The 144,179-nt window shown below is 35.8% G+C and overlaps 1 protein-coding gene across 1 annotated transcript; it reads right to left on the bottom strand.

Moving 5' to 3' along the window:
- Window positions 1-66,332: 66,332 nt before the first annotated feature.
- Wnt6 (Wnt oncogene analog 6) lies at window positions 66,333-124,630 on the bottom strand. The gene is made up of 4 exons (XM_090396088.1): window positions 123,550-124,630; window positions 95,438-95,658; window positions 81,339-81,619; window positions 66,333-68,028 (listed from the first exon to the last, which is right to left on the bottom strand). The coding sequence occupies exons 1-4, from the start codon at window positions 123,615-123,617 to the stop codon at window positions 67,567-67,569; spliced, it is 1,032 nt and encodes a 343-aa protein (XP_090252214.1). The 5' UTR covers window positions 123,618-124,630; the 3' UTR covers window positions 66,333-67,566.
- Between the last annotated feature and the right edge of the window lie 19,549 nt (window positions 124,631-144,179).

Genomic DNA, 144,179 nt, shown 5'->3' with positions numbered 1-144,179 from the left:
TTTTAATATGGCAGAATGAGGGGAAAGAACAAGCACTAGGAGGAGCCATTCCTGGAAGTTGCAAAAGGAATTAGTGAGTAAAAAGGTAAGAAATAATTTTTTTGCATTGAAAGTGGTGGGTGCATGGAATGCATTGCCTGAGAGGGTGGCGAACCACAGACAGTGAATGAATTTGAGGATTGGTATAATAGACTTTGTGTTGACCTCCCACAAATGAGTCTTGTGGCTCCATGTAGGTCAGGAAAATAATAATAATAATAATAATATCTATATATATACAAGGTGTCCCAAAAAAAATTTATACACACTTTGGTTTTTGATAACTGTTATGCTTATTTTCTTAAACTTAATTTAATAATTTTATAATTAAGAGTAGTTACAATAAAGGTTAGTTATACAAGCATTACATGTTTCTTGCTTAAGTTGTATTACCTCAGTTGTTCAAATGTCCTTCATTCTCATGAAGGTATTGTTGACATCAGTGACAAACTGATCTGGAAACATCAATTAACATATCTTTTGTAATTGTGTGACAATTCTCTTTGATTTCTTTTGATAATAACTATAAATGTTGTGGGTTTCATACCATAACTAAACCAAGCAAAAGTTTCATCAAGATAAGTTGTGACACCATGATGAAAATAGGGAGGTTCCCCATCATGTTGGAAATAAATAAAAAAAACATTTCATTCTCAAATAGCTGAAGAATGTGTGACACAATTGATCTCTAAAATATGCTGAGGTACATGGCATCATCAGTAACTATTTAATCAAAAAAAGAATGATCCAATTAAACCCTTGGATGATAATCATAAGAAAAAATATTTCTATGCGAGTTTTTCCGTTATTTATTATGTATACTTTCCACAGTCATGTGGATTCTCTGTTGACCAATATGTACAACTGTAATGGTTTGTCCATACCATTCAACTTGACTGTTGCTTCATCACTTCTCCAAATGATTTTATTGAACAAACATTGAGTCATCTGTTAATTTTGACAGAAACCACTACTTTTTCAACCCTATGATCTTCTGATCATAGGGTTGAAATTCATTCATTGAAAATCGTCTTCATTCATGGCATACACTAGTCTCGGGATGTATCTTTTGAATTTTGCATACTTTAACCACGCTACCGGCCAAGACGTCTATAGACATTCACGTTATCATGGATACGAAGTGCTTATTAAAATTATAATACCATTGTTACAACAATGAAATGTATGATGGATACGAAGCGTATGCGGATGCGTATTTGATCCATAACGGCCGGTAAGGTGGTTAAAATGCAATCGACACGAATGTTTTTGTGATTCCTATTTCTCAAACAGCATGTAGGACAAATTTTTCTTGATCATAATAATGCTTAACAGTATAACCAACACCAAGAGGGAAAAAAATACACATTTCTTAAACTCACTAATATTTCTCTGGTTTTCTATCCAGCATCATCAGAGCACAATGATAATTGTGATAGGCACACAGCACTAAACTATGTACTTGTAGAAACAATTTAAATTGTAACTGACACCTGATGTCCTTACATGGAGCCCTCTATGGGTCAGATAACTACAGAGTTAATTTAGACAAGTCCAGCTATTAAGTCTTAAAATGATGATCTCCCAGATCTTTGGTAAATTAATGCATCCATATTTGTTGAGGTTAGGAGAGTGCTTCATAACTGATGCTGATTCTAAGAAGCCTCTCAGACCTGTGATGACTTCTATGTAATATAGATGTTTTACTCCATCAGATCCTATGTGAAGGAGTATCTAAAGCATGGTCTACCAATCTTGACTTGCCATGTAGATGATCTTTGATGTAATTTTTATGTTCGTCAAGACAAATGTTAACTGATCTACTAGTCTATCCAAAGTAAGCTAAAGTGTAGGCACAAGGAACTTTATACATTCCCGGATGTTCAAGGGGATGTAATCAATCTTGAGAATGTATGTAGTATGAAAGTAGTATGAAGATCATATTTGCAGAGAATTGGCTATTTTTTCTGCTGTACCCTTAACATATGGGATAGGAATGATTTTTCTGTGATCCTGCATGTAGAAGGGATGGGGGGGGTGTCTGTGATATTTCATTTTTTCTATATGGGCTGTAACCATTAGCTAAAAAGGTATTGCAAAGGTCCCCCAAGCCTACATTCAAGGGCTGTGTCATTCAAACAAACAGCCCTGGCTCAGTGAGTAAGAGTTTTGAAGTTGCCATATTATTGGGAAGGGTGGTGGTGTGATTGTTTATGTAAATACCTACCAGTACGAGTGGGTTTTCCGTAGATGGAGAAGGATAATGAGCCATTCGGAAGTTGTGTCACTAGTTCATCTAAAAAGTGGAGACTATTATTACTTTATTTTTGTATAGTGAAGTTTATTTTAGGGTGTTGGATGTTAAGATGCTCCAAAAATGTATCTAATGTATCTGACCAGGAGGCCAGACAGCAAACACATCATCAACATAGTGCTTCCAAACTGTTGGTTTTGGTGTGGCTGCTTTGAGTGCTTGGTTTTCAAAATGCTTCCTTTGCTTGGGGGGGGGGGGGATCCATGTAGTCCCATTTAGCTGTTTGTATATTTTTCCTTTCCATAAGAAATAACCTGCATGTTACTGAGTAATTCACCATACATGTTGGGGGGCTTAATAAGATCAAGGGTTTCTGTTCAAGCGACATTAGTTACCATTAGTACCATGATGTCAGAGTTAAATTTTGCATAAAGTGCAGTGAATTTTTAAAATACATGAGGGAGAGTTGCCTGTGAGGGAGGAAAGTGATTCGGATAAGTGTTTAGCCAGTTTTTAGGTGTAGCTGTCTATGCTATTTACTATTGGATGAGAGGGGGGGGGGGGGGATATTGCGTTTTTTAATTTTAGGAACCCCATAATCCAGGGTGGTTTGATGTGATAGGGTTTAATTAAGTTTTTTGGTAATTTCTTTAGGCCAGGATGTAACAGTTTTAAATAATTTGTACACTTTTCCTTTTCAGATTTTGTAGGATCCTAATCTATGATGATCTGATAAATGCTGTACTCTAAAAAGATGAATAATTTTTTGTTATACTCTGCTTGGTTCATAATGACAGGAGCATTTTCCTTATTGGCTTTAGTTACAATAATTTGTTTATTCTTATATAGCTTTCTAGCACTGATAGGGAGGGCAAAGCCTTTTGTGCTTATCTAGCTTTTGGGGACTGAGTGGGCAGTTTATTTTCTACTACTAGCCAATCAGAGATAGCCGGTCAACACAAGGGCCATTGCCAGATTCGATCGTACCCTGAGGCAAACAATTAAATATCGCTCCTGATGGATTATTAGACAAAAATATAAGAAAATCTCCAATTGCTATTTGTTTTTATTACAAGAGAAACATTAATGCAAAACGATTATATAATAATATTAATTAAATGTTTGCTCTACGGGGATATCGCACAATAAAACTGTTTTTAAGCTCTTCTAAATTTAAATTATAAGCTATGTCTGCCTCTTTTGATATAGTTGCTAGGCCAATCGATCTTTCTTGGGTCACTGCAGTTTGCAAATAATTTTTAATCAGTTTAAGCTTGAAAAAACGTCTTTCCACACTCGCTAAGCTAACAGGAATTGTTAGAATAGCGATGGCGCCTACCGCAATATGACCGAATGAGCGCCCTTATTAAACTGCACCGTGGGGTAAGGCAGGCTACCTGTATGCTACACCCTGTCAACAATACTAAAGAGTATCACTAATTTTAAGTGGCAACTGAAGAGACTGATAAATAAGTTCTGCCATCTCCCATCTCCCAACCATAACAGGATATGTTATTGTCTGAATTAATGTGAGTTCTATGGTCAATTTTCTTGAGTTTATGGACGAAAAATTCGCGTTTCTGGGAGAAATCACCCACTTGCCCATGCAAGAGATCGACTAACTTGGGAATCGAAGAAAGGCTTAGAAAAAGTTCCTACAGTCAGTGACCAGACTTGAACTTAAACACACTATTTTATTGTATGAAATAGTGCGGGCAGTACCTTCGATTTTCTTGAGTTTACAGGATACAAAACTGCTTTCCCATACCAGAGATTGACTAACACTGGAACCAGCCAAAGAAAGACTTAGAAAAATTTCCTCTGGTCGGTAAAAGACACTGGGGTATTTTTTTTTTTTTTCGGGTGGCCTAGCACAGAGGATGCAAAGTCACTTCCACTGAGACCATTTTATTAAACCAATAGGGCTATATGTCCTATTGGTTTAACAAAATCACATAATCTCGACAGGGTGTAGCATAGAGGCAGCCTGCCTCACGGTGCTGCTTAATTAGGGTGCTTGTTCAGCCATATGGCGATAGGCGCCGTCACTGCGCTAACAATTCCTGTTAGCATAGCAAGTGCGGAAAGAAGTTTTTCCAAGCTTAAACTGATTAAAAATTATTTGCGAACAGCAATGACCCAAGAAAGATTGGTTGGTCTAGCAACTATATCGATAGAGCGGACATAGCTTATAATTTAAAATAGGCAATTTATTGTGCGATATACCCATAGAGCAAACATTTAATTAATTAATATTATTATGCAATCGTTTTGCATTAATGTTTCTCTTGTAATAAAAACAAAATAGCAATTGGAGATTTTCTTATATTTTTGTCTTATCCATTAGGGGCGATATTTAATTGTTTGCTTCAGGGCGTGATCTAATCTGGCGGCGGCACTGTAAATAATATTTACAATATGTACTGCTGATTTTATCCTGACGGGCATTACTATTTGTTTCAATTATTTAATTTTGTGAAATTGCTTCTTGTAATTCTACAGTCCTACAAACTATTCTGGTTTATATGTAAGTGCATTTCTGCTTTCGTTTGACCAATTTTTTTTCTATAATTATTTTATAGTTAAGACATTTCTTATTACATTTGTGACATATTTTGCTTTTTCCGTACATATTTCTGATTACATAAGAATAGTTACATAACAATAATTATAATGTTAGTTACATTTAGTTTTGTACACTTATTCCGTTTGTTTTACTTTTTTTTTAATTTTTATTAATAATATAAATTAATAAATAATATAAATTAAGTAATAAAATAAGTAGAGAGAGAGAGAGTCACCTTGTTGTAAGGAATGATTGGTTTAAAAAGGTGCGGGAAGTGTTTTATTTATTATTAGCCTACGTAGCGCAATTGGAAGAACGATGGTACATTGCGCCCTTCGATTGGAATAGGCCTAAGTTCGATTCTCGTCGCGACGGGAGGAATCTTTATCTGGTCGATTTCAATCGAAGGTGAGTTAGCCGATTTCATACGGAGGTAGCAGGGTTTTTTCTCCCGGAAACTCGGGTTTTTCTTCCCGCATACATACAAATCGGCCCTTCAGAACACACGCAATTTACAGACAAAAATTACTAGTTGTGGTGGTGTTGGAGGTGGGCGGTAGATGGCGTTGATGGAGATGATTCATAGTAGAGGTTAGGTGTAGAGACAGTTGTAGGTGTCCTCCCGCGATGAGTCTTCGGACTCCTTGGAGGTATCAGGAATAATAATAATATTATTATTATTATAATAATAAGGTTTTTATTTTAATAAGGCTTTTATTATTATAAGGTGCCTCCATGGAGTCAAAAGATTTATCGCGGGAGACCCAACATTGACATACTAACCATTATTCACACAATACATGTCATACTTCTCCTTAAACCCATTCACAATCATCTCTGGCAACGCATGTCACCCATTCACAACCCTCCAAACAAAATATCTAGTCCTAACACCCTTGTTAACCACGCTGGTACACAATCTCCAGGGATGGCTCCTCGTTCTCTCCCTTCCTGCACTGGTCTTAAAAAAGTTATCAGTATCAATCTGATAACTTTAATAATTTATATGCCTCTATCATATCCCCTCCCCTACGTCTATCAACTAGTTTTTGAAGCCCACAGACCTTCCATCAATTCTCGTAGGAAACATCCCACAGGCTTGCAACAATTTTCGTATTATTACACGGCTTTCAGCACTCTCATTAAAAAAAAAAAAAAAAATTCAACCAGCTCTTAAAGTTTACTCCAAAACCTATTTCCTTTACTACTTCGAAGGTGTTCTCATGGCTCTTAGTGTCATATGCTCTTTCGATTTCTAGGCTTAGTAATATATTATCTGAACTTAGTCTATTATTAATAGACTTAGTACAGATACCATAACACATCTGAGATGTGTTATGGTATCTGTTATATTTCTTCCTTTTGCTGCACAATCTGTATTTAGCAACGTCATACCTCTGCATTTTTTATATCCTATAGTTTTTCTGGATCGGAAACTTTTGGTATTAAGGTAATATATCCAGTGAAGAAATTTTCTGGTTTTGTCTGCGTTTCTAATATTTCATTAATTCTCCTCACAAATAAGTTTCAAACCTTTGAAAATACAATCTGCTCCGGGAGATTTTCCAGTTTAGAAATTCTTTATTGTATTCTTGCATTCTGCGATTGTAATGAGGGAGTATTTTTTTTTTTTTTTTCTGCCTTCCTCCGGGTTAGCTTGGGTAAAAATTACATCAATTTATTACGTTCGATGGTATCGCTCTCTTTTTCTGTGAATTGCGCTGTAAAATATTCGTGAGACATCTTCAGTAAATCTGCGTCTTCTTGCAATATTTTCTCGTGATAATGCAGTGCTTTCATCCTTTCATTATTTCATGCACCTTCTATTGCCATGTATTGTAATTCTTATATTATATTTTTTAACATATATATTTCTGTTTTATTCGTGTCTTTTTGCTCTGTCTGAGTAGTATAAGTTAGATATTTTTTTTTTAGATCTTCTTCCGCTGCTGTTTTAATTTACTTCCTATTCCGATTGATATTTAATTGAAATGTTTCCAATGCACTTATTTCATTTTCAAGTTTTTTTTCTTCTGTTATTATTTTTTCCACTTCTATACTAAATTCACTTTCCTCAGTTAGTTTTGATTGAATTTTCATAATGGAAAGTTCCCATTAATATTTTTTTTTTTCTTTTTTGAGAAAACTGAGGTTTTGCCTCTACCATGTGGTGATCCCCGAAGACGACTGGAGTATGTTTGCTTTTAACAGTTATACCTCGATTTGTTGGACTGTACATGCTATCTATTCTAGACGTGCCTGGAGCGAAGTTGGTAAATTCCTTTTTCATCGGATATGAAAATCTAAATCCATCCTTAAATCCGCAGTTTTTAAAGATGTTAGTGTCTTCCTTTTATGACACCTCAGTTATTTTTTCTCGGTCTTTTATTTTATATTCTATGAAATTCATGTCTCCTGCTACTATGACATTTTTTTTTTCAATACATAAGATTTTATTTGTTCCCTAAAAGTTCTTTTTTTTTTTTTCTTTAGGTTTTGTTGGTCCATATACTTTAATAAAATTACATACATTGTTTTCCAATACGCTATCAACTTCTAACACTTTGCCTTATGGGTACCTCATGAGAAAGTAACTGAATATTCAGATTGCATTTTATTGTTATTAATCCACCACTTTTACTTTTATTTGTTTGTAAATTCGTTGATTAAAATATGAGGAGTTATTCTTTTTTTCTTTTTTTTTTCAAATTGTTGTATGAGTTCTATAGAGTAAATTTGTATTTCTTTTAGCATTATAATATCTGGTAAAATTTTAAATATTTGATTTACTAGTAAGTTTTGAGTATCATTATGATCTAAAGTTACAATTTAGGCTCATAATTTTCCTGTTGTGTGTTATTTATATTATTCTCTGTACGGATCTTTTTTCACTGCCTTTTTTTTATTTCTAACTCTTGATGTTTGGAGTGACTTTTATTTTCATCTTCTCTGTTTTGGATTACAAAAGGCATTTGCGATGTATACGTTGTTCCACTTTGCGATTTACAGTTAGCATTAGCTGTAAGTATGTTCTTTGTTTCTTCCTTTTTTCCCCAATTCGATTTATTTCAATTTCTTGTCCAGATTCCGTTTCCAGTGTATTTATACTTTTTATTTTCTTTTTTAATGCTTTCCTCTGTTTTTCTAATTTTTTTTTCAATCTCTTGTCCAGATTTTGTTTTCAAACATTTTGCATTTATAATTAAAAGTTATACCAGCCTTTATTATTATTATTATTATTATTATTATTACAAAAACCTCCATGGAGTCAAAGACTCATCGTGGGAGGTCCACTGTTATACACACAGTTTATCATACTGTGCCTTAAATATATTCACTGTCTCTGCACACACCACACTCTCGGGCAAAGCATTCCAATCACTCACCACTCTCCATGCAAAAAACCTGCTCCTCACTCCCTTGCTCACACCCTCCTTATACAGCTTCCAGGAATGACCTCTTGTTCTCCTGCTATCCTCACCCATTCTGTGCAAAACCTCCCCGACGTTAATCTGGTAATAACCACTCAACAGCTTATATGTCTCAATCATATCCCCCCTCCTCCTTCTATCCACCAATTTCTGCAAATTGCATTTTGTCAATCTGTCTTCATACTCTACATTCCAGAGACCAGAAACCACCTTAGTCAATCGCCTCTGAACTTTTTCCAACGCAATTTCATCTTTTTGAAAACCAGGTGACCAGATCTGTGCACAGTAATCCATATGTGGCCTGATCAAAGCCTTATACAAAGGAACGATAACATCCTTACTTCTACAAGTCAATGTCCTCCGCACCATTCCCATTATCCGCTGTGTTGTCTTCACTATTTTAGCAACATGTCCCCGAAATTTTAGGTCCTTGTCTACAATCACTCCCAGATCTCTCATTTCCTCTACCTCTTCCAAGATATTCGCACCGATTGTGTACTTTACATCCCATCTCTGCTTCCCAAATTTCAAAACCTTACACTTTGAGACATTGAATTGACATCCCCACTTATTTACCCATTCAGACAGTGTATTCAAGTCCTCTTGCAAAGCTACAGCATCCACACTACTCCTGATAGCTCTGCCCAACTTTGCATCATCTGCAAACAACTGCACATCACCATTCAGACCTCTCCAGATATCATTTACATACAAATTAAACAGCAATGGACCCAAAACAGACCCTTGAGGTACACCACTAGTAACTTTCCTCTTCTTCGATATCGCTCCTCCATAGACAACTCGCTGATACCTATCAGACAACCAATCTCCAATCCAGTGAACCAATCTACTGTTCAGCCCCATCCGTTCCAATTTAATTACCAGCTTGTCATGTGGCAATTTATCAAACGCCTTTGCAAAATCTAAATATACCACTGTATATGCAATACCCATATCCAACGCATTTGTCACTTTATTATAAAAAGTAAGCAGGTTGCTAAAGCATGATTTTCCTTTAGTAAATCCATGCTGGCCACCAAAGAGTATTTTTCTGTTGTCAACCCAATTCTGAACTTTATTCCTAACTAACTTCTCTAATACCTTGAACACAACTCCAGACACACAGACTGGTCTATAATTCAAAGCCTTACTCTTATCACCTCCCTTATGAATTGGAACAATTTTACCTTCTTTCCACTCTTTTGGAACTTGACCCAGTGAGAGACTCATGTTGAAAAGATATACAAAAGCTGTTAACTCTCTGGCACATTCCCTCAAGACACGTTGTGAAATAGCATCAAGTCCCACAGCCTTATTTACATCAAGTCTATTCAATTCCTCATATACCTCCTGTTCACTTACTTACAGTTCCTCCTCCTCTTCTCCCACAACTTTCAAGTTCTGCATGATGTCACATTCGCAAGAGTGAAATACCTTTAGAAATTGCTCATTAAATATCTCAACTATATCCTCCGCAGCGGTTATCATTCCTCCGTTTTCACCAATCAATCCCATTCTACCATAATCATTCTTTCTTCTACTGGCGACATATCGAAAAAAACTCCTTAGGATTTTTTTTGGCTGCTTTAGCTAACTGCTGCTCATACTGCATTTTTGCTACCCTTATCAAGCTAGTCACCTTCCTCGCCTGCTCTTTGTACTTCTCATGCAATTGGTTGTTATATATACTCATTTTGTGTTTCTTCCATAATACCTTCTTCTTCCATATTGCATACCTTATCTCTTGATTCATCCATTTTACACCCACTCTGTTTACCCTCTTGACCCTCGGAATACACTCTGATATTGCCTCCACCAAATAGTTCTTGAGTATGGCCCAAGCAGCATTGATATCCTTTCCATCCAGTTCTTCTTTCCAATTTATTATCGCAAGCTGTTTCCTGAGCTTTTCGTAATTACCAGTCTTATAATTCCACATATATCCCTTTCTAACAGACATCCTCGAATGACTGGTCACCCTGCACGTGATCACCTCGTGGTCACTCTCACCAACTGGTGGAAGATTTGACACCTCATTTATAATAACATCATCTGATGAGATGATCAAATCCAATACTCTTGATCCTCGTGTACCCTCCGTTACATACTGCCTAAGGTAATTATCTTTCAAAAACTCCAAAAATTCATTTTCTTTACCCCCAGATGCAGTCTCTTGCTTCCAATCTATATCACCATAATTAAAGTCGCCCATAATGATAACTCGTTTCTTGCTAGCTAGGCCAATTTGCCTATACATTTCCTTCTCGTTACCTTCCATATTACCAGGTCTATAGCAACACCCAACTAAATATTTCCTCCTGTTAACTTCTACCTCACACCATACGGCCTCAAAACCGTGACCACAATTTGCACCTTGCAATTCCACCTTAGATGGGCACAACTCATCTGCTACCATTAACAGTACTCCTCCTTTTCTTCCCTGTCTATCTTCACGAAAAATATCATATCCGTTCATCTCTATTCCTGTCAGGATGTCATCGTCATCTAACCATGTCTCACTTATACCAATTTTGGGGCGAACAGACTGGAGCAAAGCAACAATTTCGTTCCCCTTATTTCGAATACTTCTAGCATTAGTGAATAAACATAATAAATGATTACTGCTTCTACAAGTCCTAAGAACATCACTCCTGCGATGTAACTCTTCAATACCTTCTCCTGTCACTTCCTCTATATTACCAACAATTCTACAACTTTCTTCACACCTAAACTCTTTCCACCCATCCAAGGCCATCTCAATTTGTGTTTGTCCGCTTACACATTCACTTCTAAATTCAACACCCGCATATTTCATAAAGTTTCTCCCCGTCCACCCTGACTCCCCCCGTTTCCCTGTTCGTATTGTGCCTCCACTCTCTCATTTACTTCATTCATAATACTCACTTCCCCATTTGCAACTGAACAAATACCTCTCCCTACCTTACTTTTTTGCTCTTTCATATCACTTCCCACCACCTCAGATATATTCATTACAGTCATTACTTCTCCTGCCAGTAACAATCTCTCCAGCAGACTCACACCAAAACCATTTAAATGCAGCCCATCTTCTTTATACAATTCCATCCGTCCCTCAAATTCCTCCCACACATTCACAAAATGCACTCCATTCTCCTCACATAACTGCGCTAACATATCATTCATAATCTTTGCCTGCCTCCTCAATTCATCACTATCATACCTTGGCAACACACTGACTACCTTTCCTACCACACTGTTATCTTTTACTCTCCTTAATAATCTCCTTACATCCAATCTGGCATTTTCCTTGTTCCCATCCAAATCATTTGTTCCTACTACAACCACCAACTCTTGTGCTCTCTTACTCCTCATGTCCAATGCTTCAATCACTCTCTCCATTCTACCACCAGGAAAACAAACTTTGTGCATCTTCTCATTCACCACACCTCTAATAATGGAATCTCCATAGAGAACCACTCTTGAATCATTTGATATATCTTTCGCATGCCCATCTTTCCTTCTGTTCTTATTCGTTCTTCCATGTATGCCTCTAATTCTTTTCATCTCATTTCTCATGCAGTTCATATCTTGCTTCATCATCAACTCTGCTTTCATGTCCACATCCAATATATATTCCTGTCTGTCATTTTCATGTAGTTTCATATTATGTCTTTGGATATTTTTGGTCGCGCAGCATCTACAACAATCCTCACAATGATGTTCTGGCGAGGATATCCAACGATAATTAACTGACCCATTTTCCTTCTCTTGAGCAACATTCTGATCCTGTAATGGAAGCTGCTGATCATGTATTTTAGGAATGTTTGGCATAACAGCAGTAGGCCTGGATGTATCCCAAGACATCATCATCATGGATCTACTGTCTTGATGTGAAGAACTGGCACAAGGTGAAATTGCAGCTCCAGGTAATAAGAGCGAGACACCAGGTTCGATATCTTTTATCATACTTTGACTTGAAGAGAAGTAGATAATTGAGGTGATACAGAACAAGGAACTAATATTTGATTATCTGTACTTAGCCCTGATTCTATGTTATTTGAGCGAGTTTCAGTTAACTCAACAGTATTAAGAATAGGCATCGTATTCATTACTGGGATTGACAATGAATCTTGGAGCAAACTGTCAAAAGATGCCAACGCCTGTGATTCCTCAATTTCTATTATTGTATCTTTACTTTGTTGTGATCCTTTTACCAACACTGAACTCTGGATAGATGGAAATGAGTTCTGAGTTGGACTAGGATATATATTTGAATTAGAAACAGAAATCTCATTTAATGGATAATCAGTTCCTGACAGTTCTAACCTTCCTTCACTTGTGAACGACTTTATTGACCTGTTGGTATCTTCTGGTGTGTCTAATTCATTTACTTTTGATGACACATTGGCCTTCATGCCATTACTGTTAGAACCACGAAGATATCTACTTCGAGGTCTTCCTCTTTTCTTCTTAATTACTGGTGGAAATTCTGTGCTGCGTTTTTTCTGTTGCACCTCAGCAAGTAACAAGGCCTGGTTACTTGAGTCATGTTCACTCTTCTCCTGAATATCAATACTGGAAGTATCCCTCTGTGCAACTTCTGTACAGATCTCAACATTCAAACTTTTAGCAGCACAAAGCAGCGTGGCAAGTTGGTCCTGCGAAATGATCACTTCACCCTTGTACATAAAATCTATTATCATTTTTAAATCCGTGTATTTTATATCTTTGAGAATAACAACTGGATGTTTACAAGAGTTTTCAAGAAATATGTCATGAAAGAAAGAACTGCAGGCAGACAACACTATTTTGTGTGCTTTAAGTCTCTTACCTTCACATACTAAAGTCACATCGACAAAAGTTTCAGTAAACAGTAACTCATTAAAAGTAGTTAGTACATTGACATGGTGATTATTCCTTCTTAAACAGATCTGCTGAGCCTCCATCTTCATAATCTAGTAACAATTTTTTTTTTTTTTTAAGATAACCAATAACAAGTTGTAAAAATGAAACTAGCACCTAAATTGTTATATCTTTACCAGTAATACAATGGTTCATACACGTGTAAATTAGGCCTAACTCGACGCGTACACGAAACTCCAATCAGTAAAAAATGACACTGGATTACTGACTTTACTCACCACATTAATGACCTCATTTATTCTAGGATGTGTGATTACACATATAATATCAATATAATTGAACTTCTGCACAAACTAATAATGTAAACACGAGAACTGAAAATTATCCGACATTAACTAACACGCCGCCACCTAGCAGCTTTCGAATTGAGTCTCATCATTAGCAGTTAGCTGCTGATATAGCGCAACACAAAAATCCTGTAAGATTATTTCCAATTCCCAGAAAATGATTTGCTGCATTTTCTTGATTTTGGTTCTTTATTCACTGAAACATCGAAGCCTATCTTTTCCTTTAGTCTAAATACACACACACACATAAATTTCCTTTCTTTCAAACAGTGCGTGTGCGTTGGTGTTTTTATCATTATAGCCCACTTTTTTTTTTCGCTAATAATTATTTATTTCAAATTTTAATTTATATTATAAGTAAAAATAGACAGCTTTCAGTTTGTTATTTAACTAAAAATTCACAATATTTTCTTCTAATTTCTTGTAAACGGAACAAGGAAAAGGGACGATCACCACTAAATGAAGAAGTGTACAATCTCTTCTTGCCTGTCTTGCTGCTTCTTGTAAACTTCCTCGCAATAATTATAGTTCAGATATTTATTACACAGCGTAATATTTTAGTTAGCATTTACTTTTGTTCTGTCCAAAAAATATTATATGTGATTTGTATCATTGAAACTATTTCAGGCGTCTCGGTATCTATTACACACACAAAAATGAATTTTTCCCAACAATAAATTATACCCTGCAGTATATTAAAGTGAATCTTGATGTATAATGTAAAGGTGATAGTTGTTTTCAGAAATTTTAATATCTTTAAGAAAAATGATAAATAAACAATGCGAAATAATGCGATCGATATTTACGCTAGTTAATGTTATTGCCGGGAGATGGCGTGACATGTCTAGCGATCTACAGGAAACAAAAATGAATTTATCTTGTTTCTTAAAAGAAAAAACGGTGATGTGTTTATTTGCTTCGTTTACTTGGATCAGATGCTTGTAGCGGAAAAAAAAGACAGCAGAGAATCAAACTTCAGTTTCAGCATGGGAGAGATTACGATTTTACATTTTTGTTTTATTTGAAATACGATTCACTTTCAAGTTTTTACCAATAACAACACATCAGAAAAGCAGGTAAGGTGCCTGTGAAGCGTGTGGAAATGCCACTTGCTTCCATAAAGGCAAACTGATGAAAGAACCGTTACAGGTTTTACTCTAGTTGTTAAGTACAGTGTTCCTCTCTCTCTCTCTCTCTCTCTCTCTCTCTCTCTCTTTCTCTTTCCACTTCGGTTCTTTAGGCATTTCTTCAGCTATTTTCCCAGTTAGTCTATCTTCAGCACAAGCAAGTTGAGTTTTCTTTTCGGAAACTCAGATTCTTAACTCTGCAGCGAAAACTCGAGCGTATCACTCACACTATTAGACATAATATATTCTTTAGTGTTTGGAGCGATCATGTGGCGATACTTGGATGCCATAATTTCTCCCCTCCAACCTTGATTCAGTGATGGTATAAAAAGTCAGAAAAAATTAGGAGACTAAAGGAGCTCACCTACTCCCATTGGGAATAATAGGCATCGAAAATTTGTAATATTACTTTAGGCTGATTTCTTGAAGTACTCTGCAGTAATCCTCTCGCCTAGATCCACTATCCACTTGGAAAGGGATAATTAAATAGACTTCTAATGACAGAGGAAAACCTGATAAGGAATATTTCATACTTGCTTCATGTTTGCTTTAATTTGTATCTTCAATATTACGAGATTAAGCTTCTTTATCCATGACGAATCGCCATCGTTGTTAATATTTACAAGTTAATTAAGAATAGCTCTATTTCTTGATACAGAGTGGTTGTTTTTATAAAGTGTATTGGTGAGAGATACTCATTAGGCGTGTATGAGTGTTATTTTTTAAATATTTTCAACATCTTTAAGAAAGTTATGACTTAAATTCCCATATCTACAAGAGGACTTACGAGAGTGAAACATCACGTGCATGTAAATTTTTCTAATCCTATCCTACGTTAATAGGATACTAATTTTTATTGTAATGTAATAATATCCAACCATTCTGCAATCTTTTTTAGATTAGCCCTTAAATACATTACGTAATCCTAACAATTGATTATTCTATCCAGCATATACTCATAATATTTGTCGGTCTAGTTTGCCAAATGGTCAGAACATCTGCTCTCAAACCAATAGGGTTGCGGGTTCGAATCCGCCCTGGTTAAGAAAGCCTGTGATTGTCTCTAGGTAAAGATGAAGTTCATCTTTACCCCGCTTCTTGAGGCCTGGAGTGATTCGAAACAAGCTCCATGTTTGGTATCTAGAGCAGAGTATCCGAACTATGCAAAACAATCAATAAAAATTCTATAAAAATACAAAAAAATATATAAAATTAATAAAAATAGAAAAATTAGATAAAACATTCATAGCAGCGTTTCAATATAATATCCTTACCTAACCAACGAACGTTATGGCAGTCCGTGTGGAATATCGATCTCAATTAAGAAATCATCGGTGATATTTTCAAATTGTCGATGATTTAAGCAACGCGCACGTAAAAAAATTAACTGTTTTTACCACGACATCAATGACATGGTCTATTTTGAGAGTTTTACAGCATACCACTTCGAGTTGTATAATGTGGGAAGAAAAACCGGAGTTACAGGGAGAGAAAAAAAAAACCTTCTCATCTATGTATGAGATCGAAAAATTCGCATTCCATTAAAAATTCTCTCGTTAGGAATCTTTGGGCGCATGTCTCATCATTCTTTCAACTGCATTACAGAAGCGCTAAGCCTCACTAGGTTGATATAACCAAATAGATGGTGGAATATTTCTTTGGATGTGAAGCTTTCGTATCTTTCCCTCATAGTAGAAACACAGGAGAAAAGAAATTACTAGAATGTTCTTCCTTGTGAAGATGACTTACTTCTCACTTTGTTTATGTGTGTGTGTGTGTGATAGAACTTTGTTAAAACTATTGTGCCCTACAAATGTTTATTATTTTTTAATATTTTTCACTGACAATGTTTCTGTACAAAAAAGTCCGGATTTATGGTTTAATTGCTATATTATTTATTGTGAATATAAATCTATCCAGTTAATTAAACTATTTCTAATGAATAACCTTAAAAGACTTACATTGTCATATTTAATTTTGTTAAAATTGTGTATAAACCTTAATTCGTATTCCTATCTAATGGAATCATTATTTGATAGACTGAAACATTTTCGTATTTAAAGTACATAATTAAAATTCCAGTTTGATAATAGGTGCTAATATAATTATGGTATTCAACGCCCCTATTGGGAAAGTTATATTTAATCGTAAACAACAAATACTATTAGTTGTTTAGTAGTGTTGTCGTCTGCCTGGCAGCAAAAGTAATGGATGAACTTGGTGGATTCTTTTTACAGCAAAGCAGTATAATAAATTATGAAATTATTGTTCAGTATTATATTAAAAACAGTTATTTATCTACTCCCGCATTTACTGATGAAATTATCTACCAAATATTGGTTTAGTGACATTTGTTTTTAGAATTCTATCCAAATAATAATGGAGTGGGATACTATGAAGCCACCAGCTTAGCGAAGGTAAAATCAATTAACAAGTTATTTTTATTTTAATATTATTTTGGTATTAAATGTAATCTGTACCATGTTTTGAAGCATTTCAATTGATTCTGGTGGGTGGGGGGGGGAGTGAAGAAAGAAAGAAATAGTACTAATTAATATAACCTTTGTCCGTGCGGTTAGCCTAATGGCTATGTACTTCGGGAAAGAGTGTCCTAGGTTCGATTCCCATCAACGACGATGTGAGGAGCTCAAGGATCTTCCTCAGTCATAGCCAAGTTATCCGGTCTTGGGCGTAGGCAGCAGAGTTTTTTCCTCCGGGAAACCGTCTTGCTCATAATCATCTCTCTAGTATGGTAGCATATGGCTGCCTCCCCCCCCCTATGGCAGAAGGGAATAGATAGATATAGAATATAACCATTTAAATTTTATTGGTTGCCTGAAGTTAGCCAGCTAATATTTTGTAAATTCTTAGGATTTTACGTCATCTATCCAGTAAACAAATTATACTACGACATATTTTGCATGACATAGGCAACAGATTCCCACAAATAAATTAAAAGTATGCTAAACTGATTTAATGTTTGTTTTATTAACAGGCAGATATCATTCCAAATATCCTTTCTGAATTGGTTACGCCTGACTGCGTAACTAATGCTTCATTTTTGTTAGAAAAACAAATTCGATCTTGATTTTTTTTAACATGTGATAGTTTTAGTATTGCATCGAATTAAAGTAAAGGTTTTTAAACCATTGATTTTAAATTTGAAAACTTGGAGTAGAAGGAAGAGGTGTTTCTTTAAATATGTATACTTTTTTTATTAAAAGAAAAATATGAATAATATCCCAACTGTTAACTTCGAACATTGCTAATATTTCCTGAAACAATAATATTATTATTATTGTTATTATTTGAAATCATATTTACATGATAATTATAATCGATTCTTTTCATTGATATTGTCATATTTGCACTGAAGAATATAGGATGAGTTATAAAAAGCCAGCATTATATGCTATTTGAGTTATTATATTCATTAGCGTGATTTTTATCTTAGATGATCATATACTGTTTTCTGTCTAACCATTCCAGCTAGACGTCTTTACAACTAAATATAAGATCCTTAGCATCGAAAAAAAAAAAAATCAAAATGAAATGCGATTAAAAGTTGAATGATAGCTACAGTTCTTTCATATTGTATGGATTATAACTGCCTTTTCCAGATAGTTCTTGAAAATTCCAAAGCAATGGTAATGTGTCATTCATTTCACAAAAAATGAATGGCTCAAATCTGCTGTTTCAATGGTTTGAACTAAACTTCAGGCCTTAACCTGTGTAACTGAGGGGGGGGGGAATGTTTTCCAGAAAGGTACTTCTCAAAAAGAACTGGTACTATATTGTAATATCGTCTATATAATACTGTGCAAGCATTATCAGGAGATTAGCTTCATTATTATTATTTTATTCACATAATTGATACACAGTCAAAACAAGATATCATATAAATAAAAATTTGACTGGTGATTCAGAACAATTCAAATTCTACCCAAGAATCTAAGAATAGTCCGTCAGGTAGCGTCGTAAAATATGGACTGTTCCAAGTAATGCTGTTTTTTGTAGGTCATATGGGGTCACTTCATTGATTTTTAATTGCTGTAAATAGTTGGACAGCTTCTTTAAAGTTGCACCAAGTGCACCGATAACTATTGGGATGACTTTGGTGTGTTTAAGCCACAGTCGGCCAACTTCGATTGCCAGATCTCGATATTTAGTCATTTTTTCCAGTTCTTTGTTGTTAATGTTGTTATCACTGGGTACTGCAATATCGATAATCCAAACCTGTCGACGTTCGATAATTGTGATGCTAGGTCTATTGTGTTCCAAATGCCGATCAGTTTGTATTCTAATCCCAGAGAATTTTTGATGTTTCGTTTTCCAATACAGTCTCTATTTTATGCTGCCACCAGTTATCAGAAGTAGGAAAGCCATATTTTTTGCAACATGCCAATGAACTATTTTGGCCACTTGATCATGGCGGTATTTATAGTCAGTTTGAGCTATTTTGCTGCAGGCACTGATTAGATGTTCTACAGTCTCATCTTTCTGCTCGCATAATCTGCATTTGCTGTTATTATTGATGCTGAAAATTTTTGCTTTGATTGCATTAGTTTGCAATGCCTGTTTTTGAGCTGCTATAATAAATCCTTCTGTTTCTTTTTTAATGTATCCGTGCTGAAGCCATTGCCATGTCTTGTTCACGTCAATTTTGTCCTCAGTATCTCGAAGAAATTGGCCATGCAAGGGTTTATTTTTTCAGCGCACATATCGGATATTTTGTTGTTCCTTTTTGTAATCGGATTTGTTTCTTGTTGCTTTTAGAAGGCCCTCTTGTGTAATTGCTTGAAGCATTGGCTCAGAGCTATTGTCGATGTAATTTCTTAAATCAATTTCTTCTTCTTCCACAGCCTGTCTCACTTGCAGCAGACCCCGTCCATCTATTCTCCTCGGTAGGTACAACCGGTCAACATCACTTCGTGGATGTAATGCATGATGCATAGTCATTAATTTTCTAGTTTTGCGGTCTAGTTTGTCTAGGTCTTCTTTTTTCCAATTTATTATGCCAGCTGTGTATCGGATTACTGGTATAGCCCAAGAATTTATTGCTCTAATTGTGTTTAATCCATTTAGTTTTGTTTTCGGAATATTTCTAACTCTTTTAATGTATTCTGATGCTGCCTGTTGTTTAACTTTCGAGTGGAGAATATCATTGGTTTCTAATATTCCTAGGTATTTATAGTGTTCTTCAGTTGAAATTGCTTTTAGATATTTCTCTTGATCAAAATTAAAATTGCTAGTGTCATTAATGTTTCCTCGTTTAATAGATAAAATTGCGCATTTATCTAAACCATATTCCATTTTGATGTCCTGACTGAAAATACGAACTGTGTTCAATAAAGAATCTATTTGCTGGCCCGATTTCCCATATAGCTTCAAGTCATCCATATACAACAGATGGGAAATTTTAATATTACATTTAGGAATTTCATATCCAAGTTTTGTTTTCTTCAGAATCATAGACAAAGGTATCAAAGAAATGTTGAAGAGCAATGGTGACAAGGAATCACCTTGGAAAATTCCACGTTTAATGCTGATATCTCCAAATCGTTCATTATTCATTATTAATGTTGTTTTCCATGATTTCATAGCAGTAGCCAGAAACGAACATATGTTTTTACTAATTCCAAATGTTTTTAGTGATTTTAGGATCCAGGAGTATGGGAGGGAATCGAATGCTTTCTTGTAGTATATCCATGTCATGTTTAAATTAGTTTTTCGTCTTTTTGAGTTTCTGAAAATCATTTTATTAATAAGGATCTGGTCTTTTGTTCCTCTAGATTTTTGAAAATTGCCTTTTTGTTCAATCGGATAAATCTGATTATCTGATAAGTAGTGGTATATGGAGCTATGATTGCAGTGAACAGCTTAAGCATAGTTGGTAGGCATGTTATTGGACGATAGCTACTTGGGTCTACACCCTTATCTTTCATGAAGAGAAAAAGTGCGCCCAGATATCATCCAGTCTTCCACTGAGCCTGACTGCAACAAATAAATAAATTGTTCTGCCATTCGATCATGTAGACTGGTTAGATGTTTTAACCAAAATCCATGTAGTTCGTCTTTGCCAGGTGCTTCCAGTTTTTTAGTTTTCTAGCTTGAGCACTGACCATTTCTTTAGTGATAATAACATTTTGCATTTGTTTTTGTTTCATTTCTGATTCTATTTCCTTAATCCATGAAGCATCTTTATTGTGTTTAATAGGATTATCCCAGATTGACTTCCAAAATTTGAGTTTCTTCTTTTCCGGGTGAATGATGGTTTGCATTTGTATTTTTCTGGAGAGACTGAAAGAACTAACGTTGGTTCTGTCGAAATTGCATATTTTGTACATATCGGTTTATTCTTGCTTCATATCTTTTAATTTTCTGTGCAGTCGCTGTAATTCTTTGTTTTAGCTCTTCGGTAACTTCAGCAATTGTTTTGTTGGCCATATTATATGTGTTAATCAGTTTATTTTTGATGTTATTATTTTTCAACCGTCCTTCTTTAAAACTCGTTAAGTTGCTTAGATCAGCTCAAAGCCTGTTGACCTTTCGTTCTAACCGGATTTTCCATGGTGCAGATTGTTTCATCCTCTGCTTTTGCTCTTTCGGTTTGCAACCAAGCTTCACTGAAATGATATAGGCTGTGCTGTATAGGAGCTGATTTGTTTCCTTTATACTGTTGGTTGTGATTTCAATTACAGCATTTGCGTCTAAGAGGAGCTGTCGTAGCTTAAATTGTTGTAAAGCTTTTAATGGTGGTAGTCTTATACGGTCATTTATGGAGTTCATATGTTCCAATATCCCTGACTTCATTTTACACTGCCCTTCTGTCAAAACATTCTGAGGTATGTCGTTAGCTGATGTTTACTGAGTTGAATTCCAAAGTTTGATGTAGCTACCTCCTGATGATTTTCTATTAGTGGAGTTGTTGGTTTATTACATAACTCTTGCAGCTCAAGTTCAGTACATATTTTGTTACGGAAAATGAAATTCTTTTTTCGTCCATAAGTCTTTGTTCCGTTATTGTAGATTTTGGGAATTTTTGTTTCAAAATTAAATGCATACGCTTTCTGAAACCTCGTTTTTCTGGTGTTGATCTGTATAAACATTTCATAATTTCTCTGTTTTCTTCTACAGTCCATTTTTTACGTTTGGTTTCTTCCAGTCGCTTTTCAACTTCCTGCCCTGATTGCCCATCAAGGAGAGCTGGGTACTGTAGCCCGCTTGTCACCTGATGCCCAGGATCCCCAACATCTGACGCAGTCCTTGATGACCCGGGCGTCGACTGATCCGGTAGGGATCCCTTCTTCCTTTTTACCATTAAGTTGGGGGATGGAACACTGTTAGTCTGGCTCCTCAGTTGAGACCTGTCTGACAAGGGTGGCCCTGCTGGCAGCTATGCAACCGCCAGAATAGCTCTCAACATCACTGAAGCACTCAAGCCCCACCGACACGACAAAGCCGTGTTCCTTCGGGGGATTATTATTATTATTATTATTATTATTATTATTATTATTATTATTATTATTATTATTATTATGAGTACTCTTCTATACTATTGGAAGTTATTAGCACAGAAAATCTATATTGTATACTTTCATAGGGATCAACGATATTGAAGAATCCTTGGAAATCAAATATCGTTTTTAAATCTAAAACGAATCTTATAAAATAAACACAATTCAATATACAATAAATTTAGTTTAATTCTTTATCCAAGTGTAAGCAAAGTTTGCGCCTGAAGTATCTTCAGGACTGAGGAAACTCGTGGTAAAGGTGAACCAAACTCTCATCACTCCTTGTCTTAGTATCTTCCATAATGCAAAGCACATCTCCTTGCAGACATGTATAATACTATGCATTAAGGGAAGGGCCACTACCCAGACCGGTTTCGACCTTTATTGAGGCCTCGTCAGCGGGCGCCAGACCCAGGGGTGGTGATACCAAGGTGGAAGCAATGGAGAAGTCATCTTTACCTATACGAGTTGCCAAAAGTTATCTCACCTTATTATTAAATTACTCTGTATTTAGAGAAAGATGTTGGAAGTTTGTTTTCACTTGGTTAGACTATAATAAATTTAGTTTAATCCTTTATCCTTTATTAAATTTATTATAGTCTAACTAAGTGGGGAAAAAACTTCTAACAATTCAATTCAATTAATTTCCCTATATTTCTGATTAATTAAATTTTTTTCAAACTGAAACTGACACAGCTAGCAATATTAAGAAATTTATTAACAAGGATTATTTTAATTACGAACGGCATGTTTGTTAATAAATCAAGTATTAATATATTTGGAGGTTCTCGTGGAGTCCCAAGACTCATCACAGAAGGAAAAACTTTCTACAGAACACTGCTTATTATTACTTCGTTTGAATATATTTAGCATTAGTACTATCACCGCCCACTCTAGCAATACATTCTACCCAGTCACCATCCTATACGCAAAAAAAAAATTTTTTTTCACTTCTTTACTCACAGTACCTTTCAAAATTTCCAGTTAACACCTCTCGATCACCTCCTCCGGCTACTACTCTAAGCAGTAATTCCTCTATACCTGTCTGATAGCTCCTCTGACCAACTTATATCTCTGGATCACATCACCCCTTTTCTTTCTTCCAAGCTCCATTGCCTCAGTCTATCCTTCTACCCAACTGCCAGTGCCTAGCTGTCTTAGTTACTCACCTCTGGAGTTTTTGCAATGTTTCCTTATCACCCATATATCCAGGTGATAATTTAGTTGTGAACTGACTACTGTGACACTCTCTTCTCTTCTTATCCGTACATTGCCCTTTCTATTGTGTCAGCAAATTTCTGAATAACCATTACAACTTTTGCATTGTGGTCTCTGAACTTCAACTCATTATCCACCAATAGTTCCATATCTCTTTCCTCCACCTCCTTGAAGTGAAACTGCACTAATACAATACACTTCAACCCTATCTCCTCTGGCAACAACATTGAACTGGCATCAAATTCCCTTTCTCTTGTGAGATATTGCTTCTCCTTACAGAACTAATTAAAATTTTTATAACTCTCAACGAACAATTATCGTTATTCAATTTCTTATCTTCTGACCTATTAATAAGATACAGTATTATGTATTTTTATTTATAGATTTTATTAATGTGCATATTAAAATTTTCATTGAAATTTGCATAAAATTTAATGTTATTTGTTGTAATGTAAACGATATAAATTATCTTGTGGTGTTTGAAATGGAAAAAAAAAATTTTAAGTGAAACTGAAAATAAAATATTTGAATTGGGCTAAGACCGAGAGTCACCGGCGAAAATGCAGCCTCTGATTGTTACGATAAAAAGAATACGTTGTAAGTTTGAATTAAAAAAAAATCTGACAAATTTACTACTAAACATATCTGAATGTTAAAATTTTCCAAATATCACTGATGAGCCGTTCTTTTTCATTCGCCTTCTTGGTCTCTTTATGTACCATCCTTGTTCTCACGTCGTTGATGTAACCCATTGAAACACACACACACACACACACACACACACACACACACACACACGATAAGTGTATGTACATGAACAAAGAAAAGAAGAAAAAAAATATTCTGAAATATTTTGACATTAAATATTTTGGATGCTAAGAAACCAAATAAAGAAATTTTAATTAGATTTGTTTGCGCTGTATGTAGATTAAATACTTTGTGGCTGATAGAAACAGGCAAAAAATAGTAGATAGAGAGTGAGAAATCGTGTGTGAAATTTCTTTTATCGCTTCAATAGTAGACATATTATTACTACTGTCATGGAAAGTACAGACATGAGAGCCAGCGTCTATTTAATTAGCTTACATTCCAGGACTCGTGTCGACTATGTCAACGTCAGAAAGCGTGAACGAAACAAAAACCCTGTCAGGCAAACACAATTAGTTCAATAAATTATTGCGGAGATAAGGCTTATTTCATGTGAACAGATAAGGTCCTATTTCATGGCGCGTGATTTCAGCGGAATAAAAACTACGAGAGTGGGGATAGGAAAAAGGGGCCGGGAAAGCTTCTGCGATCCAGTGAGGTGCAGCCATTTCTCTTAATTTGTTGCAAATACCTGAGGACATTCCTAAGAGGAAGATGACCACACGTCACTGTTGTGTATGGCAGTCGCCAACGCTGATGTAGCTAGAAGGGATAAATAGCAACGGTTAGGGATCTTCCCTAGCCCACTATGAAATGCATATGATGACCTACAAATCTCAGAGCACATAGTTCCTCTCCCCCCTACTAGTGAGGGGAAAGAGGTAACAAGGGGATCTATTTTTTTTTTAAATTGTTTGCATCGAAAAAAAAAAAAGACAGTTGTTTTAGAGTACGTGATAGAAACTACCTCCAAGATTTAAACCAAATCACCAGATCTCTAGCACGTCTTAATTACATAAGTTAAGTTGTTCATTTCAGCTGTGTTTAATGTTAAAAGATGAAAACAAGATAAGTTTGGCTATATTTAAAATTAAAAAATATCAAACCATGCTTAATATCAAGCATTGTACATATTAGGTAACTTGTATTATAAATGTAAGCTAAATCATATAATCCAAAATGTAAATAATCATAAACTGTGCTGTTTTGTAATCTATATCTGGAAGATTATCTATTGTTTTTCCATCCGATAACTGATGCGAAAGATTATAGTTGTCAAAAAAAGATGAAAATGGTAATAAATTAACAACTTCCAAATATTAGATATCGACAGAGGTTTTCCAAGGAATAACATGGAAAACCACTAATTGCGCGACGATTTCCTCTTATAATCTAATGATGACATATCCATACTAAAACGACCAAATCGTCGAAAATATGAAATGAATCCTCAGGCATAATAGTCATAGGTAGTAATTAAAAGCGTAAAATCCCATTGAATCAAACATTTCATTATTAAAAAAAGGATAGCTTGATTCACTGCTTTAGATTAACCCATACATTAAACGCTCTTCTCGTTTTACATACCTTACTATGCAACACAATTGTGTTGCACAGTAAGGTATATAAAAATATTAGATGCGATAATATAAACTGTGAAATATTTCTGCCCATATCATATAATTTATTTATTTAAAAAAGAAAAAAATACACAATAATGAAATGGAAAAAAAATTGGGAAGTTTACTTGAGTGCACAGAACTTCCAGTAGCGCAGTCATTCCAAGTTTCATTAACTCCATGTAATGGTTTCAGTCTGTATATCACCTATGGTTAGTTAGATATATAAAACCCATCTACCTAGTTTAAAATGTGAACTATTCACAGTGCCAATTAGGTTTATGAGTGATGTAATCCAGATGTACAAAACGACACAAACAAACGCTGGTAATGCACCTTCTGACTTGCTAAATCAGTTAGATATATATATATATAGGGCAGTTCAGATCATGACCGATAAAGTGGTTTTCATGTTTTAATAGGTGAACAACTGGAGCTTCTTCTGTTTTAGCTGAATTATATCAAGAAAAACCCGAAAGTTTCTTCGATGCCAAAGGAAAGATAACGAGCCAGAAATAAACGATAGTCTTAGTAAGCGAAGTATATCAGTGTAGTGAACTAACCAGAACGAAATTACGTAGTGAGTTGTAGTTCGTCTTGGAATAGATATTTGTTTCCTTGCGAAAAATAATAATTCGAACAGTTTCATAATAACATTGGCCATAATACATTGGCTGTTGTCAATTTACATGTTCATTATTCTGTGCTCAGGAGGGCTCTCTCTCTCTCTCTCTCTCTCTCTCTCTCTCTCTCTCTCTCTCTCTCTCTCTCTCTCTCTCTCTCTCTCTCCTATTAGTCTCCTCACGAAAAGGGAGACAGAACAGATAAAAGAACACTTTAGTTATTGCACAGCACTAGACTAATGGTGACAGCTATCTTTTATCAAACAACTCCAAAAATGTGTCCTTGGTAGTTCGTAGACCAAGAATCGGATGCTCTACTGGTCGGTATGTACAGCTCCCCCAACTCTGGTCTTTTTCTAGGAATGCTCCCATGACCGTCACCACTGTAGGTCTAATTAATTTCCTCTCCAAGTTTTGGTTACTGCTACCTAATACAATAATCAACTTTAACGTCCTAATCATTCAGTGTAGACGTTTCAATTATTAGCTCGAAGAACAGCAGTTTTCTCACGTGCTCCCCTTGCCTCCCCAGGTGCAAGAGGCGGAAAACAAGTTTCCAGAGTAATTACGAAGTCACTGTTGGAGGGTGCACGAATCGCCTGCGGTCTTTCGACACAAAAAATCCTCCCCAAACATAAATCTAGAGTGACGGCTACCTCCCCCCGATGTGCGTAAATTACATGGTTCGGTAGCTGAGCACTTACCTGCGTATGCCGTAACTTGACCGTAATATAGCCACGGAAGAGGTAGGGAGACTAGTTGCCTGGGATGGCCTTTAGATCAGGAACTCTAATCGATCTTCTTTGGCGCGACTGTGCTAATGTTTACTGAGTTTTCTAAAGCTGCTTGAAGAGTCGAGGCCAAACCGTGTGTGTGTGTGTGTGTGTGTGTGTGTGTGTGTGTGTGTGTGTGTGTGTGTGTGTGTGTGTGTGTGTGTGTGTGTGTGTGTGTGTGTGTGTGTGTGTGTGTGTGTGTGTGTGTGTGTGTGTGTGTGTGTGTGTGTGTGTGTGTGTGTGTGTGTGTGTGTGTGCCCGCGTGCTTGCATACATATTATAAACAGCTAAGCTGCCATTTATGGATCTTAGTTTCTGTGGTCTGTCTTATAAATGACTTGTTTTACTTCACAGTATGAAGCCATCATCTCAGATTACCTCTTGTATCGAGAATTTAAAGAAAAGCCAGTATCTTTCGATCATTGCGATGCATAGTAGTTGGCCAGCCTTTTGATCAGTCAAATAACAATGTATGACCTTCAACGCCATCCAATTATCACTTGTTGCCAATTATAATGGCTCGCAATCCATAATTCTTAATAGTTGGACGTAATATGTTCCACTATTATGTATTTATGAGGTTAAAGGTTGTAGACAATAACTGTTACCAGCATAGCTTTACTCAGGTATAAATAACTGCTGTTATTTATATCTGAGTAAAATTACCTATTTTGACTTTGTTAGTCTTACAGATATATGAAATTCGTTATTCTATAGAATAGATATTCTGTAGAACAGCTGATATTTTAAGAAAAAGCACGAAGTTATTTTACACATTAACTAGGTATTCTATAGGATATCTATTGAGAATTTTGTTAAAGCATTTAATGAATACTTTTTTATTATACTTGTGATTTGTGATTATATCGTTCCACTACTTAGAGTAAATGAAACATATTTGTAACCGAAATTTATTTTCGGGCATGAGCTAACAATAGTGGATGAATCAAACTTCTCGGAAAGTCAGTTAACAGTGTCTTGTCATATTTGCATTGTCATCACTGATATGGTGGTTGACCCCCGTTGATAATTTGCTAGTGTCTAGATATAGGTTAGTAACAGAATAATGCAACAAAAGGTGAGTAATAATAGAAAATTTGCAAGATATATGGTCAGGTTTGAAAACTAAATGGAAAAAGTTCCTAAAGATACATTGCGGAGTATAAAACATGGAGAAGATTTAAATAAAGATTTGGAAAGCATTCAGATCGATATTTTTTCCGATAAAAAAACACCCGAAAGAAAACAAAATTTCTACAGAAAGTATGAATATAAATGAAAGTGTAGAAATAGAGACTGGTGAAAGTTCTAGAAAACGAGGGTGATATGTTTTAAAGCGTAAGAAAACTATTTTAAAAGAACGAGAATAAATCAAAGAGGGGTTTAGGTTTACAAGAAGAAAAAAAAAACTTTGTACGCTACACATCTTGACTCTTTCATTGGGCACACAATGCATATTAAAGTTCCCGTGGAAAAGGTCATGCTCGCTCTGTATTAGCTGTTATACTTGAAAAAAAAAGCCGAGGATGGTTTTTATAAATTAGCCACTAGGAATGGAATAATAAAATAATTATACTCAAGGTCACAATTTAATGTTTGTGAGGGGAAAAGTTTATTTTCGCTGAAGACGTACTGCGAGAAAAAGCATTTTTTCAAACGGTATCTACAAGCACAATCAGCTGGTACAGGTCACGGTTTTGTAAAATCTATGTAAGCAAGATGTTCGACTATAAAATGTTTATATAGGAAAAGAAATGTTTTGTGCAGTTCGAAATGTCATTATAGTTTATCACTTACAAATAACAAATATCTCTATTTATATTAACATATTATTTTTATATTTCACATTCTTCATTATTCATCGGACTTCAAGATAAGTTCATGACAATGAAAATCTTATTTTTTAATTTTAGAATTTAACGGAAAAATATAGTTGCTTGCTATATTTTTCCAGCCAATATTTATTTTTTATATACTTTAACTAAAATTACTTACTTATTCTATAGCATGGTTAGGTATTTCATAATTAACCTAGATAAAGTATGAAATAAAATTCCTATGTCATACTCTATCGAAATTAACCAGCTGTTCTATAGAATATCTACAGTAATTATTTCATTCCTTCCAAAGTCCGACTCAGACGTCCTTGTGGTGGGAGGGGGAGAACAGAAAAGTATGGGAATGCTTGCAAGGGTGAGGTGAGGTGTGGTGTGGATTTTTGGGTCCTGAACCGCTCCAGTAGCCATGAAGCCCTTGTGGGAACCCTGAAAATCTGGCTAACTTGGGCAATGATGGCAAAATCCTGATAGAGGAAAGCAGCTCTTATCAGTACTGGATTGAGGCTGAAGAGAAATGATGTTAGAAAGGCTTATTTCCAGCAACTTAGTCTTGATCAGAATGATTGTAAAGGCTGTACTACATAATACTGCGATATTGAAGAACTTTGCGTCTCACCACCTTATCATTCTACTACACATTATGGATCACACGGGATTACTTTATCTGTTCAGGAAGTGAAGAATTCACAAAAGATGTTGGACTAATGATGAAAAAAGAAATTGCCAAAAGTATTTATAAATATTGGATATTGGCCTGTAAGCAACAGAATCATACTAATCAATGGATCATGAGCATCACAATGGATGCTCATGCTGGCATCCATTGTGATGAAGAAGTTAATGAGGAGATAAGGAGTTAATGAGTTAAGAATTTTATGAGGAGGAACAAAAAGTTATAAAACAAATAAAGAAAGATGATATCGTGATCATTATGGGAGACAAATGCGAAAGTTTTATCCACAGGAAGAGGAGTGTTGCCAATAATTAGTAAATTCGGATTGATGATATGAATAATAGAGGGGTAAGATTAATTGCGTTTCGTTAGCAAATTGATCTGATAATAACAAATATCTTCTTTCAACAATAAAAAAACGACACCTGGAAAAGTTCAGTTGGTAAAATCAGAAACTAGATTGATTATATAATGATTAGAAAAAGATTTTGAAATAGTATTGTGTGCAAACATAAACGTACCCAGGAGCAGATAGACTCAGACCACATTCCAGTTATTTTAAAATTCAAACTAAAGTTAAAAGTACTAAACTTAAAAATAAACAACCTTGTCTGAATTTCAGTTACCTAAAGAATGATTAAATTAAAAATAATGATGCAACAAAAATTAAAGAAAAAAAATTCGAACCTGAAGATCGAAAAAGAATGGAAAAGTTTCAAGGATACTATTAAGCATGCCACTTATGACTATATCCCCAAGAAAATTCAAAATATAAGAAAAAAGTCATGTTGAATGAAAGTATATTAAATCAATTTAACAAAGAAGACAATCTAAAAGTAAAATATAATATAAATCTTTAAGCAGTATAATAAAGAAAGCATTAGAAATCAGCCTGAAAGAAACAAGAAATGGAAAATCACCCGGAGATGATAAACTAGGTTCAGAACTATATAAATATGCAGGAACAAGATTCAAAGAAAGACTCTTATTATTTTTAAATAAAATTTATTCAACTGGTATCCCCCCAATAGAATGGAAAAAAGCAAGTGTGATTCCTATCTTTAAGAAAGGTAATAGAGATGACCCTAAAAACTATAGAGGTATCAGTATACTAAATTCCTGTTACAAAATATATAGCAGAATCTTAAATAGCAAAGTAATGAAATATTCCTTTATTTTAGAAGTACAGAATGGATTTAGAAAAGGACGATCATGTATAGACCCGGCCTTTTGCCTAAAATTAATAATAGAGAAAAGAAGAGAATACAATTTAGAAACACATATTGCATTTATTGACTTTGAAAAAGCATTTGACAAAGTTAAAAGAAACAAATTATTTAACATATTAAAAGAAAGACAAATACCAAATAATATCCTAAAAGCTATCACAAGTATATATGAAAATAATCAAATGCAAATAAGATTAAATCACGAACTATCATATACGAGAGAGATAAACCAAGGGGTCCGACAAGGATGTACCCCTCTCAGCAACTCTTTTTAATATCTATTTAAATGAAATAGTAATAAAATGGAATAAAAATTTACATCAAGAACTTAATCAAAAATTATGGCCATTAAAAGCTATAGTTTTTGATTTTTCTGTTGATATTATCATACCATAATCTCTGGATATCTCATTTAGATCTAAAATAGCTTTCTGTAGTTCATCTTCAGAATTTGTAATTATTATTTTGCCGACGACTAAATAATAATTACAAATTCTGAAGATGAACTACAGAAAGCTATTTTAGATCTAAATGAGATATCCAAAGATTATGGTGTGATAATATCAACAGAAAAATCAAAAACCATGGCCTTTAAAGGACAAGATCCAGCAAGAACTAAAATAGTAATAGATAACAAGATCTTAGAACAGGTGAATTCATTTAACTACCTAGGATGTACGATCACATATGAAAATGAAAAAGATATAAACGTAAATGCAAAATATTTAAAAATAACAGGTGTAATTAACTCTATATTTAAACCAAACCTAGTTCAAAAACTAACCAGACTAAAAGTATACAATACATTAGCCCTACCAGTCTTAATGTATGGAAGCGAAATCTGGACAATAAAACAAAAAGACAAACAAAAATTAACAACAGCAGAAATGAAGTTTGTGAGAAAAACTGCAAGTATACCCTATTTAATCGCAAAAGAAATGAAGAAATTATGAAAGAATTAAACCAAGAACCAGTAATAGAAAAAATTAAAAAATATAAACATAAATGGATGGAACACGTTCAAAGAATGAAAACAGAAAGATTACTAAAACAAGATTACCTTAAAGTGCAAGCCATTAGGAAAAAGAAAACCAGGAGGTCCTCTTAAACGATTCAACGATGACTTCTAAGGCTGAAACAGGCTATGCTGGGCCTAAATCCTTGATACGCATGATGATGATGATGATGAATAAAGAAAGCATGTAGGGAGACCAATGAAACATGGCTTAATAAGAAGTACAAAGAAATAGAATATCTAGAAATAAAACAGCAAGCTCGAGAAGTACACCAGAAAATAAAAGAAATGATGAACAACAACAACAAAAAAAAAAAAAAATGAATGATCTGCGGCACTTTTCAGTCAAGAGCAATGATGGCAAAACGTTATTTGAACAAAAGAAGTTAATACGAGATGGATTGAATACATTTCAGATCTTTTTAGAGATAAGGAGAGAGAGAGAGAGAGAGAGAGAGAGAGAGAGAGATGTCACTTACGCTATAATGCAAAATACTTAGTCACGTTCGTTACCATATGTTCTAGACAACTAATTGAGAATGCTGCTGGTCAATAATCGTCAGTAGTGTTGATCGCAATGGGAAAAACAAAGGATCGTTCGGAGTTCGATAAAGGGCTTATGGTAGGTGGCCGTATGGCTAGAGCCATGATTTTGAAAACAGCAGAGCTGGCTGGTTTCTCAAAAGGTGATATATCCGGGGTGTTTAATCTGTGAAATAATAACCCGTATTGCTTGTCTAAGAGACGTAACTAAGATAGTCTGTTTGGAACGCGATCCCCTTCGCGTGAGAAGGCGTGTACGGACTTCCTGTGTGCAGCAATTGACCCGAAGTATTTAATCATGATTGTTCCCGATCCATATCTCACTGAGCTATGTGCAAGGAATTGAAGATGCTCGGTATTGGTAGTCGCATGCCTATACGGAAACACGGTATTAAATAAAAGTTTCTAATTCAGTGACCAATATGTCTATATTGGAATTAAATCAAAAACAGAAAATGAAATAAAAGATGTCCAAGCTGGATTTACCTGAAAGAACAAGGAAGGAACAAGAGAGGGTATCTTCAATATCAGAATTCCAGAAAGAAATCTGGAAATGAAGAACGATGTTGTCTTTGTTTTATGGATTATAACGAAGCATTTGATAGTGTTCATCATAAGAAATTAATAGAAACATTAAAGAGGAAAAGAATACACATAAATTATATCATACTGATATATATGCATATAGTATGTTGGAATCAATCTGCAGACAGAAATTAATAGTGAAGCGTCAGAACTGTCCAAATACAAAAAAGGTATTAGGCAGGATTGTATGCTTTCTACTCTCTTGTTCAATCTCTACGATTAAGAAATTTTTGACAGTATGGAAGAACTAGAGGGAGTAAAAATAGGACGAAGAAATATAAATAATCTTCGCTATGCAGATGATACTGTGCTGATTGCTAACAGGCAGGAAGAATTGCAAAAGTTAATGGAGCAATTAAATACACCGATTATAAAATATGGTCATATATTAAATTTCAAAAAAAAAAAAAAAAACTTCAGTGCCAATATATGCAGAGAAAAAATATACCCTAAAGTTAAAAATTAAAGGAGAAAACCAAATTATAGACTTGACGTCAAATGTTTCATTTATTTAGGACACTTAATTACAGAGGATGGAAAATACAAAAAAGAGAAATACAAAATACAAAATCATCTTTAAGAGAATGAAGAATATACTAACATCAAGAAAAGTAAGAAAAAGAAGGGGGAAAAAAGCTAGATTAAGAATTATTAAATGCTTTATTTCGTTTATCTTTCTCTATGGAGAAAAAAACATGGACAATAAACAAGCAAGATAATATAAGAATTATTCTTTTGAGATGGACGTACAGAAGAACATTGAAAATCTGAACCTCATGGATTCAGAAGAGAAATGAAGACGTTCTGGAGATCATGGTTACTAAATTGGAACTAATAAAGAAGATAGAAAGAAAAAAAAGAAAAGAAGGAAGAAAAAAGGAAATATCGTTTATGGAAATATCATATTGTGAATCATGAAAATTTTGAAAAAGATTTATTAGAGGGAAGAAGTGAACACATGGTTCAAACACATAAAGGACTGGCTGGGCCTGTACCCGCAGAGGACAAGAGAGCAGCCCAAGACAGAGACAAATATATGGAGATCCATAATAGCCAACTTCCTGGATGACGATGATAAGAGAGTTATATATAGTTATTTTATATAACTATATATAACTGTCTTATCATCGTATTATAACGTATTATATTATATAATTAACGTATTATAACTATATAATTATTATATAGTTATTTTATATAATAACTAAATTATATACTTTAACGGTAACATTACATTTACAAGAGACATGCAATTCACATATCAATTGAAAATCAGAATAGCCGTTATTTTAACATGAAACTTTACTACCATAGCATTGTAAACTCAAATTATCATCATCATCATCATCATCATACGTATCAAGGATTTAGGCCTAGTAGGGCCTGTTCCGGCCTTAGAAGTCATCGTTGAATCGTTTAAGAGGACGTCCTGGTTTTCTTTTTCTTAATGGCTTGTACTTTAAGGCTTGTTTTGGTAATCTTTCTGTTTTCATTCTTTGAACGTGTTCCATCCATCTATGTTTATATTTTTTAATTTTTTCAATTACTGGTTCTTGGTTTAATTCTTTCATAATATCTTCGTTTCTTTTGTGATCAAATAGGGTATACTTTGCAGTTTTTCTCATAAACTTCATTTCTGCTGTTGTTAATCTTTGTTTGTCTTTTTGTTTTATTGTCCAGATTTCGCTTCCATACATTAAGACCGGTAGGGCTAATGTATTGTATACTTTTAGCCTGGTTTGAACATAACCATACTTGTAAGCTGACAAACTTAAATTATAAAGTTTATATTATTATTAGTAGTAGTATTAGTATTATCAAAAATTTTAATTGAAATGCAATGTAGGAATTGCAGCACTTTGTGCTGAACTCTGTAAAATTATAAGGTGCAATGTCACACAAGATGTTTATTGTATGTATAAATATTTTAGCAATCAATAAAATAAATACATATGTAAAAAAATAATAATAATAATTAAGTAATTAATTAGTTATGCATTAACTGTAAATATGTAAATACTCAGTACGGTGAAAATAGAAAAATTGTTATTTTATACATAATGTGTAAACATGCAAAAAAATCTGTAATAATCATGTGTATGTAATTTATCTGAGACATTATCATATTATTATTATCGATTATTCAAAAATTCCGTGTAATCTTCATTGTTAATATCAGAAGAACATGTGTTGTAAATCTAGATGCAAAAAAGTGTCATTATCAAAATTTTAATTAAAATGCAATGTAGAAAATGAATCACATATGCAGCAATTAGCATTATCTATTGCGTGTAAACAAAAAAGTTTGTTTACAAACTTTTGTAAAAATTTTGTAAAAATTATAAGTCGGAATATCACTAAAGACAATTATTGTAATTCTGTAAAAAATATTTCAGAAATCAATAAAAAGTAATTGAAATCGTTAAAAATTATTATTATTATTATTATTATTATTATCCGCAAACCCATTGAGAGGTTCGAGGCTACATTGTGATTGGTCGGTGAATTTAGAGCTCATTTAAAATTGGTGATTTTTATCTGTTTTATTGTGTTTTTCCCTTAGACGATTAGCGTTTTATAGTATATTAGTGTAGAGTTTCGTGTTTTTAGTCTTTTACAACATATTTTTGTTAAGATATTGCAATAATAAATATAGTTTAAAATGGCACCAAAGCTCACAAGAAACGTAATGCTAAGAAGATCAGCGAAGTTGAGAAGAAGGCTTTCCCTGCTAAGGACGTTATTGAAGATATTGAGTAGGTTGTTGAAAATTAATTAACCTCCAAAACAAGAGATAATCAGAGAGACGATGCAAGAATTACAGAAAGTCGAGAGGCGTTTGAATGAACATAGGGAAGAAAAGAAAATTAAGCAGCAAAATAAAAAAATAAAAAAGCACGGAATCAGGTAAGTCAGTAAGTAGCAAAAATCAGGTAAGTAACGTTATTTTAAAAAGGGTGTTATTTGATATGGCGACTCTATCATAAAACATCCTGTTGATGAGCGGGCTATAACTTCGAGTTTTCCAGGAACAAAAATTAAATACATAACGCAAGCAATTCAAAAACAGAAAAGAAAAATAAAGGAGATACTAACGACTTAACTAGCGATAAGTTCAGTATGAGAGGGAGGGGGACATGAAAGGGTTGTTGGAAGAGGCAAGAGTGATAAAGTGAAAATAGTAAATATATTAACCCGATATTATAAAAATGAATTAAGAAGAAGGGCTATGATTCGATGCTTAGGCTGTGTAGAAGAAATGGATGCGAGTTTTTAGATGTGTGGAGTGAATTTGAGGGAAGATTATATTGGTATAAGATGAACGGCCTACACTTGAATGCGTATGGTATCAGGAGTTTTGAAAAACTAATAACTCGTATGAGACCTAACACAGAGAGTCAGGAATACAAAATTATAATTGTAGGAATGGTGAGAATATGAGTATAAGAGCCAGAATCTTATATAATTGTGCTAATGAAGGGAATGGGCATTATCATGGAAACGATTACGCGGAGTGAATGATTTCGACTTTGTGTTCGTCCGGTTCGGACCCATCAAACATATGCATAGATGTCTACATGTATAAGGTACTAGAGAAAAATAGAGATCTGCAAGTTGTCCAACTTCCCATGCAGACTGCGGACAAGAGCATACAAAAGAACATACAGGTAGATTATTATGTCTATACACGGATGCTAGGAGTATCAGAAACAAAGGGGTAGAGTTTGTTTGCCTTGGTCAACATGTTGGGACCTCAGATTGTAGACATTAGTGAGACCTGGCTATCGAAATCAGACATGCTAACTGACATCGAATGTAAAGGGTACAGTATTTTTAGGAAGGATAGATAGGATAGGAGAATGGGGGGGGGGCGTGATGCTTGTAGCACTGGTAACAGTATTTCATGCGGCAGTGAGTTAGAAGTCATCTGATGTGAGGTGGAATCTAACAATATCAAATATTTAGTGGACTGGTGGATCGATTTGCTAGTGATAAAAAAAATTCATCACCAAATAGAGACTATGGAAGCGAAAAGAGTCATCATAATGGAAGACTTTAATTATCCAAATATTGATTGGGTAGCAGTAAAATCTCAATTAATTAACCTCCAAAAAATAAGAATGAAACTGAATTTATTGAACTGTTGCGAGATAACTTCCTCAAGCAGCATGTGACAGAAGCGACAGAAGCAACTCAAGATCAAAAAGTGTTAGATTTGATTATATCAGAGGGTGTTTCAGTTAAAGACGTAACTATTCTGCCTCCTGTTGGTGACAGTGATCATGCGATACTCTCTTTGGAAGTGACTAAGTTTATGAATGTTCCATTCAGAAAAGGTTACATGCTGAACTGGAAAGCAGGAAATTATGACCAACTGAGGAGTATACTGAGTTCCCCTGTATGGTATCAGTTGCTGGATGGGAAGAATATCGGCAATTCATGGGAAGCATTTAAAAAAATACTTAAATGCTGCAATATCAGAATGTATCTCGAGAGTTCGAAGAATAAATAGGATAGGAGTCAAATGGATGTGTAATCTTATTAAGCATGAGATTCTTAAGAAACGGATGATGTGAAAGGAATACTGTGTGCATAAGGATGATGTCCGTTATGTAAATTATAAGCAGAAAGCTAGAACAGTTACAACTTTTGTACAGAAAGCTAAGTCTGAGTATGAAAAGAAACTGGCCTTGCAAGCTAAAAACAACCAACAAGAATTCTCGATATGCTGCAAGTAAACGAAAACATGAATTTGAAAGAATAACTGTTTTGAATGCCGACGGTTTGAGGGTGACAGATGCAGAAGGGTTTAACTAATGAATGCCCATTTTGCTAAAAGTTATCAACCTTGTGTATGCAACATTGAGTTCGCAACACTGAATGAAGAAATTCAGGTGTACGAAGAGGAGGTATTAGAGCTGTTGCACAAACTGAATAACTTCAGCAATATGGACTGATGTGACATCATCGCGGGTGCTAAAAGAGTGTTCAGCTGAATTGGCTATTCCTTTGACCAGTCTATACAATTTGAGTCTCAGAACAGAGAAGATTCCGCAGGAATTGGAAGAAGATATGGTAATCCCATTTCACAAGGGTGGTGCAAAGACCGAAGTATCCAAATAACGACCAATCAGTATCCCAGGAGTGTTGGTGATGATTTTCGGATAATTGGTCAGGGCTCACATTCAGAATGGGGTTGACAGTGAATTTCTACTTTTGTAACGAACAGCATGGGTTTACAAGGGAAGGTCATGTTTTAGCAACTTACTCACATTGTGTAATAATTTTACCATTAAACTAGACAAGGGGAATGGATACACCATTATACTTTTGGATTTTTGCTAGGGTTTTTGACAGACTACAGCATGCAAGACTGTTTCATAAATTGGAGAATATGAGTTTTAATTATAGTAGCGCGGATAAGAGGGTGGCTGACTGACAGATATCAAAAAATGGTATACGGGTGATGTGAGTCTGCACGATTTAAGATAACTAGTGCTGTACCACAGGGATGGATCAGTCCTAGGTCCACTGTTATTCAATCTGTACATTAATGCTATTGGGAAGGATTCGACAAGCGACATACCGCTATTTACTGATGATGCAAAGATAGGTAGGTTATCAGGAATACTGCTGATATGCAGTACTTGCAGAATGAATTGAATAGGCTGGAATTGTGGGCATAGAAAAATGGATATCAGTTCAATGTCAGTAAATGTAAAGTCATTCACTTCGGCGTGATTAGATATCCAATATCGTATTATATTGGTGGGATTAAACTAGAAGAAACTGATGAGGCTAGGGATCTTGGAGTATTAATAGATAGGAAGTTCAAGTTCAGGGGTCATGTGGCAAAGATTGCAAATGCAAAAACTCAAAAGATAATTGCATTGCTGGAACGAACGTTCACGTATAAAGATAAGGATGTTATTTTGCCTCTTTATAAGGCTTTGATAAGACCTCAATTGGACTATTGTGCGTAGATCTGGTTTTCAGGCTTCAGTTGCGATTCGGATATATTGGAGAGAGTGCAAAGGAGAGCGTTAAAAATGATATCAGGATTGCGGAATATTATTATTACTGATAATGAAGACAGATTGAGAATTTTTAGACTGCAGACACTAACAAACAGGAGATAAAAGGTGATATGATTGAGACACAAATTTCTGAAAGGGTCATAGAGGATTTCAGTAGATGGAATTTTTCATTTTATGGAGAGTGGGGAAAGGACAAGAGGGCATCCTTGGAAGCTGAGAATTAATGCCGCTAAGAAGAGGGTTAGGGCTAGATTTTTCTCTAGGAATGGATTGCCATTGGACGTTGTGCGTGCAAGCAGTGTGAATGAATTCAAGAACAAGTTTCATAGCTGGTGCGTGTAGTATGTGGCCTTCCTTGATGATTCCCTGGCTCCCTGGAGGTCTCTCTTAATAATAATAATTATTATTATTATTACTATTATTATTATTACCAGAGACCTCCAAGGAGTTAGAAACTCATTGAGGGAGTTCCCATCGAGAACCTATACTACTATTAATCATTTTCTTGAAGAGCAAACTCAAAGTGGCTAGTACAGAGAAAATAAAGTAACACTATCAGTATAAATTAAAAAATCGAAACAGACGCGTAACATTACACTCATGGAGCATGTTGTATTAGTCACTGTTGTATAGCACGTTCTGTAGTTATGAGTGAAATGAAATTCTGGCAAAGTGAGCGATCTTATTAATGTTTTCCATATGTCAGTTATTATCATTCCTTGGTTTCTGTTAAGATTTTCTCCAGAACGGAGGACTACTACGGCTTCCTTGAAGTTTCTACAACGGAAGTCTTCTTCTAGATAAGGCATGGAGCTCCTATCCCACTCAATGGTGTGGTTTGTAATCGCGAAATGATGGACCAGACCCAGGGCTTGTTTTATCATTAGGCGAACCTAGGCAATTGCCTAGGGGCGCTGAGACTTCGGGACGCCAGATTTTGCTACATAGTTCATGGAGCAATCATATGTATACAAATATATTGGTTTTGATTAATATTTTTTTAATGTTCATAATGATATTATTTTTATAAATATCCAATATCCACATGTGTAGGTGTACGTGTGCTTGTGTGAGTATGACAATATATATAGAGAGATAGACAATGTATAGGGGCGCCTAAATTTTCTTTTCCTAGGGACATCAGATACTCTTGGATCGGCACTGACTAGACCTGAATCTGTTCTGTTGTTATTAACATCACTATATGTTCTTTTTTTTTTTTTTCAGATTTCGAGGCTTCTCGACATCTGCCCTATTAGTTTAGGCCACAAGAGCATGAGATGTTGTACACTCCAGCGTGTTCGAAGAAAGCATTAATGTCTTTTGGCGATCTTAAAACGTGAAACGTCTCAGAAACCGACATACTTAAGAAAGGATTTAATTTCGCCATCGCCCCGGATCATATTCCTAAGATTGATAGCATCAGTAATATAGAGAAAGCCCTCTCATCCTTTCCTGAAATAACGGCAAACGATCTGAGATTAAAAAGTGCTATTATCCTTTCAACTTCAAGACCTCCAAACCTAAATATAACACCTCGAGAAAAAAAAGCTCTCTCAAACTTGAAAAAGGACAAACAAATAACAATCTTAAAAGCAGACAAAGGTAATGCTACGTTCATTTTAAACATGAGGGATTACATAGCCAAGATTGCAGAATTACTATCAGATTCATGAACGTATCACAGATTAGAGTCGGACCCAACATGGGGAAAACCACAAGGATACTAATAACCTATTACGGAACATGGCTAGTTGGTCCACAGACTTACAACCGAATCTGAAGTCACTTCACCCATTGACGACACGATTGTATGGTGCCCCGAAAGTACACAAAAGTAGCGTTCCGCTACGCCCGATCGTTGACGGAAGAAATTCTCCTACATATTTATTGCCCAAACACCTCTCCAGCCTCCTAAAAGGACATATCAGAAAATCAGACGCTTACACTAAGAATACAAAGCACTTTATTGAAAAATTAAAAAGCATCTCGATCTTAAAGACAGCCATTCTCGCTAGCTTGGATGTGGTGTCTTTATTCACCAACGTTCCAGTAGAAGTTAGCAGTATCTTATACAATCTCTTCCCTGAAGATAGGACTCGCCTTTTTCGTCACTGCCTTAAATCTAATTATTTCAAATGGAATGAAACGATATATGATCAACTAAATGGTTTAACTATGGGCAGTCCCCTTCGTCGCCCTGTGCAGATCAGTACATTGAAAAGCTAGAAACAGACATCCTTTCAAAATTAGACCCAAAATCTTTAGTATGGTGGAGGTATGTAGATGATATCTTCATAATTTGGAGGGACACAAAAACAACTCTTTTGGACTTTTTAAAAAAAATTAATGCTTTCCATCAAAAATACAATTCACTTTGGAACTGGAAAAAGATAATCAACTACCATTTCTGGATACCCTAATCAAGAAACTAACAGATGGACAAATCGAACTAACGGTCTACCGCAAACCAGCACACACTGGACGCTACCTTCATTTCAAATCAACTCACCATATTTCCCAGAAGCGTAGCATAATACATATGCTCAAAAATAGAGCCGCCAACATCATCTCAGAAGAAAAAGATCTCTATGATGAACTTACTCAAATATCAGAGACATTAATAAACAATGGCTATCCAAGAAATTTAATCAACAGGATTCTTCACTCAATACAGATCTTCCATAGGTATGCAGGTACAGTGTTGAAAAAGATCGCAAACCTTCTTAGGCCTTTCAACATCAGAGTTGCGTTCAAACCTGTAAAGACCGTCCGCCACGTTTTAAGATCGCCAAAAGATATTACTGCTTTCTTCAAACACGCTGGCGTTTACAACATCCCATGCTCTTGTGGCCTAAACTATATAGGACAGACGTCGAGAAGCCTCGAAATCCGAAAAAAAGAACATATAGGTGATGTTAATAACAACAGAATCATTTCGAACCCCATCATTTCGCGATTACAAACCACACCATTGAGTGAGATAGGATCTCCATGCCTTATCTAGAAGACGACTTCCATTGTAGAAACTTCAAGGAAGCCATAGTAGTCTTCCGTTTTGGAGAAAATCTTAACAGAAACCAGAGAATGATAATAGCCGACAATTTAGAAAACATTAATAAGATCGCTCAGTTTGCCAGAATTTCATTTCGCTCATAACTATAGAACGTGCTCACACAACAGTGACTAATACAACACGCTCCATGCGTGTAATGTTACGCGTCTGTTTCGATTTTTTAATTTTTTTAATTTATATGATAGTGTTACTCCATTTTCTCTGTACTAGCCACTTTGAGTTTGCTCTTACCGTTATAAGCCGTGAAGAAGCCGAACAGCTCCGTTGGCGAAACTTGTTGGCATTGTATGTTTACAAATCACTTGTCATCAAAATCATATATTTCAGTTTAAGGGCTATTTCTTATTTACCTTGGATTTTTGTTCAGTTTATAAATTATAGTGCATTATTGGATTATTTAAATAAGTGTGGGATGAACTGTTGTTCCCATTCTTGTTTAGAATAACGCCAGAAGCAACTAAGCCTACGAGTTTGTAGCTGGTTTGTCTGTTTTACAGGATGATAAATTCGAGTTATCTACGTATGAGACCGGCTAACTTACCGTAAGTCGAAAAAAATTTCCTTATCCCAGAAGATTCCAGATTCGTGTCTTTCCAATATTTCCAGCCGAATAGTAATTTGGCGAATCACTTTGGCAGTATGAGGGGATAAAAAAGGAACTGATTGAAGCAGAAGAAAGTAAAGAGGAAATGAGTGATGATAGAGGATTTAGATTAAAATATTTTTTGGGGGGTGGGGGGTTGGTGGAGAAACCAACTAAATGAGAAACTGCTTTTCGCTCTGTGACATCGGTCATGCTTCGGGATAAATGAAAGAGGAATGTTTTGGCTTATATATTTCTCGTATTTTCATAATCGGCAGAGATAAAAGTGTTTTACTAAAAAGGGATTGGAGATAAAGGGATTAGCATTGTGGTTTTTGATTATGGGATTGATGATATTTTCAGTACTTCATATCATAGAAAAGATATGGAAGCTTTAAGTTGCTCTTCACCTCCCCTGAATTTCGAAACAGAAATTCATTATAGCTTTTACAGAACTTTATATTGTATTTGTTATTCACTGGATTGGTAGCCCGAGTGGTTAGCGTGTCCGCTTTCAGACTTATATGGAATTTGATTGGGAATGGATACTTCGTGAATGTCTTGTGGTAGACTAATTTCACTCATTTATGATAACACCGCTCTGCATATACTGGAGGGCAGAAAAATTCCATATTTGGTCTCTGGAGTAAAGTCTCCGGATTTTCTAACCCCTGTCCATCCATGGTACTTAATGCAATGAGCTAACTGCCTTTTCTGGGTAGGATTCACAGAAAAAAAAAAAATTCGAAGTAGTGTTCAGTGAAAATTTAAATGCATGTGCAATATGCATACAATTGATTTTGAAATAACTGAGGGCAAGGTAGGTTATTTTATAACTTTGTCCTCAGTTATTGACGGCCAGTCATTACAAGACTGTCATATAAGTGAAGCGAAGTAATTATTTTTTAGAGAAAATTGGATTAATTCATGATAAGTATTAATCTCGATTTTGCTACTAAACCACATTCATTAACTATAAGAATTGCATATATTTTTCATTTGTAAAACTAACCTTATGAGCTAGAATTTCCCATTGCTTTTTCATCGATTTAATGCTGTATATGGTCAAGCCATCTGTGGATGGTTTCATATGAAACGCATTCAGGTTCATACTTACACATAGATTGTTTTGAGTACAGCATACAGTGAAAGGGGCTCTTACCACATGAGATAGGTCCTCTCACACGCAGTATTTTAAACTTGTAGAATTCGAAGTTCAAGCCTTTCATATCAGTAACTTTTGGATGTTTCAAACATGGATAGTTGCAAGTTAAAAAAACCCATAAGTTACTGATTATGAATATAATTGTGTCAAGTGCCAATTTATTTATTTTATTCTTATGGCAAAAGCAGCTGCAGGTGAATGTTCAGACCAGAAAGCCAATTCAGGGCCTCATCTGTCACCTCATGGATGTCCTGGAGGCCACCACCACCATGAAATTGGGGCCTTGGGCAGTCATTCACAATATGATCGTCTGGACCACAGGGGAACAGTCACAATAAGGGTGGTCTGATAGTCTCCATTTATGCAGTAGGTAGCCACATCTGCCCTGGTTAGTTCTGATCCTGTTGATAGATGACCAAATCTTCCTAGGAAGGACAAAACCAGGCTGCAGAGCACAGGGATCTTCAACCAGGAAACTATTTGTTGGAAGATTGTTGGACCAGTGTTCCCTCCACGTGTCAGGTGTTGATGGTAAGGCAACTGAAGAGAGTTCGTACATGGGCCAGAAAGGGCATCGTAAGTTTAGGCGAACACTAGATGGATTTATGAGAGTCTGGTGCAAGGGCAGTAGCGGGTTGCTCATTTCTTTATTAAATACTTTAAAAGAGGCTTGTCTTCTCCTTATATTTGGTGGAGCAATGCTAGATAGGACAGGGGAGAGGGGGTTCTTCTCAGTATCCCACTAATTGTGTGCATAGTAGAGTTTAGCTGGGTGTCTATAATGTTAGTGTGCGCACTTCTTTTCAGACAGGGGCACAGTATTCTGCTGCAGAGAATGCGAGGGCCAGTGCAGACGACCTTAAGACATCAGCACCACAATCCCAAGTTGTTCCAGCAAGCCGTGAGATGATATTATTTCTCGTTTTAACCTTGTTTTCAATAAAGGATTGAAAAAAAGTCAACAATGTGCAGATTTTTGAGTTATAAATTGCATAAAAAACAATGCTTTTTTTGTTTCTTACTTCAATTTTCAAAAGATTGTCTCTTACAAATCGTATTACTCAACAATCCGAATGCCGCTGAAATTTTTCGAAGCCTTACTGGCACCCGGATTAAATTCGTATCAATAATTATTTTCGATGTGAATTAAAATTGGATTCCTTTTTACATGTATTTTTTATATAGGACCCACACAAGAAAGTCTGCAAAGCCTATAGCACATCAGTGCCATGTGTTGACAAAGAGAGTAAAAAGAAAGTTGTTCAAGAAATAAGTCAGCGGACGTATTTCTTGAACAGCTACAGGTTGTAATCTTTAGGAAGCAGAATGGAGGAGGCTGTTCCAAAAAAAACAGAGGTAGTGGAATGAAAGAGGAGAAAGAGTAGTTGGTTCGGTAATTTTGAAGCAAATGGATGTTAATTTGTGTTCAAACCGCTTTTGAAGAAAGTGGAGGAATGATAGTGGCTAATTCTGAACATTGAAAAGACTTGAAAAGACCTTAGAAGAGATACATATAAAGCAGAAAGGAACATGTATTAAAGAGTGATCGGAGTGAATCTGTTAGAGAGGAAGTCACCACTTAATCTGATTGTCCTCCTCTGGATAGAATCCAGTACTCTTACAGAGGTTTTTAGGTGCACCATTCGAAATGTGTGTGTGTGTGTGTGTGTGTGTGTGTGTGTGTGTGTGTGTGTGTGTGTGTGTGTGTGTGTGTGTGTGTGTGTGTGTGTGTGTGTGTGTGTGTGTGTGTGTGTGTGTGTGTGTGTGTGTGTGTGTGTGTGTGTGTGTGTGTGTACGCGCGCGCGTGTAATATTTCAAGATCGGACGGATTTGGAATTTATAATTGTTAGCTTTGTACAGGTGCGAAGTAGCGTCTTGTGTGAAAATGCAAAAAAATGAATCCTGCTGGGAAATTTGGGTATTATCCAAGGAAAGAGAAAGTGAATTAAGATTTTTTTTTCTTGCGAGAGACAAGACAGAATCTGACATTTGAAGATAACATATGAATTACATTAGACGGTTTGTTGTATCTTTTGTTTTCTTTATCTTAATTATTGTCTCAAGCGTAATCTGTATTCTCTCTTACCTCCATCTTCAAGTGAAACGCATACTGTTTTTTTTTTTTTGTGTTACATCCATCCAGACCCCGTGTTGACCCTGATTGAAAAGGAAGAAAAGATTATTGACCAGCTTGGGAAAATAGCTGCCCCACGTTGGTTAATATTTTTGTCTTTGGAAGGCTCATTATGTGACAAAATTGGCTTATGTGTTTCAAATATGAATTATAGAAAACTAGAAATCTTCCATACGCGATTGAACTATAAAAAATAATTCTACCCTTTTCCTAGACAAATCTATTCTCTAAGGCATTTCAACTGGGACTTGGGGATGGAAAAAAGAGCACCAAAATATTCTAAAACGATAACTTTGCTAGTATTGAATATTTTTAGAAGGAAATTTGATAAATAAACCTGATCATAATGCGGAAAGATTTAAATTCTAAATTTTTCTGCTATGATTTAAACAAATATTGAAAATATAGTTTTCAAGGAACCCGACATTTCATCGAGTTCTGTTAACTAAATACAGGGTGATTAAATTTAAAGTATCCCTGTTTAAGGCCTTTGGAGCGCCATTCAGTCAGCCGAATGCTGTAAAACTTTGCAGGAACACATTGTGCGTCGTGCGGAAGCGATATGCGAGAAAAAAAGATAGTTCCAAAATTCACCACCAAGAGGCGCTGTAAATGTATAGGAAGCTCTGTTCAAAATAATTGTATAAATTATTGGATTTTAGCATATTTGTATTCAAAGATCCAATCTTATGTGTAAAACGTAAAATTTAAATGCTATTTAACTGCTTTGTTTTATTTTGTTCCTAATTAATTGTTATGCAACTTTCTCTGTATGATGAAATTTTATTTTATCTGCGATTTTATTATGTAATTATATTATAATGATATGTAATATGTATATTATATGAATGTACATATGTGTATATAATGAAAATGCATTACATAAATTTTTGTAACTTTATGCATATCGTAACCTGGATGAGCTGTTGCTCTTATGTTACACATATGATTGTTCACCATTTTGTACTATTATTAGGAAGCTATTAAATAAAATCGGTAAGCGTAAAAAAAAAAAAAAAAAAAAATTAAAAAAAAATTGCATATCACTCAGCTTTGCAGGTGACAGGAGGGGTTTGAAAAGATGGACACGGAATTTTTCCCTTCATTCTGGTTAATATCATCCATAGTGATGGCCCAGACCTTTCACCAACGTGCTTTGCTCGTGAAGTTGTTTTACCTAAACCAGCGTTTCCCAAATTTTTCCTACGACGGAACACCTCACGAATCCTGAAATTTTAACGGAACACCTTGGCTAGAGTCAAGTATAATCGGTTTCGTATTCAATGTAAAGCTAAGCGTAAACTACATGCGTGGCGGGGCGCATCGCATCGCATTGACCTTGCTTGTGACCGCACGTTTCCTAGAACTAATACCTCCGTACTTCACTCTCATTCGGAGGTATCGACAACCACGGGCGGCTGAGTCAAGGCCAGCGTATGCTGTCCTTAATAGCACAATCCACATGCAAAATGAGGAGCGCCTGATTTTCAAGCATGTTTAAACTTATCGCAGAATTTAAAACCATTCCAGGCTCATATTAATTTTGATAATTTTTCACGGAACACTTATTCACTTTCCGCGGAACACAGTTTGGGAAATCCTGACCTAAACAATTGCAATGCTGTTGCTGCACTCCGCGAATTTCTTCGCCTGAACAAATATCGACGAGGTCCACTATCTCAATGTGCTCTGAGACGAATGATTAGTCGTTTTGAAGAAAGGAGATTGTTAGGAGTTAGACCTGGCAGAGGTTGCAAACCAATCAGTTCACAACAAGTGAATGAAGTTGCTACTGCCGTTGTGGAGCAGACCATGAATAACGTTGGTTCCTGCAGTACACATGCTGCGTGTGCATTACATAACTGTCTGGAAAATTCTATGGAATAGTTTGCATTTTACCCATTCAAGATAACTCTAACAGAGGACGCTATATGGCCGTGGATGATTTTGTGGGGGAGATGAGGCTCACTTTCACCTGAACAGAACTGTGAATACCGCAGTTGCTGGGTATGGACTACGCAAAACACGCAAGCAATCCAACAAATTCCTTTGCATTTACCCAAAGTTACTGTCTGGTGCGGCTTTACAGCTTTGTTTTATCATTGGACCATTCTTCTTTGAGGACATTCGCCAGTCAGGTGCTGTGACCTGCTCAGTTACTGCCGAGAATCATCGCAATATTATGAACAATTTTGTTGTGCTATAGCAGCGCTTGTGCATGGATTCAGTGATTTTCATGCACGATCCCCCTCCCCCCCACTACATATCGGTTGGTACATGAAGTCCTTTGAGAACATTTAACGGAAGCCAGAGTGATCAGCCGCCTCGTTCACCTGATCTTACTCCCTGTGACCTTTTGCTCTGGGAATTTCTAAAAGACAGGGTTTATTGGGATCATCCTTACAACTTGCTAGCGCTGAAAGACAGCATAACGCAGGATGTGCGCAACATCAGTCCCGACCAACTTCGTTCTGCTGTTGAACGCACTGTGCAGAGGATGCAGTTTGTGGTAACCGTGAAGGGCATTGAACAGTACAGCCCTTGAATGCATAATGGAAGTGAATAAAACTGTGTTATATACGCTTATGTTGCTTTTCTCCTTCTTACACACACACACACACACAGACACACAGAAAAATTTCATCATCTACATTCGGTACATCGTAGAGCGCCCCCAATGGTGAGTTTTGGAACTACTTTTGTTTTCTCAGGAATCGCTTCCGCATGAAGCACAATATATTTCTTCAACGTTTCGTAGCATTTGAATGACTGGGTGGCGCTCCACAAGACTTTAAACAGGGATACTTTAATTTTGATCACTCTGTTGCGTTCTAGCTTGTATTGTTTATAGGACACGGGAAAAAATAGGAGCGTATTGATTTGATACAATAACATACACATAATATAGACACACCAGGCTTTGATGTCTGCATATGTAATGAGAGCACACTGTTCCACACATTTCCAAATTACTAGGTGATCTACCCTAGTGTATTCATTCATGGCTGAAGTGGTGCATTCTCTGACCTGATAGGAACGTAAATATGGAAACTCGAATTTTTCACGTATTGCAAAACAGGCAAATTGGCCAGAGCACACACAATTAGCAAATATTATACACTGCCTTGATTTTTTAACGATACTTGTGACATAATGATTAGAAATATATACACGTTAGCAGAGGCCTTACTTCAACGTCCTAACTTGAATCGTAATGATATATATCTATATCAAAAATTTCGGAAAGTTTAATCAGGATAACACATTAAATTTTTTTATCAGTATAATATTATTTAAGATCATTATATGAATTTCTGAATTAATATCTTTAATTATGTTTTTTTTTTTTAATACTTAGCGATGTGACATCACGCGGCGCGTTCTATGTATGAATGATAAATTGTTCGTATTCCACTTTGTTTTTAAAACTATTCCTATGTAGCCACTGAAGATGGTCTGTAATATTCAGACCGAAATATTTGGCAAATTAAACATTATTCTTGTGCTAACGTGTATATATTTCTAATACACTGCCTTGTAGCCTTCGTTGTAATTTTAAAAAACCTGTGTGGACTTAAGTAAGAAATATCGTGTGCGTTCAAGTTGGTAGTACTGTTATTAAAATTACCTAAATCAGTGGTTCTCAAACTTTTTACCTCTGAGCCCCACCTGACAAGAGAAAGCACTGTCATTCCCCCCCCCCCGCGCCGGTTTTAGGTTTTATTTATCAAAATAGAAGTCATACTAAGTTTGGCTTTTTATTCAGTTTATTTTGTGTTTTCTACATACTATTTAACATAAAAATTTTTTGACACAAAATAATTAAAGTATCACAATATTAGGCCTAATGTCATTAAGTCGCTGCTTTCAGCTGCGCGTGTATAGTGCTGCCTGGAAGAGAATGCGGCCGCTGCCGAACTAGCAACACTGCCTCTGGCGCACGGTTTTATAAGTGCGAGTGAAGAAAATAATTATTAGTTATTTTGAAATTCATGATAATTAAAACCTGTATCATCAAAAGTTTTTCTTTCTGTATTTTTATTTGTTATTATTTTTAAAACTGATTTAGGACAGTTTTAATTTTTATCTGTAGGAAAGTATGCCGCCCCCGCCTTTCAAGGTATTCGCTCCCCCCGGGGGTCGCACCCCGCAGTTTGAGAACCAATTGACCTAAATGATTCGCGTTAGTTTACGGGAGCCGTAATATCACAACTTTTCTTCCTCATCATACTCTTCTTGAATTTATTAAACTAAACAAAACTTTTTTAAAAAAACGGAAACGTCTCTATGAATTAGAAGAATGAAAAATATTGAAAAGATTAGGACAATAAAAGAGTAACAATTCAAGAAAAAACATTCTATCATCTGGTTACACTATGAAAGATTAACTTCCAAGCTCTTCACAGTAAGCCTTTATCTTCACATATAAAGAAATAAATCCTCGACCTCTTTTTTTTTAAATTCCCAAATCTCTCTATACCTAACTTTTTTTGGGTGGGGAGGAATCTGTTGGCCACTGGTTTCCGTCTTTATCCTCAGTTATAATGCCGACAGCTGCCACTATCTTATATGAGGACTTTTACGAAAGCTGTCACGATTTTGCCGCCGCCAGGAATAGGACCTCCAGATTCCACTACTACAATGTGGTAGTACTTCCTGATGTCCTTGTTCTAGTAATACTACAAAATATCGCATATCAATGTCAAAGAAGTGCCATGGACGATCTCATCTGTGACCACAACCCAGTTTTACTTCAACTGGGCTCACAACATGAAAATATCCCAATCATCAATTGTAGAACACCAACAACAGCTCTATACGAATCTGGCTCAGTTTCGAGCTTGGAAAAGCAGATAACAACTGAACAGATTCCACAGCGGATGTGTCAAGCACAAACCCCCAATCGACTTCTGGATGAAATTAAAAACCTAATCTGTGGAAAGAAGAGCCAGGCGCCAATACCACAGAACGCTAGCTTCAGAACAACAAGCGCTCAACATGGCTAACAAAGGAAGTTCGATATGCGCTTAAAAAAATATAAAAATCAACAGTGGGAAACAAAACTTTAGTCCTTAAACACAGGGGACCAGACGCTCTCGAATATGACCAAAGATGTGCTCGCAAAACAAACCCCTCCCACCATTCCATGGTGAATGTGGTCTGGTTTTCTGTGATGTAAACAAAGTTGAAGCTTTGCCGACAGCCTGGAGAAGCAGTGTAGTCCAAACTATATCCATGCGGTTCTAGACTTCATCAATAAAGTACACACCTGGGTAGGTTGTACGCTAAAATGTACAGAGTGCACAAACCCCATCCAACCGACATCACTTTCTAAGGTGCATGAGATCATCACCAACAATAAGGATAGGAAAGCACCAGTCACAGATGGGATTCTAATGAACTCATTAAATGCCTGCCACATAAAGCCGTAATGCACATTGTTGCTATTAGTAAAGCAATATTAAGATATAACTACTTCCCAGCATGATGGAAAATAATCTTAATTCCAAAACCAGCACACACATCCCCCATAACTATCACCCAATCAGCCTGCTTTCCTGCCTAGAAAAAATAGCCAAGAGGTAAAACTAATAAAATTGCAGAAAGTCACTAAAGAATTAACTTTCATCCCCAATGAACAGTTTGTATTCCGGGAGAACTATTCCACCAAAAAATAAGCTCTCGTAGTCGGTGAAAACATCGGCATAGGGTTCAACTGGAAACAGCACACAGGGGCGATCTTCCTGGACGTTGCGAAAGCATTCGACAAAATATGGCACAATAGGTTTCTTTTCAAACTTCTGTAGGTCAAATTCCCACTAGGTCTAGTGAAACGTACCAAATCGTACCTCAGAGATTGCAAACTCCGAGTGAAGCCATACAGAATTGGATCGTCTGAACGCAAAATCACAGAACGTGTCTCTCAGGGCCCCCGGCTATCACCTATGCTCTGTGACATCTACGTGTGATTGATATCTCACCCACACTTGCCACCACAATGGCCTTGTACGCAGACGATATTGCAATAATGATACACTTCCTTCGACCTAGATTAGTAACAGAAAAACGGCAAAACGTAATCTGGGAACTAGAACAATGATTCAGAAAATGGCGAATTGATGTTAATACAGACTGCAGTGCTGTTAACAAGATGAGTGTCCCAGGAAGGCGAAGTGGCACTTGGTATCCCCATTCCATGGCAACCGGTACGTACCGTAATTATTTAGGTGTGCAACTAGATAAAGGACTTCGCTTCATGACTCATATCAATCAAGTCTGCTCAAAATGAAATAAGGTAATAGGACAGCTACACGTACCGGCCACTGAATTGGAAATTTCATTAAATACTCTGTTGGACTTCCTTTAGCCCGGATTACAACACATATGCAGTTTAGCATACATTCCATAAAGCGTTGGATCGCAGGCGTTCAACAGACAGTTCTTTAACTGGCTCAGATTTGACGGAAGTGGATTTTGCTCCCAGATCTGTATTTCTGACTTGTCCCATATATTCTCAATGGAGTTCATATTCGGGCTTTGTGGTGGCCAGGTAAGATGGTAGAAGTCGATGTCATGCTCGCTGAACCACTGCTGAAAAATTCTAGCTCGATGGACAGTAGCGTTGTCGTCCATGAAACAACCACCACCTGCTGGATAAAAAAAAATGTATACCAGCACTTTCTAGTAATCAAGAAATCAAACTGGAGAAAATATTATTCGCTTCAACTTTTTTTTTTCTTTTTTTGAGGTTTCAACAGAAAATTCCGATATAACTTTCTCAATATGATATGAGTAATCATGTGAAACATTCTTAGAGAAATTAGGTTTATTTAATAATCAATGAGAATAATCCATGAGGATGGGATTTAGGCACTATATGAGATTCACGTGATAATGCATTTCATAATTATTTAGTATGGAATATACACTTGTTTGCTTTGTGCTTGTTATTTAATTACACCGGAAGCCTAAGAGGTTAGTATACCTATACCGTTAACTGAATATATTTTCAGTCCTAATTTTCTGTTTTGCAGGATATAAAAACAGAGGTGCAGACTTTTCTCTTAACGGCAATCCCTACTTCCTTCGTATGAATTTGACTAACACACACAGTTTTCAAACTGCTTCATAGATTTGTTTTGAACAATATTTTTTTTTTAGTTTTTAACATTTATTCTATTTTGGTAAGGTTTATACTTAGAGATAGGTTGGAATATGATGTGACATTCTATAATATGAATGTATGTACATCTCCATAAATATCTTAAAGAAACATTTATTTACGATTCTCATCACTCACACCTTCAGAAACATCAAATAACCACATTCAAGTTCATTGTTCCAATCTTGACCTTTGTGACAAATAAAAAAAAAAAACAGCTTACGCCTTATAGGGAGTAGGAGAGGTATTTAACCCTACCTAGTTCTTGGAGGCTGGATGGGCAGTTCAATCTCCAACGGTATCTTTTGGTACCTAACCCTAACAGGATACGGTTTTTTTGTCTGAAATAATGTGGGTTCTACCGTCGTCTTTCTTGTATTCACGGGAAGAAAAACCCGAGTTTCAAGTAGAAAAAAACAACAACCTTCTTGCACGTGCCAGAGATCAATTAACTCGGGAATCGGTCGAAGAAAGGCTTAGAATAAGTTCCTCCAGTCGGCGACTAGGGTTGAACTCACGTCTATCTTCGTGCGGCCTAACGCAAACGATGTAAGCGACAGATTTTGACTTCCACTGGGTTACACAGCCTAATTTGGAAAAATATAATAGATCTCTAATAGTAATATAATGGCAATAATATTCAGACCTATAGAGTCTCTGTAGCTCAGTTGGTATTGAAAAGACGTTTATCAGGTCTTTTCAATGAAATGGTGAGGTAGTCGGTCTCATAAGGTTTTACTCAGAAACTTTGGTTTTTTTTGTTCCTCAGAAAAGGCAAATCGGCCCAGTAAACAACACAGTTCTACAAACAAAATACTTACCCCCCTAGAGGAATGGCAAGCCGACTGCATTAAATTGCTTAAAGTCAGAGGATTTAACCCGTCTTGAATAGATGAGAAATGGATAGATGGATGGATAGCAGGTTAGAAACTACAAATTAAGTTCAAACTGCCAACAATGGAACTTTTATCAGGGAAATTAGGGGAAAATGCACTATTTTTTCGAGTTCTGGGATAAAAATGGAAGCTTTTTTGACTTCAGAATTACCTCATCAATCAGAATGAATTCTTGGATCCAAGATTAGTAAGTTGATTTTTGTATTTTTGGGAAGTTTTCAAAAAAGAAGCATTTGAGAGAAGATCTTCGTCTAGACCAGTGTTTCTCAAACTTTTTTCGACTACGGAACACTTCACAAATCCTGAAATTTTGAGGAACACCTTGTTATTTTGTAATGTATAAATTAATAATTAATTGGTAATTTAGCTGATTTTTTATTATTAATCGATAATTGATAATTAATTATTGATTAATAATTAATCAACTAAACCATCATTTAATTAATTTGTGCTGACAAATTAATTTAAAAATTACAATTTCCAGAACTTCTCGAGGAACACCAGTGTTCCGGGGAACACCAGTTAAGAACCACTGGTCTAGACTGTTACCATCGGAAAAAAGGAACATTTCAGAAGGCAGTACAAACTTTTGTCAGTATTTACTTGTCTAGAGCCTAAAGAATATGACTGCATACTTGTGCAGTCAAATAAAATTTTAATTAGTGGCCGAACATCCTTCAACTGAATCATGTAATTAAAAAAACACGAATTTTTGAAATATTTTAAATATTTCAATTGATTTTTTGGATTTTTTTATTTTTATATTTTAATTTTATTTTACCTAGTCGGAAATCTATTCTACATGGAATTTTTCAAGTCATTTGAAGTCTCCAATAAGTAGGAGAGATCTCACATCAGGAGATGAAATTGATACTCCACCTAAAAACAATCACAAACATTCATGTCCACGTGGGATTCGAATCCAGCAGCCTGTTGGTCAGAGAGTGGGTGCATTAACCACTCCTCCAGACCGAGAAATGATCTATATGATCTAATAGTCATTAATCATTCACCAGTTTTACTTTTTACTTAATAAAATTTGAATTAGTTTTAAGAGCCGATTAAATAACTTAACTAGTCAAGGCTTAGAATAATTAGAATAATTTGAAAGAGTTGTCAATGGTCTTACTGGTCGGTTTTCTTTAGTTTAAGGGAACAGGCTAATAAGATATACTGAAGAACATTTTAATTGCTTAAAATCAGAGAGAAATAATACGCTATTGCATATCTACATCTTTTCCTTATTTCTAGAATACGTTTACTGAAATATATTCCAAGCTAATAAAATTATATCCTATTTGATTGAACAAGGATAAGTAATAGTCCTAGTAATACTCCTAAGTAATAGTCCTAGAACTTTTCTCAGTTTATAAAGAAGTGTTGCGTCATTTAAATTCGTTATATATCTGCAGAAATATTCTCAGTAGTCTCACACGGAGGTGGCCGGGATTTTTTATTCCTCAGAAATAGGCATACCGGCTCAAACAATGCACTCAATTAATAGACATAATACAATAGCTTCACTATCTTATAGTTGTTTCTGTCAAAATTCCAAACAGGGTTCTCTTGCTTTCATTTTTTTTTCCGTTCGTAACAAATGAAGCAGTTGCTAAACAACGGTATCGCTACACTTTAGACTAATGAAATATGGGAGAGAAAACACTCAGTTTACCATTAAGCAGTCCTTTTGTGCAAAGCTCGACCTACAGCATCGAGGCCGAAATTGATCTTTAACGTTTGTCATCCATACATACGGAATTCCGAATAACGTACCCGCGGACTGTTCAGACCACACCGGTTGTGGTGTAGCCTGAAACGAAACTCAAGGCCACCATTAGCTCACCTGGAAGAGTAATTTACGGACCGCTAGAGGCCGTTTATTCCTAAACAAGAACTCATTTCGAAACATGAAATAATCAATTCCGCCAAGATAAGTGCACCTCGCACCTCGACCACTTGGGATGGCCCACCACCGTGTATAAGCCTGCCTTCCGCGACGGGCAACAAGTTGAGAGGATTCGCTGACGGCACAGGACAGTGATTTATGACTACCATCATGACGAGAGAGAGAAAGGACAAAGAATAGACAGAAGGAAAAACAGAAGAAGCTGTTTTTTTTTCTTCTTTATCATTATGCACTTTTCGTCTCACTTGGTAGCAGATAGCGAACTTCGTTAGACTTTTACATTTCTCAACGGAACATGCCCTAATGACGGCATTTCAAGGGAGAACAAAATGCCATGCGATCTGATCCCCTAAGACGTGAAATATCTTAAGAAATGTTTACAGTTTTGTGTTATCTGATTACTCTTTTCTTTTTTTCATTTCGATACCTGTACTATTCGAATTTTACTTTAAAACCTTTAAATGTATCAATATTTACAATGTATGATACATCACAAATAAAAAGTTATGTTTTAAAATATGTCCGATGTGAATATTATTTTTGAGGATCTTTAGAAAAAAAAAGTTTACTTTATATGAACATGAAGCATGATTTCTACATACTTAATGTTCTAGTTTATTTTGACTGAGTATTTTTTTCTCTAACTAGATCAATACCTCAAGCTTGAATGTTCAATTACAGATGTTGGCCTTAAACAACATAAGAATTTACATTCGAATTGAATTTTGTTTCACTAATTCAAACATTCAACATTTTCTTGGCATTCTAAAAACGTTTCTGTTGTTCTCTTTACTTCTCTTTGCATTAAATATGTTTCAATAAGGAAATACCGTGTGCAGACATAATAATTAAAATTATAATAACGGAGTTCACTCACGTAAAATATTATTTATTAGTAGAAGTTTCGCCTGAGTATCACAGGAATCTTCGGTACATGTATAAAGCTAATTAAACAATAACTGACAATTCCAAAATGCGCTACCTAAGTAGCTAATGTAAGATAACTAAAAAATATCAATAAATTTCCTAACTTATTTAAAAAATTAGTTATATATATAGTTATATATATAACTAATTTATAACTAATTTATAATTAGTTATATATATAGTTATATATATATATAATTAAAAAAGTTAGGAAAGATTAGCTGATTTATAAATTACTATCTCCCACAAAGGGGATAGACGTAAACCATCGGATCTGTTAAAGTTAGAAGAGTGAAGTAAAGTTTCACATGTTTCTTTATAAAGCCGTTCCATGAGGAAACGACTTTTAGGAAGGACTCTTGTCTCGTTCCAATGAACTCTATCTCTAGTGTTGATGGTATGTTCTGCAAGTCCAGACTGTTCAGGTTCAAGGTATTGAATATAAGACTAGTGATCTTCTAGTCGAATAAAGGCAAATCTTCCTGTTTGTCCGAAATAAGATAATCCACAAGCGCAAGGAATCTGGTAGACAGCTGGATAACTGAGATGTGGAAGCGTGTCCTTTGGAAAAGAAAGGTGTGGAGATTTTTCTGACTGGTCGAAAGGCAACAAAAATATTTAGTGGTTTTTAAAACTTTTACTATGCGTTCACTAATGCCTTGCACATAAGGGATAGGAATACGCGTTATTTCTTCTGTATTTGAAGAGGAAGACATATCAAACCTACTCAGTGCTCTTTTGATGAAGGAATTCTTATATCCATTAGATAAAAAAGAGGAAATAAGTATTGCAATTCTTTCTGTAATAGATCGTCTGAAGAACAAAAGGAGTGGGTCCGATGAACCAGTGTTTTAATAGTTCCTGCCTTTTGACTGGGATGGTGATGAGATTCAGCATGGATATAATGGCCTGTATGAGTCTTCTTCCTATAAATCAGTATTTCTCAACGTGTTTTGGATCAAACCCCACCTCAACACCTCAAAAATTTTGATGCCCCCCCCCTCCCGGACAATGGTGAGTGTTTTGAGTATATCAGTGATGAGGTGACGAATGCGACATCATTTTCTAATTGCCCCCCAAAATATTTAAATTTTCCCCCTGTGGGGCGTACTTCCCATGTTGAGAAACACTGCTATAGACTGAGAAATGTAGGTTACGATCTGGTTGGCGAAGAATTAAAAGATCTAAAAAGGCTAACTGATTATTTAATTCTACTTCTAGGATGAGCTAGATCCTTGGATGAAGTGCATCCAAGAATCCAGTTGACATCCATGAAGTGCATCTGTTGTAGTTCATCAGAAAAGCCATTCCAGATAGCAAAAATGTCATCTACATATCTGAACCAATGAGTAGGTCTAGGAGAAATGTTGTCAAAAATACGTTGTTCAAAGTGCTCCATAAAAGTTTGCGATAGCAAGAGAAAGAGGATTGCCCATAGCTGTTCCTTCGGTTTGTTGATATAACTTGTTTTTAAAGGAAAAATAACCAGAATGTATTACAAAATCAAATATTTTTCCATTGTCTGAAGGAAATTCTTGTTGCAGTAATTCAATGCTCTCAGATAAAGGGACATTAGTAAATAATGAAACAACATCTAAACTAATCATAATATCCGAAATGTCCAAATGAAGATCCGAAATTTTATTTTTGAAATCCAAAGTATTTTTATATAAGTATCAGTTCTTCTAGTTGAAGAAGTGAGTAAATTTGATAACAATTTAGAAATTTTATAACTGGGACAACCTATACAATCTACAACTGGTCTCAACGGAATACCTGGTTTATGAACTTTTGGAAGACCCTACAATCTAGGTGGACGACCGAAGAAGGTTTTAAGATTTTTCTTTTGATCTTCATCCCATGTTGATACATTATCTATAAGAGAATTAAGTCTTTTTAATTGACTCCCGGTAGGATCCGATGTGAGGGGCCTGTAAGTTGAATAGTTGCGGAGTAATAGAGACATTTTTCTCTCATATTCTTTTCTATCTTGAATAACTACAGCCTTCCCTTTGTCAGATTTCGTAATAATTAAAGTACTATTATTATTCAGTGATTTCAGTGCTTTAAATTCAGAGTAAGATAGATTACGACGAGGAGGCTTGGCATTAAGAAGAATTTTTGCACATTTAAAACGCGTCCTGTTGGCTGTTTTTTTGGGATAAGGATCGAATACCTCTGTCTATATTATGAAAAAAAATCCATCAGGGGTACCGTATTCGGAGCAACGGCGAAATCATGTCCTTTTGATAAAACAAAACGTTCACTGTCTGTTAGTGGACTGCCGGAAACATTGATAACTACTCTATCTGTATCACTAACATTAGCAATGGATCTAGGGAGGCTCACCAGTGATTCAAACTTACGCTTTAACTTATCACGAGAAGCGTTAAAAACCTTTAGGTATGAAATCGAAGATATACTCAAAATAGTGTTACAAGTTTCAGCCACTAATACAGGTTCTAGAGCGTTCTTGATTCTATCAACAATTTCTCTATTTAAGAGGTCGAGAGATTTTTTAGCTTCGTGCAGCTGATAATTTAAAAGTCATCTACTGGCCTTTAAATAGATCCGATGAGATTTGGGACCTAAAAACTTCTTTTATTTTACAGCAGATAGGAATAACCTGAGCCATCTTACAACGCTTTAGGAATATTATTCTGTTAATGCATTTATCCTTCCTTACTAATACTTTACCGTATCTAGCACATTGTTTGAAAGTAGACTCTCCGTAAAGTCTCGAAATATGTTTCAGTAAGGAAATACCGTGAGTAGACATAATAATTAAAATTATAATAACGGAATTAACTCACGTAAAATATTATTTTTTAACTTTTTAATTGTGTGTGTATATATATATATTTTTTTTTTCTTTTCTTTTTTTTAATAAATTAGGAAATTTATTAAAAAATGTATTAAATTTATTTATTATTACTAAATTTATTAATTTAGTTACCTTATAATTAAAATAAAAAGCCAAAAGGCTAGTTTTCTGGCAATTGAATAGATTGAATAGTGAGGGATCTTGCTCCACCTTTGCTTCGAATTGCCTTCGCCGATAGTTTTTCGGCATTGAAACTCATAGATCGCAGTTATCGATCTTGAGTTTCACTTACTGGCTATATAACAATATAGGATTCTTATCCATTTAATATTTAGTTACCTTATATTAGCTACTTAGGTGGCGCCTTTTGGAACTGTTAGTTATTGTTTAATTAGCTTTACACATGTACTGAAGATGCCTGTGATACTCAGGCGAAAATTCTACTAATAAATAATATTTTACGTGAGTTTATTCCGTTATTATAATTTTAATTATTCTTTGCATTAAAAGAGAGATAGATAGATAGAGAGAGAGAGAGAGAGAGAGAGAGAGAGAGAGAGAGAGAGAGAGAGAGAGAGAGAGAGGGAGAGAGAGAGAGAGAGAGAGAGAGAGAGAATAGCGATGCATAAATTCAGTTAATTGAGAGTTTCCAAATTTCCAAAAACTAGTTATATATATATATAGGTATCCCTTGCTTAATACGGTTTTGCTTAACGGGGGGATTTGATTAACGCAGCGAAATTAATTGCGACAATCCCTTTATATACGCGGCAAGAGTTTTGATTAACGCGCCTTTATATTTACCACGCAAAAACATGCAAACCTCGAGGAATGTTTCCTGTGAGAAAAAAAAAAAAAAAAAAGTCGTGAGCATGACGACGTCATTTCTCCCAGTAAGCATTAAAATTGGGTGTATTACGCGCTCCAATTGTTCTGCTGTATTTACAAATTACGTTCTTCGTAAATTTTTTCATTCAAAAAAGAATTTCATCCAAATTCTCTTAATGATCTGTTTGAGAATGTGCAAGTTTTATTAATTTATTATTTATTTTTTTACGAAATACGACATCATTACTACAACCCCATGGACATGGGCGTCATTGTAAGTTTCAAAGCCTATTTTCTTAAAAAGACATTCTCAAAAGGTGCAAACAACAACGGGAGAAAATGCGATTACGCTCCAAGAATTTTGGAAAAATTTTGACATTAAACACGCAATTGAAAACATTCATGACTCGTGGGAGCAAGTGTCTTCTAGCTGCATGATAGCTGTTTGGAAAAACCTTTTGCAAGAATGCGCTAATGATTTAGGTGGTTTTCAAAATCCTGTGAACAACGTGGTTTGAAGAAATCGTTGCAATTGGTGAAGACCTTGGTTTTGATGCAGAAGATGTTAAAGAATTATTGTATTCAAATTGAAAAGATTTCAGCCACAACTATCTTCTTGAAATTGAACAACGACAACGCGCATATGAAGATAACGAACAAATGGAATGTGAAGATGAGGTTCCAAAGGAGATAACAATTAAAGAGCAGGATGGAATATTTCTCAGTTTAGAATCTTAAGCAGCAAGTAATGGATATGGATCCAGATGTTAATCGAAGAATGTTCGTTTTTGCCGAGGTCTAGAGAGTCATTTTGCTTGTTATCGTGGATTTATGCTGATAAGAAAAAACTAAAGTTGTTTAAATGATTCTTGATAAATGTCTTTGATGAAAAAAAATTGCAGTAACTAACGTAGGTAGAAGCATTTATTAAACATTTACTTTGCATTCATTTTTTTATCTTTCCTAAAAGAGTACCTTATAAAACTAATCATTAATACAGTAATCGATCATGGACGAATTGTAATTTTTAGCGTTGATTATTATATTTGATTAGCGCGATTTTGATATACGCGGTAACATCGACGGATTTATTAATCGCGTTAATCAAGGGATACCTGTATATATATACTTACCCACCTATGAGTGCACGATGTCTACGATATTGTGGAAGATCTTCGAGTAGATGTTCATAATTTACCCTACATGTGTTGAACATTTCGCACAAGATGATGCCCACGCTATCCACTTTATATCTAAGGGGGGCTACCCCCCCCCCGTGTTCCTGCCTGGTAGGCCGGTTCTCCTTGAATTCTGATGACTCGAATTTTGAAGATTCGACACTCAGGGTAGCCCCTGAGTTTCCAAACGTTTCAAAAAATGTGACATACAAACGTGACATAAAAAGGCTTATCATTTTATATATATATATATATATATATACAGGGTGTTCGGGATAAATTTGACAGTTTCGTAAGGAAAAAGAAAATCTTCTTTGTATCTATTAAATTTAATGAATTGACAAAAAAACATTACAGGCAGAGTTAATTACAATACTATCAACAAGATTTACTCAAAATAACCACCATTAGCATCGATCACAGCTTCAATTCTGCTTCGGAACCTCGAACAAGCTGATGCTACAGTCTCCCTGGGAAGGGCCGCAAAAACTGTTTTAATTTTATTCATTAACTGGGCTTTTGTATTACTGGAAGTGCGATTGGTGTCTTTTTCAACTGCGCCCCATACAAAATAATCAATGGGGTTAAGGTCTGGGGAGTTTGGAGGCCAAACATTTGGACTGGTGAAGTCGTAGAAATTTTCAGACAACCATTTTTGACTTTTCCCAGAGGTGTGGCAAGGGGCCGAATCCTGCTGCCATACATACGGCCTACCCTTGGCTACCCTTGTTATCCAGGGCTTGACTACAGTTAGCAACTCCACGAACAAAGCCCGAATTCCAATGCCAGGGTTCTTCAACACCTGTTCCTGCAGATTTGCGAGGAATTCTGCTGTACGAACGCAATCAGATCGTCTGCTAGGGATCGTTCTTCTTGCTACATCCTCGTAGTCACCATTGCAAGTCTCTAGTTCATGCCTGATTGTTTTTACTGTATTCAGGGAGCATTGGGCAGCAGTCGTAATATCCTTATTTTGATGGCGGGCACGAATCATCATGATACAAGTTATTCTCTTCCATGATTCAGGTGGGTTCCAGCTATCCATCCTTTCTGACATCTTGTATATGAATGAAGAAGGGTCCAAACTTTTAAATGAAGAGAAGTGTGTGTTAATACATGTAACTTACGGAAAAATATAATTAATTATAAATATGTCAAATTTATCCCGAACACCCTGTATATATATATATATATATATATATATATATATATATATATATATATATATATATATATATATATGGGGGGGTGTAATAACACATTTCTATAGGCTGCTCCTTTCAGAATGGGTATTTGCATCTAATTTTATCTTAAACTTTGTAAATTAATCCCTCAAAATGTATGTCTGAGATAGTTTTCTTTGTGAATTTCCACACCTTCAGACCATAATTAGCTATTTTAAACTTTATGTTGTATTACGTAATTTTCATAGCGAAATTACGCATTGTGGTCAGTTTATTAGCGATATTCACCTAATAGTATTGAATCAATACTCTGGTAGGTGAGTATCTCTAATAAACTAGTTGAACCTTGCTATCAACGCCACAAGGTATATCTTCCTGGGCACGCATAATGAAGGTCTGAAATTCAACAAGATTTAATCGCGGGTTTTCTCTTATGAACATCTTGTTTCACCGCATTCCAGAGATACTCAGTAGGTTGAGATTCATTGACTGAGGAGGTTAATTCATTGAGATAAGTTTCTATCATCTTCCAGTAATCATTCCTGAATGAACCGTGTCTGCGTGAAATGTTCAGCACATGTAGTGTAAATTATGGAGATCTACTAGTAGACTTTCCACAATATCGTAGACATCGTGCACTTATCGTGGAAATTCTACTCGACACATAACATTAGTTAATGTACAAAATATTTAAACTTAGAGAGAGAGAGAGAGAGAGAGAGAGAGAGAGAGAATGGAGTTGAATTTCTCGATACAAAGCTGTCTCATAATGAAGTTATAATTTTTTTTTAATAAATGTGAAATCTCTAGAGTTTGCAGCCCTTTTGAAATAGTCTTTCTAGGAGGCTTTCCAGCTTATTAGTGTTGCAATCATTAGATCGTAGAGTAACACAAACAGCAAAGAATTTATTATGAATTATTCTACACATAGACTTCCATCTTTTCTTCACAGTATTATTATTTTCAGATTATTCCAAAGCATAAAAGGCTAATGAGCATTTAGTATGTCCCTAAACTGAATGTATGCGCCGAAGGTTTTGTGCAGTTTACAAGGAATATTCAATCCTCCAGAACAAAAATTCCTTTTTGTTCTGGAGAATTTATTTTTAGGATTTCTCTTGATTATGGGAGGAACAATGTGTTGAATTACATTTTTGCTTATATAGACTTTTTAAATCGAAGTCTTTGAATAACCGAGTTCCATGGTATGATTCGGGATGGTCAACCGCTTAAAGCACACTGTGATTTTGCTAACAAATTTTACGAAAATAAATAGAAACATAAGAGACCATTCGTAAAATTTGTTAGCATTTGCATCTTTGCAATTGCTAACAAATTTGCAATTGAAGTTTAGGTGTAAACAAAAAGTCCAGTGACTCAACATTTTTTTTATGGCTCTTCTCGCGCACGAAAGATTTTTGTAAACCTATAGTACATTCATACCATGGGGGGGGGGGGGGCTAAACATTTTTTATTACTTTTCACGATTTTTTTAATTTTTTTTATTTTTTAGATAGTACAAAACCCTACTCTAGTGACCAGTTATGCTGGCCTGGTTGATCAAGCGATTAAGCGTATCTGCTCTCCAACCAACATGCTGTGGATTCGAATCGGGCCATAGGCATGGATGTTTGCGAATGTCTTTAGGTGACAGATGAATTTCATCTCGCGGTGTGAGACTACTTCCCCGCTTACTGGAAGCTTGACTTTGGTTCGAAACATGTTTGGTCACTAGAGCAGGGTTTTGTACTATCTAAAAAATAAATAAAATACAACAAAAAAATCATGAAAAGTATAAAAAATGCTTTACAAAAATCTTTCGTGCGTGAGAAGAGCCACAAAAAAAAAAAAAATGTTGAGTCAGTGGACTTTTTGTTTACACCTAAACTTCAATTAAAAATTTCAAACACACGGACATGGAGGTATCGCGCAGTAATAATAATAATAATAATAATAATATAGCCCTTTAATTTGCGAAGTATGTGAACTGTAGTTGAAACTGCATATAGAGCTTGCATTCTAATTGAAAAATACCCAAGAAACTCAAATCATATCTTTTGAAAATGACCTTGTACTTTTCTTTCTCTGATCCTCTGAATGATCGCATAAACTTATCGTTTTTTTATGTAAATCTTACCCACTAAGATTGTAAATTCATCATCAGTATGTGGTTTTATTAAGGAATAGATAATCGGCAAAAGAAAGAAATACAATAAAATAAAATAAAACGTACTATAGAGGTCAAAGATGAAACTTTTCCAAACCACTTCAGTCCCCTTGCTTTCAATAAGCAAGTTAGCAGTCTCACACGTAGTCGTGAAACTCATTTTACACCTAAAGACATTTCAAACATCCATGCTACAATGGAATTCGAACAGAGGGCGAAAGCGCTACTCGACCAACCAGACTAGACTTTAATCTAATTAAAATTTATTTAATCTAATTTATTTCAATTGGCATTTTTATTTATCTCCTAGATCGGAATTTATTTAAAAAACACTCAGTGTCCCTTTTAGTTGGAAGAATCGACGAAAGAAGCGGGGAAAAGTTGAATACGAAGTGAATTAAATATATTGGGAACATTTAAAAGCATGATGTTGCTCATGTAAATTTAAAGAGTATGAGAGAATTCATGCATTTCAACATAATTTTTTAAAAACAATTATTAATAAGGTTTTCAAAGAATAAATAATAAACAAGTTTAACAGTTTAAATATTATAATTAAATAACATAATTTAAAATATTAAATTAGTTTAAAGTTTAAATATGCTGAATTAATTTAATTTTAAGCAGTTCCTTCTAATTATAATAATCGCAGTATTTTATCATAGGATTGCACGGGTAAATAAATTTTTTCTTCACCTGATATAAACGAATATGTTTGCGTGAGAAGCGAAAGGACGATTCTTCCTACTTTCATGACCTTTATTTGATATGCACGAAAACAAAAATGCTAAACGTGAAATAGATTGTGAAGTCTGAGCACAATAACAGTGCTCAATACAGTTTAAGCAGAAACAAGAAAATAAGCAATTATAGAAAATAAAATTTAATAAAATCGGATTTAGCCTGAAATATCGAATTAGGAATCTCGAAATTGCCAAATTTAATAAAATCGGATTTAGCCTGAAATATTGAATTAGGAATCTCGAAATTGCCAAATTAAAAGGGAAAAAGAAAGAGAGAGAGAGAGAGAGAGAGTGTGTAATAAATTTATATATCGACAATTAGTCGCCACTTGAAGTATCATTGGTCTTCAATGAAAACAAAAATTGCTAATCTGGCCCTTTATCAAAAAATATTCGGGGACCTTTATATTAGATTGACAAGCGACGAGACGTAAACAGTTGCTATGATTTGGAGAAAGCGAGAGAGAGAGAGAGAGAGAGACGTTGGAGTAAAAGAAGGAGAAGAATAGGAAAGGCAGATTCTTTACTACGAGTACATGCTTTTCATTATAATGTTACATGACCTTTGCCATTTTTCTAGCGTAATTTAATGCCATGTAACACTGTCTGGAATTAACACAAGAAATACACGGCAAAGCATTGCATCCTTTTATTTGTAAAAAATAACAAATATCAAACTCACATATCCGATTGTCTAAGAAATAACTTACAAAACACATTTGTTGTTAGACTTAGAAATTGTTTCTTAAGGTTGTCATATAAAATGAACATTCATTGCGCACGCATGAACGCAAGTACGCACGCCACACACAGACACACACACACACACACACACACACACACACACATGATAATATTTTGCCCGATTTGTGTTTTAGTGATGCACTATATCACAAGAGCAAGTAAATTATAGTAATAAATGCACTGCACAGGGAAATTCATATATTGTTTGTTTGTAGAAACTGACAATAGATATAATGTTATTAAGTAGTAGCACTTATTCATTTCTACGAGAGATCAACGAAAATGTTATTTGTTAATGATCTCCTCCACCGGATTTCTGCTTTAGTACTATACTTTAATAACAAACAAGAACACTTTTTATTGGTCCCGTGAAGGATATATCTCAAGCGTATGGATGCGTAACATGAGACTCTGGATGCTAGTCAAATTTCTTATTACTATAATAATAATGTACATAGTTTAAATGCAAAAGAAAAAAAAACTACAAGGAAAATATCTATGTGCACAAAGACTCGTATTTACATGTTACAAAGATGTGTAGATCGTAATATAATATCAGATTCATGCCTAATAATACGTACAGTTTTAGCAAAGCGATGCATGAGTTCGATGTAGTCAGGTTTACACATTCCAAGATTGTTAGGTGGTTATATGAAACAAAAGAGATGAATTTATAAATCAACGACACGTGAATATATATCTCTTGCCATTTTTCCCCACTGTTTTGCAGAGGTCAAATGATTTTTCTACACTGTTTTATACAGATCCAGTCATGAGTTGATTCCTTGGCATCCTCGGAATCAAACAGAACTTTACTTCTCTTTCATTTTCAAACAAACATCAATAAATTAGACTGAAATGCTATGCATCCTAACAAATATAAATAGGAAATCCTTGGTTTACTTATAGGACTGAAAGAGATCAGTCATGTGAAGAAAAAGAAAGCGAGGAAAGTTTTTTCTCTACCATGTTAAACATCAGTAGGAGCACACATAAGTAAGAAACATTATCATGAATGTTCAACAAAGATAGATAGATAGATAGATAATATATATATATATATATATATATATATAGAAAGAGAGAGAGAGAGAGAGAGAGAGAGATTTAAAGTAATAACGTAACTATTTACATCGGCTAATGGCCTTTTTTCTGGGACATTCTTCACAGTTGACAATACAGCAATATTGAAAACGACATCTACATTGTACTTTTTCCCATTCTTTGGTTGTGATATAACCTCGTCCACAGCATAGCAATTCACAGCCATCAACTCCCATCGATGTGTGATTACAAATGCGTCCATGAGTCCCTAGAGACCCAGTTTTACTGTTAGGAGTGCAGAAATCCGGTGAATCCTCTGAATATACTATATCTTCTTTCTCGGGTGGTTTGATTGTAATTCCTTCTGGAATCAGTCCTTTACCATCGTTACCCGCCATCACTTTAGCAGCTCCGTTAAACTTTTCTTTCAGTCTATTTCCAACGTCTCTGAATGGAGGAAGTCGTCTCCAGCACGAAGTCGCTGCACATGAACCAGAAAGTCCATGACATTTACACACTTTTCTCATGTAACTGCTTATAGCCTGAAATAAAGGGAAAAAATTAACAGTTGGTATTAAGTTATTGTTAATTCTAATAATTGGTTTTAGGTGCATTTAGCAAAACTATTATGCATTTATGAAATTTGATTTTGTGGTACTATCCATCCACATTTATGTAATAACTCCATTCCAGCTGGATAGATTTTTATTAAAATTTGGTATTTGGAATATTTTCTAAAATTTATCGAGTCATCTGAATTTTGGATTAATTTGAGCAATCTAATTTTTAGTAAGCAAATAAATACAAAATATATATTACAGAATGACAATAAATAAACTGTCCAGTGTACATAAACTCAAAAATGTTTCTAGGTTCAATTACTGTGATAGTGAATAACGAACGATTTCACTATACAAAAATTCAATTGTAAAACGTTTTATGAATGTCTGGGGATCATGTACAACTTTAGAGGTAAAAATATCAAAGAAATTAAGTCAAACGAGGCGTTTATGACTTTTTTTATTTTCTATGTATCTTTTCGACAGAGAGAAAGAAAAAATTTGGATCTTTGATTGTTTCTCTGCTTTCGTGAATAGTATTTATGAATAGGAACAGAAATGGAATTGCAATCAGGTATCTATTTAGTTCCAACATATGTATATAAGACATGTGATCAAATAGTTTTATGAATGCATTTTATATCTTTGATATAGCATTTACCGTTGTTGCAGTGTCCCACAAAGTAGTTCGTTGCGACTGGATATAGTAACGTTTTTAACAATGGCACAAATGTGTTTTGAACTCGGCAAGAATGGTCTCCGAGATTTTCGAATCATGATGATTGAATTAATCTTCCTCCTTTCAGTGCCAACATTAATTTTAAAAAAAATAGAAAACAAAAAAAAAGAAAGAAAGAAAGAAAGAAAAAAGAAAAATACGTTGCAAAATGCGAAATTTTAGCTCTCAAATTTTTGGGCAGAAAACCTTGTGCAGCTCAAACTGTGTTGATACAATCCAAATGAGATATCCAACTAACTAGGCTAACTTTTGGAAGGAAGTACATCTATTTTGATGGACAGTTTCTTGTTTTGCGCCATATGTCCATCAGTGGAGTAGGCATAAAAATCTGCACTGACTCCTTCAAGTAGTGAGTCGAACACCTCCAGATGGATGACAAACTTGTAAATTTGATGAGAGAGGAAGTCTCTTGTTAAATAATCGAGCCTCCGTAGCTCAGTCGGTATAGACGAAGCCCTTTGGTCGGAAAGACTTAGGTTCGATTCCTGTCCAAGACATGAGGAACCTTTATCTAGTATTTTTCGACTAAAGGTGAGTTAGCCGATCTCATACGGAAGTAGGGCCTTTTTTCACCAGGAAATTCGGTTTTGTTTTGTACCCTAGAACAGGCAAGCCGGCCCCGTGAACACACACGGATTCTACAGTCATAAATACATACTTAATCCCTCATTAGGAGGGCTCAACCCTTCTAATAAGGGATTAAGTATGTATCAACTAAGGGACGGGGAGGAGGAAAAAGCGGAACCCCCCCATAATAAATAAATAAATTAGTTAACTAATTAAATACCAAATGTTTTTCTTTGTACACCGATGTCCAAAACTTAAGGACGAACTACATTTTTACCTGTATATGAAAAAAAAGTTTCATGACTACAGCCAAATGTGGACATAAAGTTATTTTCAGAATAATAATATATTATATGACATAAAAAAATGTGTTATAAATTTCATATAAATTAAATTGCAATAGTTTTTTGGCAAAAGTTACAATTTTCCTAAGGACTTAGTTAAGGAATTAATGTACAGTGCTTACAGAAATCAATGCAGAGAGACATTTCAGTACGGAATATGTCAAACCCGAACTGCAAAAGCTCTCACAACATTGTACTATGCTTAGCACCAAGTAATTCAGGAATTCTTGAGGCAAACTGGCCACACCTCATTCAGAGCAAGGATAAGACCTTGTTTGTTTTCTGGAGGGGAATTGCGAGCAGCAATGCGTTTCCCTATTGCGCCCCAAACGTGTTCTATGACATCTGGGAAGTGTGCTGGCCACTTGAATCGATTAATGCCCTCCGTCTTGTGTACGATGTGGTATGCCACTGTCATCTATAAAAATGAATTCTTCGCCTACAGTACCATAGAACATGACTTTGAAGAAATTTTTTACAATATCGTTCACCAATAAGAGTCCCTTTTCCAGCACTTGTAGCTCGGTGCGTCCATTAAGCATAATGCCTCCCTCGCCATGACCCCACACCGCCGTATCCATCCTTTTCGAGAATATTCTCGTGATGGTAAGCAATATTACTTTCATGCCAGATCAAGTGTCGTCTAGAATTGGAGGAAAGACTAAAACGACTCTCATCCGTAAAGAGTACATTAGCCCATCGGTGTCTTGTCAGTTTTATGGATACAACACCACTGAATACTGATCTACGATGAACTGTGGATAAAGGGACGCAGACTACAGGATTTCGGACGTATAGGCCTACTTGTTGCAGATGTCTTGACAGTTTGTCGAGATATTCACGTACCTGTACTTGAATGGAGCCGACCTGAAAGCTAGTTTGCCGACTGCCAAGAGCCTGGATACAACACTATGTGAGATTCCAAACTATCTGACAATATCAGCAATTCTGCGGCCTTCTTCAAGCTTTCCAATAATTCTTCCTCGCGTGAAATCATATGGATGATGTTTTTGAGACATTACAAGACATTCAAGACATAGCACGGCCTCTGAGAGGAATTCTAAGGGGTACAAATCTGAGAGGAATTTTATCAGGGGATACAAAGTTTCTTTTGGGCCTCTTACCTTCTCCATGAGCCATTCTGTGTTTCTGGCTCCGGTGCCCTGCTTTTTAACTCGGCTCAGGTAAGTTGTATTCCCCTTTCATGGGCACTGCATTCGAGTTTGCAACTTTATTCCTTCACGAAAAGAGCTTCCGAGAAACAAAATGCACTTAGCGTATCCTTTTACCTTTTATTCTGTTAAATGCTACCACATGATCTCTTTGCGCGCGATTCGAAAATTTGAATGTGTACCCGGTTTCTACTCAAAATCGCCAGTTATACAAATTGGCACAAGCTGATTCGTCTGAATTTGCGGTTGTAATCTTCAGAAATAGTGTTCGTCCTTGGGTTCTGGACACAAGTGTATTTGGAAAATATCGATACATCACACTAATTAACATATTTCCACGTTATTTGCAAATAATATCTATTATAGTGGCACAGTTAAATATACCAAATACGTATATTCAATATTCAAGTCATTATATTCAAAGGAAGGATATTTATAATGGATTCATGTTACAATTATATCAATTTCTTACTGTTTGTGATGTAAAGTTAAAAAAGAAATTTAAACTTAAAGAAACGTAGTTCTTTTATGTGTGAAATATAAAATAAAAAAAAAGTAAAATATAAGGAAGGATATTTATTTCACACTATTATTTCTAGCTATTTATAATCTAAACTTAGTTTCTGTTGTGGAATGCAAAGAATGTTCGGAATTATCATCAATAGTCACCTCACTTTACAACTTGGAAAAAACGAATCAAATGTTTTAGTTCTGCTCACTAGTTTCTCTATTTATCTATCTTTCGTAAATCTCATAATGTGACTCCTCCTTTTGGTGGAAAAATTGTTACAACATGGCAACCTGTCAGAACTATAAACGGAATCCAATAACCATTTGTAATTATCATTATTTCATGTTGATATTTCGAATGAAGTAAAAGGTAATGATTAATTCTCGATTAATTAGATTGATTCCGCTGGAATGCATTATTTATTCTTGGAATACATTGTTCCATTTTAGTATTCAAATGGAGACTGTTGTTAATATCCTGCTAATCGAACCAAACAGTCTCTCTTTCGTCTCAATTCAAACTGCGATCTGCATTTAGTTTGGGGATGGCGATTTCAGTAGCTTCGTTCAAAATTGACTTGGATTAACAGTTCTGGTTTTGTTAATCATAACGTCGCTGTCTTATGTAGGTGCAAATAAACCATATTTATTTTATATATGTGGCGGTTGGCAGTTATTCTATGGGAATACAAACTTTGTTTCACTAACTACATAAAAAAGTATATTGTGCTTATTTTAAAATTATTAAAGTCGGGGATTAAGTCAAGTAAGTCTTCGTAGAATCTATGGATCTTGAGATGAAATATTAGGATTATGAAATTAAAAAAAAAATAATGAATGTCTTTTGTCACTTCAGTTGTACGTGCCAAACAGAGAACTATAACAAGCGATTGCCGCCTCTGTTCATGCAGTTTAGAAGGACACGGGACTAAAAACAAATATGCAATTTCTTATATCGAAAGTTTTCATCTGCAATAAGACAGAAATTGCACGAAGTTCGTTTCTTCAACCGCGGACTTATTGGCACCGTGACATCAAATTCCGAAGAGGAAAAGGAAACAGATAATGTATATCACGAACCAACGCATAGTTTCGAGCCCAGACGTTTACGCAAAACGTTTAGATTTACTTGGAATTAAATTACAGCCGAAGCAACTGATTCTATGAGACCAGGGTTCTATGTTAATTGACTGTAGGTTTGACCTGTGGACAAATTTTCAGAATAAAAAATCCTGCTTTCTGAGAAGAAAGGTTACAACCACTAGCCCACTAGCGCTTGAAACTGGCTGACTTCAGTAAGTAATTTAAAAATAACAGTACATCCTAAGAACTATACTGTTAATTCTATTCACAGATAAATTTCTAAGCATGTATTTCTTCCAGTTGACGTGAAACTTAATAACTGTGCATCGGACTTTATCCCTGGGAAATGCTTATCCCTCAAAGGTAAATTTACCAGCCTGGAACTTAATATTCGCTCACTTTTAAATGAAATGAACCATCATAAAGAAATAGAATAGAAAATACAGAAATTTAGAGGGGAAAAAAAAAAACTATAGGCTTATCGCTTATGGTGTGAATCTGTTTTCATTTGTTGATCCTTTGATGCTGTTTAAATGATAATGAGATGAGTGTAGGTTTCTCAATAGCTGTTGAATAATTCATTCCTTATCACTGCAACTATGAAACTAGAGAAATTTATGGTCTTTGTACAGGCTGACCATAAAATAACTTTCCTTCTTTGGAGGCATCTATTGCTAAAACCAATAAACAGAATGAGACCAAATTTTATATTGAGACTGTCGAAGGCATGGGGAGATGATTTCCGCGAAAAAAATATTTAGTACCAAAAGTCGAAGATAAGGGAAATTTTGGCGCTGGCGGAGCCGAAAACAAGCGGATAATTACATTAAAGGCAGATAAAATGGAATAATAATATTTGGACGGTGTAAGCGACAGCCGCGTCACTCATTCCAGCTGGATATGTGGCGCGTTACAATGATAACAATAATAAGAATATTTAAGTAAAGGGATATTACATCCCATATTGTTTCTTAGCCGAATAAGAAACTCAAAGAGTTTCATGCCGAATATAGAAACTATATAAAGTTCGGCGATTCCAAGCGAGCAAATACCTGGATACTGCAGCAACTGACCCTTTAGGTAGTGCAAGCTGAGGCAACTCATATCAAAGGTGGAGCAAGCTCCGATCACTATTCTTGATATTTACCCATAATGTGAAAGGGTAAATATCAAGAATAGTGATCGGATCTTGCTCCACCTTTGATATGAGTTACCTCAGCTTGCACTACCTAAAGGGTCAGTTGCTGCAGTGTCCAGGTATTTGTTTACGCTTGGAATCGCCGAACTTTATATAGTTTCTATATTATATATTCGGCATGAAACTCTTTGAGTTTCTTGTGTGTGTGTGTGTGTGTGTGTGTGTGTGTGTGTGTGTGTGTGTGTGTGTGTGTGTGTGTGTGTGTGTGTGTGTGTGTGTGTGTGTGTGTGTGTGTGTGTGTTGGGGGGGGTCTGTATATATATATATATATATATATATATATTATGTTTATTGTGCATTTGAGGCTCTGTTTGCGCTATTTGAATAATAATAATAATTTACATATTTTTCGAACCATTTTTTCTAATTTGCTAATAATTCGGATTTAATTCAAAATTGAAATGAATTTTGACAACTTTTAGCAAATATCATATCCATTCAGAGAGGAATTAGTATACTATCAGTTTCATATGTCCAAACAATCCATCCGTTCTCAAATCATTTCCTAAAATTTTGATAGACTAATCCTCTGATTTGTTTGTTTGTTTTTGCAACGGCAAATCGTTCCTGAATTGCAGATGCTTAGTCTCAAATTCATAATTTGTTGATACCATCTGTGATTTTAATTAACTAAACAGACTCTCTAAAATATGTATTAGCGTAAATGTATTATTGTTATTACTATTATTTTCACAAAATGGGGGAGCTATTAGCTTCGTTTTGTCCATACATCTGTAAGAAGTTTATGAAGCCATCCTTATTTTTATTTCATTCGGAGTATTTTCAGGGGCACAAGCCTACAAACGTATTGAAATTCCTTATTGCACTCTCTCTGTCTCGATTATATTAAATAAAATTTGGTATTCAGAATGCATACAGGAAGATTTGATTTTCATGTTGTTTAATTAGAGTTTCAATTGGAACTTTTTAAAAAACTGACGAAACAATTCTACTTGTATTAATAATTCCGCAGTGGCTGGATCGAATGAGATTCAGGATCTCTGTTATAGCTTGTTGAATCGATTGAAATTGGTTACGATGAGATTGATTCTAGTAGTAATATTAGGGGAAAAATATTTATCAAGCGTACATAAGCCAAACACATGCTATAAATGCGGCAAAACCTTTGACACTCTTGTCAGTAATGCCGATATCCTCGAGTGGAAAGACCCGACTTCGAAACCTGGACATTTTTAGGGGCATTTTGGACCTGCAAGAAAGTTAACTGGTCGCATGCGGAGATTGAAAGTTATATTCCCGGAAACTCGAGTGTTTCATGCGGCAGTATGGACAATCTGGCCAGAATATTACATATAATTAACAGACATAATACACTGACCTCCTAACCCTAGTCTGTTCCGTCTTAATTCAAAACAACCCGAACATTTTTAGAAGCATCACTACTGGAAAGACTTCTTTGAATAATGCAAAATTGTCAAATATATCATGATAGCTCATGAAATTAACGGAAATATTGACAACTAAAACTTCAAAAAATTCACCTTCAAACATAACATTTCAAACAATTTCGAATATTATATGAAAATAAGAGCTCGTTAATCATATTACTCATTTGACATATTACTTAAAACCCAGAACAGCTAGCTCTACTTTCAAGATTGCATGACAAGAACCTTGTTTTTCTTCTTTTTGATCATTTCATTATCAATATGATTTGAAATGATAAATAGTAACCTTTTTTCCCTCTTTTCTCTATAATAGGACTTTTTTGTGGCTTGTAAATGTTCCACATTTACTGTCTTCAGCAGAGTTGTGAATTATTGTATTTAACTTTTAACCTGCCTACGATACTAATGATATTAAAGCACATTAAATATGCTGCTGCTAAATACATCTTTCTGTAACTGTCTGCAAACATCTCATTATTATTGTTATTGTTGTTGTTGTGTGTTCCTTAGGCTAATGCTAAGGTATATATTTAATCCACTGGCAACAGTAGAACCAATAACAGTATTGGACCACTAATAGGACAGTGACGCGTAACACATAGCCTCTCTCCACAAAGACAGCTCTAACCTCCATTGGTGCGTGTATAGTCTACTTTCACCAACGAGACCATGGCACACCAGACAAGTATTGCCACATTTCCCTCCAACTCGTTACTTTCCAAGTTGAAGAAATATATACTAGTACTCTAATGGTAGGTGATTTTCATAGTCCGGTGAAACAATAATATCGTGCTAATTGGAAGGCTGAAATGAGTTTGTCATGTTTAGTCTCCATTTCCTTTCCCATTTTCTTACACCATGTAGTGTGGGTGATTCCCTTCAAGAATACGCTAATCACCTTGATAAGAGTCATTTCTTCTTACATTCCGGGCTACAGCAGTAAGCAGTTGCGTAGGCCGGCCGTTAGATAGTATACGGCCGAATCTTTTGATAATTCATCAGGTGTCCGAACTGAGTAGCGAATAATTCCGCTGCTATTTACTCTGTCAGATCGTGCTTGGAGGAAGTCCAAGTATAGCGGTATGTGAGAGACGCTGTGAAATCACACATGGATAGTACTGGGTACTCTCTGTGTGAGTGACATATTCACTAAATGTCATCACCACACTTCATGTTCCTACACTGTGATTATTTTTCTGATATCAGCAACCATGGAAGGACTTCCACACAGAAACTACAAAAAAAAAAAAAATCATCGTCCACTTCATCAACATCTGTGGCCCTTAACACAAACATAAATGATTATCACCATCACTTACAGGCATCTAAACGAGACCTGGTATTCTCAGGGAACATCAACTGTGTAACCTGACCAGTTAAGTCTCCCTCAACTATTCGATATGCCATGGCATATGTGATACGACATGTTAGGAGGCAAACGTATGATGCTCCTCTTTATGATCTTCCCTTGCCACATTTGTTGTATGCATTTACTTTTTTACCGATGTCTTCTGATAATCACTCTGACTGGTTTTATTAGTAATGTAGAAAGCTTGGTTATCTGTATATACCCAAAGGGTAACATCATCTTTGTGGCTATTTCAATGTTCATAATCCAAATTGGCTTCCCTTCTCTAACGCAGCTGATCAAGCTAAAAGAAATGTCAAAGTATTCGCCCTTAGGGATGATCTAATACAAATTGTCCATCTACCCACCAAAATATGAAATGTTCCTCACCATCCTCCTAATACTTCACCTTTTCTTCATCAGCTCTCCTTCAAAATAAAATGCGGATGCTTGTTTGCTTTCCTGTTGGAAATTCACCAACAGGAAAGCAAACCAGGTGGTCATAACCTGGTACACGTTTCATTTTTTATTAAACCTCTTTCACACTCTAATCATTTTCATTGTCGTTTCCACTCTCCATGTCCAAATAAATAACCGGGTCATTATTCCGAACACTATCGAAGTCTTAGAGTTCTCTAATGTGTGTGGTAAAGCCGTCTAAAATAAACATTTGAAATATTATTCCAGGCTGCTCAAAGTCAAAACGCACAGCTCATACTCATCCTATACTACAACTTGAAACAAATCTTTAAAAAAAATCAACAAATCCAAAACTGACTTTGAAAAGGTAATAATAAGAAAATTTGCTTCGCTTCCTGTTCAAACGGTAGGCGAGCCTGCTTCCCATTCCAAGGCTATTTTGCTGCGACTTCTGCTGTTGATGTTCTATCTCGCTCACTTCGAGCTGGCACCATTGCTATATCACTGAAAGATAAGACTGACGTACTGAAAACATTCTTCTCCCCCAAATTTTGTATATATGCGACTAAAGGAAATGACTTCCAAATGTTGCGAAAGTTTGCAGGAATACATACTTCCCACTACATAAAGAACATAACAGAAAGTCTCCCTTTGTATAGACATCCTAATCTAGATGTCTATACAAAGTTTTCATTATATTGAAAGAATGCTAAATGAACCAAAAAAGTAAAAGAACGGTGGTGGAAAATGTTCAAGAGGAATGCAGTCTCTTCTTCTTTTCACTAATAAGCGTAAATGCTTGTATTGCCTCAATTTTCAAATACCATCCAGCCATCTTTTCATTGGTCTTCCTCTATTTCTGTTTCGCTTTGTTATCAACTTCTTTACTTTCTTTGCCCATCTGTTATCCTTTTTACAATTTTTTCTGATTTTTGAGTTCCAGATTTTGTTTGATATTGAAAGTTTATTTTTCACTTGGTCAGACTATAATAAATTTAGTTTAATCCTTTATCCAAGTGTGTGCAAACAAAGTTTGCGCCTGAAAGTATCTTCAGGACTGGGGTAAAGTGGTACAACACTGGGCAACTCCTTGCAAAGGTGGAGCAAGCTACCAACACTAATATCTCAGTATCTCCCATAATGCAAAACACATCTCTTTGCGGATATGTATAATGTTCTGCATTAAGGGAAGGGCCACCACCCAGACTAGTTTCGACTTTTATTGAGGTCTCTTCAGTGGGAGCCAGCAGGCAGAAGCATTAGCAAGGTCATCTCCTCCTATAGGAGCTGCCAAACGGTGTGCCACCTTTTTATAAATTTGATAAAGGATTAAACTAAATTTATTATAGTCTGACCAAGTGAAAAATAAACTTTCAACATCTTTCTCTAAATCCAGAGTAATTTAATAAAAAGGTGGCACACCGTTTGGCAGATCCTATAGGAGGAGATGCCCTTGCTAATGCTTCTGCCTGGTATCTCCACTTGGGCCTGGCTCCCACTGAAAAGACCTCAATAAAGTTGCCATTCTGCTTGTTTATTAATACCGTCCACAGTGATGGCACTAACCTTGAAACCAATCTGCTTTGCTCGTGAAGCTACAAAAACAATTACAATGCTGTTGCTGTTGCTGTAAATCCCACATTGTTTTAAAACCGAATAAGAAACTCAAATATCGGAATCAAAGAGTTTCATTCCGAATATAGTAATCGCCGATATTTTTATAGTTTACTATATTCGGCATGAAACTCTCTGATTCCAATCTTTGAGTTTCTTATTCGGTTTTAAAACAATCTGGAATTTAATATCCCCTTAATTTAAATAATGTTTATATCGCCGAAATGAAGCCTATTGGCTCTTTATATTTAAGTAACTTAATGGGTGCACCTGTTTGGCAACTCGTATAGCAGAGTATATGAGTTCCTTTCGCTATACCCTTTGGTATTAATTTAGTCTAGCTACTCACTGATGAAGCCTCAAAAAAGGCTGAAACCGGTCTGGGTAGTGACCTCCTGCCATAATGTAATAACAGCATACATTTCCTAGGAAATGTGTTTTTACATTATGGAAAATACCAAGAATAGCGATCAGAACTTTACCACCTTTGCTGCGAGTTGCCCGGTATTGTACTACGTACTAGGACTACTTGCATTAGCTCACGCTAGTAATCGCCGATATTTTTATTGTTTATATAGTCGGCATGAAACTCTCTGATTCCAATCTTTGAGTTTCTTATTCGGTTTTAAACAATGTGGGATTTAATATCCCCTTAATTTAAATAATGTTTATATCGCCGAAATGAAGCTTATTGGTTCTTTATATTTAAGTAAAAATTCCATGTTTGGTATCTCGAACAGAATTTCAGAATTATCGAATCCTTATTTCATCCTCGGTACTAATGGTAATTAATAAACACTCTTTAACCCGCATGCTCTGGCTTTGAATCCCACTGTGGATATGGATATTTGTTAATGTTTTTAGGCGGTAAATTAATTCATCGCCTGGTGCGAAACTATAACACCCTGCTTATTGCCAGAAGTTTTTAAAAAGTACCATGTTTGGTCTCTACAGCAGGATTGACAGATTATCCTACTTAACCAGTCCACGATAAAAACAAAATAAAAAAAAAGTGTGCTTGTAGTGCACATTTACAACCTTCCATGGTATAATTAATTTAAAGAAACATTTTGGACTATGTGAGCCTTCAGAGCAACCTCAGTACACTGGACTCGATTTTAAAAGATTACAGAAATACTCTTTCAAAAGCATTGAGATCAGTAATGAGGACGGGATGTTAATCTATTAAAAGTTATCATATTCTTGAACTACAAATGCCCTATAACATGGAATCTTATTTTATTTGCCCTCATTCGGAGTGTCCATCATATGCCGTATATAATCGACTTGAATAAGGTGTACTTTGTAGCAAGTATGTTTAAGTAGGTCTGACCATTAAGCCGTTACTCTGTTGGTATCAGGAAAACGAAGGAGTGCCAGGAGAACGTGCGTTCACCTTCCAGTATCATAATATGTGAAATCTATTGGCTTCGTGTTGTTGTTCTCGTGTGGGATTACCCCAATTTTCCTCATCCGTCCCTTAGGATCGGTTGAGGTTGTGCCCTCCAAAGACAGACTTCTAAGTATGTGTTTTTTGATTGTAGATCCATCTGTGTTCACGGAGTCGGCTTGCCTGTTCTGAGGGATGAAAAACCTCGAGTTTCCGGGAGAAAAAAACACTCTACCTCCGTATGAGACCGGCTAACTCACCTTTAGTCGAAAAAGACCAGGTTCCTCACGTCATAGACGGGAATCGAACCCAGGTCTTTCCACCAAAGGGCTTCCTCTATACCACCTGAGCTACTGAGGCTCTATATTGCTTTGTGTTATTTTCTATATATAATTGTTCCTCCATGTTTGCATGAAATAGCAGGAAACGGATTCATCACTCCATGCGAACTTTCTTCAATTTCCTAATGCCTTTGTTAAAGTTCCTTCTTCCACTTAGCCGTAGTTTCTTGTGTTTGCTGAACAGTGTACTACTTTTGATGGGTGTCTTCTGCTATAACCTCCCCCATTCAAAACAGTGTGTAATACATGGCGTATTCAAATACATTTTCTTCTCAGTACTTAGTGTAATGCGTAGCCATTTTACATATTTGTAATATATGTATTAAGCTTGACGATCCTATCAACCATCTTCAGCTGATTCCAGCTAAATGCTCGAAGTTGATTTGATCTTTTCTGTTTATCATACGATTCTGTGATATATACCACAGGTATATGACTAGCAACGGTTTCCAAAAATATTATTTCCTGCCAGTCTTACTTCCACTCTCGTCTCTATCCTGTTTGAAGTCACAATTATTGTTCACTAACATACAAACGTAGATACTGTCTACGTGGAAATCTCCCATCCTGGTTGGTCAAGCAGATAATGTACCCACACGCACCAACCGACAGGCTGCGGGTTCAAATCTCACTGTGTACATAGATGTCTGTGAATGTACTTCGGTAGTATATGAAGTTCATCCCCTGATGATGATGATGATGATGCTACTACTACCCGCTTATTGGAGGACTGAAGTGACCTGAAACATTAGTTGCTAAAGCAAAATTCCTGAATTATGTAACATTTAGTCCACTCGGTTACAGGCATAAATACTTGCCCTTAAGGTATTGAGCAGATGAGAGACATGATGACTGCATTAATTTGATATGACCCCTAATAACGGGATTCTATCCATCCCCTGCATATGGGTTCAAGAAGAATAAATGAATCTTGTCAGTAATACGTTGTCATTAATATGACTTTTGTTGGATGTGTTGGCAGGTTCTGAAAGTTCTGTTTTAAAATTACTAAAATTTGTTTTTCCTGCTTAGTATAAAATAATGATGAATGTTTGCCATAATTTCTTTTAATAGTACAATGCTATGCTATGCTACTGACCACCTCATAATTTTCCATCCTGAGTATATTATAATGCGAACTGACTTAGTTTACTCACCAGACGTCCGGCTTCATAATTATGGGTCAAAAGGAGCGTCTTAACGTCACTTCTTCTCCGGAAATGATCATCCATGAATTCTTTTGATTTCCGATATCCAAAGTTGATATTGTCACTGCAACCTCCCCATTCCCATCTGGATTCGGTACTGTCTGGATTGTCAGTTGGAATTCTTCTGTCGCACGAACAGTCTGATAGGTGTCCAGAACTACATTCTTGCGTTACTTCATATGTCACACCAGCAGCTGTGATGGCATTAACAAACCCTGTTTCTCTTGTGTCTGTCAATAAAATAATTAACTAAATAAACAATGAATAACATGACAAGACAAATAATTAAAAATATATCGATTTTTTCGATAACTGTTAATCTCTATCGATGCACAACGTTAGCATTTATATATTTTTTTTTTCAGAATTTTATTTTTATTTCTTTACACAGACGCATAAAAATTGTTGCTTTGTTGACTTTCTACACACACACACACACACACACACACACACACACACACACACACACACACACACACACACACACACACACACACACACACACACACACACACACACACACACACACAGAGAGAGAGAGAGAGAGAGAGATTTGTCCTATCCGGATACATCAAGCATTCTTATTGAGGTTTTTGGTGCACATCCCCAAATGTGAGAACAGTATTCTATGAAAAATTCTATAAAATAAAAGAAGTTGAAGAAATGATTTTTGTGATTATCTGCAGTTTCTTAATTGTGTATTTTAAACTCATGTTTTCTTGTCTCATTTCCTTGTATTACTTGTGCAATTTTAGTGTTTTTTGCTTTAAAGTATTTCTTACTGAGCAAATTTATTTTTCATGTGTTCTTTCCTTTCACTTTACTTGCTGTATTCCAGTGTTTCAACCGTGAGTTACTGAAGTTCATTTTGTCATTCATTTTATGATCTTATTACATCAGGCATGAGGTAATTAACTCTTGTACCTTTTACTTTTTCTATCTTTTTATTACCATTTTAAATATTTCTCAAATTAAAGTTATCACCTCAAAACTGCAGTGGTCATCAACATGTGTCTCCAGATATATCTGCTTTTACAAATCATGAAACATTAAGTGCGTTCTTTCACACACACACACACACACACACACACACACACACACACACACACACACACACACACACACACACACACACACACACACACACACACACACACACACACACACACACACACACACACACACACACACACACACACACAATTTCGGTCACTAATAGGCGGGCAATGCCCATTATACAGCACCTATCCTTGTCAATATTCTGCCTCCTATTCCGTCGATGTAACCAGTTTACACAAAAATGGGGGCTCTGACATATCCAAAGAGCATTCCCGCTACCTCCTAAAGTTTACTTGTCCCATTAATTACATTCATCCGCTATATTGATCACTCTCCAAATTCCGAAAACAACTCTGACCTCCTTACCTTCTTATTCCTGAAGTTAGGCTTTCTACTATCCAGCTATCCAGGTAGTAAAATCATTTTTCCTAAGTGACCCTAATCTTCACAACTCCGAGTGGCTTCTCTTTTCCAACACTACTGACCAGTATCTAGATGACATGGGGTATTATTTGCAATAAGCAAAGACCTAACGTAAATCGTGCATCTACTAACCTGAATATCTGATAACTCTCTACACTTTCCCAATACCTTTGGGAGAATGTAGAGATCTTTTATTAGCCAGTTTTCTATCTTCTCCTCTCATAATATTGTATACAACTTTCCTCTCTCACAGAAAGCCCTTGCTCCAGCCTCTTCAACTTCTTGTCCTTTGGCACTACAAATCCCCGACCAGGATTTCTACTCTTTCTTTCTATGATCACATTACTGCTTCCATTCTTTTTATCCCAACATATCCCCTGCACGAGTTACAAAAATTATTCTTACCTGCACAAAGGCCTTCATTCTCCAGTTAATCCAAACTTCCCGCAGCTTTATGAGCTATGACGAAAGGTATACCAAAGCAGTCGAAGAAAAATATTCAGAATACTGCATGGCTTGCAACAGGAACTCTAGCTTCATACTGGGCCTATGCTAAAGCACACAATAAACAAAACAAATTATCTGTCAGGAAATCTAAATCTGACTTCATAAAGGCCTATAGTAGGAAGCAAGGGTTCCTGTTGCAAGCCATATGCGGTATTCTGAATATTTTTCTTGAACGATGACCTTTCACAAGTGAAGGTACAACTTTCACTCGCCTTCTGTCCAAGTGAAAGTTCTGCCTTCCCTTGCAAAAAGTCATTGGAGGCAATATCTATTCGTTTCCACCACTCTCATTCAGATGGCACCACTGTCACACCACCTAAAGATAAAGCTAACCTCCTGGCATCATTCTTTTCCTCCGGTTTCTGCATTAATAACTAGGGTAAATCGCCTCTTACCATACTAGAAATAATGTGCAACTTCATGTGCTTTTTCAGAAAAAAGACTCATGAAGTGATTAGCGCATCTGCTCTCCAACCAGCAGGTCGCGGGTTCGAATCCCTCGGTGGGCATGGATTTTTGTGATTGCCTTTAGATAAGAAATATAAATAAAAATTATAAAAAAATAGAATACGATATCTTTAGCCTAGTCATGGTACTAATGTACTATAGGTTTACAATAGTTCATGAGCGAGAACCAAACATCACCCGAGTCCTCTCCAAAATAATGGAGGAGTAAGTAATCAACAATCAACTTCTTTAGGCCTAGAAGTTAATTAGTGACCACACTCTATATCCACGGCTGACCTCTAAGCCTAATTGCCCATCACTGGACACGTGCCATGGAAAAGTTTGGAGAAAACATGTGCTATCGCTTTTCACATTTTCAGAGCATTTGTGTTGTCTGTCTGTTACACAAGAATATGTCTATATATGTAATTCAATTTTGATTTTAATCGAATAATTTTATTGATTCCATTGAAATAAAATTTGACAAAATGACTCGACCGATACTGTAATTCTTAACTGGCTAGATGGAATTTAATGAAATCTAGTACTTATAAGGTTCTCTGTTAAAATTCGTCAAATTGTTTCAATGTTAGTTTCAATTGGACAACTTATAATGCAAAATTAATCAAAACAAAATTGGATGGCAAGTGTTCGTAGGCCATCAAGTAAAAAAAAAAAAAAAAAAGTAATTGTCGATTATCTTAAATCGGTGCATTTCATAATTGCCTTCTTGTATAGTGATACCACAATTTATTAATAATTCACAATTGAACCCAGTGTCTTTTTTCGTATATGTATAGCTAATAAGTTTGTTTTGCCTACTGTGTCGTTGAAAAGATTCATTTGAAACTCCGCGACATATTTACTAACCATCCTAAACACCAAAATTTTATTAAATTTGATACGAAGATATCAATTGAACATGTTAGCAAGATAAAATATTTAGGAATAGAAATAAACAATTACAGCATCACAAAATGAAGTACATACATAAACAAAGCTATTGGAATATCTGGATGTCTCAACAGCTTCGAAGAATAAAAATAGAAGCACAGAAACCAAAAATAAGAATCTACGGAGAAGTAGTCAGACTAGTACTAACATATGCAGTAAAAACAAGTACAATAACTACTGAAATTAGACAAAATTAATGAATCCACTAAGATGAAAAACATTAAGAAAGACTGAAGGTGTAACCATATTAGACAAAATCAGAGAAACTAACAAAGCAGAGAAAATTGTAAAATGTGGCCAATAAATGACTGGATCCAAAAACGGAAAAAAGAACGGGAAAATCATATAAAAAGGATGAAGGACAGAATATATAACATAAATAATAATAATAATAATAATAATATAATCAATTTCCTGAACTGTACCCTCAAGGGGTGTTTAGGCTACTATGATAGCGCTTCATGATTAAGTTTACATTATTATTAACCTCCTATCTATACTTTTCCTCCAAATTAGTCTATTACTTGTCAGCATTCCAATATTGTGATATTTAACATTTCGTGCTTCTAAGAGTGAATCACTTCTGACTGAATCAATCCACCGAGACTTTGGTCTTCCTCTGGGTCTGTTTCCTGCCATCTTGGCATCAAACACTTATTCTGCTAACCTTTCTTCGCCTATTCTATTTAAGTAGCCATACCACCTTAGATTAGCTCTTCTTATACATTATTGAATGTTAACAATGTCAAGTTACTTATAATATCTTCATTTTAATATGATTCTTCCATTGATGCCATGTGTTCTCTCACCTAATTTTTCTCAGAACCCTCAGAACTCTCTGTAGTCTCTAGTCTTTAATCAAGTGCTTTGTTTCTCGCCCAACTCTCAGATTCATAACCTAAAATTTATTTGAACACTGTCTTGTATATACTGCTAATTTGGTGTTTTAGCTAGTTTCGTTCTTATTCCATATAAATTTATTCAACTGACTGCCCACTATACCACCTTTGCTTATTCTGTTGTCTATTTCCAGATTTAATCCAGAATGCTATTTTGACTAAAAACTGTGCCTAAATAGCTGAAGTATTTCACTTGTTCTATAGGATCTCCATTCAGAATGCAGTTGATGTTCAATGTTTCTGCCTATTTTCATAATTTTGGTCTTTTTATTGCTGATTTTCATACCAAATTTGTTACAGCTGTTATTCAACTTAGTTAAAGAATCATGGAGACCTGCACTAGATGTATTTAGAAGTACAACACCATTTGCATAAAGCAAAGAGCTAAGTTTGACATCACCAATTCTAATATCAGCCTAATGCCACTTTCTTTCATAATGTGTTCTATATAGATGATAAGTAAGAGTGGAGACAACGTTCATCCTTGTTTTCTCCCTGATTTTACTTCAAACTTTCTTGCTGTATTTCCTTCAATTCCAACGGCTGACATCTTAAATATAGACTGTGTCTATATTTGGAGTATATGTAGACTATGTATATATAAGTGGAGACAGCGTGCATCCTTGTCTTATCCCTGATTTTACATCAAACAAACTTGCTGTATTTCCTTTAATTCCAACTGCTAACATCTTAAATATCGACTATGTATTACTCTGTACAATGCTCCATTTATCCTATATAATTGTAGTGTTTTGAAAAGCTTAAGGGTCAAGGGGTCGCTTAAGGATCAAAGTCAAATAACTGGGAGGAGACCTTAACATTGCCTTTCAGAAATGCGGAGAACTGACTGGGCTTCTTACCGAATGTCCAGTCCTCACCTTCATGTAGTCCACCCCGTTAGTGGGTCTCTATAAGGTACTGAACAAACGAGAATGGACTGGCAATTTCGGACTTAGCCGACAAAATTTTACTCTCTGTTGACTTAAACCACATAATAATAATAATAATAATAAGAATAAGAAGTACAATAACAGTAACAAAAAAAAAAATTTTGACAGCTATTCGTGTACCTTCCTTGATTTACGAATGACTGAAAAAATTATTTAACAAGAAATTATAGGGAACTTCAGCTTAGTTTCACCATCAAAAATATTAGAGAAGTATTCCTAGGCTGTGCGGTCTTGTGATTTGTATAGAGTAAGAAGCCAGACAAAGGAAAAGTAATCTTGACAGAAAAAGGATGCCAAGTTAACTATAGAAGTAATCTTTATCCAGGAAAAGCTTAGAGTAATCATCAGTCCCAGAAGGAAGATCTATTCTTGACTGTTAGCTTAGCATTATTAAAGATAAAGAGGGGGGCGAGGGAAGACCTGAGATCTTTTTTTGTGAGAAAAAGACAAAATTTTGTTTTGGAAGAATTAAAGAATGTCATCGTCCGATAGAAGGATGGTATGGTGATCAGTGTTCAAAGCACTGATGGTAGATGATCGTAAAGCTTGAGGTATTTGATCGCCGCAAGGTTTGTTAAAGTGCTGTTAACTATTAACAGTGCTATCAACAGGGACTTTGAGGTCAGTAAAACAAGAATATGTGTGTGTGTATATATATATATATATAAAGAGTTCCATACAAACGAATGTTTTTTATTCTAACTCAGACGAAGGCCGCCAGCACATTGTAAACTGGACTCAAACTACTAATATCCATGTGTGCGTTCCATAGTATGAGTTCCATACAAACGAATACTACGCGCTGTCGCGAGTGCGCCAGTACTGAACAGAAGCAACGTGTGCGTCCGAGAGATTGTAACTCAGGCTGTTGTTGATGTGAGAGGAATCTAGAGAAATTTCTCTTGATTCAACAATCTTTCTTTCGAGTTCATCGTAGCACACATGGATATTAGTAGTTTGAGTCCAGTTTACAATGTGCTGGCGGCCTTCGTCTGAGTTAGCAGAAAAAAGAACGTGGCTAGAGAGAGCGCAAGCTCTAGTCCTGTTATAGGAGATATCTCTACGGTGTTCATCCAAACGTAGAAGGATGGATTTGGCAGTCTGTCCATAATAAGGCTTTCCGCAATCACACAAAATCTTGTAGATCCTGGAAACTGAGTAGGAAGATGTTTCTGTTTATGTTTGCAAAGTAATGAACGAAGTTTTGGAAGCGTAGTGTAGCACGTTTTGAAGTTAAATTTCTTGAGAATCTTTGCCAGTTTTGGTGAAAGAGAGCTGATGTAAGGCAAGGAGATGAAGGCTCTTGGGGGAGGGGGATCTTCAGTAGTAGTTGAGTGCCTGGGGGAAAGAAATTTGTCAATCTTCTTTGGAGAGAAGCCATTGTTAATAAACGTTTTTTTAAGAAAACTGAGTTCATTTATAATTTCTGTTTCTTCGGTAAGAAACAGAAATTATAAATGTCTTTCTTATATATATATATATATATATATACACATACATTTGTGTGTGTGTGTGTGTGTGTGTGTGTGTGTGTGTGTGTGTGTGTGTGTGTGTGTGTGTGTGTGTGTGTGTGTGTGTGTGTGTGCGCGTGTGCGCACACATGTATACACACACACACACAAATGTGTGTATATATATATATATATATATATACTAGGGGGCTCCCCCCCTGGCGCCTACGGCGCCCAACCCCCTCGAGTTCCGGGCTGGTAAGCCGGTAAGCTGGTAAGATAAAAAACGTTTCAAATTTCGGCTTACCTTTTCATATATATATATACATAAGAAACAGGGCGAAAATTTTCTCTCTTTATCCTTTTTCAAAATTTATCCTTTCAAAGTCGGATTTGGATTTGTTGATCTTTTAGCAGAGTTGGCTTGGCGAAACAACCTTAAAGAACAGTCTAGGGTTTGGGGTGGAGCGATAAAAACACTCGTCGAACAATTCATTCTGTTATTCGTTCAAAGAAGGTGGTTGGATGGGGAGAACAGAGACATTAATCAGACTATCTGTATGAATAAATATTCCAGAAAGTTACCTAACTTTGCTTGAGTGTTGAATGCCCATGTCGTTTCATATAACTGTATTTCTCTATAATATTCACATAATATTCATATTCATAATATTCATAAAAAATCATATTAAGTGGGCTAAGGAAGTGAAATAGCTTACATAAGTAGAGAATTATTTAGGAATAATAGTTAAGTTATTATGCCCTTATCTTATATTTCCTAACCCCTTTTATTGTCATTAGATGTTTAATATTATCAAAAAAGTCAAAGTTTATCTCATCAAGCAGAATCTATGGTATATGAGTATATAGCTATGTTATTATTTCACAGTCCTGAGCGCTCTCTCTCTCTCTCTCTCTCTCTCTCTCTCTCTCTCTCTCTCTATCTCTATCTCTATCTATCTATCTATCTATCTATCTATCTATATATCTAGCACGAATACCTTTATGAAGTTCTAAAGGCATTTGGCTATGGTCCTCTCATCATTGAAACAGTGCAATTGCTTTACAGAGATGCACACTTCTGTTTAAAAATCAACAACAGGCTCACTCGCACTTTGTCATACTCTCGAGGGATCAAGCAAGGATGTCCCCTCTCTGGTCAATTATACACACTGGCCATAGAACCCTTCTTAAAAAGAATACACGACACCATCATCTCCAAACGAACCAGAATAATAGAACCACATCAAAAAATTACCTTATCAGCATATGCCGATGACGTCACTGTAATAGTACGAAATGAAGAAGAAATGACAGTAACCGAGGAAGCACACATACTATATGCACAAGCCTCAGGGGCCAAATTAAATTCTGCCAAAACCACGAGCTTGTGGTCAGGCAGATGGAAGTCTAGAAATGATTCTCCGATCGAATGTACCTGGTCACGCGAAGGACAAAGATACTTAGGTGTGCACCTTGGCAACACCAAAATATATAACACACTGAACTGGACACAGCTGCACAATCGTTTTAAACAGGTGCTAGGTAAATGGAACAGCGTTCGTTCCATGTCTTCACTTAGAGGAAGAGTACTAATAGTTAACCAGATGGCTGCGAATGTCTTATGGCATACCCTCAAAGTACTCACACCTCCTGAAGAATTTCTCTACCACATTCAAAAGGAAATCAAACGTTTCCTCTGGAACAAAACTCACTGGACAACATACCCTCAACTCTGCAAGCCACTCAGCAAGGGAGGTCAAGGCCTGATTTCCCTTGAAAACAAGATTCGATCCTTCAGGATAATCCTTCTCCTAAAGACACTTCAATGCAATCACACTTATGTAACTACCTTCGATTACATCACGAAAGCATCCACCAGAGGACTTACACTTTCCACAATCCTCCGAATGGCCAGTCCTGCACCATCTCCTTCTAAACTACCTCATTTTTACAAAGATGCTCTACAGTGATGGAAAAACACAGGACTCCATCACACACTCACAGGATCAACAGAGTCAGCTGTACTTACAGAACCACTATTTTCAAACAAAAACATCACAAGTCTCACAACTGGCCAGCCTTTTCTTTTCCCTACATGGAACTGGGCAGGAATAAGAGTCATAGGAGACCTCCTAACCCACACCCTAAAGTGGAAAGCATTCACAAGCCTACCAATGAATAACCCAAAAACTGAAAAGCAATATCAACAGCTGCAAGCCTCCATTATAAATGCCTATCCAGATATCGCTACACCTCAGGAAATCCGTATTCCTTCTAGAAACTGCTCGGGGCCAATATTTCATCTTGTACAATCTGAAGCCTCACTTCCAATTCTTCCCTCCAACTACAAGAAAATATACCACTTCCTCATGTCTGTGTCTCCATCCTCGCCCTTCTTGTATTCATCCTTAACACTCTCATCTACAAGGCTGCATATACCACACAGTTTTCAGTGGGATCTGCCATATAAATCAAAATGTGCCAAACCAGATTCCGAAATACAGTGGAGACTATGGCATAACATCTTGACAACTCCTTCAAAGCTCTACAAATTTAAGCTAAGAGAAATGGATCTGTGTCCATTCTGTGACGTTTCAGGCACCTTGGAACACACATATCTGACCTGCCCTGAAAACAAAGTGATAATCACCTATGCCCTGAATACCGCCTCTAGCACCTGTAACTACACACACAGCCAAGAAGACTACTGGAATTTAGTCCACACAGAAGAAAACAGACACAGAACATGCAATTTCATCTTCATCTGCGCTAAGGCCGTCGTCTACAGCTTTTACCTAAAACAGACAAGAAGTAACCAGCACCCATCCATCACTGAAACTGCACAAACCCTCATACACATCCTCCGTCGGAAACTAAAAAGCAGGCTTCTATTGGAACTTGAGCACTTCAAAGAAACAAGAACTGTCGCGAAATTCCTAGAGGAGTGGAATCCAACTGGTACCCTCTTCTGGATTGACGACGACAATGTGCTTCATCTGAATGATAACTCAGACTGAAACTGAACTGTTAATTTTGAATATTCATTTATTGCATTCTCTATTGTACACCCGAAAGGAAAATGTTTTCTTTCTCTGTAAATATATACTTATAATATGTAAATAGTCATTGTTGCCTATCGTGTAATGTTTATTTTAACAAGTTAAATAAAAAAATATATATATGTATATATATCTTTTAAACAGGAGTTAACAGGAGTAAGCGAATCTAGTACCTAATTAATGGGCTACAAACACAGTACCAGGACCAATATTAGATTAAACTTACAATCAAACTTTCATAAATCATAATGTCTATAAGCCTTTTCTCTCTCAATGCAAGAGGATGTGCTTCTGCTCTACGCAACAGAATAGTCTTTGACCAGGTAAAAAATATCATATAGACCTAATACTTCTGCAAGAAACAAACATCAACTCCTCATCCAATTTTTCCATGAGATGGGCAGAGTGGCCTTATGACTTACAGCACTCTGCAACCCAACAACATCATGGAGCACGAGTTAGCTTAGGTGTACATCATAGATCTCCCTACAAATTAAAAGTGATTGCTGATATGCCAAGATATGCCTTGTATGCTCACATAATAGCATCCAACCATAATACCCTGCATATGTTCAACATCTATATATCACAGCAAGATGCCCTGGCATCACAAATCCTGGATTTCGTTCAAAACCATCTTTCTAGTATAGACCAAGAACATGTCATAATGGCGGGAGACTTTAATTGCACTCTTGACCAAGAAAAAGACAGACTTCAGTGTGCTGAACATCGTAGCCAATTAATAAACAAACTTCAAACACTGGTAAACGATAATGAACTCATCGACGTCTTTCGGCATCAACATCCTGATAAGAAATCCTACACATGGAGGTCAGCCATCACAGCTACAAATAGGCCACTCTACCAAGCACGTCTGGACAGATACTACATTTCCAAACACACCTTGCCTCTAGTTAGAAACATCTCACACATCCCTTCCTACATTTCAGATCATTGCTTCGTCAAGCTGCAACTTTCATTATCTTTGGAAGCATCCAAATCAGGAAGTGCCTATTGGATCTTCAACAATACTCTCCTGAAAGATCCAGCGTATATAATAAACACTCAGGCTTTAATAACCAACCTCACTCACTCGAAAGTGGATACAGAACCAATGAAAACATGGTGGCCCCACTTAAAATCACGAATAAAATCCTTTACGCAGATCTACAGTCACCATAAAAATCAACAGAGGAGCATTAGAATCCGACAACTTTAAGAACAGCTCAAGTATCTCCCAGAAGAAAGCCCTGAACATCATTCTGCCTTTCAAGCGATGCAAAGACAGGCAGAATTATCGGCAAAAGGTGCCCTGCTTAGATCGCAGCATACACAAATAAATCTTTCAGACGCCCCCACAAAATATTTTTTCTCTTTGAAAAAAAAATGTCAGGCAGCAAATTCCGTCTCTGCTATCAGACTTCAAGATGACAGCATCACAGAAGATCCAAGTAAAATCACCTCTGAAATCCTACAATACTACAAGAATGCATACAGCACTGCAGGAACATCCCATCATGCCATTCACGAAATACTGAAAGAAACAAAAAAATCTCTGCAACAAATCGGAACCACTTAGAAAACAAAATCATGCTAGATGAACTGAAAACAGCATGCACATCTTTGCCAAAGAACAAATCTCCTGGCCTTGATGGCCTCACGTCAGAGTTTTTCCAAGTCTTCTGGAATCAACTCGGACCAATTCTCCTCAAAACACTACAAGAAGCCTACAGCAATGGCCTCCCACAATCCGTCACGACCTTAGTAGCGCGATTGATACCAAAGAAGGGAGACCACACAGATATCCGAAACTGGCGTCCTATCTCCCTAATTAATACCGATTGCAAAATCATTTCCAAAGATAGCAAACCGAATAAAGCCAACACTGCCTTAAGTTATTGGCCAACATCAAACGTACTCTGTCCCAGGAAGATCAATAAATGATAACCTCCATTTAATAAGAGATCTCATCCACATCGCAAACAGCCAACATGAAAACCTAGCACTCGTCAGCCTTGATCAGGAGAAGGCTTTCGACAGGGTAGAGCACGAGTACCTTTATGAAGTTCTAAAGGCATTTGGCTATGGTCCTCTCATCATTGAAACAGTGCAATTGCTTTACAGAGATGCACACTTCTGTTTAAAAATCAACAACAGGCTCACTCGCACTTTGTCATACTCTCGAGGGATCAAGCAAGGATGTCCCCTCTCTGGTCAATTATACACACTGGCCATAGAACCCTTCTTAAAAAGAATACACGACACCATCATCTCCAAACGAACCAGAATAATAGAACCACATCAAAAAATTACCTTATCAGCATATGCCGATGACGTCACTGTAATAGTACGAAATGAAGAAGAAATGACAGTAACCGAGGAAGCACACAGACTATATGCACAAGCCTCAGGGGCCAAATTAAATTCTGCCAAAACCACGGGCTTGTGGTCAGGCAGATGGAAGTCTAGAAATGATTCTCCGATCGAATGTACCTGGTCACGCGAAGGACAAAGATACTTAGGTGTGCACCTTGGCAACACCAAAATATATAACACACTGAACTGGACACAGCTGCACAATCGTTTTAAACAGGTGCTAGGTAAATGGAACAGCGTTCGTTCCATGTCTTCACTTAGAGGAAGAGTACTAATATTTAACCAGATGGCTGCGAGTGTCTTATGGCATATCCCTCAAAGTACTCACACCTCCTGAAGAATTTCTCTACCACATTCAAAAGGAGATCAAACATTTCCTCTGGAACAAAACTCACTGGACAACATACCCTCAACTCTGCAAGCCACTCAGCAAGGGAGGGCAAGGCCTGATTTCCCTTGAAAACAAGATTAGATCCTTCAGGATAATCCCTCTCCCCGAGACACTTCAATGCAATCACACTTATATAACCACCTTCGATTACATCACGAAATCATCCACCAGAGGACTTACACTTTCCACAATCCTCCGAATGGCCAGTCCTGCACCAACTCCTCCTAAACTACCTCATTTTTACAAAGATGCTCTACAGCGATGGAAAAACACAGGACTTCATCACACACTTACAGGATCAACAGAGTCATCTGTGCTTACAGAAACATCACAAGTCTCACAACTGGCCAGCCTTTTATTTTCCCTACATGGAACTGGGCAGGAATAAGAGTCATAGGGGACCTCCTAACCCACACCCTAAAGTGGAAAGCATTCACAAGCCTACCAATGAAGAACACAAAAACTGAAAAACAATATCAACAGCTGCAAGCCTCCATTATAAAAGCCTATCCAGATATCTCTACACCTCAGGAAATCTGTATTCCTTCTAGAAACTGCTCGGGGCCGATATTTCATCTTGTACAATCTGAAGCCTCACTTCCAATTCTTCCCTCCAACTACAAGAAAATATACCACTTCCTCATGTCTGTGTCTCCATCCTCGCCCTTCTTGTATTCATCCTTAACACTCTCATCTACAAGGCTGCATATACCACTTAGTTTTCAGTGGAATCAGCTATATAAATCAAAGTGTGCCAAACCAGATTCCGACATACAGTGGAGACTATGGCATAACATCTTGCCAACTCCTTCTAAGCTCTACAAATTTCAGCTAAGAGAAACGGATCTGTGTCTATTCTGTGACGTTTCAGGTACCTTGGAACACACATATCTAACCTGTCCCGCCAACAAAGTGATAATCACCTATGCCCTGAATACTGCCTCTAACACCTGTAACTACGCACAAAACCAAGAAGACTACTGGAATTTAGTCCACACAGAAAAAAACAGACACGGAACATGCAATTTCATCTTCATCTGCGCTAAGGCCGTCATCTACAGCTTCAACCTAAAACAGACAAGAAATAACCAGCACCCATCCTTCACTGAAACTGCACAAACCCTCATGTATATCCTCCGTCGGAAACTAAAAAGCAGGCTTTTATTGGAACTTGAATACTTCAAAGAAACAAGAACTCTCGCGAAATTCCTAGAGGAGTGGAATCCAACTGGTACCCTCTTCTGGATTGACGACGACAATACGCTTCATCTGAAAGATAACTCAGACTGAAACTGAACTGTAAATTTTGAGTTCATTTATTGCATTCTCTAGTGTATACCCGAAAGGAAAATGTTTCTTTCTCTGTAATATATATACTTATATACTTATAATATGTAATAGTCCTTGTTACCTATCGTCTAATGTATATTTTAACAAGTTGAATAAAAAAATAAAATAAAATAAAATCTGTCTATCTACTATCTATCTATCTGTCTATCTATCTTAATGTCCTGTAACGCTAAACTCACCTCTCATAAGAATTTTCTTCAAAGATCTCCTTGCTGTTGTACAGTTCCATCGTCTGTTTCTGAACTGGTACTGACACTCTTTAATCCCAAGTCTGGTGCCATTCATTATAGCAACTACTACCTCAGGTTCCTTCTGGCAAATAGTAGCCTGTTTTCCTCTTAATCTGCGGGTCTTCCGACATATCCTTGCCGGATCTAATACTAAATGTCTTCCCATTGCCCTGTAAATTAATCAAAATAAAGTGCTTGAGTTTGTAATTATATAATTCCAACCTTAAATATTATTATCTCTACTAGATGGCAGCACACATCTAGACGTCCACATGACAATTAGACCAAAGTATTATGATTTTAAATTAGAATTTTCTCCATTTAATACATATATATAATTCTAGACGCGAGAAGTTGTTGAACTTTGTCGTAACAAGTTGAGAATTTCTTTACAGAATCAAACATTTCTGCAGTCGAAATTTTCATGCATTTCATGTCATAAAAAGTTATTCAAAATAATGCAATCATTTCAGTGAGTCTTTAATGAATTTCCAGACGGCTTGTGAAATTATACTCCAAACTTACTTTGTATCCGACCACTCATGGGCGCAAGCCCATGAGTGGTCGGATGCAAAGGTGGAACGACATGCCTTCCTATAGACGTATAAGGAATTTGCGGAATTATAGAAGTGCATTTCTCTTGAACACACCAGTGTTTGAAATATTTTAATCCTTAATCACTGACTGACCTGTATCTCTCTCTCTCTCTCTCTCTCTCTCTCTCTCTCTCTCTCTCTCTCTCTCTCTCTCTCTCTCTCTCTCTCTCTCTCTCTCTTAATAAAACAAATTAGGTGGCTCTGGTGAGGTACATCCGAACTTGCAGTGGAAGTAGCATTCTAGAAAGAGTGCTCAATTTGGAATTGGAGTGAATTTATAGTCATTCAGAAAAATAAAAATATCGACAAGAGCTAAAAAGGAAATTCAAGATTTTTTGTGCTATCATGCGGAGGAAACGTTTCTACATTAGGATTATTCTAAGTAGAGAAGGATCGGGATTCTCTAGATTTAGACTGAAAAAACAATCTCCGAATCAGTTAATTTTATCTTAATCGTTATAGATATAAAATTTTTAATTATATGTGCAGAGCAGTATTTAAAAAAAACAGTACATAACTATTGTCCTTCATTTTCTCGATAACAATAGTTATGTTCTTTTTTTTTGTTTGCAAATACTGCTCTGCACATATAATTAAACAGTTTATATCTATAACGGATGTCTTAAATAACTGACTCCGAGACTGTTTTTTTTTTCAATCGAAATCTAGAGAAGTCTGATCTTCCTCTACTTAGAATAATCCTAATGTAGAAACGTTTCCTCGGCATGGTAGCACAAAAAAATCTTGAATTTCTTTTTTAACTCTTGTCGATATTTTTTATTTTTCTAAGTGACTATAAATTCATATATAGTCTGAAGTGAGGAGTATACAGAATGATATTAATACATAGAAGTTTAAGTTGCAAAGTACACCGGCATTGCATGCAAAATTTGAGGCATGCAGTGAGAAAAACAGGTTAATAATTGCAAAAGGTAGAATACGCCCCTTTAGATGTAAGGTTACTTAGTCTATTCCAGAAGTAGTTGATTATTTGTAATTATTCAGCATTATGCTGAGAGAACCAAGGCCATGAGATAAGGTTAGTACATCTGCCATTTGCGTGTGCTTTCAGGTCGTTTTTGTTGTTGTAGTTTTTTCTGGAGAAAAATTCTTACCTTCTTTGCCATAAGAGCCCTGGTTAACGTGAAATACGTAGGTTTCGAATCCAAGTCTTTCAGTCCTGTAATGAGTCACGTGCTTTTCTGAGATCAAAAACAACTCCCCGAATTTTTCCAAATTATTTCATACGTTCCTATATCAATTATATGAGTTTCATAGCTTTCTCTGAATTGACACTCATAAAATCCACCGTAGCAGTTATTCAGTGGATAGATGGTATTTCACGACAGCACATTTATGTTGACGATTTTATCTTCTCTCCTCTTCTTTTTCAGCTTCATTATTGCTGAAGTGGGATCGCTGCAGCGGATCAACCTCCTCTGGCCACTTCTGTCTAGGGCCATGTTATCCTGCAGTTCGAAGTCTTTGAGATCTCCAAGCTTTCCAGCAGCGTTGTTTAGATCTCCTCTTGTTTCTTTTGTCTGGTGGCTTCATCTCCAGCACTCTCCGCTCCACACAGCTTTCCTCTCGCAGCGTAACATGCCCAAATATCGCATTTCCATATTTTTTTTCCGTATAAAAATTTATCCAGCAAACTAAATTTTAGTTTCAGTTGTCCATTTAGCGCAGAAAGGAAAAAAAACGTGTTGGAATTATTTATTACAATATGTAAGGCTAGTCAGGTAGAATTTAATAAAATATGGGATTTAGAATATACACATTTTTCCGATGAACATCGATCATCGGCAAGTAAGCATTTTTTTGTTCCTCTTAAAAACTGGGGTTTGTATCCCTGCAACTCGGAAAAATCGACAGTAAAACTCATAGTTCCAAACAATAACACTAGATGGAATTTGACAACACGAAATGGCATCATTTACCTCGTCCAGAAGTTGTCATATTCAACGGTAGCCACGATCTCAACAATTGATGAAGACGAAGTGTGGATGGAGACAGGCTGCCTATCTATTTCTGAGAAGTTAATGCTAAAATAGTTCTGTCTTATTCCATTTGAAGAATAAAAAACCATTATGAAAAATAAAGAAGGATGCCCACCAGTGCGGAATTATTAATATCAGTTTGAATCGCTTTGCTAAAATTTGCTAATACAAATAATTCGATTTCAAACAAAATTGAATCAAATTGGAATGTTCTGTATAGCCTAAATCCCAAACTCTGACTCTAGTTTATGATGATCTTTTGTGTGATAAAACATCTCACTCAGGTGCAAGATTTCGAACGTAGGTCAAAGTTTCATTAATCGCGATCTAATTTTTGAAATAGTCATCGAATTTCACAAAGTTGACCATTAAACAGTGCTCTTTGAATACAGTAAGTTTGCCGCTTAATATCGTAACAGGTCTTGAGAAAATGACAGAAATTTAACTCGTGCGTGCGTGCGCGCGCGCGCGTGTGTGTGTGTGTGTGTGAGAGAGAGAGAGAGAGATTATTATTATTATTATTTATTTTTAATTTAATTTTTATTTTAAGTTCCTTTTTATCATCGTCAAGCATGCGGAACAGCAGCGAACGATCATTGAAGATACCATGTTTCTCCGACAAAAATCAAGCAGCTAAGTCAAAAGGCTAAGGAATGACCATCAAATATTAGCATTATACAGAGGATATCATAATGGTCTTACTGAGCTGTACATCCTGATTCTATTATTTTATGTGGATAGAAGAACAAAATCATTGCGACAACAGCGAGATGCCATGGACCCATCATAATGCTTGGTCACAACAAAGCAATGCAGTGGAGTGATGGTATGGGACATGTTTTCATGATATTCTGCTGGTAAGCTCTATCCCCTTAACCAATAGAGTAAGAGATGAATGATGTGGCCTCCCTGAACATTGTTGATTACTAAGTATATTTGTTTAGTATTTACCCTTCATGTATTGGACTCTGCCAGCGGGAAACACTCCATTAGGTTAAATGAATTATCATGTTTCTATAACTATTCCTGAATGACGCACCTATAGAACATGCTACGCCATGTTTGCAAGGACGTATATCATGAGATGTTTTTGAAAAGGAATTATAATGTTTCGTAGGATTTTTCATCAACAAATGTAATGAAATTTCAAGCATTCATTCTTTGGGTATTGATGGAGGGACAGATAATATATGATGGCTTAAACATCTTGTGCTTTAATTCGATAGGCACTGACGCTAATTGTCTCAGCACTTACATTTTATCGTTGACTTATAAAGAAAATCTGTATGTTAGAGGAAAGTAGTAAGTGAAGAATGGCTAATCGAGATGAAGTTTCTTAGAGAAATATGAGGTGTACCAGAGAATTGGAGAGGAATGTGTTAAACTATGAAGATAGTTGATACATGTTATTGAATAAGTATTAAGTCCAAGCTGAAGTGATTCGAAGACATGAATAAGGAAAAATTTACTAAGTAAAACGATTCCTGACCTGGTTGAGAAATCATGAATAGGCGAATCACGTAAGTGTTCGTTGGGTAAATGAATCAAAATGTTATATCAGGAATAAAAGATGTTGCTGAGCACGTAGAAAAAGAAAAATGAATGAGATGTGTAATAACTTTGGGAAAATGATTTTCTTAATCACTACACATCACTAAAGACACTGTTTCCCAAAGTGTGGTACGCGAAAGTTCTTTATGGGATACGAGGAACTTTTCTTTACAAGTTTTTGATTACTTTTTTTGTTTACTTTTATATTTTGTCGTATCTGTATTGCATTATGCATATAGGTGCAGGTTTATTATCTGTTAGCCTAATATCTGTTGCCTAACGTGGATGGAAGAAACAAAGACATTGCATGGACAATGAGAAGCTATGTATCCATCATGCTTGATCACAATGCAGTTCAGTGAACTGATGCTTTAGAGTTTATTTTTCGGATACTCTGCTGAAAGACTCTGAAGTATCAAACGTCTTGAGTTATTGAGAAAGTACTTATACATACCTATATTGATGCAAATATAGACAATGCCTGAACGCCTTTATCTCTTATATTTTATATCTTCATCTCTTATGCCAGTATTTCCCGATCTAGATATTAGGATATCTAGCTCAGTATGACTTTTCTAAAACCCTCTGGTCCAATGCTAATGTTTCTTTCGTCTACCTTAGCCGCAGCCGCTTGATTTTGTGATATTTAAGAATGATAACTGCCGGCTAAAATAAATAGGTTTGGGCGTTTGTATTTTAATGTCTTATTTGATTAAATCATGAACAGGTAAATCCCTTTCGGTTCGCTGAGCAAATAAACTAAAACGTGATGTGTCAAAACTCACGAATAAAAGATGTTGGTGAACACAGATATGTGTGATAAACTATTTCTATCTCACTAAACATCACTTAAGATATAAAGTCGTTCAGACATAGAATATTTTGCATGTAGATATGTATATATGTGTGAGTGCATTTTTCATTAAACAGCGTTTTTTACACTTCAAATTTATTTAATAAGGATGGGCCTTCTCCGCTGTACCTAAATAGATTATTTTGTAATTAGCTTCCAGAATGGAGAGGCATAAGAATAATAATTTTAAAAAAAATAACGTAATAAAATTAAGCATCGCAAATTTTGCTTCCTTAGTGCAACACACACACACACACACACACACACACACACACACACACACACACACACACACACACACACACACACACACACACACACACACACACACACACACACACGTGCACGCACGCACGCACTCATACACAGAGAAAAAGAGAGAGAGAGAGAGAAGTCTTTCTTTCTTTCTCTCTCTCACTGTTGTCTCTTTTCTAGAAACAGAAGGGTCTGCAAAGTGATCCAGAACATCAGACAAGATATTAAAATACAAACGCCACAACACCCAAAACCCATTTAAGTTTATTTTAGCCGGAAGTGTCACTCTTCGCCCGCAAAAATCCACACATCTACACCATTATGCCATCCATATCAGGAACGAGAGAGAGAGAGAGAAACGTAATAATCTGAGGTAGTGTTGAGACAGTAGTAGCTTCTGGACGAGGCTGGAACAGCCGGCCAAAACGGTTTCATTCTTTAGTCCGCAAAACCGTCTCCAGTTTACGAAGCCGTTAAACTGGGTAGTGTTTACGTGAGTCAGTGGCTATGGCCCATCACTGAAGCTGGGGACAGGAGATTTACGCGTGTGGCAGACAGGTCTGTGGGAACAAAATGTGATTTACGTCTCCTCTCTCACCTTTCCTAAATAATCAAACTACAAACAGCTTGCAGCCATATGTCATAGCTGTCGTCTGCCAATACCTTTCTGGTCACCTTCACTGTTGAAGGCAATTGTCATCATCGTCGTGAAAGGGTTTCACAACAAAGGTAGACAAACACGAAAATAAAATCACGTAGTTATATTATGGAAAGTGAACTCACGAAGTGATTATTCAGATATCCATACTAGCTAAAAGCATATCTGAAATAAGAAATCAGAAAATCGATATTTCATATATTCATATTTCACTTCATATTTCACCTTTAACCGGAATGTATTCATTTAATTTAAATCAGAATGTTGTCTAAAAAATAAAGAAGAAAGTATAATGGAAAAATTAAAAGCCTCTGATACACATATTGCTAATTATCAGTAAAGAGATAAAAAATAATTCAATTGCTATGTTTAGCACGATTTACGTTTTCATTTCATATCATTGTGTGTTTGTACATTTTTTGTATCATTATTATTAATCCTCTCACTAATAATCAGAGTAGTTACACAATTATCATCCATGATAAGGTCGTGAAAGTGGAGGTGTTATACAAGAAATTGAAAATGTGCAGTATCAATTTCACAGAATAGAAATTTTTCTAGAAACTAAGGGAAATGTTACCCGAGGTTTTCATATAAAAAAAAGTAAGCCAAGCCTCACCAAAGATCATTGCTTCTTCTCTCTTTCATGTAAATACTTCTACAGGTCGCACCATTCAGCTGATGTCGACCAAATTTGAAATATAACTTCTTAGGTTTCCTGTACTTCCTCTACGAGGATATATGTCAGGAATTTGATGATGATGCTTCTTATGTTGCTGGAAGCCTCTGAGAAAATTAAGCTCACCTGGACTAAACTGTAGGAGTTGGGTTGAATTAAAGAAGGCACTTCCTCCGTCCTTCTGGTTGGAAAAACACATGTTTTCGAATCTCAAATAAAAATGCTGTTTACTGATTGTTTCAACTGTTTAATCTCGACGCTTCAGGCGAAAAACACTTTCCGAGCTTTTCAGATGAATGTGAGTTAGACGGTCGCATACAGAGGAGGGGGATTTTTTTCCTCCCGCAAAATATGAAAACCGGCCTATGTTTCGGGATGAACCACATGCAATTAACAGACATAATGCACTTGCCTTATGGCCTTAGTCGCTTCGGCCGTAATCCCAAATAACAGTGACAGCTGCAACAACAACCACAATAACAAATTTCTCCGCAGGTACCTCTGTAGGTCGATTCGTTCGACAAACGTGGAAAATACATGTGGCGATTTCTTATTTATGCTTCCCCTGGAATTTCATCTCGATTGGACAAGATGAAGGAAGTCGGAAGGATGGAGATTTTACTCTTCACAGATACCTCTACATATCGCATTTCAGTCAATTCTGGCCATATGCGAAATATATCTGGGCTTTTCAACTAAAGGTGAATTGGCCGGTCTTGCGGTGGTGGAGATTTTTCCCCCCAGTTACCACCCTGTTTGTCTGTTTTGCGAGTTTTTTGTCCTCAAAGAAAGCAAACTGGCAGCGCGCACACACACACACACACACACACACACACACACACACTGGAACGTTTGAAGAATTTGTGAAGATGTTGGAATGAAGTTCAGGGACACTTCTACCTGGAAGGAATATAGAAAAAGCATTGTTGTTTCAAAATGACGATAGCTTATTTGTACAAAATAGATTATTCGTTAATGAAGCGTAATTAATACAGAATATTTGTGTAAGGAGGGTTGTTTTTCTCAACCATAAATGCTAGAACTAAAAGACCCACCTTTCATTTTCTTACTCTTTCCTCTGGTGTAAACTGGGCTGAAATGTATTCTGCAGTACTTCGTATCATCTATTTACTTATAAAGTAATAAAATGCTTAATTTTTATAATGAAGAGAGTTATTTGCTATTTTTGCAACTGCAGTCTTAATCCATTAGGCAACCCAATATAATTTTAAATTAATTAATTGAAAATTGTAATTTTTCATCTGCTATATAAATGTAATTTTTTTAGGTGGTAGATATTCATCGTCCTATATGAGACCACCGCTCTACTTAATACGACTGAAAAGAGTTCTGTAGTTTGTCTCTGGATTAGTATTCTTAGATTATCTAATCACTAATTTACTCATGATACTAATGTATTACAGGTTTACAACTGTCGTACATGAGATGTGCATAAAAACACATGTTTAGTTGTTTAGGATTAACTTACGATTAAATGAAGATTACATAAGTAACCATTTACGATGTATAGATTAATACACTCATACATAATTTTTTAAATCTTGTGATATGTAGATTTGCACAAGCGGTATGAAACTTAAACAAAAGCTCACCTTGTATTTCTTTCTATAATGAGGTTCTTCAAAAAATTGCTTGTATCCATAATCATTTTCCATGATTATTAAACTTCAGATTTTAAAAAGATATAAAATGTTCCATATTTGTAACTAATTAAGGATATTCTATCTTTCTTTTCAACTAATTAAATCACTATGCATATAATATTTGTTACAACGAAGTTTTCCTTTTCGCTCCCTGAAGCTTCTAAATTAAGCAGTTGAAACAATCAGTAAACAGCATTTTTTATTTGAGTTCAGCTAATTAAATTATTTAATTACTTTAATTATAACACCAGGTTACAATTTTATCTAATCAAATTGAAGTCTACTAACCTAAGCGAATTTAAAAATAGCTAATTAATGGAAAGCCAGTTAAAGATTTTATATGGTTAAAATTAACGTGGTCTGGTCTCCATGTTTTAACACTCTAAGCTACAGTCTTGTCCCCCCCCCCTCCATCTTGGCAAGCATGCAACATTTCTCTTCAGTTATTTGTGACAATGCTGTGATGTAGTAGATCTTGTCACGCACGGCCACACGTGATATCAAGTTAGTGTGAATAACGTGGACCTGTCAGAATTTCACATGGATTTTTCTTTCTAAAAAATGCCCCTCCTATTTAAAAAATTGTGTATTTTATAAGAATGCAACACCTTACGAATATTTCAGTCAACACAAGTATTATTCTTTAGATCGTTTGTGCCTCATGGCAACATTTTCGAATTTTACAGTAGCGAGTAAGTGTGTATATGTGTTAGTAGAGACTAGCGACTCGATAGTTGAAACATAGCCAAGTTATTAAAGTCTTATATATGGCACTATCTTACATCAGTCCCAGTAGTGGGAACTAATTATATTTAATTGGATGTAATGAGCGCATAATGGCACATAATGTGTCGCTCAGAAAGGACCAGAGGAAGATAATTGCCTTCGCAAAAACGCAAAAAAATTCATCTCTCACTCCCAGAAATCTACAAGTGGCACAGTAACTATAGTTCAAAATGTGTCTGAAATTAACGACAAATGGCACGTGACACACAATCTAAGACGGTATTTATCATTATCTCTAAAATATTGCTCTAATTGCCATCGTTAGTTGGCAATTCTCTCTCTCTCTCTCTCTCTCTCTCTCTCTCACACACACACACACATGTACACGCATAAATGCGCAATATGTTAGAAATCGGAAATTAAAATATGAGTAATGATGAAGGATTAAATTTGCAGTGCAAAGTAAAATTTATTTTGGTCTAATTAAATAAATCATTAGAAATTAGATTCGTACTGGCTGATGATCGAAATGTTGATAACTTCATCAGCATTTCGATACAAGTATATAGTCGAGTATGCTAACAAAGAGAGGGGAAAAAGATAAGTTTCATTCCGCGTGATAGCTTACATGCACTGTTACATGAAGAGTCGCATCTCTAATTTCCGCTATCCAATGAGAATTCGATGTGATTATGTAATTATAATTATGTTGTGAGGTGTTATGTACGGATCGGTAGTTTTTAGGAATACTTAACTTGGGAGAGATTGCTGATGTACTCTGTTTATGGGAGGAATGGAGCATTGCAATTTATGTATACTAATGCCAGAAGTGTCGGAATAAGTGTGAAGAATTTTTGGCATTAGTTAGTACAACTTGGCCAAAAATTATAGGAATTAGTGAGACTTGGTTAACTAAGAATGATATGGTTATAGGGATAGAATGTAAGGGATATAGTATTTTCAGGGAGGACAGTGAAGACAGAATGGGAGAGAGGTTTTGCTAATGATAGACGAAGAGTTATAGCCAAAAAGGGTAGAAGTACATCAAGAGGACAGGTATGCAGAGGGCAGTTCATTTGAGGCTATTTGGTGTGAGATAGAGATCAACAGGATGAAATCTATAATCGGTTGCTTCTATAATCTAGGGGGGCATGAGGGAGAATGTAGATGGTATGCATTGGCAAATTAGCATGATGAGAGAAGATCGAGTAATTATTATTGATTGGGAGAAGTAATGGTCACAAGTAAGGAAGGAAATGGAGTTTATTCAGTTGTTAAGAGATAACTACCTGAGGCAGCATGTAATGGAAAGGAGAAGAGGTTCGAGAGTGTTGTATCTGGTCATAGCATCAGAAAACATATCAAGAACCAATTTAGTTACACTGTTTTCACTTGGGGAAAGCGATCCTGTGGTCTTGACCTGAAGATTGTAAGAAATGCTGAATATTCTGTTAAGATTGTATTCTGGAAGATTGTAAGAAATGCTGAATATTCTGTTAAGAAGGGGTATTATGTGAAATTACAAGGCTAGTGATTATGACAAGCTGAGAAGTCAGCTTTTATTCAGTGCTTTGGCATGAGAACTTGAAGGAGAAAGATGTTGATGGTGCATGGGAGATTGTCAGAGTCTGGAGGAGAAATCAAGTAGGAGTAAGATGGATGAATAGTATTATTAAGCAGTGATTACAGATAAAGAAAAGGTTGTGGAGGAAGTATAACAAAAAGGTGATCAGCATACCCATGAGCAGTACAAGGTACAGACAAAGAGGATGATCTGTATACTGATGAAGGCCAAAGCTAATTATGGGAGGAACTAGCTGATGAGTCCAAAAGAAATCATAAGGAGTTATTTTGCTATATGACAAGTAAAAGAAGGAATAACAATGGGAGGATGACTTTAAAAAATGTTTATGGTAGAGAAATAACAGAAGCAAATCAAATAGTTGAGTTGGTGATCATTTTGCAAAAGTGTACCATCTTGTTTGTGATATTGCAATGCCAGATGTGTCATTCAGTAATGAGAGTCTAGAGATAGAAGTTAGAAGTTAGATGGGATATCGGCCTATGTGTTACGAGAATGTGCAAACGAATTAGCAACTCCTCTGACCAAGCTGTTTAATTCAAGCCTCAGTTCTGGTAAAGTTCCAGTAGAGTGGAATGAGTGTAAACTAATTCCACTACATAAGGGAGGCTCCAAGACAGAAGGTTAAGGTTATGGTTTTGGAGAAATTGATAAGAATTAGAAATCAGGACTGGGTGGACAGAAATATGATACTTTATAAGGGGCAACATGGTTTTGTGAAGGGTAGGTGTTGCCTTACTTTCTTACTTTATAAAAGTAACAGTAGAGTTGGATAAAGGAAATCCTTACTCGGTGATACTGCTATACTTTGCAAAGGTATTTGTCGGGATTCCACATACGGAACTGTGTTGCATAATCGGAGCAAATGGGAATGGATCCGAAGCTGGTCATTTGGATTAGAGGATGGCCTGATGGACAGATATCAAAGAGTGGTTTATGGAGGAGCTGAGTGCAAGAGAAGGCAGGTGACTAGTGGTGTACCTCACTGCTCGGTACTTGGTCTTCTGTTGTTTAATTTGTACATTAATGATATTGGAAATAATTGGAAAGGAAATATCCAGTTGTTTGTTGATGCAAAATTGGAAGAGCTATAGTCAATTCAAGTGATGTAGATATCTTGCAGGATGACTTAAATAGGCTGGCGGTATGGGCTATGGTAAATGGCTGTCAGTTTAACATGACTTAATGTAAGGTGGTGCACTTCGGGAGGATGAGATCACATACTGTGTACTATATTAATGGAACTGAACTTCAAGAAGCTGACGGAATTATTGTGGACAGAGAACTTAAGTTTAGATGGCATATTGCAAATGTTTCCAAAACATCACATCAAATTACATGGTTGTTGAAGAACATGGTGGAGATGATCCAGAGGCGAGTTACAAAGATTGTTGCAAGTCTGTGAGCTCCAAAACCTAGCTGAACAAATGATGTAAGAGAGGAAATATGATAGAGGCATATAAATTATTAAAGGGGGTTTTATTGGATTGATACTGAGGATTCTTTTCTGGGAGAGAACGAAGGGTCATCCATGGAGATTGTGTAAGAGTGTGGTTAGCAAGGGTGTTAGGACTAGATTTTTTGCTTGGAGGGTGATGAATACGTGGAAGTTAATGGAAGTAATGCGTGAATAATGGTTAGTGTGTCCATGTAGGGTCTCCCGCGATGAGTCTTCTGACTCCATGGAGACACCGTTATAATAATAATAATAATAATAATAATAATAACTGTCTGTACATTTGCTGATCACCTCTGCGTTAACTGGTCCGAGGATATATTTGAATGGAAAATAGGTCTGTCATCAAGGGCTAGAGGAAGATAAAGAACAATGATGATAACATCCATGAGCAGTTATTATTTTTGATTCTGAAATTATTGCAGTACTCAGATAATTTTTACAAAATTTGCGCATTAAGTAAGCACATTAATCACAGTGTATTGGTCCCAAATGCGGATCCAAAATGGGGGGGGGGGGGGAGTAAGACGCAGGTGATGTGATGAATATGCTATTATGTTTCTATTCAGCAATAAATTCTACTCCTACCATTTGGCAATTAGTTGCGTTTCAAAATGATAGCACATTTAGATTTAGTCATTATTAATCAAATTGCTGCTTGTTTGGGCTACTAAAGGCCTGTCGAAGCGCAACATATAGCCTCTCGCAGTCAAGTGATCTCCACCTTCCTGCGATATAGCCTGTTTCCACAAACGGGACTCTGGCGAGCATTGCCGCCGAAAAGTTTAATTTAGTTTATACAGTTATATATGTCGTATAATATACTGAAACTTTAGTCGCTTCGTCTTTTTTTTTTTTTTTTCAGTTTGTAAATATGAATCGAATCGAAACTCTAATACGTCAATAGAAATGTTTTAGAAACAATAATGATCGAAAAAAGCTGTAGAAAGATTTTTCTACTTTGTTGCAAAATAAAAGTAAATTATATAATTTATTTTCTAATATAATTTATTGAAGAATTCAAGTCACGAAAAGTTCAGCCTATTATATACTGATGAAGGAGTTGAATGAACAAAGATCGAAGTGGAGGCAACAAACTGTGTGACAAAAGGAAGATAAGTAACAACCGATTAACTTTATTTTATCACACGCCCGCAAACGAGCCTCCTTTGTTTTTCTTAGTATTCAGCATCTCAAGGCCGAGCCGTTATCAGTCTCGTTTAATATCATCATTGTCTCAAATTTAAATCGCTTCTACTACTGTCAGACGTATTGCGGACCAAGAAAAGTCTGATGATATGAGAGATTTTAGTTCGACCTACACAGAGTTTTTGAAAGATGACTAAATTCCCTAATCCAAAATGTACCGCCAGGGTAGACGCATTACTTCCATTTCCGATCATGTTACAAAAAAAAGAAGGAAAAAGCATTATGAGTTAGTAAACAAAATCGATTCCCATTGGTTAGAAGCCAATAAAAACAACGTCCTGGAAATCCTCTCTAAGAGTTCGTTCTTTTTTCTTCTTTCTTTCGTTTTACATTCTGTACTCTTAGCCTGCAAATAACAAACCACTTAAGAGCTTAGCTACACTCCGTGGGATCTTAATTCAATACACGTTCACTGATGCGTACCTTAAGCCTCATCTTGGTATGTAGTTTGCTAAATGGAAAGTTGGGGGAACAGAATAGTAGGTCTGGTTCAAATAGCTCGTAAGAGTACATAAAAGCTTTAGTCCGAAATATTTTTAATGGCATAAAAATGTTGGTGTGGGTGTTTTTTCCCCATTGTAGTTTCTTTTTTTCCATTTCTTATAACTAACCTGTTTCCAGTAAACTGAAATAACTCAATTAATTTGCTAGACATGTGCATGTACGTCGCAGCCATACCGGATGAAGGAGAAACAAGGCATTATGCGCTGACCGTGAGAAACATCGAGTGAATAACACATAAAAACTTGTTATTGCCTTACAATAGAGTTGTCTCTGCTAATCTGCACGTCTTTACCATTAACAAGTATAAGCCACTGACAAAAGGCTGACTCAACTGCCTCCCTTCCCATTTTTCTTTAACTGCCATTTAATGTCCCCGAAAACATGTTCTTGAATGAGCTTTAACAGATTCATTTATGGTGGCATTTATGGTTAAGTGAGCGGATGTAACCGGATCATATCTATTAACTTTCGACTTAACTTAGTCATATAACCGTAATCAACTTAAGGAAGAAAAGCACTGTGGAATGGTGTGGCAGTGTGCTTGTTTGTTTAGTAATATTTTTAGGCTGCTCAAATTATATTGTAATTGTCTAAAAACGTTTATACTAATTTAAATATTTTGAAAATCGGGATGTAGATGAAAGGTTTACTCATCACATGATATTCGAAAATATTGGAAGAAACAGTTCGAATGTATTCGTATGGTTATTTAAAATACGTTGCAAATATTCACCCATCAATGTTATGATCTGCTACAAGGTTGAAAAAAATAACAGTTTAGTAGTTAGTCATTGAAAATTGTTATGTTATGCTGAATGAGATTGAATGCGAACTGCTCAGAATTAGTGCAGTGAATTTTCTTTTAAGAAATGAAATGCTTTATATTCACCTTCAGACTTGTTTAGTCTGAGATCGTCCTTTTTTCCAATTTTCCGAATCTTATCACAGACTCAAAGAATGTTTTCTAAACCTTTCTAACAGTCAGTAAGCCGCTTTCAGATGAAAATTTTTTGTTTTCCATGTAACTCTAGTTTTTCCTTCCCGAACAGAGAAATTTTTCCAAGAATGTGCACTTGACAGATAGATGTCTTAATTCTCCATTGCTTTGCTTCTATATCTAGATACCTTGACACTGAACCAACCACAAACACCATTCTTCTTCAAGCATTTAAAACCTCCACTGTGAAAAAAAATAAAAATAAAAATGTTTTATAATGAGAATAGTCCATTTATTTTAATGACGACTCTTGCATTCTCACTGTATCCTTCACATCTTTAATACAACTTACTATATTCTTCACAGTGATAGGTAATGCTATACTCGTGATATCATTATTGATGTGCAAAAATGCAATAACTGTGTAATTTATTTAATTACTTAATGCTGCCATAAATCTATAATTCTTCTTATTATGCGTGTACAGATCTATTTTCCCTGTATATTTTATAACAATCCTCACATACACGAAAGGTTATACACCTATGTACATTTTAGTATCTACATAGGTTTGGGGCTGGCTAAATAAATTCTTGGTTAAATTGGATGCTAAACTCTCATATACACATGTGAGATGTTAAATGTGAGATTCTAATATAACATGCGAGATGTTAAATTCTCATATACAATGCTAACATCTTGTCTTACAAAAAAAAAATCATATCCGTTGGGCAGCATCCTATCATAATTCGTAGCGCGTAATATTTTAAAAATAATTTTGGAAATAACATGTTATGCACTTATGAGTCACACGTTATCAACAGACAAGAGATGTTAAATGACAAGCAATGTCACAATTCTGAGTTAATTATGGCATATCTTTGAAAATAATTAAAGCAATAGCAGAACCATAACAGAATTAACAGGCAAGAGTAATTATTTATTGGGAAAATGGTTGAGTGTTTTCTTCTTTCCATTAGAATTCTTCAGGAAGACTCGTTGGCACCATATCGTGTTATCATTATCCTTGAATACGTTTTCAGACTCACAGAAAATGGGTACTGAATAGCTTTTGAAGATTCGGCAGACCAAACGCACATAAGAAATCTTTGCTTTGCAGATGATATGGTTCTAATCGACTCTAACATGAAGACTTCCCAAAACTACGTAAAAAATCTGTGTAAAATGCAACATTGATTGGAATGTCGGTCAATAGCATTGAATCTGAAGTCCTAGAAAACAGAATGAGATGGGGAAGAAGACATTCAGAAGTAAATGATTTTCAGTAATGAGATGCCAGTTAGCCTATCGATGTAGGAACCAAGGCATAGTGAAAAGAAAGACCAATGCTCTTCACTTCCATAAAAAGCCTAACTAATCAAAACTCATCACTACAAACACCAACATTCAAGACCATGATGATGTTCCCAAGCTCGGAACATCACCATTCAACGCGTAGTTAATATCATCAGTATTAACTTTGGAACAACATGCCTTTGATCAGTAGTGAGATATATATATAATTGGCAAGATAACATTCTTAATGCTGCCTTTATTAAAGAAAGCAAGCAAAGACCTCCAAGAGTAATATTTCAGAAAAAGTTAACCGAACTGATTGGGTTACCAACTTAGACATCCACAGTAATACTTTCAATGCTCTTATTCTCTATAGGCTAACTAAAGGACATAGAGGAAGTGGAAGCCAAAGAAAATAATTATGGCAAGTTATCTCACTTTCATGTAATCGCTTTTATGTGCGTGAGTTGTTGTTTTGTAATCTTATTCTCTATAAATTTCTCTATTCATACTTCTATAAACTATGCTATGCCACACTGCAATATTTTTCGCACTGTATATAGATCACACAACTTTTTTTTTTCATTTAAAGGGGATGGCGAGAGTGGAAGGATGATCCTTAACTCGTCGTATTTCTATTCAAAGAATTACGTTTAACACTTAAGTCTGAGATGCTTACGTTATATCCCAGAGAAACAGCGTTTCCTATGCTTTAATCAGAATTTTTTGCATAATATAAATACAACAACTTGGAAATGTAATCGATTTGTGTTATATTTATTTATTCATGACGTACAGAAGAAATCATATGGAAAGATATTGCAGTGTTTTCAGCAGCGGTTATTTTCAGACAATGTGTAAGTGATTAAAAATATACTCCAGCTATAGACATGTTCATTTTAGAAGGGTTCTCATAACAAACTCTGCTTCTCTCAAAAATGGAGAAAGAGGGGGGGGGGGGAGTATTCATCGGCGGAGTTTCAATTCAACTGTATTCAAGTGATGTATGCACATCCAACTGCTGAAGGAATTTCTGGAACTTTGTTAAAAGCCAATAATAATGATGTTCGGTATATCTTAACATGTATTCGAAACATTTATTCTGTATTCCAGCACTTATGATGTTTAATGTTAATTAATGATATTAAAAATACAGTTTGTGATTTAATTTAAACATGCTTTATTCTAAATTAAGGGGATAAAAATCCCTTATTGTTTTTCAGCCAGTATGCGAAACTCTAAGATCGAAAACTACGATCTAAACGATCTAAGGTAGTACCACACCAATGCATCGAGTTGCCTTGGTGTGGTACTACCAAGTGGTCACTTACGCTTGGATTCGCTGATAGTTCGTCGGCATGAAACGCTTAGATCGTAGTTTTCGATCTTAGAGTTTCGCATACTGGCTGAAAAACAATAAGGGATTTTTATCCCCTTAATTTATCAACTTTGCAAGAAAAAAATAGCCGTTTGGCTTTTCATCTCATGCTTTATTCTACTGAATTGTTTTCCTTATGGCTCATAGTTTACTGCGATAGCCATGAAGAGTGATTACGCTGTCTGTGAATATGTTATTACCGTATTGTTAAAGTACTACCAAGCGATCCATTAAGAGACACTAAACATTGGTACTTTTTGAGGGATCTCACACTACTGATACATAACAGTTCAACCTACAGATTGAACCCCATGCATCTCCAAACTTAAGTTGTGAAAAAAACGCAGATGACACAACTCCAAAACAAAGCATAGAATCTTATAATTTTGATCACCGACGTTAAAATATATCCTGTAGAATAAAATTGCATGTGTAGAGAAATTATTATAAGAATTTAATATCTTTTAAGCACACAGAAGGTATTGTTTGATTCATCACAGAATCTTTTTTTTTTGTCACAAACATCCTTCAGCATTATTTACATCCACTTACATATGATAAGCATGTCATGTCGAGAATGGATGCCATGTTATCAGTCATTTAATATTTCTTAAATAAAAAAAAAACGGAAAAGAATGTGAAAAAGTTCAATTCTAATAAATAAAAAAAAGTTTCTAACCATAACTTGCTAACATAATACATAATTGCTAACATGTATTGTTTCTAGTAAAAGAAGAACACATTCTATGTTAAAACGATAATATGAAAAGAAAGACCAATGCTCAGCTCATTATCGGACAAACCGATCGACAAACTAAACTTGTTATTAGAATAGATAATTATTATTATTATACAGTATATAGCATTATAATAATCAGATTAAATATTCTTAATAATAATAATGAATACAGATAATAAAATACCAGTAGAAATAGAAACTTAATTAAATAGAACTTATTAAAATTAACATGAAATAATACTTAAAAATATTGTAGTCTGATATTTCTGTGGTTTAATAACTGTTCGTTAAGATAACATAGATCGGGATTGGCCTTTCATAAAACCAAACAGGCCACCAATATTATGCAAAATTCGGAAACGCAGTACGCTGATCATAACTTATAAATAATAATAATAATAATAATAATAAATGGAGTTTCCGAAATGCTCCGTATCTCACACCGTGTAACAAAAAACCATGACTTGATACTACTCCAGGTTTGGTCGGTATTTATTAAAAATGTTATATCCATGGACTTTGGATATGACACGTACGATCATTATGTCGGCATTAACTAGCTCTTGTTCCGTTACGCACACATTGTTTAATTCAACTGTGTTCGCTGTGTCATATATATTAGACTGTTGAAGTCCTAATTTTTTTATAGTAGTTTTTAGTCAATTAATATAAGACTTTTTCTGCTGATGATGTTCCGACGACTCAAGAAGCTAGTTGAGTTTTATTGCTATTTTAATAAAACTAATTCTCCGTGCTAAATATATGGTGGTCATGCCGTCATCTTAACGAACTTAAAAGTATTAAACATCATGTGCTAGACCAAGAAAAGTATGGTATCTAATTGGAGCAAAAGAAGAAAGCATTCGTGCTAAAAATTTATTTATTTAATTCTTTGTGTGTCTGCTCCTAACACGAGTTTACCCTTTTGTGTTCTCAATAAGGGACAATCAAATATTGATGGTGAAGCATTCTCCCACGTTGTGTCTTCCTATCTCGGTGTTATTGACGCATAGATAAGGAAGACTACGATATCTCAATTTGTCGTACACTTAGGAAATGCCACTCAGGGTTCCACTCAAACACAGTTGAGTAATCGCAGATTGTCTTGCACAGACACGCTTAGAACAGGAAAAAAAATCCAGTAGAAAGATATCTCTGCCACTTAAAGTGCTACAGATTTTTGGCTCTCCTGCTTACTACTTCTACTACACTAACGGTTCTTCGGTCAGAAGGAGGGGGATGATGTTGTTCTCGAACATGTTCAGTTTCAAGGAAACATGTTATATTTTGCAGGACTTGACATGTGATAACCTTTTCAAAAGTCACACTCGAAATCTTTGTGTAAATACACGATTTTCATGCTATTTGCACCTGACAATTTTTTTCCAGGATTTACCTTATTCAAAAGAACGTTATTTTTTGTTTAAGTTTGCTACCTACGTTCATTTGACTACTGCAAGTTGTATTAGAATACTGCTAAATTTCATATCTACTTTTTTCCAAATAAATTAAATATGGATGTGATGTACAGTTTTTTTTTTATCGCATCGATTCTCTCTTTCCCAATTTGCACCACGCTTTATCATTTCTTAATGATGTCATGCCCTGTCAATTTCTGCATTGCATCAGCTTTCCATTTTTCAAAAACTATTCCACAGAAACGCTGAGAAAGATGATTCAATTTCCCCTGCAACATAGGTCTCCATAGTGTGATTGAAGGGTGCATGAATGCAGTTTAAGGCACGAAAATTGTAAGTTGTGTTCTCAACCGGACATAGCAATAAAGGTTGGATGACGGTTATTAGGGGGATAGTCCACACTACTTGGGTGGAGAAGCAGCGAACGCTATAATTTATAAGAGAAACTAATAGGTCCCAACGCATGGTGGCCAAGCTTTGCCGTAGACAACGGTGAGAATTAGGTTTTCGTCCCGCACTCAACTGCTAATGTAGGCGTCATAAGTCTAAACATTATGAAGCGTATAATGACCAGTTAGCTGTTTAAAAATGTGATATATGGCACGAGAGTCCAGAGCAGACATGTCTGTCGTAGTACTGCTCTGTTTTAGATGATTCACAGACTATGAATCTCTAATTGATATTATGTTTCACTTCAGTAGATAAGCAGCAACTTCTATGTTATACCTGATGTTGAGATAATTTAAGAGTTCCAGTAACTCTTCTCTTAGGGAACTTTTAGTTTTTCTTCGAAGATTAAATTTTTTAAATATATCGCGTTTATTCATTCTCAGTTTATCTTTGTTTGTCAGTCTTGCAGATCTTTCTGCAAACATTTCCTTCGAATCGTCCAGCGGTAAGCCTGTTCTCTGCACAAATGCTAAAAAGTGTCAAGAATTTCGCTCATTTGAGATTTGCGTTCATCGCCACTGCTCTCGGGTGGTCTTCACCGTACCTGTCTCGTTTATATAAGACAGGCGCTCGTGCATTTTGTATTCCTCTAGCGAGACTTTGGGTGTGAGACAAGGACCTGGTCAACGTTTGAAACGTTTCGTAATTGCCTGCTACTACAAAACATGTTTGTGTGCGTGCATGTAGCATGTGTGTGTGTGTGTGTGTGTGTGTGTGTGTGTGTGCACGCGCGCGCGAGCATATGCGTAAACTTAGACGTACACTTTTACATTTGAATGACTGCTTTTCATGTGTAAAAGCTGCTCTGCGATCGATCAGCATTATTCACTTCGGTGACAACGACATTATATGTTATTTATAAACTAGTAAATCAGTACGCTGCATATGTAGGTTTATTATATTTTCTCTTTTTTTTTCTCTCTACAAACATTTTCAAATAAATTCTGCAGAGAATGAAACCGCAAAGTTTGATCAACTTACACAGCTGCCTTGGTTAGCGATTTATTATTTCACAACGATGATATACTCAGCATACTGGTAAATTAAATATTTTTTGTTAATTGAAAATATTTCATATTCATCCTAAACATGGATTTACATTGTTTATGAATTCATAGTTTTATTGTTTGTTTGTTTTTTAAATCAAAATCGCAATATTTGTTGTGTTATAAGAGCGAAATGATCGTCGATAATAGAACAACAGAATTAGCTACTTCTTTAACCAGCACTTCTTATTACGTCATTCAGTAAAGATCCGTTGGCCAAACGAGTAATATAGTCATCTTTATAAACTGTTTACTTAAAATCACATATACATTTAAAACTACGCATGCTCTTGATTAGTGTACATAAGGATGTATACCTGTCATAGTTTTCCAAGGTGCGGCAAGAAGATAAAGAGAACGAACTTTGAGCTTCCGAATCACAGCGTTTATCACTTTTAAATGCTTCTGATTATCCATAACGAAACTTCTTCTTCTTCTTCATTATTTTAAGACTTTTATTTTGATATTTAATCTGTAACCGCTGTGTTTCTAGGTGCTTAATAAAATCACTTATATCAGATAGATTTATGATTTTCCCCAACCGTTGGATATTTATGTGGAATATAAACAGAAAAATATATTGAATGGGTTAATCTAACTCTAATGTGAGGTCCAGTAACAGTTCCAGTTAGAAATATATCTTTGATGCTAACTACTTCTCGGTTTTCGAAATTTTCATATCAGTCCTGAAATAATATGAGTTCTACGGTCGATTTATTTGGAGAAGAAGGGTTTAAAAAAATTAAAGTTTTCTGGAGGGGAAGACTCTTACTGACCTGTGGCAGAGATCGGCTAACTCGGAAACAAGCTTGAAAAAAAAAAAAAACTACATCGAGTCTTTCTTCTGGTGATTATCGCATAACAGCATCTAGTATTAAGTTAATAGAAATCTTGTATATAAAGCATCTGTTCAGAATTTATTTTCGCGAAAGACCAAAGCTGGCATGCACTGTTGTTAGAATACGAAGTGATTTACTTAAGTTGCCTATGCAAGAATTGAAGACGGGAGAACACTCTTGTAATAAGAGACAAAATGACTTCAAGCGATGCTGCGAGATTACTATCCTGATGTGAGAAAGGTGGCATAGATAAACAGAAGATACATCAGTGATCTGAATAAGGAATCTGTAGTGATCTGTCGGTTATAAAGGTGTTTTCTATATTTGGCCCTTTTGAAATCGTATTTCGATTTTTTATTTTATTTTATTTTTTTATTTTTTTATTTTTTAAAGTTGTTGCTAGCGTTTGCTGAGATGTTGGATTTTTTTGATATTTTTTTTTCTAGATATGGATGTTGTTTGAAAATATATTATGTAATATTAATTATTATGCAATAATATATGCATTATGTTACCTGGAATTTCGCTCAGTGAGAAGCTAATAACCATGCTTTTGGGTACTAGTAAAATGGAAAATTTTATGATTTCACTAATTCAATATTCACTTATCACGGATGCTAACATTAACACCATAAACTGAACAGCTTATAATAATACTGTTGCTACTAATAGAAATAATAGTGGAAACTCGGTTGCAACCTTGGAAGGAAATCACCGAGAAATTGCTCAGTTAACTAGAAACCGTATTTCGTGGTCTGTCTGGTTTATCATGATTTTTTTTGTGTGTGCAAAATATGAAAGATGAAGTTTGTTTTTTTTTTTAACTGAACAAAAGTTTTCACTATAAAGTAAGGTTTGCTGTCGAAAACTGATGCGATGCTACATTTCGAAATTATCTTTGAAAGGGCTGTTACATTGGTGAAAACTCTGGATTTCAAATGTGTTATTATTACTTCATCAACAAACCAATAGCTTCATACTGGATTTTTATTTTCATCCGCTAAAAGGCTATAAATGATTGCGCGCGTTTGCAAAACACATCTACACACTGCTAATAAGACAATATTGTAACATTCACTAATTCAACAATGTTAAATTAGGAAATTAGGATATTAGGAAAGAGCATGCCTAGAAATAATCTCAGCTGGTATGGTCACTTAAACAGAATGGGAGAGTAAAGATTAGAAAAGCGAGTGTTCTTTGCCAGGTTGGCAGGTAAAAGACCCAGAGGAAGACCAAGATGTAGATGGATTGATACACTAGAAACCGCCTTTGATAACAGATAACATATCAGATAACAGATTAATTTGTAGGAAAATTATTGATCGGAAGTTAGTAATGATGTAACTTTTTTATGTAGTGCTATTATAATTATCCTGTACATCCCCTGAGGAGCTTCCGTAGCTCACTCAGTATAGACGAAGCCCTTTGTTCGGAAAGACCTGGGTTCGATTTCCGTTTGTGGGTAATCTTTATATGATCTCTTTCGATGAAAAGTGGGTTAGCCGGTCTCATACGGAGGTATGGGTTTTTTTCCACCTGGAAACTCGGGTTTTTCGTCCTCCAGAACAAGCAAACCGCCCCGTTAACACACATGGATTAGAGTCATGAATACGTCCCAGCCATATGCCGGTCCCGAGCCCGGATAAAACTTGGGGGGGGGGGGGGGGGGGCAATGGTGAACTACCCTGTAAAAATCTCACCAGGAACATTTTATGGGCAATGTCTACAAAGTTACCTAGGGTCGAAAACGACTGAAAGAGAAAAACCACACCACACCGCTGAGGTGTGGTGCGGTTTTTCTATAAAGAATTTTATGATGATAATGATGATGATGATAGGAATGCGAACTAGTTATCACATCATATGTATCCAGATATGTCTGAAGGAAGACGAGAGATGGAGAGAAGAGCCAAATGTTACATTTAGGATATCATTTAGGATAAATGTAAAATTGAAAAATAAAATAAAATGAAATAAAAACATCAAATATACTTAGGACACTATTCTGAATTCATCTTAATTATCGACAGTTACAAAAGTAATGGGAATTCATATTTATAGACAGTGTGGCTGTTAATAGTCCAAGAGTTGTCCATAAATGCTTATTCTATGGTTCATTTTCTCATAGTTCTATGTTATAATTTTAAAAGAAACTCTCTGGAAAGCATCAATCTGAAATTGTAAGATAATATCAAAAAATTGTAAGATAATATCAAATAGCCTGTAGTTGAATAAAAAATTTTATTTACAGATATACGCTAACCACTCGGCCAACCGGTCTGGCTGGACGAGTGGTTAGCGTATCCGCTTTCCAGCCAAAAGGCTGCGGGTTCGAATCCCGCCGTGGGCATGGATGTTTGTAATTGTCTGTGGAAAAACTAGTATTGATGGTATGCGGATGGATAGCGTTGATAGTTGCGGTCATTTGGCGGATTGAGTGGTGGAGACAGCCTTGTAGAGCAGGTGCCCTCCCTCGATAAGTCTTTGGACTCCCTGGAAGTGTCAGATAATAATAATAATATCAGCACCATTTATGAGACTAACTTAGCAACGACAAAATTAGGCGTGAGATATTTTAATTCCCATGTCTGGATCAACGCTAAAACTTCTAGAATTCCAAATTTGAATCAAATTAGTTTCTTGCATTTCCAACAAAATGCATGGGTGGAAAGAAATTTAATTACTTTAAGCAATCAAATGCAAAACAGTATTGACAATATTCTTACCCTGTGAATGATACTGTACATACATTATTGAGAACACAAGAAAAAAATTATGCTTTCTGAAATAAAATTGTAACAAATTTTGTGCAAAAGAAATTTAGAAACTAAGAAATTTTTAAGTGTAAAGAGAATGCCCATCGTTATAATTACTTCAATGAGATATCTATAACATATGAATTTATTATTATACTAGCTCGTGGGAGAACACAGGTTTAGCATTTAATACATCTTTACGGGGGAAACTGAACTAACATTTTGAATTCCTGCAATGTTGGGAATCATAAATTGGCTGCAGGTTCGAATCCCGAGTAATGCTTGTATGTTTGTAAAAGCTTACTTTGGACGAGCTTGTTATAGCTCCTTGAGTTTATGAAGCTTAAGTTGTGCCTAAGGATTCGCGAGTTGAGTAAATACTTTGCACCTGCGTAGCACATTCGAAAGCACGACCCAATACGTATCCTTTGATTGGAAAGATCTGGGTTGGAATCCATTTTAGGATACAAAGACGAAGAACTTTTGTTTGTAAGGATATTTTCAACTGGACGAGTTAGCGAGACTCATGGAAAGCGGCCGGTAGCTGATTGCATACTGTACCCGCTCTCCAACCAACAAGCTGTAGATTCTAATCCTAATATAGATGTCTGTGAAACTCTTTAGGTGGTACTCGATTGTCGTCATCCCTTGTGAGCCGAACGACCTGCATTGTTGGATGCCTAAAGTGACCTGAAGAAGTTTCGTTTCTGATCTCAATATAGGACCCAATTGTCTGACTCTTAATTTACCCGCGGTTTCAACCATGGGGAATAGATTTATAAACTTTCGAGTGGAATTCGCATTAATAATAATAATCTTTCCATAGAACATATAACATATAACATATTTATAGCTTGTGGACTGTTCAGAATTAACTGAGGTAATAAAGACACGTGACAAGTGCTGTTCTACCTGTCAGTTGAGTGCGCCGCTGGCAGTTTTTTTTTTTTTTTTTCATAGTGGGAAAAATCCCAATTTTCCAAGAAAAAAATCTCTACTACCTTTGTCTAAAGATCAAATGGCTCTGCTTCAGTTGAAAAAGCGCTTCACTTCTATCTTGTCCTTATTTACTCCATAATCGGTTAATCGTAATACACAATTAAGAAGATTTTCTTAAAATTTGGTCAGAGCCCTTTCCATTATTTCGTGTTCTGATGTGCATCTTTCTTGTTTTTTTTCTCTTCATCTTAAATTCATGTAATGCAAACCGCGTTATATTAAGGATAACAGGTTTTTACATCTTGCAACAGATGTCACTTCCCAAATTAAATCTAGTAATGGTATCATATCAGGTTTCACCACCAGCTGCGTTTAAAAATATCTCCCGTTTACTATTCTTTCTTGAAAACTGCATTTCTATTAGCCTGTCTCATACTAAGCTGGTAGGATTGTGTGTGTGTGTGTGTGTGTGTGTGTGTGTGTGTGTGTGTGTGTGTGTGTGTGTGTGTGTGTGTGTGTGTGTGTGTGTGTGTGTGTGTGTGTGTGTGTGTGTGTGTGTGTGTGTGTGTGTGTGTGTGTGTGTGTGTGTGTGTGTGTGTGTGTGTGTGTGTGTGTGTGTGTGTGTGTGTGTGTGTGTGTGTGTGTGTGTGTTCTTGAATTGAGATTCAAGTTTTCCTGACACAAAAGAACACACAATTTCCATGCCGGTCTCTTAGCCTTGATGTGGTAATTCCAAAAACAAAATATGCACTTTCTTATTTAAGAACGCTAAGGATTATATCCCATGTATCCCATTAGACAGTGTAGGAATGATGGATATGGGTAATAAATGATCGCATAGAAAAAAGGGTGCTAGAGGAATTTTTTGTTTATTGCGGTATGGAGCACACACACACACACACACACACACACACACACACACACACACACACACACACACACACACACACACACACACACACACACACACACACACACACACACTTTTTTTTATTTTGGTAGTAGACAGAGGAAACATTCTTTTGTATAGTAGCCCATGGAAAAATGAGACTACTGGACATTAATAATAGGTCTTACATTCGTAACGCCTATTATTAAAAAAAAGACCTGTTTTTATAAGACACTCTAGTTGAAATACTTGATTAATTTAAAGATGCGATTAGGTATTGTGATTCCGAAACTACAATTTTAATATGATTGCACACATATACACACACATGACTAAGAGTTTAGAAGGCAAAACACCAGGATATAATGATAACATTTATTTATTTATTTATTTTAATTGCCAACACGACGTTTCATCCTAATTGCAGGATGATATTTATTCAGGTGTAAACAAACACACTAATAGACAAAACAGTCAGGACTAACAAACGTGAGAACTATTATGCAGTACAGTTTTAGAAGAGACGGATGTTATTTTAAAATCTTTCTAATTGTATGTTGCATTGTTCAGAACGTGTTTGCGCATTCACAGGTGTGTGTGTGTGTGTGTGTGTGTGTGTGTGTGTGTGTGTGTGTGTGTGTGTGTGTGTGTGTGTGTGTGTGTGTGTGTGTGTGTGTGTGCGTGCGTGCGTGCGTGCGTGCGTGCGTGCGTGCGTGCGTGTGTGTGTGTGTGTGTGTGTGTGTGTGTGTGTGTGTGTGTGTGTGCACAACACGCACCACGCACGCACTATACTTGACATCTCTGAAAACCCTACCACCTCCATATCAAACCAGCAAACTCACCTTCAATTGAAAAGCTCTTATAATGATTTGCATCCTAGATAGGATTCGAATCCAGGTCTTTTTAATCAGAGGACGTTACTGATGCCGACTGAGTTACGGAAGCTCCCAGTTTAAGCGTTTATATTAAATATTATTAATTAATATAAACATTTTATATTTTATATAAACAGTTTATATTAATATAAACGTCTATATTAATTCATCTCGTATAAATTCCACATGAAGACTGTTAACCAATTATTTTATTGACGACAAGGACAGTAGGTAGATTTACACCTCTATGTTATTATGACAAACAGGAAAAGTATTGTCATTCCCTTTTAAATTCGTGCTTGCCGGCTTTAATAGCACAAACATTAATCGTTTCACACCATACACATACTGCTAATGCAACTATACTTCCTTTTTTTTTCCTACTGCATCACCTTGCTTATTATGTTATTTCGACATGGTGTGTACATAATATAAGCACATAGTTGGGAGGAAAGCATTAAAATAACTTTCATTTGTAAGAACGATCACATTCTTAATTTAGCAGAGTAGCACTAAAAGTATTTAAAATTTTCTATGAAGAATAGCAATATGCTACTAAATATTAATAAGCATTTACGTATATCAAAACTGCTAAGAAATTGCCAAAACTTAACTAATTAGCATGCGATAATAGAAGTAACACGACACAGTAATTACAAGGTATAATGAAATGACGGAGTACATATTGAGAGAAAGAGAGAGAAAGTATACAGAAATCATGCTATTATCACTTATTGAAGTAACAGATAAAGCGAATACTTACGACCACAATCCGCTGACCTGACACATGTGAATAACGTACAATGCTACAAGTAGAAGGCGTATATCCATAGTACGGAAACCCCGTCAGGAACGTCGGCACTTTCGCTGTCCCCTCCCCCCCCGCTCCCTTACCAAGACAGCATGGCGACCTCGACGTTTGGCTTCTTGACCTCCGTGTGGTAGTGCGTACAGTCGTCCGCTGTCGAGAAGCGACCACCACTTACAGGCTGCTGTACGTACGAACCACGGTGCGTTCTGTAATGTCTCTCGACTACGGAGTTCACAAGTTTTCAGGTGCGGATGCTGTTCACTAGTTCCGTCAATCCTGAAGTCCTTGGAGGAGCAGCGGTGGGCTTTTCTTGCTTGCTTTTTTTGTAGACACAGTTCTTGTGGAAGCACCAGATTCACAGTGAAGCGAGGTTTCGTGTCATTATTTGTGTTTTCCTTTTGTTTAATGCCATTCCTAACTAGTTTCCATGGTGATCTTGTTAGGCAGTCGTGATTAGAGTATTTCGTCGCAAACTTAATTTTGTCATGCCGGAAAGAGTCCAAGAAGTAGTCTTTGGCCTTTATTGAAAACTGATAAATTGTAACAAATGCCTTCCACGTTTCTAGTCTGGTTTATTCTTCCGTCAAAGCCACAAATACATGACCAGGAGGCTGCACAAAACATTCTAAAAGGAAGATCGTGTTGTTTCACTTCCTTTCCCATATCACGTTTATCTACCGTCGTTTTCAAATGAGGAGGCATGACAACGAGCGGTCTCTGACATTGTCATGTCGCACAGCAGTCTGCCATCTCTCCATGTTACATCTGTTCCGATCCCTTTTTGAGCGAGGGTCACAACAAACCTCCTACATAGGTACCGCTGTGATGCACGCGGGTCTGCCGACAGGCACCCTGCAGGGGTCGCGGCAGGCACTGAGAACCGGCACTTGGAGTTATGTCGGCAAAAAGGAGGGCGGGAACTGGCTGCAACAGTGACGGTTGCGGATGACCCAGTAGTGAGCGGGAAAGAGTGCTTGATCGGTGACTAGCTTCGGGGGCCAGTCATGCATGTATGTGTGTATGTGTTATCCTGAAAAACAGCGCGATTATGAAAATCCAAACAAAGTACTCCTTGATGCACCTAAACATACTGAAATTCTCCCGCAAACGCTAGTTAGAATTATGGCTGGTATGATGACATATCTCGAACTACGAGTGAGCACTCGAGTACCTTCGCTAGCTACCCATTCACGAAATAGGGGGAAGATAAGAGACGGTGATCTCAAGAATAATGAAAGGTCAAGAGGAAGTCTCTCCTCGACTGTATGAAGCAGATATGTAGGACAACGTCTTAATGACACTTGGAAGACTTTTCACTGTGTACATGACATCTTTATGTCTACCCCCCCACCTCCTGCTTTCATCCCTCCCTTGAAATCATATTGACAAACAGCAACAGTTGAGCGACTTTGTTCCGAGCCACTGGACTGAGTCAATGAGAAGATTATGGAACGTAAAAGATAGGAACTCTAAAAATAATAGCAAAATCTTAGAAACCCTGATATCAAGTTTCGTGATTAATACACCACATACTGCATTGTTTATTGCTTCATAATTATACTCATTTTTTTTTTATTTCTACATTATAACTCTAGCAAGTTACAAAACAGCTCGTCATTGTTGAATGTTATTTATGTTTTTATATATAACTGCTTATATTAACAAATAAAATCCTAATAAAATTCTAAAAACGATGTTTTAGAATAACAAAACACTATAAACTTTGGCATTCAGTTTTGTATAAGTACAAAACTGTATGCCATATATAAAGTAAAATTATATATAATGAACTCGAAGGGAAGACACTTTGTTTCTGAAAAGCATAATAATCTCTAATAACTGTTGTTGCTGTTCATCTAACGCAAAAGTTGGCAATTGGAGTTACAATTGAAAGAGAGAGAGAGAGAGAAAGAGAGATTGCAATTGTTACAGAACAAACTAAGGCTACTTAACTGAGTGTGTTCTCTGGCCGGTTTGGTTGTTCAATGTGGAAGTCACACCATTAACTTAAATATTAAGTGTGTGTGTGTGTGTGTGTGTGTGTGTGTGTGTGTGTGTGTGTGTGTGTGTGTGTGTGTGTGTGTGTGTGTGTGTGTGTGTGTGTGTGTGTGTGTGTGTGTGTGTGTGTGTGTGTGTGTGTGTGTGTGTGTGTGTGTGTGTGTGTGTGTGTGTGTGATAATTCAGAATTATTTCGAATACTGAACATAAATTTTAGATATAAGATTTGTAAAATTTGGATGGCCTGGTTGGCTGAGTGGTTAGCGTATCACCCTCTCCTGTGGGCATGGATGTTTGTGATTGTCTGTGGAAATACTAGTGGTGGTGGTGGTCGGCGGTAGATAGCGTTGGTGTAGTTGCGGTCAGTTGGTGTATTGGCTGGTGGAGATCTGTCTCCACCAGCCAATAGTCAGAGCTGTAGAATAGGTGTCGTCCCTCAATGTCTTTGGACTCTCTGGAGGTGTCAAGTAATAATACTCGTAATAATAAAAAAGTAAAGGAATTATTTTTGTGAAATGCAGTTTTTTAATGTTTTTCTCCTAATTCTAAAATCAACTTTGAATTTTAATGGATTTCGGATTTTAGATATAAGATTTGGTTGCAAGAGCATGAATAACCACTGTATTAACCTCAAACAAGAAAAAAGCTTTCCCTGAGATTCTTCTCTTCATTTGATATTGGACTACTTACTTATCGTCAGAAATAGAGGGGGGGGTCTTATACGAGCTTCTTTCAGTGTATGTGTATTTGTGTGTGTGTGTGTGTGTGTGTGTGTGTGTGTGTGTGTGTGTGTGTGTGTGTGTGTGTGTGTGTGTGTGTGTGTGTGTGTGTGTGTGTGGAGTTCAATATATGAACACTAAAATGAAAGTAAGCATGAGAGAGAGTGAGAGAGGAAAAGAACCAATCTGAAGATATGTATTCGAAGAACTAAATAATCCCAATTAGGTAGTGCACTCCTCAAGTTAGCCAGCGTGTGCTGCTCAAGAGGATAATTCAGACAATCTTCTTAAATTTAAATTCACGATTAAAACAAACAACAATGAATAGAAAGTGCAACGAAGTACGAAAACTTTGTTTCGTTTTCCATTCTCCGATTCCTACTAAATTATCTTATAAGAAATAAAGTCCAGTCCGACGAAATGAGGAGTCAAAATGACACAGTGAACCAACAAACCTACTGCGCAATATTCTGTATATTTTATCTTGATCCTTTTTTCATTCGATATTTCCGTATTTCCAGCTGTAACGGTTCGTTTTGTTTATCAAAAAAGTATCATAAACTCCTATATCCTCCTGGTTGGAGGCAGGAATTGCAATCAGATAATCTCTCAAAAAAATCAAATATAAATCTTTTAACTAAAGAGGAAATTGGGGGATTTCCTCTTTTGTTAAAAATCACAAGCATCCATGCCCACTGTGGGCATGGATGCTTGTGATTGTCTTTAAGTCGGAGATCAATTTCATCGTCGGATACGAGAAGACCGTCCCGCGTGTTGGAAAATTTTATTTTCCTTTCCTAACTCCGCAATGAAAACAGTACTACATACTGTGGTCCCATGTAGTGGCTTGAAAAATTTCCTTGTTTGGTCCCTAGAGCAGGGTTAGCCTAGTGGCTGTGCGCTTCGCAACCATATGCCTGGGGAAGGAGTGTCCTAGGTTCGTTCCCGTCGTTGATGTGACGAGCTAAAGGCTCTTCCTCAGCCATAGCCAAGTTAGCCGGTCTTGGGCGTGGACAGTAGGGTTTTTTCCCCAGTTTATCCTGGGGTTTTTCATCCCGTAAAGCAGGCAAACCGGGCCTTGAGAACTCAACACTACGTACATAGTATACACCGGGACTAGGGCTGACCACACTCTCCTGTGAACGGTTTGAGGTCCGATGATTAATAAAAAAAAACCTCGACACCGCAAGATAAAAGAGGGAAAAAGGAAGATGAGATGAGATGAGATGAGATAAAAATATATAAAAAATAATAAAAATCGGAAGAAAATTCCTTAGCCCACCCATGATACTAATGTATTATATGATACTAATGTACTGCTTTTCGTTGATAACGAGCACACAAAAAAGAGTTGATTGTTCATGAGTGAACAGAACATTAATTCCATAGACCAATCTCTCCAAAAAAGAACAGCAACCTATGGTAAGAAGAGAAGGCTCACTACCCCATCATTAAGAGTATAGATAAAACAATTACTATCTATAAAAAGTATTAGTAAGAAATATTTTCACCTTTAGCAACCTGTAATGGGGTACACAAGTGAACAACAGTTTGTTCACTTGTATAATGAAATTTAACCCTATTATATATATATACTGTATATATATATATATATATTCTTCATGATGCAACTAAAGAAATGCTTACATCCACTATTGTTGAGAAATAGGTGGCATAGTGTATATCAAACTCCATCATCGTTTCCTATGACGTATTTCAGAGAACGATCTCTAGGTTGAAATACACTTGTATTCCGTCAAATGTGAGAAGGTTATGTTAAGTGAAGCTGTGATTTTACTTTTTCTTTTTTATCCTGGAAGGGCGAACTTTTTTTTCTTTTAAAACACACACTTACTATCCATAAAATACAAGGCCTTTAATACAAGGCACATGCAGACATCAAATAACCTTAGCTACTTTAGCAATAATGTAAATAACTAATTTCATCCTTTTCAGGGGAAGAAATCTCTAAGTTAAAGTCATATTCCACATAAAGAACGAAACGATGACCAAGATTACTCTCACAAAACCGGGCAGCATAATCGATTTTTCAATTCCATGAATTTTTCTGAGATTGCTTAGCACTCTCGCTGATAGAGACCATCCCATCACTAATACATTATCTATAGAAATTGAAGTGCATTTCCAGGTTCTCTAGGGTGAGAATTCTGTGAATTTCCTTTGCAACTAAATTCGAAGTCTTCAATGTGACGACTTATTCCTTCTGTTTAATTTTCTTCGGAGAATTTTTGCAACTTCTGTTCGATTTTCTTTAAGATCGAGACATGGATAGATCTTGTTCTTCGTCTATTTTGCCAAAGAGATTTCCATGCCGTCTCGTCCAAGGCTTGTTCCTTTGCTTCTTTCCAGTTAATTCCCTTCTTTTTCTAATTTTCTTTAATTTCCTTTTGCCAACCTTTCCTGGGCCTGCCTATGTTTCTTTTTCCTATTTTCTGGCTTTCATATACAGTTTTTGCTGTTCTTCCTTCTTTCATTCGATTAAGATGTCCAAACCACCTCATGTTGACTTGTGTTATGAATTGGTTCAGAGGTGCAACTTGAAAGGCTGTCTCTTGTAGTCTTGTTTTTCGCGCCACTTTCCTAAGATATTTCACTTCAACTGTTTGCAGTTTATTTGTGTTTCCTGTTGTTAAACACCTAGACTCGCAACTGTATGTTAATGTTGGTACAAACACTGAACGGTATAGAGTCGAAAATCCTTGAATAATTGAGAATGTACATTATTCTTCAAATCTCTATTGCAGAAATGTATTATTGTAGATCATTCCATCAACTCCATTTAGACGTTAGGTGAATAACTAGTTTCTTTGCGTTTATTTTGCTCATGTTTAGACCTTTTTTGACACGATTCTGAACGATAAAATATTTTACGACAGTGTTGGGTGTTTAGCTGGAGAACAATCTACATCATGATGCTACCTTAAACGGATACAGAAAGAATTGTTTGTTTCAAATTGGTAGCACTGAACAATGAAAACAAAGTTCAGAACAGACTTTTCGTAATCCTAGCATTACTTTTCCAGACGCATAATCAACAGTAACATCAAACTCTGCTTGTTTAATGTCATGGATAATATCCCTACTCATCTGGAAATCACCCTCTGTTCCTCCGTGTTTACATTGAAAACAATGAAAATAACTGGAAAATCTCGTTTCCCTAGGTTTTACAATAGACCTAAACCTATGTCTATTGTAGAATATTCAATGGATGACTAGCAATGCTGCGATAAACAACTCATCAGAGAGTCTGTCTGACTTCTGACAAGTAGAAAATAATCATTAACTCCTGTGCATGTAATGGTATTACAGCTGGTTAAAGCAGATATTAGGTGTGGGAAGTAATATTACAAACTATAAATCGATGTTAAAGTCACTACTGGGACTAGAATTCTGACTAATTATTATAAAATTAATGGAAACGTTTTGTAAACAACAGTCGAAAGAAAGAAAGACCCGTTCCCTTCAAACCAAGAAGGGAAGCCTTTCTAAGCTAACTGGTGTTAGATTAAGGAGGAAATTCGTTTTCTTTTTTCTACTGAAAGATGTGGTTTTTTCTTCTGTGAACACAGACTTACATACTAATGACCACGTGACCAGCAACTGTGTTAATTGTAAACTAACACAGTTAATTTTTTTTTTTTTTACAATTACACTTTTATAATTATAATTATAATTTTAATTTAAAAAAATTAAAAAATTAAAATTATAATTTCCAAACTGTTTTTATCTGTGATCATTCTTTTTTCTTTGTATTAGTTGCTGTTTGCAATGTTTTTACGATGTTTTACAACATCGTAAAAACTCGTCTTTACAATGTAAAATATTTTTGTAACTCTGAGATACTTTTACAACCGTTTTATGATTTACTAATAAAAGCAGCTTTAATCAGTTATGCTGTACAGTGATTACAGTCTGAAAACGTCCATGAGGAGCCAAAAGGATGGAAATGTGTTGGAAAAATGGGCAAATCTGTTTTTGTAATTCAAAGCGTTACTCTCATGTCGACCTAAGAAAGCATTTCATAATCGACGGTCTTGAACAATTATATGCCGGTTTTAATTTAGCTTGAAGTCCAAAAAATATAATATTTTTAAAAGAGACTTATTAATTCAAAGCTAAGTAATTTCTGTTACTTCTTGAAATTCACGAAAATAATAATAATAATAAAACATAACTTTATAGTATTGATAGCACAGTCGAGGCAGTGAGTGTGTCAGAATTAGAAGATGTAGCATTGGACGTCTGTTTTTTGCAGATGACCTAGTTCTGCTTAACTCTGCCACAGATGACCTCCAGCGCGCCCTGGATCGGTTTGTAGCTGTTTGTGCAGAAGCGGGATGAAAATCAGTGTGGCCAAAACGGAAACATTTCTGTTCTCAAGACAACTATCCCAATGCACTCTACATGTGAGTGGAGTCCCACTGAGGCAGGTGGAGAAGTTTAAATACCTTGGGTCCATATTCACGAGTGATGGAAAGTGGGACGTAGAGCTAGATACTCGAATTGGCTCAGTAAGCGCAATATTGCGGAAGCTTGGCCGTTCGGTAGTATTGAAGCGGGAGTTAAGTCAGAAGGCAAAGCTGGCTGTCTTCAATACAGTCTATGTCCCCATCCTCACCTACGGTCATGAGAGCTGGGTAATGACCGAAAGAATGCGTTCCTTCGGGGGGTTGCTGGGTTGACAAGACTCGATAGAGTCAGAAACTCTGCAATTCCGGAAACCCTCAATACTCAATCGCTGCTTCTCCGTGTTGTGAGATCACAGTTACGATGGTACAGGCGCCTGGTCAGAATGCCATAAGAGAAGCTGCCCCAGCAGGCCCTCTTTGTCAAGCCAGAGGGTGGGAGGCCAAGGACTCGCTGGATAGATTATATCCAAAACCTTGGGTGGACACGTCTGGGAACCCACCAGAACACCTGAGCTTGGTGGTGGAGGATCGTGACCATTGGAAGTCCCTCTTGCAGCTGCTGCCCCCACAACCCAATTAGGAAAGGTGGGCCTTGAAGATGGATGGATGGATGGATGGAACTTTATAGTAATCTTTAAAATATCTTCATATTCGGTTTAACCAATAAGTACTGCTATTTTTGAATTAGACGATTATTTTATACGAGGTGTGACTGTAAGCAATGAAATTAATTTTATCGAGCGACTTTTATGGATGACTAGAAGTGTTCTTTTTCGTGACTTTTTTTTCAATTTGCACAGGAATAACTGAGTTAATGTATTGATTTGATCTTCTAGCCATAATGAAAGTGAAACTCTAAAAGTAAGCCTCGCCTATATGAACAAAGAAAGCCTAGTAAGCCTATAATGAACGAAAAATAATGCTTATAAGCAGAAATATTTTCACGTATGCTCGGAACCGTTGTTCCTGAACCGATGGCACAACCGAACTATTGCACAACTACAGTCGCATTGCATCATAACACAGTCTATCCACCAATAGACTGTGTTATGTGCGAAAAATGTGCGAAACTTCCATATTTCAGTGTACTTTTCTTTCTGGACCATACTGATATGTATAGTTAGCATAAAAGTTTATACTTTTGTATCAATTTAGTCTGTAAGTTAATATAAACTGTGAAAAGCGGCATTTTTTATTTTGAAGGAAGGAAAAGTGAATATTCTGAAAAAATGATGATTGTTTTATACTATTTTGGTGGATTCTCATATCTACATTTCTGCAGAGTTCAGAATTCAGCTGCATTCAGTCTATTGCGATATGTTATTTTAGTTGAAGTATGTGAAGAAAATTCGGCCTCACACAGATATGTAGTTGGAAAAGGGAGAAGTATTTTAATTGCCATTTCAGATAATTTTGGATACTCTTATTTGATACTCGACAAGTGGTAGTTTCTTAAAGATTAGTTGCAGTGTGGAATCTGAAACCATACAATGAACTTTCCGCACTCTGTTGCATTAAAATTCATTTGTCTATAAATGCACGATTTTGTAACATCATATGCATTGGTCATTTTGAAAATATTGGCTCATTGAGTTCACTGTGTTATTAATTTTTTTTTAATTATTTAGTCTTTTGTTTTTAGCCTATTCAGTCTCGCGTATCCCCTGAAAGGGGTCTCAGGGACCGTTCGCGGATTACACTTTGAGAGCCGTTGTTGTGTGCCATTATCTAGTATTGTCTATCATCGCATGCATTTAATCTGCACTTCTGTTCAAAATCAGGTTTGTTATTGATTTCAAACGCGTTTTAGTGCGTAGACTTGCCATAATTTTCATGAAATAATCCCGTACTTCGGCGCCGGAAGGGGGGGGGGGGTGCCAAGTTTTTTTTTTTAATGCCAAGATAATGAGAACAGCAAAATGCTATGTACATAAAGATATAAATGAAACCATCGTACATTTACCATGTTATAAATCAGGATGATTTAGGTATTATGTCACGAAACTTAAAATCAGTTAAGATCACTGCGAACATGATCATTATTCCCTCATCCCTAATTGAAAAATTACCATTACGAATAGAATAGCGCACATGATATTCTGTTTCACTTTGAGCCTTCAGATATTTATAGTCTTCTTTTAGTTGTCCGTAAATTTACACTTACCATTAAATGGGTAAATAATGATTTTAAGAAAAATTCATAACTAAATAATAATAATGAAATACAATAATCATTAGGTATAGACTATGAAATCAAAAAGAAAAAGCTTCTCGTAGCCCAAGAGAAAACTAAGCGCTATATTTTGCGCATGCACAAAATATAGCTTAACCCAAATAAAATGTAAGTACTTTTGGTGAAGAAAATTTGGAATCCAGGACAGTTGCAGAACTCTCTGGACAAAATTCCGAACAGCTATCGAAATCCTAAACTGTCCAGACCAATCGAAAATGTATGGCAAACTTAATAGTCTGTCTCCCACCGTGTCCAGTTTAAGTAACGATAAATAATAATCGTTGTTTTTTAATTATTTTAACTGAGGCTGCGAATATCCTAGAAACTATTAACATAATGAATAAATCGGTATTGCTACTTTACGTAAAAAATCTATTTTATTGAGAAAAGAAATTATTTTTCGTTTGTCTCTTACATGTTATTCGCCTACATAGAAATAAATTTAATATATGCATGACATTTCATCAATGCAGGCGTACACAGATTGAAAACGATGCACCAAAACGATTTATTGTTATCATTTTGCCGCCAGTGCTGATTTATTCCCCGACTCCATTATTTTAAGAAAATCCCATATTCAGAGATTTTGATATGGTGCAATATGTTATCACTATACTGCAGTCATTGGCTCCAGTACTACTTTGTTTAGCAAATCTAAAGTACAAGTGAATCTAACTATAATATTTTATGATAATCCTATAATCTCATCCAAGGATCTAAGTCTGCAGTACATTGGTATTGCGGGTGAGATGGATGGGTGTGTTGATAATCCGAAAATAGTGTTCTAGAGATCAGAGATGGTACTTTTTTGTTCAATCCATTTCATCTTTCAATAAGCAGAATGGTAATCTCACCGGGCGTTGGAATATATTATTATTATTACTATTATTCATATAAATCCAACCTCAGATAAGCTTACATATAAGCTTCGAGGATGAAAGCAGAGAAATTAGTTCTCATCCAAGATATATCATATGTAACCAAATTCATGTAATGTACGTATCACATGTAAACCAATGTATGTAATGTAAGTATCATATGTAAACAAATGTAAGTAATGTATCATATGTGATCAAATGTATGTAATAACTGTAACAAAAGTATGCAATATGGAGTGATTATATCCATTGATATTGTATATATAGAGCGTAAAATTGCAAAGAAACATCTGTAATAATCATCATTATGAATATTATAATAATATACTTTGTAAACAGTTATTGTTATTATTATTATTTAAAAAAAAACTTTATGTACGAGAAAGTATTTGTTATGCATAATTGTGTTTATATAATGTATGTAATTTATCTGAGAAATAATAAAAATGTTTTTAAAAAAATTATTATTATTATTATTATATGGGTATCTCCATGGAGTCGGAAGACTCATCACGGGAGACCCAAACTATCAAAACAATATCTATCATACCTCTTCTTGAACTCGTTTACAGACGAAGCACTCACAACTGAGTCAGGCAATGCATTCCATTTTCACCACTCTCCAAGCAAAAAATCTAGTTCTCACACTCTTGTTAACCACACTTCTCCTTAATTTCCAGGGATGACCTCTTGTTCTTCCATCACTATCACACAGCTGAAATATTTCCCTTGCCTCAATCTTATAAAAACCTTTTAGTGATTTAAATGTTTCTATCATATCTCCTCTTTTCTGCCTATCAACCAATCTCTGTAATCCACAAGCTCTCAATTTATCAATGTAGGGAGCATTTTTATACCACTCACCAACTTAGTCACTCTCTGAGCCATCTTCCACCAATTCCTCATCTTCAAGGAATCCAGGCGACCAGACTTGAGCACAGTAATCCAAATGCGGAAGTATCAACGCCTTATAAAGAGGAATGATAACCTCTTTATCTCTGGATGTTAGTGTGTTCTTCAATAACCAAGTAACCCTATGTGCTATCTTGGGCACCTTAGCAATGTGTACTCTGAACTTCAACTCCGTATCCACTAATACCCCCAAGTCCCTAGCCTTATCAATATCTTGGAATACCGTTCCATCAATATGGTACACAACTGGTAATCTTTTAACCCCAAAATGCATAACTTTACACTTTTCCACATTAAACTGACATCCATTACTTTTTGCCCATTTTGCCAGCTTATTTAAATCATCCTGCAAACTCTCAACATCGGCTTGATATATTCACCACTTTATAATTTCACTGTCACAGTAACATTTAAACCGAGATCGGTTGGAATTACTAAAGCTTTTAAATATGTGCTATCACATTTATTTGCTCAGCTTTCATTTCTCCAACAGTATACGTACATTCTCAACAGTATACGTAGACTTTATTTCAGCGAATATGACTATTCCTTTCTTGATTTAACCATTAATTTTGTTAACAAGTTACATCCGAAAGGTATAGCTAACGTTAATTACTGCATGACATTCGTTACGTTTACACTACTAGTAAATTGATCAAAGCGATTTTGCTTATAAGGTATAGAGAAAGAACAGAGAAGAAAAAGAAATCATAAACCTGTACGTAAATGCTATCGGATATATTAAAATGATATTTCCATTTAAGTACCCGAAGAGAAGCAAGTCATTCGGTCCACTACTGCAGTTAACAACCATCTCGACTTCAACTCACATTACTCCTAAGAGGTTTCATCACGAAGTAGACTTCCTTACACATGTCTTCATTAGAAACTACAATGAATTATTCAACGCACACGCAGTCTCCAAAACTTCTAAAATAATCAGTCTTCACCATGCTCAATATCTGACTATTATGAAATTCCAGGACAGTATCTCCCTTTCCCTCTTTTCATCCTTGATACCTTCACAATGAGCTATCGTTTCTGCATATATCATTGATAGAGCATGATTTCTCTTAGTTAACTAATAGAAAGGTTAGATCAACCATGCCTCAAGAACAATTGAGAACTTGATCATCTCTTTCCATTTCATGTACGTATAAAAAACTCAGCGATAATTAGTCCTGGAATTGCAAAAATTAACATTTGTGTCTATTACGAACCTAAAGTTCCATGTATGTTTCAGTTTTATACGGTACCAAATTATTCTATTTAAATTATTAACCATTTGATATAGATCAGATCAATCAGGTTTTTATATGTGGCTAGTGGATTAAAATTCTTAATATCTTTAAATCAACTTTAAAGTAATCTCCTCCCTTAATTGAAATAATCCAATATCATCATTGCGCATAATGTTATTTTGAAAATTAAATAAAACTGAAATCAGTTATAGTGAATGAGGACAGGTGGCCAAATATTGCTTGGGAATATAAACCAAAGGGACACCGATCAAGAGGAAGACCCAGGAGGAGATGGGTAGAAGACTTTTTAAACCCTTGAAATGTTAAAGGCAAATAATTGCCTAATACGGGAAGCCAAGAAGAAGAAGAAGAAGAAGCTATTTTAACTGAACTATGAGTTACATACAGTATAATTTTCAAGTAGTTAGACGGAATAGACATCAGAAAATAGGGTTAATGGAGGAGCTGAGTCCAGGAAAAAGCGTATGACCAGCGGTGTGCCACAGCTCTATACTTTAGCCACTGCTATTTAACTTGTACATTAACGATATACAAAATCATCGGAGGGGAAATAAAATGGGTAGAGCAATAGTTAATAGGGTGATGTGAAGAATTTGCAGGACGACCTGTATAGACTAACAATATGGATAAATAAGAATGGCTATCAGTTTAATGTGTCAAAGTGTAAAGGTTTGCATTTTAGGATGAAAAGATTATCAGCTTGCACTGCATTGATGGAAGTGAACTGCAAGAAATTACGTTGGCTAGGAATTTGGGATCCTATTGGACTCTGGGTTAAAGTTCAGAAGTCATATTGCAAAAGTCACTAAAATAGCTCATGAGATTGCCTGGTTTTTGAAGAACACACTAACAAACAGATAAGGAGATCATATCTATTTATAAGGCATTGACTATTTCGCACAGATCTGGTCACTTAAGTTCCTGGGAGACGTAGAAGAGTCGGAAAGGATCCAGAGACGGATGACCAAGATGGTGGCAGGTCTATGGGATGCTCCTTATGAGGACAGATTAAACATTTGTGGGTTACAGAAATTGGAGGATAGGAGGAAAAGGGGGGGGGGATACGATAGAGACGTAAGTTATGTAAAGGTTGTTATATGATTGACACGAATGAAAATTTCGAGTATGTGACTGGTATTTGGAGAATTATGGGTCATCCATTGAAATTAAGAAAGAGTTTAATTAGCAAGGGCGTGATAGCTAGATTTTTTGCTTAGAGAGTAGTGAATGAGTGGAATGGGTTGCCAGAGTCAGTTTTACGTGCTGCGTCGGTGAATGAGTTCAAAAAAAAGTATGAGGTCTTGTGCAAATGATGGTTAGTATTTGGTTTTCGGAATGTGACTGGACCTCCCGCGATAAGTCTACAGACTCCATGAAGGTGTCAATAATAATAATAATAATAATAATAATAATAATAATAATAATAATAATAATCCTATATATATATATTTATAATTTTATTATTATAAACATAATAAAATAAAAGGAGTCACCTGCTCATTAGCGTACTACTACTAGTTTAGCTCGAAGTGTTTCCTCGAGTCTAGCTTGTTACTGATAAGACTAAATGATCAAATCAACTATTCTCAGTAGATGCAAAAAAACTAAGTCGTAAAAGTGCTTCATACACAAACTTTTATTGTTATTTTCTTTTAAAGATATGCTATCCATTAAAAGTCGGAAATTTACAGCACACATATCAGTTACATGGATAAATACATGGTTTTACATGGTCAAATAATCCAATAATCCTCTAGAAATCAAACTAGTAGTAGTAGTAGTAGTACGCTAATAAGCATTTGCATATTTGCATTTGATGTTTGTATTGATAGGTTTTTATTTGCTATTACCTCAGTTATTTGCGTGTTACTTTCACCAATAGGTTGGATGGACATGACAGATTGAAATTGCAAAATGTTTTCGCTTCAGGTATTGGTACTATTATATATTTGCAGATCTTAATGTTTGAAAACAACAATTACGAACATCATTATATTTGATAACAGTGCTAAAGCGCCAAGCGTACTTCTAGAAGTCATTATGCAAATTTTTATAAATAAATCTATGAAACATCGAAACATATCAAAAACTACAGTACCTCTTTATGTTTCTAATACGTAAAAGTCACATGCCACAGGATCTCCCTCCCCCCATATCTTCCATATTTATATCTGATTGGCCATTGAGATAAGCGTTCATTTCTAGAAAGCATTGGCTAAATGAAAGTTAATGTTTTTATTTAAGTAATTAGTGTTTTATTTAAGTGTTATTTTAATTATGCTGATTATTTTAATTGAAAATCAATAATATCATTACAGCAATGCATTGGAAAGGCTTGAGTTAAGGATGTTTAGTAATGCACCTGAAAAATGTTCTGTCCTAAAAAAACAAAAGGGATACTGCAAAATGCTAGCACAGTTCTACACAGCACTTAACCTTTTCACAACTGACTGACAACTCAATGTTTTATAGGGGATTTTTTGTCAGATTCACCACTGGTGCCTGGTATTGAGCTGTTTGAATGATCAGTACAGTCTCGATATTGGTGTAAGAAATACGGATGGCATCTTTTTTCACTTGTAGTGTTCCTGACATTTTTAAAATACATTAAATAAGCAGCGAAAACTTTTTTTTTTTGAAAATGTATTAAATCAGCCGTGTTTTATTATATAGAGCAGGGATTCTCAACCTATGGTGTGCGTACCACTAGTGGTACGTGAGCCACTGCCTTACTGGTACATCTAATATCTTGAATTAAATATAGTGGTACGCCACTGGAAAAGGTTGAGTGATATAGAGTATTAAGTTTTATAAAGTATTATAAAGTTTTATTATATAGAGGAGTATGATTTTATGCAGTAGTTTTCAAGGTGTGAAGTGCGCCATCCTAGGCGAAGATCTTTTCGGGGGGGGGGGGGACACAAAGCAGTGGTCAATATTATTGTTTATTTTTAGTACTACATCCGTCTCCCGCATGCACTTGATATTTCATTCACTTATTTTAGCATAATATAACATTAAAAATACTTGCAACACTTGTCAGTAATATACTAAGTTAATTTTTTTTTAAAAAAAAAAGTATCTCTGTGTACTCTTTTACGTTTAGTTTGGTTTCAAGTATAATTGTTTACTATCATAAAAACTATAAAGATATCTTAGTTTTATTTTAATAAAAGTAAGAAAAACATGCTAGCTAAGTAAATTATAGGTTAATATAATTTATAAAAATATAGGGGAACGCAAGATTTTTGTTAAAAAAAGGGGCATCTCTTTAAAAAGTTTGAAAACCGCTGCTCTTAGGAAATATTTGAAAAAAATGAAATGTTTGAAATTCAACAGAATCATTTCCATTGGAATTTGAATTCCATAAAGCATTCGTAAAATCTCTTACAAAAATCATATTTCAGCGTTTTAAACTATCCTAATTTGAGAAACATTCCTACATATTAAGCGCCATGTCTGTGTACTGCAGTGTTGCACTGCTTGCACTTTGTGTCGCGTATTGCTGGTGATAGGTGGCGTCACTTTCCAGACTGCAAACTAACATTATTCCCAAATCCTGTACAAAGAGTTATGGATGTGTTCTTGGATTCTCAGAATAACATAAAGCACCTGTTATCAAGTTTATAAGTAGTATGATTTTATCGATGATTTACAAAAATATTTTCGCACATTTTTCTTCATTATTTTAAAATATAAAACAAGCACATAGTACACAATAATTGGTGGGTAATAATGGGTGATTATCCATCTTTTAATGATTTACTATACTATGTACAGGATATACCAGATATTATTCAATTTAAAAAAAAAAATAAGCATCTTAAAATGAAGTGGATCTTATTGGAATATGAATCTATACTTCTTTACCTGAATGCAAATAATTATATAATCATGTTGATTTTTTTATGAATGAAGGCTTTAATGAGTACTTTTCCCTCCTTAAAAAGGGAAAAGATTTTGCCATCGTTACAGATTCGAACTCAGACTTTTTACAAGAAATTATAGAGTACATTAACGTTTTTGCATTAATATTTACATTTTTACAGTCGTTTTTGGAACACACGGTATGAAATAGTGCTAACACAATGATTAATGAATGAATTGTTATTATTATTATTATTACTTTAACTACAACTGAAGAGTCCTCGGGAAGTGATACAGTTTTGTTCCATCATAAAATCGAGTTTTCTTTGAGTCTTTACATAAAAGAAATAATAAAAATAAAGGATCAACTCACTAGTGAACACCCAATTGACAGACATGGCAGAACGCTTGCGTCATAACTTTATCTGCCTTGATGTTAATTTCAAATATTCCTAATTCATTGTATTAGTTTTTACCACAGTAGTGCCTTTACTTCGAAAGTTTCAACTACGCGTTTTCCAAAAAATACATTTTGATACTTAACTAGAAGAAAAACTCGATTTCAAAAAAAAAAGGGGGGGGGGGCATTTTTATTTTGATTTGGACGAGGTGTGCTATCAGCCAGTTTCATTTCCGCACGATGTAGTGTGGGAGTATGGTCTTCAGTGTATAACTTCATCGAATTACTATTTAATGTGACTTGTGTTAATTAACTCTCAACCTACATAGTCTGGAAAGTTACCAATGGCCATGCAGGAAATTGCCCTTCATTGTCATTAAAATGTTGTGTGTGTGTGTGTTAGAACTCTTGAAACAGTATGCCTTGCACGCTGTCCGACGATACTTTCTATCCCAGAAATTGTGTCATCATTTGTACTTGACCTAAGATGTTAAAATGTTTTTATGGGCTATTTCCTGTTTTGTCATCATTCTTTGCGAAGTTCTCAAGAAAGGGAAAGATGATTATTTGGCAGAGGGTATAAAATGCTTCCACAGTATGAACAGCTTTAAGAAAAATCAGAACCATCATTATTAAAGAAGTGAAATAAATACAAAATCTTATAATACAATTTTTTTTCATGGGTGTTTTAATAATCATATTAATTCTATGAGAAACACAATCGTAAGCTGTAGTCATTAACTTTTAAATAATAGTCAACCGTTTAGTTGCTTCTGGAGCATATAACAGTAGGTTGCCAATTATTCAAAATTGGCAGCTGGCAAAGTTGAGAATTCATGAATGCGCCTTTTTTTGAAATCTGCTTACAGGAAAGGGAATTAAATAGGATTAAATATTTCATTTCTGAACGCAGCATTATTCTTGTTTCGTTAAGTTATAAGAATTTAGCAGTCACCTTTTACGAGTATCTGTTAAGAAATGCACAAACAATCTGCAATGTATAAACTGTAACATCCACCTGCCCATGGAATATATATTTAGGTATTAAGAACTGTAAATAAATTATTAGGATGAAAATGAAAAAAAAAAAGAAACTGCTTCGTTATCTTATTCCATTCAACCTTAGGTATTTTCAGGTATATAACAAAAGAAGGGACTGGGTAATGATGCGGAAAAACATTCTCTTTCCCTTAGGCTCGTTACGTGGTGGATGAAATGAAAAAGTTAAACCCTGCACTACCTTTTGTCATTAGGCTAGTCCATATCTTTTCACACGTGGCTTTAAGCACTTTTAATCCCACGCAGTTAGGAAGTTCTCCACTTCTAATAGCCTATTTAAAAGTAAAGACGCCATTGTTCTAAACAGGGTCTGAAGAATTAATAATAATAACATTTAAGCTCTCTCTTGAGGAAAGTCGCTTTTAATCTGCTTATTATAACAATAGTTGAATTGCATGACAATCACTCAAACCTGCTGGAAGTAGGTTCTGAAGTAGCTGCTTATTTTTTGATTTCTCATCAAAATTTTCCTAAGCAAATCAGTCCTTAATTAATATGTAATTAATTGAACTGACTATTAAGCATTTTAGCATTTTCGTAGTTTATATTTCTAAGGTATATCCGTTTATTAGATTGAAACTATAGTATTTTCTGTTCGCTTTGACCGTAATCAGTTTTTAATTTTTTTTACCCCAATTTGCTCAGTATAGTTGATTCGCTAATTCCTGTTGAAAAGCAAACATTAATTCCATAATGAGATGCCGTTTCTTTCTTAGTTGATTTTTAATACTGACATTGCAACTTTTTTCCTCTCAGTAGCTGTACAAAAGCGTCACATATTTAATAAGATGGGTATTTTATTTTCGGCTGCTTTCTTCTGTTGTGCATGTAGGTGGGTCTGTGGGTATATATGTGGTTTTGTATTCATGCTAACCCAAACACTTAGTGTTTAGTCCTCCTCATTTTCCAATAATCAGAGATGATCAGCTGATCCCGTGGCGCAAGCTGAATAGGTTTGGCAAGGTTCCATTCTATGACGGTAAACATAGCTAACGATGGCTAATGATGTCTTCTTTATTCTCTATCTAGTGGTCTCAGCGAGTTAATAATAGGCAACTCCACGGGGTGAGGGGGGGGAGGGAAATGTTCGCGACAGAAGGAAGCCAGTTAATGATGGCAAGATTATTTTCGGGATTACACTCTCCCACTTGTCGTGACCCTTCTTCAGTCGCTAAGATCAATGGGTCGAGGGTCAGCCGGACATGGACCACCTAGCATGGCGGAATGTCTGCAATGCCAACCATGTGGCGGGACCGACCTCACACCTCGAGCGTAGTGGGCACCGTCCTTTTCACACGGCGGCTCGGGCCATGGCGACTGTAATTACACTGTTTCGCCGATGGAAAGAATATTTATGACAGGCATTTGAACGCTCTCATCCCGCCGTGGGGAGCGAACAAGGCCAAATGAAGACGTATGGGCACAGTGTTTCTTACAGCGGTGCTGCCTTCCGAACTAGCGGTCCATAAGTTTAGAGAAATAAGGAGACTTACAGATGTGGCTGTGTTACTTTGTGCCTTTTCTTTCCTCTACCGTAACCTGTAATCATGCTGTCAATGGGGTCGCTGAGCTCCAATAGTGGCCATTGGCTCCAAGGACACCCTACGGGGACTTCTAGACTAGTGGACCAAATAAGAGCTCTCACGACCAGTTTTTAAGGATGAAACTGTAGAGACAGAGCCATTGTCCAAACAGCACCTTGTGTGGTCCAGAAATGGACGGGAAAATGGAATTAACAGGCAGTTAATCAAGGCTGGCAGTAATCACAGCCTTTTTTAGTAAGACGTGAGAGAATTAAATGTACCTTCCTGTTCGTTAATCTCTACTGATCGTACTGAAGAGCATTCGTGGTAATTCGGTTACGCGCAGGTACGAACCTCAATGTCACAGGATCCATTCTAGATCTGACATCAGCGGATACCGTAAGATGCACAATGATTTGTCGAAACATTCTTTACTGGGATTCCCAAGCCTCTAAAACATATTATGATTTTTGTAATTGTTATGATTTATTGTTATCAGTCATAATGTCGATATGTTAATATGATTTTACACTGTGATAGTGAATGTGATTTTTTCTTCATTTTTACAATTTAATTGGCACTACCATCCATAAAAATGAGAAGTGTATTTTTATTAACTGTAGATTAGTTTGATATCTTTAAGAACGTTATACCATTAAACTTGATCTCAATTTGCTTAGAGCTATTTCTTTAAGATTGCTACACATTCTATTTTCTGCTTATGCACAGCTCCTCTAAATATTTTGCTTAAATCTACTGATCCAGTATTTATTAATTATAGACTTGATGTAATATGGAAAAACCTAAATTGGTTACGTGTTTCAATAAAGGAGGGCATCTAATCTTATATTTTATTGGTGTTTACAGATATTTGCGTTTACCTAATATCGTCTTCGTCTGGATTGTGTATCTGTAATTCAAAATTTAATTTTTATATTTTCAATAAACCAGATATATTTCTTAGAATATGAATTTCCGAAATTTCGAAAAAGGTTTTATGTTATGCATTTTTTCCCTATCCATAACATAAACTTTTCTTAACAAAAAAGTCCATATATTATATGGATATTATATGATATTTGATATATTATATTATATGATAATCCATATAATAATATATATCAGAACTTTCCAAACATCCCGTGAAGGCATTTTAATCCTTAGGGCTGGGAAGTTGTTACAATTAGGTACAAATATATTTTCTGCGTATATCTCCTCATATGCACAAAAATAATAGAGAATGAATCCATCCTGTAGGATAGCTCCGTTCTCTAACCTTTTATGAGAGGAGTGTATATTCT

This window comes from Typopeltis vanoorti, chromosome 7 (assembly GCF_054136105.1).
Source record: "Typopeltis vanoorti isolate ZY-2024b chromosome 7, IOZ_Tvanoo_1.0, whole genome shotgun sequence".
Taxonomy (NCBI): Eukaryota; Metazoa; Arthropoda; class Arachnida; order Uropygi; family Thelyphonidae; genus Typopeltis; species Typopeltis vanoorti.
This window is presented reverse-complemented; position numbering and strand designations above follow the sequence as displayed.

Bases quoted from the DNA above. Each gene is read 5' to 3' on its own strand.
- Wnt6 (XM_090396088.1), bottom strand. From the start codon at position 123,617: ATGGATATACGCCTTCTACTTGTAGCATTGTACGTTATTCACATGTGT. The intron at 95,659-123,549 runs GTAAGTATTCGC...ATTAATTTACAG, and splicing joins CAGGTCAGCGGATTGTGGTC to GGCAATGGGAAGACATTTAG. The intron at 81,620-95,437 runs GTGAGTTTAGCG...TTTTATTGACAG, and splicing joins GAAGAAAATTCTTATGAGAG to ACACAAGAGAAACAGGGTTT.